Below are 119861 nucleotides of genomic sequence, written 5' to 3'. Positions count from 1 at the left end.
TCTGCTACCTCACTTTGTGAGGTTTCTATGGGCCCATTTTTGAGTACTTCAGTTGACAATCAGTTGTCTCATTTAATTCTCTGCATGTTCATTTGTAAATTTAAAAAATTAGTATCTGTCATTAGGGGGTAGTTATACTATTTATATAAACACTGGCAAGGAGGAGCTCTCCATTTCTGATCTTGGATTATAAAGTAAGTTTTTATTTTGATCAGTATTCCAGTTATATATTTGTTTTTCAGGTTAAAAATGTTTAATAGGTCATACCAGTGGTCAGAAAATCTGTAAGAATTTTAGAGCAACTTTTCTATAATATGGCTGTGTTAAAGTCTGAATATGAAACTTTCTGTCTTTCAAGTTGAATGATTATTGTCATGTTTCAAACCACTAAGTTGGTTGAGACACTTATTTGTAATGCTTTAATTTTTTTAAAGTGCTTCCTAGAAACAAGTTATTTGAAAACCTACTAGAAGTTACTGATAACTTAAACTCTCAAAAATTAGAATATTTGCCAGATTATAAGATGGAATGCAGTGTAAAATTGTTGACAGTACTCATAAAATCATGAGTCACCAGATTGGTACAATTTTCCATTTCTAGTTGGTCATGTTGATACTACAAGGCATAAATTTTAGTATTACCTGCATTGTGAACCTAACGGGTAGATTGTATTGGCACTGAATATACATAGGAAATAAATTCATAAAATCAACCAATGTGCACTTAAACTATATTAGATTTTTGGTGGTGCCAGAAATCTGTATGATGATCCTGCCATTAGAATGAGAGGAGCCCTCATTATCCAAGCCTTCCCTACCCGTATAGGCACATTCCTTCCCAACCTGTCCACACAATTACAGACTTTTGGAAACTTCAGTCATTTCAGTATTTCTTAACCACTAGTCACATGAGAAATACACACAAGAGCAAACAATTCAGAATAGAAGTTAGCAGATAGCTGGGAATGATGTGAAATAACTGGCAGCATAGTACAGAAATGTAGGTTCTATGTTTTGTTCTGGATCTTGAGAAAATGTTTACAAATTAAGGCACATACAGATGTCTGCTATTATGCTATTAGGCTTATAGGTTTTTACAAAAAAAAAAGTTAAGTGTCACTTACACAATTATTTAAAAAAAAAGACTCCTATATACTGTATCTGGAGGTAGGTTCAATAAGGAAATTCTTTTATTTTCAAAGAGAAATGAACTTAATTGGACAATCCATCCCCAACTACAGAATTGATATCAAACTGGTTTGCTGTATTCGAGTGTCAACAGCTCAGTGTTAATTGTATCAGAGAAAATTCTTTACAACTTTGTTGATTATAAAATTTACCAAAGAAAATGTCTCAACCAAATATAATTTTTTAAAGTACCTAACTGCGAAAGAGTGAGGTCCCTTTAACATAAGATTGCTTTCTAGTCCTAGGGGAAATAAATACTGTAGGATTCTTTGCTCTGCAACATAGGTATACAGTTCCTACAAGATTCCATTTGAGGTTTTCTTATGTCAACATTTTGTACCTCCAGCTAAAGTACCAGTTGAGAAGGCCAAATATTATTACTTACGACACATTTTTTCAGGTCTCCTTAACTCAAATTAAGGGTTCTACTCGTCAGTATTGAATTAAAAAGAGGGGGAAACTCCTAAAATTGGTATATTGTATGTATGAGATCATGGATTTTTAAAAATAAAATTGAAGGGGAAGTTATGGAACTGCACCTTTTAAGTAATGGCAGTTATTTCCAGTAAGTATGATATTGGCCTAAAATGGTGTGTTTTTACATAACTTATGTACATGATCACTCTGGGTGTTTTTTTTCTTTGCAGAAAAGAGCTAAAATACTCATTTTTTAGATGTATAGACCAATAATAACAGTGGATTTACTTAAACTATTAAGTAATGATTTTTTGGGGAAACAAAATGCAACTAATGTTGCAAACATTTTTTTTTGTGATTTTTGTGTTTTATGATTTTTTTCCTTTCATATCAGGTGGTAGTTAAAAAGTAATGAATGTATTGATCAGCTGTCTTGGAAAGAGAAGATTGGCAGATTGGCTTTTTTACTTTTAATTACTTTTAATTACTAAATACTTTTAATTACTAATGTAGGTTTTGGATTTTTTTTTTTTTTTTAAGTTTTATCATCCAGACTGAATTGAGAGATAAGCTCAATGCTCCATATGTTGCTTAAAAATATTTGTGGGGTGCCTGGCTGGCTCAGTTCTTAGAGCATGTGATTCTTGTATGTTGTAAGTTCAAGCCCCACATTGGGTGTAGAGATTACTTAAAAACTATTTTAAAACGAATAAATACTTGTAATAAATTCAACTACTTTCAATGAATCTTTTTGCTTCTCATTCTAAAAATTATGCTGACTATGCGTTCATTGTAACTGGTTAAGAGAAACCATTTTTATGGTGCAAGGATTATTTTCCCACTATTTTTTTCATAATTTGGTTCTTCTTAGCTACAATTTCTGAAGGGTTTTTATTATAGCATTATATAGTCTGATCTCTGTCACAATGGACAAGTAAACAGGAGATATCCCACTTTCACATATTTGCTTATGAAAGGATATGGAATGTATAGATCAGCTCTTCTTGTTTTGTTTTGTTTTGTTGTTTTTAAAGACCAGCATCAGCCTGCAGCTTGGTATAAATGTCCCAAGCATTCAGAGAATTGTGCTGGTGAATATTTAAATAGGATAGGAATGAGAAAAATATGATTTCTATTGACTGATGTCCTTTCAAAACTAGGACTAGTGAAAACTTTCATTTTTTCAGAGCTGAAGAAAAAAAACGCACATTTAAGATCATATTTATTGGTGCATGTAAGCCATTATCTTAACTGTCTTACTGAATTGGTTAATGCTGTTGATTGTTGAAATGTGAAATGTAGTCCTTGTTGACCTTGTAAATATCTGCCAGAGATAAAAACTATTTTAATTTATTGTAAATAAAGATGTACAAAATTCATTATCAGTCTGCAATGCAGAAACATATCTAAGATGTTAAATATTGTGTTTCTTGAGAGATGTGTAATTTTCCCCTAGATGTATCTAGTTACATTGAGAATGTAAATTTTCTTTTGTACAGTATAAAAATACAGCTTTATTTGGCTTTTGACCGGATTCCCCTGAGTTAATTTTATATCTTACCTGAATTTTATACCTTAAAATGGTCCTTTGTTGTATTTTTTTCAAAGCATGCCATTTTATTTATATATGTCTGAACTTTTTGTTTATAGGACACCCTATTAAGGCAATTTATAGAACTAATTAAAGCAATATATAAAATTAGATATACTCCCATAAAATAATAAATAACATGAAGGCAGAAGTGAAATTAATACATAAACTATGTGCCATATGTTTCTGTATGTTATTGTTGAGATACGAATTTATCTCTGAACTTTATTTATTTATTTTTTTTAAAGATTTTATTTCTTTATTTGACAGAGAGAGATCACAAGTAGATGGAGAGGCAGGCAGAGAGAGAGGGAAGTAGGCTCCCTGCTGAACAAAGAGCCCGATGCGGGACTTGATCCCAGGACCCTGAGATCATGACCTGAGCCGAAGGCAGCGGCTTAACCCACTGAGCCACCCAGGCGCCCTATCTCTGAACTTTAAAGCAGCCAAATGTATAGAGAGATTAATTACATGCCCTTCAGAATCCTTAATATAAAACAAATCAGTTTCTCAGGTGAAGCACAACTGTTTCTAAAACTGAAATGTTAGAAAATTTTCTCTCCTAAGGTCCTTCTAAAGATGAGCCAGCATTACTGCTGTCATTTACACTCTTTTCAGCAACGTGTGAAAGTGCCTGTTTCCCCTGTCATCTTACCAGTAGTTAGTTCTCTAGTCAGTGAACTTTTTGGTCCTTCCCACAGTGTGTTTTCTAAAGACAGACTTTAGCCTTGTCCTAGAATAGGGGTTGAATGAAGAGCTCAGCCCCAGGCCCTCTCTTCCTTTCTTTACTTGTACTTTCTAGAAAAGTCTCAGGCCTCCCCTGTCCCCATAGCTTTTATTCTTTGTTTATGGACCAAGGCTTTATTCTCCCTTCTATTTCCGAACGAAGCAATATAAAATGCATTTTGAAAATTCTTATTATGCCTTAATCCAAAATTGCTGATAAAGAATAGCAGTGCCAGAAGAGAATGGGTTAAGGCAAAGTATGAAGCCTGGATTAATTTGTTTTTGCCTTTACTCTGGATCTGCAGTAGTTAGGGAGGATCACATTCACCAGTTTGACAGTTTCCATTTTTTCCTTTTACTAAAAACGCAGTATTTGCTCATTTTAAAAACCTTAGAAAATACAGGGCAAATACAAAGGGAAAAGTCACTTTAAGGTACTGTAGTAAAATAGTGAATATTAAGATAGTAGAGACACTGTCCTGCTAACACATACACAACTGTGGTCCAGGTCACAATTTATGGTCCAGAGATTCTTCTCATGTGAATTAAACAATAACAACATTTACCGGGTTCTAGGACATGCCAAGCACCATTCTAGTCACTTTAAAGGAAATGCAATAATTCAATAATATAATGGTGTCTGATAAATACTATTATTCTTTTATAAGAAAAGGAAAGTTCATCTGTCTAAGGTCACAGAGGTAGTAAGTGGTACAGCTAGGATTGAACCAGACACTCAGGCTTATGGGCTTGTGCACTTAACTACCACGGGATGCTGCTTCATACAGTATTGCTTATTCTCAACTACTGGTATACTTGTCCTATCCCCACAAGGCCAAGGCCCCTATAGGGGATAGGTAGGAAGGGGAGATGGGATCTCAGCAGAGCTAGATTACTAATAGACAAACTAAACCCATGAAAGATTCAAGCCCTAAAAACTTAGGAATGCACGATTATAAATTATCTCCTATGTATAGTTCCAGTTGTGTACTATCTTTGAGTGCCATTCTTAAGAGGAAAATTTAAAAAAAATAGTCTTTCTGTGGTTTATATGAGGAACCTAAGTTGAGAAAAACCTGGTTTATAGTATAACAATGCAGAGAAAGCTCTCAAAGAACTTAAAAATATTTTACAGGTCCTTACCTGCATCCCTCTTTTGCAAAAAATGTTGCCAGGTGGCTTGGGAGGAAATCAGAATTTTGTTGGACTTCCTTATAATTATTTTATGATTTAATTTTTTTTAATTTAATATTGTTTTGAACAACACAGGAGAGGGTACAAATACAGTCATTTATGTTGAGGGTTTCTAAAGGTCTAAATCTGGCCCTGGGTCCTAATCCAAGTAAAATGGATAATAGTCCATAGTTACACCCCTACTTTTCCTCACATGTTACATCAGAAAGGGGTGGGGCTCTCTTCTAAAACTCACTTGAGGGGCGCCTGAGTGGCTCAGTGGGTTAAGCCTCTGCCTTCAGCTCAGGTCACGATCTCAGGGTTCTGGTATCGAGCCCCACATCGGGCTCTCTGCTCAGCAGGGAGCCTGTGCGGGGGGGGGGGGGGGGGGCCCCCCCCCCCCCGCCTCTGCTTGCCTCTCTGCCCACTTGTGATCTCTCTCTGTCAAATAAATAAAAATATTTAAAAAAAAACACCTCACTTGAAGGACCAACCACTTTTAGCACTTTAACAATATTTAATACACATTAGGAATGAAAACTTTTTTTTATGGCCAGATCATGCTACCCAGTACAAAATTAAATTCTGAATCATTGTATAATTTAAAAACAATTCAAAAATATTTTTTATTCTCCCCAATCAGTATTCAGTAGGAAATATCATTTCCTCAAGGAAAATCAGAATTTCAAGAAATCTACTAACAACTACTATAAATATTGGCTTTATGAACATGGTAAAACTTTCTGTATTGAAGATTAGATTCTAAGACTCATTTCCCAGAGTTTGAATTATTATGTGTATATTTTTAAAGGAGTAATCTGCCAAATCTTGTATTACTAATTTGTGCCTTAGAAGGGCCTCCTCATCATCCCTGGCATGAGAAAATCCTGGAGATAAAATAGGATTTTACTACTATTCTCTTTTATTCCTAAATGTTTGGATAGAAGTAATCGTTTTCTCCTGAGCAGGGTTGAAATCAAATTTGTATCTTAAAAACTCTGGGTAGATATTATTTGCTGAGGCATTTGCCACTGCCATTCTAGACCTATCATATCCTTAGCAAATATGTGTTTAATGCATAGCATCTAGGTGATTTCACATTTAACAAAAATTTTCATTCTCCCTGGCTCAGTGGTTCTCAACCCTAGCTTGCATGTTAAAATCATCTGGGAAATTTCTGATGACCACATTTAAGGCCACATTCACACTCCCTGGGATTGGGATCTAGCATTAGCAATTTTATCACCTCCCCAGGTAATTTTCATGTGAAATCAGCACTGAAAACTCTTTAGTTCTGTAACAATCTTTTGCCTTCATAGGTAAGCTTTCCTCTTCCACCCGGAACCACTGACTCAAGAATTTTTTTCCCAGAGAAATATATAAAATAGTAAATGCCAGTATAAGAGATTAATGCAGTGTGTATGTGTGTGTGTGTGTGTGTGTGTGTGTGTGTGTGTGTGTGTGTGTATAACTCGTCCATTTCAATGCTACACACCACCTTTTCTATTCCCTTACACAGTTCACTGAACGTTATAGGCATCAGTACAACTTCACTGGCCCCAACCTTAAGCCCCCAACACTTTGAGTCCTTCTACTTCTTGGCCTGCTTACTTGTCTCATTCCCTTCAGTTTCTATTCAAAGCCTTCATCACTTGAAGTACCACTTTCCCAGGAGCCTCAGCTCTTTTTCATTAAATGGAGGCCATAATGCTAGAAGGTTTTAATTTCCTGTCTTCTCCCACCACTTTAAAGAACAACTATATCCACAACTATGCACATCTACTTGCGTGTCTCAGAAGATGAGGTACCTCACTTCATTTAATCTTTTATTCATCATCCTAAGGCAATTCTTTTTTTCTCCCTTTGGCTTTAATCTATACACTGGTGACCCCTAGATCTCTCTCTGTCGATCTCTTGGATGAATTTCAAACTCTTAAAACCACTGTTTGCAGGATAATTTGGTCTCTCTTTCAAAGGGATTTCAAAGTCAAGATGCCTCAAGTGAAACTCTTTCCCTCTATCTGTAATCTTTCGCAGAACACTGGGGAGCTGATACCCAGATAACCATGCCAGAAACCTGGGACTTATATTTTCCTTCTTCCTTTCTTCTACATCCAGTTTCCAAATCCTGCTGACTTTGCCTATTTTTTTTTTTTTTCAAATAAAAAATTTTTTTTTTCCTTTCCGGTTCTATTACTACATTTCAAGCTCCTATCTTCATCTTCATATCGAGTTCTTTGATAGCTTCCTAACTAGACCCCTACCCCTCTCAAATTTACCTTCATTAGTGATTAATATAAAACACCCATCAGTCCCTGGCTACCATTATTCAATAGTTCCATTATAGAGGATAAATTCTATTCTTTAGCCCCAGACTTCTCCCATTCCATCCCCTACCATTCTTAACTTTTACTTAAGGTTAAATTAACACCAAACTTCTTTGTACTATCACACCCAGTTTGTAATACCATACTCTTCCTGAAATCCCTTTTCCACCCCTATTCTCTGTCATCTGTAGTTGGATAGGCTTTTCCTCTGCTGCCTTTTCTCTGCTTAGCTAAGCTGAACTAAGTGATCATTGTCCTAGTAAATCTCTGCACATTTTATCCTTGCACTTAAACCTTATTGTAATGAAATTACCTGATTTTTTCTATCAAACAAGAATTTTAAGTTCCCTAATGGTAAGGAACATATCTGGGCACTATGTTCACAATACAGGTAGGTGCTCAAAGTTAACTGAGTAAATTGAACTATCCAAAGAAAAAGACTGAGGGGCACCTGGGTGGCTCCATCGCTTAAGCGTCTGCCTTCAGCTCAGGTCATGATCCTGGAGTCCTGGGATGGAGCCCTGCATCAGGCTCCCTGCTCAGTGGGGAGCCTGCTTCTCCCCCTCCCTCTGCCCGACACTTCCCCTGCTTGTTCTCTCTTGCTCTCTTTCCCTGTCAAATAGATAATCTTAAAAAAAAAAGAAGAAGAAGAAAAAGACACGTGGACACCCATCCCTTTCCCTCTATTTTCCACAAATATACCATAAAAACATACTCAAAACCCACCACTCAAGGCCACTGAGTCTATAGACTTTTGTGTAGATCTGAAGAGGAGACGAAAGAGTTTACATCATAGAAACAAAGAATATATTAGTTAAAGAATATATTAGTTAAATATTCAGTATTCCTAGATCTTCACATTTTTAAAAACTTATCAAGTACTTTATTAACTGTTGACTATGTTCTTTACTCTTTTTTCTGCTCACGCTTCCCCAGATTCTTTATTTCCAATGTAGAGAAAATTACTTTTATCCTTTGTTTTCTTAAATTCTGGCAACCAAAATGGAATATTGAGGTATTCACGTTGTCATCATTTCTCTTTCTCAAGTGGATTTCCTAAACATCTTCCAAAATGGTGATTCCATCTCTTCCTTCCTTACGCTTCCATTCTTACCTGCTTTATCCAGAGTGATCTTTTAGTGCAGCACTGACTAGTGCACCAAGGGCCAAACTAGCCCTCAAAACAACAGACCCAACTTTGGCACTTGCCTCTTGGCCCTTTATGCACATGCTATATTGATTTGGGCTTTCTACCTGGAAAATTTTACGCTTCCTCTTTGCCTGGCTTAAATCTACTCAACTCTCAGTTTAAACATCTCTTCCTCCAAGGAAATTGTTCCTGACTTCTGTCTTTTGGTTAGATACTTCTGCCACGTGGTCCAATAAACACTGAACTTCTCATATGGTAGCATTTTTCTCAGTCTTGTCCCTTCAGTATCTTCCTCTAATAGAGGAAGCTGTCTGGTGACAGCAGAGATGGTGTTTGTCCCACTCAATGGTGTATCATTATCTGGTACGCAGGGGATTCTGTAGTGTTGTCGAATCCAAATGAAATCGTATTCTGTGAGTGGGTAAGACTGTATCCTAATAGGTTCAATCTTTTCTTCTTCATTAGCTCTTTGTACATCTGCTCGTTCTTAGTCTTTCCATCCCCTTAGTAGTCTGATCTCATTTCCATATTCTCTTGTTTCCAGAAAGGAATATCTCCCTTCTTCCCTACTCCAAACCCTTTAGATATATGGAATCCTACCTTTCACCCCAAAGAAATAAATTAACAAAACCAAACCAAACGGGATGCTTGGGTGTCTCAGTCCGTGGCTCAGTGGGTTAAGCGACTGCCTCCGGCTCGGGTCATGATCTGGGGTCCTGGGATCAAGTCCCGCATAGCTGGAGGCTTACTTCTCCCTCTTCCACTCCCTCTGCTTGTGCTCTATGTCAAATAAAAACAAAACAAAACAAAAACGAAAACAAGCCACAAACACAGATTCATTCGCATTATCTTCTTCCTCAAAAGAAGATGTGTAGAGAAACTAATGAAGACTTCTAAGATTGCCTAAGGACACACCAGCTACACCTCTGCAAACTTCCCCAGGTGTAACCAATACTTACTTCCCCGTTCCCCGGAAACGAAAACTGGACAGGAAAGGCCCAGAACTCAGGGTTTAGGGATTCGTTTTCCTCAGGTTTCTTGATGGGCGGGGCGGACAGGCGGAGACCGACTGGCGGGCAGCGACGTCGCTCTCGGCTGACTCCACTTTTCATTGGCTTTCCTGGACTCCGCCCCCTGAGCAGGGCGGGAGATTCGGTGTGCGGCAGGCCGGCCTCCCATCCCCCAGCCGGCTTCCGGGCTTCCCTACTGGCTCTTGAGACTCCACGACCCTCTCCGGCTGTGCTTAAGCCGGAATTTGGCCTTTCTTGCCGGGGCCCAAGCCACCCTGCCTGCGGCGGCCAGTCACCCGAGTACCGTCCGGCAGGCGCGGGGAGGCCGCAGCGGCTCCTGGCGGAGACCTAGAGGTGCGTGGTGGGACAACGCGGCAGCCGGCTTCCCTCTCCCGCTTAGCTCGGGGTTTGTGAGGTGAGTCCGGGGGCGCCCAGCCCCGCAGCCGAGCTGGGGCCCGCGTCTCGGAGAGGGCTGCCTCCCGGCGCTCCGGGCTGGGTCGCTGCGCCTGCCTCTTTGCCCTCCCCCGGCTCCCCGCGGCCCCCGCGGGCCCGAGGACCCTCGGCTGGCCGAGCGCGGCCAACTGGTCAGCGGCGCGAGGCACCCGCCAAAGTACGTAAATCCTCGTCGGGGTTAGAGGCTCCTTCTGGAAGCACCGTTGGGGGCTTCGCCAGCCCTGCGAGGCCTTCGGTGCAACTGACGCGCTACCCGCCTGTCAGTTTCTCGGCTCCAACAGCCTTCGTGCTTGTAAAGAGAAAACTGAACCTGTGTAGGCGAAGCGCAGGAGTGACCCGAGGGGAGCGGGCACAGTGAGGCTGCGGAGGAAGACTCCGTCCCCAAACTACCACAGGAGTGAGAACCTTACATGTCATCCCCGCCCGAAGGCCCCAAACGAAGCATCCTCCCCGAGCATTCACCCTGCGACCAGGCTTGGCGGTACCATGTGGATGAACCAGGCTCTTCAGGGGGAGCCTGTTAAATTAAAGGGATGTGGATGCGTTACTTTCCGTCTTACAGCTGAAATCCTGATAAAACTGTTATACCTCCCCACCGTAGTTGCAAAATCCGCAGAAGAATAGCGTGGCTCCACACCTTCGTGTGTGGCGCTGCACACACTCATTCATTTCCTGGGCACCTTTTGTGTTAGACGTAGAGAAATGCAAGAGCTCTAGGTGGTTAAGTGGAAGGTTAAAGAAGCTGATGGTAGGAAACATTTAATTAGCATTTTCTTTTGCCAAGCATATGATCTCGTGTAATCGCCACAATTTTGTCCAAAATCACACAGGTATGAGGGTGGCGTTAAGATCAGAACCCAGCTCTATCTGATATTAAAATTGGTATTTAGCTTTTTTTTTTAAATAAGGATTATGTTTTTGAAAATTGTAGCCATCTATTTGCTCTCAAAGGAGGGTGTGTTGCTGTTAATACTCTTTTGGTGCTGCTGTATTATTACCTATCTTATTAACTCCTTGAAAGGAGTCCCACTTAAAAGTAAGCACCCAAAGACAGTGCCTTGAAAAGTAGATGGTCACTAAAAATTTGCATTTTATTGTGCGGTTGTCAGGTTGTTTTTGTGTGTGTTTTGTTTTCCAGAAATTGTTGAAGAAGGAAGGAAAGGTTTCTTTCAAGGTCTTTGTAGAAGTTTCTTCAGTTTGCTGGTTCGGTACTGTAATAAGATGCCTTAATATCTAGAAAAAGAAATTATGTATAAATGCATTCAACTACAAACAAGATTAAGTTACGGTGCTTCTGTCCAGGCAGTTCTTATGTAAAATACCATAGGGAAATTGGACAATATTCAGTTTTCTGGAATTTCTGTTTTTAAATTTTTCTTGAAAATCTTTCCCCAAAGGAACCACTGAACTTTTGCTCATGAGAATCACGTAACTGAGCTTTGCTCCTTTTTCACTTTGTCAGTTAGCTCAGAGCCCACATTCTTTGTATGGTGTATTTTCTGCTTTCTTTATATAATTTCCTGGATCTAGACTGCCTGTTAGTATTATAGTTTGTTATTTGTTTTATTGCATTTGCTTATTGTCACTACTTCATATCCTTTGTAGAACATAGCTGTTTATATTTTAAAACAAAGTAGATTAGATGGAATCTGGCCATGCTTTTAAAAGTATGCTTGATAGAGAACTAGGCATGTTTAACTTAATCAACTGGAAACACAGAGGAACTATAGAAATCTTTGGATGTGTAAACTGCCAGGTGGGAAAATGATTAGGTATATTATGAATGATATCCAGAGGTCAGAACAAGCATTTAGGATAATGGATTTGGGGGTGCCTGGGTGGCTCATAGGTTAAGTGTCCCAATTCTTGGTTTTGGCTCAGGTTCTGGTCTCAAGATCTTGGGATCTAGCCCTGAGTTCAGTTGTGCGCTCATCTAGGAGTCTGCTGGAGATTCTTTCTTTCTCCCTCTCCTTCTGCCCCTCCTCCACTCTTTCTTTCTCTCTCACTCTCTAAAATAAATAAGTAAATCTTTAAAGAAAAAGAAAGGGAGGGCGCCTGGGTGGCTCAGTGGGTTAAAGCCTCTGCCTTTGGCTCAGGTCATGATCCCAGGTTCCTGGGATCGAGCCCCACATCGGGCTCTCTGCTCAGCAGGGAGCCTGCTTCCTCCTCTCTCTGCCTGCCTCTCTGCCTACCTGTGATCTCTGTCAAATAAATAAACAAAATCTTAAAAAAAAAAAGAAGGTAACAAATTTGTATTTAATGGCAGGAGAAGTGTGTAGTAGAATGATTAGGGACTTTGGAATCAGTCAGACTTGGGTTTTAGCCCTAACACACTTTCTAGTTGTATAAATTTGGATGAGTAATTTCATAGTTAACCTAAGTTTACTCATCTGTATACTGGGGGAATTATATATATTTTAGCCATCTCAAAGAATCTGAGGATTTAATGATCTACTATACATGAAAGTATGTAATAGGGTGCCTGACAAATAGCCCCTCAGAAAACAAATATAAAGAAATCATAAGTTCCTTTATTATATACAAATATCATGTATATGCATCAAACTTTTCCTCCAATACATCCAAATTCCCCGTAATAGAAAGCAGTATCATGACTAGAAAGATGGCCCAAAAGGTTATGTTCTGCTGGCAGTGGTCATATAAATTATAGATGAAGTATTATCTTTATACACAAAACATAAGCCTTAATAGAGTTGTTAGGAGGGTTAAATGAAAATAACATATAGAATATTCAAAATTGTGTCCAGCATATAGTAAGTGCTCAAATGTTGGCTTCCTCTTTGCAGCCACTTGCCCCCAATGTCCAGATCCTCTCAGTCTCTAGTACTTCCTGGCCAAAATACTGATGGTTGTTTTGTCCTTTGCTATGCCATCATGATAACTTTGTAAGAACTGCATTTATCTATTCATCTTGTTTATTAAACTCGTGAACTTCTTTGGTTGCTTTCATTTCCTATTAGCCAACCTTGACCAAGTTCTTTTTACAATTGCAGGTGACTCTACCTGAATTTTCCAGCTGCAGAATGTGTAGTGCTTTTAAAGGTAAGTGAAAATAAAGACAAGCCATTTAAGTGTGCTAGTTTTAGGGGCATCTGGCTGGCTCAGTTGGAAGAATATATGACTCTTAATCTTAAGTTTGTGTTTGAGCCCTATGTTGGGTGTAGAGATAACTTAAATAAATAAGACTTTAAAAATGTAAAGATGTCATTTTTTAGAAAAAAAGTGTGGCGGAGGGGAGGTGTGTGGCTCAGTTGGTAGAGCATACAACTCCTGGTTGTGAGTTTGACCCCACGTTGGGTATAGAGATTATAAAAAAATAAACTTTAAAAAAGAAAAAAAAGTGTGCTAGTTACAAAAGAAAACTTGACAACCTTTAGTAAGTCACATGCATGCAAATAACTGACTCACAAGTGACATAGTCCGTAGTTCCTATTATTAGTAGATAAAAGGAAAATAGGATTTATAGGAGAGAGAGGAGAGAAAAAATTCATTTTTGGGGTAAACAGATTAGCTGGGAGCCAGTTGGGATCATCCTTATTTCGTTTCAAGCCATTAGTAGTATGTAGTTCTGAAACAAAATTTTTTCAGAGTAGGAAGAGTTGATCAAGTTTTTGTTTGCCAAATTCTGAAGTCTGTTCAGTGAAGAACTGACTGTAAAAGTATTGGAAAGATGCATGTTTACTGTTTGGTTACCAGGATACCCAGAAAGCCTTATTCTAACTATAAAATTGTTTGGTAAGCATGCGATAATAGTAAAGGTGGGTGCTTAAGGATTATTTGATCCAGGTTTGGTATACCAGTGAAATGCATGGACTTCCCCCAATTGACTATTTATTTCTAGTGAATAGATACTAAAATCTACCAAATTATTATTCTTTACTTGTCTGCCCCTTCTCTAAACTCTCATGTATTAAACACCTCCTTTCTGGTAATGTTATCATTCTGTAGATTGGTTAGGGCTTTCTTTACAGGAAGAATTGCTTTCCTATTATTATATTTTAGTTGCCTTGATTGAATTTGGCTTTTTCCAACTCTCAGACACCACTTCCTGTCTTTTCCATTTTTCAGATAAAGAGTTGATCTACCTGTTATCAAAAGCATAATATTAATGCAATAATGCATAATACATTTTTTCATACTTGAGACTTTTTAAAATGTCATATAAATACATGTATGTATTATGTGAATGTTTATTTCGTTGTTGAAATGAATTTTTCATCATGTTTGTGTTCTTTATTGCTTTTGTTTAGGTTGGCAATGATGAGTAAACTGGAATTAAAGGAAGACAAGATCATGGAGGTTCAGTTTGTGGGAGATGATGATGTCCTTAATCACATTCTTGATAGAGAAGGAGGTACTGATTATACAATTATAAAATTGAAGAGATGTTTATGTGATGGTTATGGATTATGTCACTTTTTAAAGTATTTTAACCTACTTAAAAAATATAGCATAAAGTATCTGATATAGTAAAACTAAATAAAAACTACTTTTTTAGTTTACTCCATTGAAACTTTTGAAAATTAAAAATAATAAAGCCTTATCTGACATGAAATAGTATTAGGGGTAAGTGATAACTATCCATTGTAATTAAAATGTGACACCACCCCCATAACAAACTTTCAAGGTTTTTCTTTATATAAACTGTGGTGAAGAGTAGTACCTACATTCGTCAAAGAGAAAACACTGAATTTTTTTCCTGATTTTAAATAATGACAATATAAGTATTACAGTTTATTTACTTATTTAAATGTAATATTTGGAAAGAATTCATACCTGTCGTGTTCTAATTCTTTGGATGTTCTTATAGGAGCCAAATTAAAAAAGGAGCGAGCTCAGCTTTTGGTCAACACAAAAAAAATAATAAAAAAGCCAGAATATGATTTGGAAGAAGATGACCAGGAAGTCTTAAAAGATCAGAATTATGTGGAAGTTTTAGGACGAGATATTCAAGGTATTTTGGTGGTTGGGGTGGGGAAAGTATACTTAAATTTCTGCTAGTAGCCGAAACTGCTTTGCTGGATTCGTAGCAGTAGTCTGGTAGGTTAGGCAGTGGCAAACTATATTATTTTTTTTACTGTAAACAACATATAAACTTTACCATATTTAACATTAAGTGTATACTTCAGTTGTGTTGAATATATTCTTGATGCTGTGCTACTGTCGCCATCCATCTCCAGAACTCTTCATTAGGTGTGCTGTGTTATTATGTTTCTCATCAGAAAAGCATGCGCTTAAGGTTTTTATGTATAGTTGGAAAGGTTGGAAGCACTGATTTCAACTACAGTTTTTTTTTTTTAATTTTAAAGCTTTTATTTATTATTTTGACAGAGAGAGATCACAAGTAGGCAGAGAGGCAGGCAGAGGGAGAGGGGGAAGTGGACTCCCCACTGAGCAGAGACCCTGATGTGGGGCTCCATCCCGGGACCCTGAGACCATGACCTGAGCTGAAGGCAGAGGCTTAACCCACTGAGCCACCCAGGTGCCCCTCAACTACAGTTTTTTTCTTTTTTTTTTTTTTTAATAAGCAACCAATCCTGCACTTAATTATTTTTAGAGTCTACAGCACAATCTAAAGTTATTTGTTAAGATATTTACACTTTTAACTAATTTGAAATAATTTCATAAAGCAAATCACTTCATTATTACTTTGGTTTTTACAGAAATATTTAGAAAGGGAGCTCCTGGGTGGCTCTGTCAGTGGGGCATCTGACTCTTGATTTCAGCTTGGGTCATGATTTCAGGGCTGTAGGGTTGGTCCCATGTTGGGCTCCATGCTGGGTGTGGAGCCTGCTTGAGATTCTCTCACTCCCTCTCTGTCTGCCCCACTCCCCTCCTTGTCTCAAGCTCACCACTCTCTCTGTCTCTTCCTGAAGGAAGGAAGGAAGGAGTGAGTGCGGGAAGGAGGGAAAGACGGAGGGAAGGAAGGAAGGAGGGAGGGAGAGAGAAGGAATATTCCAAGAAGTAATATTGCTTCAACCTAGGCATGCTGGTGTTGTTTTTCTTCTTTTTACACCTAAGCCAGATTCCTGCCGGGTTATATTTAACATTTTTTAGGTTTATTATGTTTTAGCTAGGGCTCAAGGAACACAGATTTACTTAAATTGGCTTAAAAAAATAAAGACCAAGGAACAAAATCAGTATTGTTGGGCACTAGAGACGTTGGAACTGAGACCACATTGAAAACATAGGGACTTTGCTTGTATGGATCTCCTAGTTTTCCTCAGGTCACCTCTGTGCACCCATTCTCTTTCTCTGTTACCTATTTCTGTCATGTATGTGCTTTTTTACTCATATTTGACCTATAAATGGCCATCATCGCTACTCCTGACCTTTTTGTCACTTGCGTCATAATGCTTCTGGTTTAGTTCCTGGTGTTAAATGGCATGATATAAAAAACAAAAAACAAAAAACATTATCCCTTAATTGACTAAGTAGGCAGAGTGGATTTTTTAAGTGTCCCCAGTTAGATAGTTGATATTTTTTAGGGCATGATCTGTGTAGAATTTTGGATTCTTCTTCTTTTTTTTTTTTTTTTCTAAGATTTTTATTTATTTGAGAGAGAGCAAGAGCAAGCATGAGCCAGGGGGAAGGGCCGAGGGACAAGCAGACTTGTCAGATGCTTACCCGGCTGAGCCATCCAGGCGCCCCAGAACTTTGAGTTCTTCATTCCTGTTATGGTAGACCAAAGAAGAGATTGAAAACAATATATTTGTCTTTAAACTGTCTTTTGGGGTCCCTGGATGGCTTCGTCGGTTAAGCATCTGCCTTTGTCTCAGGTCTTGACTGCAGAGACCTGGGATCCAGTCCCATATTGGGCTCCCTGCTCCGTTGGGAGCCTACTTCTCCCTCTCCCTCTGCTGCTTCCTTTGCTTGTGGACTCATGCTCTCTTTCTCTTCGTTGAAGAAATAAATAAAATCTTTAAAAAAAATTTTTTTTAAGGTTTATTTTTTATTTGGGAGACAGCATGAACAGAAGGGGCAGAGGGAGAGAGAATCTCAAGCAGACCCCCCACTGAGCTCAGAAACTGACATGGGCGTCAATTCCATGATCTTGAGTTCCTATTCTGAACCAAAACCAAGAGTAGCAAGCTCAACTGATTGTGCTACCTGGGCACCCCTAGAGTGTTTTTATTTTTTTTTAAATTGTTTCTTTTTGTAAAAGAGGCTCCTGGCTGGCTTGGTTGGTAGAGCATGTGACTCTTGATGTTGGGGGTTGTAAGTTCAAGTCCCATGTTGGATGTAGAGATTACTTTAAAAAAAATAATCTTAAGAAAAAAGTAATATATATTTGGGGGCACCTGGGTGGCTCAGTGGGTTCAGCCTCTGCCTTCAGCTCAGGTCATGATCTCAAGGTCCTGGGATCGAGCCCCGCATCAGGCTGTCTGCTCGGTGGGGAGCCTGCTTCCTCCTCTCTCTCTGCCTGCCTCTCTAACTACTTGTGATCTCTGTCAAATAAATAAATAAAATCTTTAATTAAAAAAAAAAAGTAATACATATTTATAGTAGAAGTTCATTGCTTCTTACATAATAGCATTCACAGCAAATGATATTCGGGAGCATACTGGAATAAATGGAGGAGAATGCTCCAGACCCATAAATGCCCTTGGGCTTCTAACCGCTATTCCTGCCCCTTCTGCAAGCCCTGACTGGCATGCTCAAAGGCCTAAGAGGATCGTTACTCAGCACATCTGTAACCTATGCCTTTGGTTTTGCACACCTTCTGGGAAACTGCCTCAGACCAGTGTTCCTCAACCTGTTTTTTTACGGTCATCCCCTCAAGAGCCTTCTTTTATACGTTTTCTCCTAATTGCCCCACCCACAAAATTTTAATACTACATATATGATACAAATCTGTTTATATATCAGCTTACATGTCTGTGGCCATTGGGAAGACCACAGACCATTTGTAATATCTAAGATGTTTTTCACATTCTCTCTCCTCCCACCGGGAGCTATTTTTTAATCCATTAAGAGCTATATAATCCTATTGAGAATGCATGCTTTTAGAGAACATGGAACTATTAACATTTGGGTGTGTATTTTCTGTCTGAATGTGCATGCACATACATAACCTTGTGCATACACAGTCTCTGAGTCCAGGAAATGGAGCTGTTCATTTGGCTATGGGCATGTACTACAGATGAGCTCATAACTTAGAGTTGTCTCAAGGACATGACTTTTACTATTTTGATTTGTTTTTTTTTTTGTTTGCCAATATGTGGATATGATGGAAAACGGTGTTTCAGTTAAGGTGTAGGAAGAAGAGTTTTCTTTTAGGGTTTTTTTTTTTTTTAGAGAAGAAATGGTGACATCTATTGCAATCTTTTTTAACCTCATTTGAAATAATGAACAATGAGCTTCTGCCTAATCTTTTATTATAATAGAAAACAAATATGCATTATGTTTAAGACACAGAAGGACATTTGGCAAAGAATCTTTGGAATAGAATGACCTTTTAACAAGCACATCTAAATACTTTATTGATTAATCCCTTTACTTATCAAATTATTATACGATATTTATTATTATAAGCTACTGCTTATAAGCAGCACACATCTTGACATACCTGGTTTAATTCTTATAGTCTGTTAATCCATCTAGTCTGGAGAACAATCATTGCGTGGAAGTGCTAGTTGATCTCAGCCTTAAATAGAAGATTTTTCCCAAGGCAGTTAGATAGGTGTTCTCAAGAATGATTTGTCTTATTGATGTTTCTCTTGAACAGATGGTTTGTTTTTTAGTCTTATGAACAGTGTAATTCTATACTTGATTCTTTGTAAGTTAGCTGCTAGAAAATTCTGTGACAAATATGTGGTTTGTTCGTTCTTTCTTTCTAAGATTTTATTTGTTTATTTGAGAGAAAGACTGTGTGCATGCACGAGTGGGAGAAGGGAGAAGGAGGGGTAGATTCTCTGCTGAGTACAGAGTCTGAGGCGATGCTCCAACCCAGGACCTGAGATCATGACCTGAGCTGAGGTCAGCCGCTTAACTGACTGAGCCACCCAGGCACCCCGTTCATATTATATTTAATTTTGCCTTATTCACAGTTCCATTTTTGAACTTAAGGATTATATCAGATTTTTAATTGTGTTTAAATAAAATCTCTTTAAAAATTATGAGGGGGGGGGCGCCTGGGTGGCTCAGTGGGTTAAGCCTCTGCCTTCAGCTCAGGTCGTGATCCCAGGGTCCTGGGATCGAGCCCCGCATCGGGCTCTCTGCTCCGCAGGGAGCCTGCCTCCACCTCTCTCTCTCTCTACCTGCCTCTCTGCCTACTTGTGGTCTCTGTCTGTCAAATAAATAAATAAAATCTTTAAAAAAAAAAAAATTATGAGAGGGGCACCTGGGTAGCTCAGTCATCTGAGCATCCAGCTCTTGGTTTTGGCTTAGTCATGATCTCAGGATTGTGGGATCGAGACACGCATTGGGCTCAGTGTGGAGTTTGCTTGATGTTCTCTCTCTCCCTGTCCCTTTGTCCATACCCCCATCCTCACGCTCTCTCTCTCTAAAATAAAAAAATCTTTTTTAAAAAATTTATGAGAAAATAAATAAATAAATAAAAGTTGTGGTAAAATATATGTAATATAAAATTTCCCATCTTAAAGTGTATAGTTCAGTATTAAATACATTCACATTGTTTAGCAGTCTCCAGAACTCTTTTCATTTTACAAAACTGGAGTTCTAGCCATTAAAAACTCCCTAGTCCCTTTTCCCCACAGCCCAACAACCACCATTTTAATTTCTCTCTGAATTTGACTATTTTAGGTACTTCATGTAAGTGGAATCATACAGTATTTTTGTGTGTGACTGGCTTATTTCACTTAGCATAAGGTTCTCAAGTTTCATCCATGTTGTGGCATGTGTCAGAATTTCCTTTTTGAGGCTGAATACTACTGCATTGTATGTATATACATTTGTTTATCCATTCATCTGTCAATGGACATTTGGGTGGCTTTAGCCTTTTGGCTACTGTGAATAATGCTGCTATGAGCATGGGTGTACAAGTATCTTTTTGAGACCCTGATTTGAATTCTTTTGGGTATATTCCCAGAAGTGGAATTGCTGGATCATATGGTAATTCTATTTTTAATTTTTTGAAGAGCTGCCATAATGTTTTCCACAGCAGCTACACCAAATTAGATTTCCACCAACAGTGCATAAGCATTTCAATTTCTCTGTATGCTTACCAACACTTTTTTTTTTTTTTAAGATTTTATTTATTTCTTTGACAGAGACAGATCACAAGTAGGCAGAGAGGAAAGCAGAGAGAGGAGGAAGCAGGCTCCCTGCTGAGCAGAGAGCCCGATGTGGGACTCAATCCCAGGACCTTGAGATCATGACCTGAGCCGAAGGCAGAGGCTTTAACCCACTGAGCCACCCAGGCGCCCAACACTTTTTTTTTTTTAGTAGCCTTCCTAATGGGTGTGACATATTAGTGTTATTTCTGTAATACCGATTCAAATTTATAAATAATATAGTTGGCCTCTATTAGGCTTTTGGATTATTTCTAAATTTTCATTGTAACTAATGCAGTAGTGATTATCCTTGGGCATAAATATTTGTTTAGATCTTTTATTTCTTCAGAAGAGACTCCTAGCTGTAGAATTATTGGTGAATGTGTTCGTACATATTCCCAAATTTCTAGAAAGATTATATCAACTAGTATTAAGATCCCTCATTGGCATTAAACATTTTTTCTTATATTTATTACCCACTTCAGTTTCTTCCATGTTTTTTTTTAAGCATTTTTTTAAAATATTTTATTTATTTATTTGACAGAGAGAGATCACAAGTAGGCAGAGAGGCAGGCAGAGAGAGAGGAGGAAGCAGGCTCCCTGCCGAGCAGAGAGCCTGATGTGGGGCTCGATCCTAGGACCCTGAGATCATGACCTGAGCCGAAGGCAAAGGCTTTAACCCACTGAGCCACCCAGGCGCCCCTCTTCTGTGGTTTTTATATACATAACATTTTGGTTTTGTGCATTTTGAGTAATTTAAAACCTATTAAAAAGTTTTATATGTATTATAGTAAACTCTTGCCCATTGTGATAAGAACCATTGTTAATTAGTCAATCAAAATGTCAGAACCAGAAAATCATAAAGGTGACTACTGTACTCTAAACATTTTTATATATAAACATATATATATGTGTGTATATATAAGCAAACACACACATAGTCTTTTCTTTAATTAGAAGTTCGGTAGAGGTCAGCTGATTGAAGAACTGCACTACCTTTTGATTTTGGTGTTGGATTTTTTTAGACAGTATATCCATAATGCATGCAGCATCTGGGATTCCATTAGATTGTACATTTAAAGACACTTGATGCAGTCTTGGTATAGTATGCTTTTATATTTTTTCAAATTTTTTCTTAAATCTTTTTTTTTTTAAAGATTTTATTTATTTATTTGACAGAGATCACAAGTAAGCAGAGAGGCCAGCAGAGAGAGAGGAGGAAGCAGGCTCCCTGCTGAGCAGAGAGCCCGATGCAGGGCTCGATCCCAGGACCCTGAGATCATGACCTGAGCAGAAGGCAGAGGCTTTAGCCCACTGAGCCACCCAGGCGCCCCTTTTCTTTTTTTTCTTTTTTTCTTTTTTTTTTTTAAAGATTTTTATTTATTTATTTGACACAGAGAGATCACAAGTAGACAGAGAGGCAGGCAGAGAGAGAGAGAGGGAAGCAGGCTCCCTGCTGAGCAGAGAGCCCGATGTGGGACTCGATCCCAGGACCCTGAGATCATGACCTGAGCCGAAGGCAGCGGCTTAACCCACTGAGCCACCCAGGCGCCCAGGCGCCCCTTTTCTTAAATCTTTTATGGTTTCTCATTCATACCTAATTTGAAACCATTTGTTTTAGTTAATAACTTTTATCAAATATTTCTCAAGCATTTAATTTAGTTTACATAGAAAGCACACAGTACCTTTAAATATTTCGTTTCTGTGCCTTTTAAGTTTGCCATAAACAGACTCATGCATACATGAAAATCAGATACATGACAGAGGTAGCGCTGGAGACCGCTCAGCTAAGGATCACCTGGTCAGTAGACAACGTTGGGCCAACTGGGTATCCTTATGAAAAGAACTGGATCTCTTCCTCCCATCATAAACAAGTTAATTACCTTAATTTAAGATTTACATAAAGCAAATGTAAATGCTTTTATAAGAAAATATAAGAGAATATGGTTTTGACTTGATTATAGAGGAATTTCTTTTAGTTTAATGTAATCAAAAGACAAGACTGACATATTCAACTAATTAAAATTCAATGCTTCTCAAGAAGATTAAACAACAGATTAGGAGAAAATATTTGCAAAACACATCTGTTAAAGAAATGTTACCCAGTGGGGCTCTTGGGTGACTCAGTGGGTTAAAGCCCCTACCTTCGGCTCAGGTCATGATCCCAGGGTCCTGGGATGGAGCCCCGCATCGGGCTCTCTGCTTGGCAGAGAGCCTGCTCCCCACCCCCGAATCCCCCCCACCCCACCTGCCTCTCTGCCTGCTTGTGATCTCTGTCTGTCAAATAAATAAATAAAATCTTTAAAAAAACTAAAAGAAATTTTACCCAAAATATACAAAGACCTCTTAAAACTCAACAGTCAGAAAATGAATAACCTGATTTAAAAATGAGCAGAACTCTGTGGGGAGCCTGCTCTTCCCTCTGCCTGCCGCTCCCCTGCTTGTACGCTCTCTGGCAGATAAGTAAAATCTTTTATTCATTTATTTAATAAATTTTATTTATTAATTAAACAGTAATTTATAATTAATATATCAGTTATTTAGAGTATACTGTACATTATAATTATGTATTTATAACACGATATTAATATGTAATATTAATAATCAATAATTATAAATGAATGAATAATCCATTGAAGAAATAAATAATAAAAATGAGCAGAGGAACCAGGCATCTCACCAAGAAGATACGCAGATGGCAAATAAGCATATGAAAATATACTAAAAGCATTGTATGTCATTAGGAAATTGCAAATTAAAACAACGAGATACCACTTACACACCTATTAGAATGGCCCAAGTGCAAAATCTTGACATCACCAAATGCTGGCAAATCTGTGGAACAACAGGAACTCTCATTTATTGCTGGCGGGAGTGCAAAATGGAACAGCTCTTTGGATGACAGTTTGCCAGTTCTTGCAAACTAAATATATTCGTACCATATGATCTAGCAATTGTGCTTCTTCGTATTTACTTATATGAGTTGAAAACTCGTGTTCACTCAAAAAAAACCTGCACGCGGATGTTTATAGAAGCTTTGTTCATAATTGCAGTGGTTTGGAAGCAACCAAAAAGTTAACAATGAATAAGTAAACTGAGGGGGGCCTGGATGCCTCAGTGGGTTAAGCCTCTCCCTGCAGCTCCGGTCATGATCTCAGGGTCCCAGGATCGAGCCCCATGCCAGGCTCTCTGCTCAGTGGGGAGCCTACTTCCCCCTCTCTCTCTGCCTACTTGTGATCTCTCTCTCTCTGTCAAATAAATAAAATCTTTAAAAAAAAAAAGAATAGACTGATACATCCATACAGTGGGATATTATTCAGCACTTAAAAAAAGGTATCAAGACATGAAAAGATATGGAAGAACCTTAAATACTATTATTAATTGAAAGAAGCCAATCTGAAAAGGCGGCTACTGGCTATGATTCCAACTATATGACATTCTAGGGAAGGCAAAACCTCAGAGACAGTGAGGAGATCAGTAGTTGCCAGGTGTCGGGATGGGAGCTATGACTAGGTAGAGTACAGAGAATTTTTAGGGCACTGAAACTATTCTGTATTGTACTACAGTGGTGGATACAGGTCATTAGACTTTTGTCAAAGCCTATAGGAAGCCATCAAAAAGAATGAAATCTTGCCGCCCGCAACCCCATGGATGGAGCTAGAATGTATTATGCTAAGTGAAATAAATCAGAAAGACAGATACCATATGATTTCAGTCATGAGTTCACAAAACATGAATATAGGGGAGGGAGACTAAAAAAAAAAAAGGGAGGCAAACCATAAGAGACTCTCAACTATTGAGAACAAACCGAGGGTTGCTGGAGGGGAAGTGGGTGGGGAGTGAGCTAAAGGGTTGGTGGGTGTCAAGGAAAGCCCTTGTTGTGATGAGCGCTGGGTGTTATGTGTAAGCCTGTATCACAAAGTTCTACCTCTGAAATCAATATTAACTATATTGGGTAACTGTATGTTAACTAACTAGAATTTAAACAAAAACTTAAAAAAAAAAAGCCTATAGAATGTACCACACCAAGAGTAAACCTTAATATAACCTATGAACTTGGGATGTTAAAGAGGTGTCAGTGTAGGTTCATGATTGTAACAAATTACCATGCGGGTGTGGGTTGTTGAGGCTGTGCATTTGTGAGGGCAGAAAGTCTATAGGAAACCTCTGTACCTTCTATTCAGGTTGGCTCTAATCTAAAACTGCTTTTAAAACAAAGTCTTTGAAAAAAAAATTTAGGACTTCTCTTCATCAAATGTCATCATAAAGAAGTAAGATGGCAAGTCACAGGATAAAGAAGGTATTTCTTCCTTGGAAATAAAGTTGTGGAAGGATGTTCAACCTCATTAGTGGTTAGGGAAAGGGAAATTGAAACAGCTCTCCCCATAAGACTCATTTTTACACTCACTCGATTGGCAAAGATTAAGGAGTCTGGGTAATGCCAAGTATTAGTGCTTATATAATGGGGACTCGAACAGTAAGGATAGTGAGCGCTGACTTTGGACAAGTTGGCACTGTTTTGTAATAACAGTAATAAGCCCATTACATATTGACAGAAATTACGTATATTTAGATGAAAAACAACAATTTTCAAAAGAAATAAGTGAAGAAGTCACTGTTTTACATTTTTGCAAATCTCTTTAATGTCTGGCTTAATAGAAGAACTGAGTTTTCATATCTGCTTCACACACTCCGTTTTAACCCACAGGATGGTGCTGTCATCACACATCATCACACGTCACACATCTGGAATACCTCACTCTCTGCTCTTTTTTTTTTTTTTTAAGATTTTATTTATTTATTTGGCAAAAATCACAAGTAGGCAGAGAGGCAGGCAGAGAGAGAGGGGGAAGCAGGCTCCCTGCTGAGCAGAGAGCCTGATGCGGGGCTCGATCCCAGGACCCTGAGATCATGACCTGAGCCGAAGGCAGAGGCTTTAACCCACTGAGCCACCCAGGCGCCCCTCATTCTCCACTCTTGATTGAGAAAAAGTCAAATAATATCTTAGTGTTATGAAACAGTTTTGGCCTCGGGGACCTGAGATACCTGACGCCACCACACTTCGAGAATTGCTGTGCTACTAGCCATGCGCATCTGGTATGTCGCAGGTAGCAGTTTCATTTAAGGGGATGATTGCATGAAATGAAGTCACTATCTCGATAGAGAGCTGCAACCGTGTAACAACTATTTAAATCTCAGCCTCAGCTCCATCGCACTTTGTGTATTTGCTTCAGAAAGAAAACATACTAGAGTCTCTTTGGTTTTCCTGCCTTAGGGGCAACAGTATGATGAATGTATATCCCTCAGTCTGGAGGGGCTTTTGGGAGGGGAGCTCTGTGTGTGTGTGTGTGTGTGTGTGTGTGTTTATTGTGAAGAATAATGGGTTTTCTGTGTTTCAAGTTTATATAAACAGTTCTTTTGTATTTCTAAAAATACTTTATGTATAAATATGTATTGTTAAACCTTTATGCAAGACAATAGGGGGTAAAAATCTTAGGTTTTTAGTAAAGATTTTTTTCTGTTATTATTGCTTATTTTTCCAAAACATATTGCATTTTCTCTTTTAGAATCCTTGAAAAATGGCTCTGCTGCAGATGGTGGCAATAAAGTTTATTCTTTTCAGAACAGAAAACATTCTGAAAAGATGGCTAAATTAGGTAAGTTGCTCTTCTAAGAAGGTGTACTTCACTACATTCCCCCACAGTTATCATCTTATTGCATTCCCTAGAAGAATGAGGGATGTCATTTTATAATCACATTTTCAAGCATACATAAAGTCAAATTTTCATGCTCATATATGTCTTCTGTTCCCAGCTAGGTTTTAAGGTTCTCATCCTGGGACTCCTGGCTTCATCTTCTTCCCACATGTAGCGCAGGCTCTGAACAAATTTTTAAGTATATGAGTCGCCGAAATCACAAGTATTTTGAGTTTATTAAATAAGAATTTTATACTATGTATAGAAAAATGTTTATATTGTAGAAAACTATAAATTGTTACAAATGGGCTATTGTGACATTTTCTTACTCAATTTACCACTTACACTAATTACACATGAATTACTGATTTTTAAAAACTAGACTAAAATAAATTACATACAACATTAAAATTAAACTTTATTTGGGTTCTGTGGTATGGGGGTTAGATTTAAAAGCTTGGAGGAAGGGAAATAACATGTGAAAGCAGTTTGAAAATTAAGGAGGCCCATAAGTATATGAAGGTTTGGGACACCAAGAAGTCAAGAGTAAGGGAATAATAATTAACCACCCGGTAAAATGTAATAGTGGTGTAATAGGGCTTTTAATCTGTAATTATAGAACACCAACATGTATTTCTGAAGTAATGTATTTTTATGCAGTCATTCTGGCCAGTAACCAGGTAAACATTTAAGATCAAGTGAGAAACTTAAGTGTTGATACTGATGAAGGACATATGAGAAATAATTATAAGACCTATGTAATAGAACATAATAATTAATTATTTGCAAAATGCAGTTTTTCTAAAAGGTTTAATATGAAATTCATTATTAATTTTGAAACTAACATGGCAAGTACCATAATTTATAGTAACTGATCTATTTCTTAGTGTTTATAATCCACATCAAGAAATTGAAAGTTTTTTGATTTGTAAAAATGACTGGATTCTGTGTAGGATCGCTGAGAAACCAGAGAATAAATGCTAAAACAATTATTACAGAAAGGATCAGATAGACACCAAGACTAACCTGAAACCCCAGAACCGTGAAACAGGACAAAGAACATTGGAGAAAGAACTAATAGTGGAGAGGAGCCCCAGAAGAGTAGCCACGTAGAAGTTCTCCTAGTAAATCTTCAACATGCATATAATAACCATGATGCAGGTCTTCCATTATATGGGATGCAAGAAACTTAAGTATTGTTATGTTGTACATTTCTGTCAACACAAATGAAAGAAATATAGAGTCATGGGGGCGCCTGGGCAGCTCAGTTGGTTGGCTGTCTGTCTTCAGCTCAGGTCATGATCCCAGGTTCCTGGGATTGAGCCCCACATCGGGCTCCCTGCTCAGTGGGGAACCTGCTTCTCTCTCTCCTGCTCCCCCTACTCATGCTCTCTTTCCCTCTGTCAAATAAATAAAATCATTAAAAAAGGAAAAAAAAAGGGGCGCCTGGGTGGCTCAGTGGGTTAAGCCGCTGCCTTCGGCTCAGGTCATGATCTCAGGGTCCTGGGATCGAGTCCCGCATCGGGTTCTCTGCTCGGCGGAGATCCTGCTTCCCTCTCTCTCTCTCTCCGCCTGCCTCTCCATCTACTTGTGATCTCTCTCTGTCAAATGAATAAATGAAATCTTAAAAAAAAAAAAAAAAAAGGAAAAAAATATATATATATAGTAATGAAAAGATGGTTTTCTAGATAATTTGAAATGGATCATACTTTATAAAATCCGTGTTTTAGTTAGGACTAATGTTTAGTTATAATGGTCTTTATTTTTTAATTTTTATTTAATATATTTTTTAAGGATTTTATTTATTTATTTGACAGAGAGAGAGATCGCAAGTAGGCAGAGAGAGAGGAGGAAGCAGGCTCCCTGCTGAGCAGAGAGCCTGATGCCAGGCTCGATCCCAGGACCCTAAGATTATGACCTGAGCTGATGGCAGAGGCTTAACCCACTGAGCCACCCAGGCTCCTCTCTAATGGTCTTTAAATAGTTTCTTTGACTTATTTAGTATTGTTGCTAATTGTATTTACATCTAATTATATCAGTGAAGTAGAAGGCCTTAGTATTTTTTTCTTTTTTAAAGATTTTATTTATTTGAGAGAGTAAGAGAGCAGGGGCGGGGCCGAGGGAGAGGGAGGAAGCAGACTCCCCACTGAGCATAGAGCACCCTGCAGGGCTTGATCCCAGGACGGTGAGATCATGACCTGAGCCCAAGTCAGACACTTAACCAACTGAGCCACCCAGGCGCTCCAGCCTTAGTAGTTTTTAGATAACTCTAACCTGCCATAAAGTCATATACTACTGTGTATAAATGGTTAAATGTAATTGGGCTAATGAAGATACAGGACTAGAAATACACTAGGAGTTAGACTGGGCGGCTTTTTAAAATACATGTCTTGGATAAGTAAATGAATGCAAGCAAAAGAGCAATTAAAGAGCAAACTTGGTAGAAATACCAATAGAGAACAGGAAGGAGTTTAGCAAGCTTGTAGAAAGGGATGACCTTAGGGAAATTAAAAAATAGATTGGTTGATAGGATAAATAATAGCCTAATGAGAAAGCAAAGAAGATTTTACAATTTTATTTTATAATTTCCGATATGTTGCAGACCAGCTGTGTAAAATACAGTACAAATGAATTATTAGAAAAATGAAAAAGACAATTTATGCCTCAATTTTTTATTAGTAGAGTCAAGAGCCGTATGTGGTTAACTGTCTTTTACTCTTTTTCCTCTTCAATTCTTCCTTTTCTTTCCCTTTTGTAGTTTAAGAGTTACTTAAAAACAGAATTTTTCCATGTTGCAACATATAACCAAAATGATCCCAGCTAAATCACTTTGTGCTTAATGTAGCTTTTTGTTGATGTAAAGCTTTTTTTCCTATCCTTTAGATCAACAGCCTTTAATCTAAACATAGTACATTCTTCTGGTGTGAAGAGAAAGCAAAGGGCTGGTTTTTAGGAATACTTAGAGATAGAATATGCAAAGGAGAAAGCAGAGAAAAGATGGAATAACTACCAACAGTAGCTGTGGGCCAGAATAATGTCATAAAACCCAAATGGAGGAATAATTTCAAAGAAAGAAAAAAAATTTCTAGTAAATGATACAGAAGACCAAGGAGGTTAGTTAAGAAAAAAGAAGGCAGTTCATTTGTGGAGACGGTCCTGGGTATTCTGGATCCATTTCAAGTTTGGAGGCTAAAACTGTGAAACAGGTTAGGAAGAATTTGAGTCAGTAAAGTGGCTTTAACTTACACAAATTCAAGTATACTTTCTCCTTTAAAAGCAAAAGGGGGCAAGGATATAATTTGAATAGTATATCCCTTTTTTTCTTAGTGAACAATGGGCCAGTGTATGTTAAATTGGGAAATATAAATCCATTCCTTAGTTAGGCTCCATTCCACATGGCTCTCATGCTATTGAGAACGTTAAGTATCTTTAAAGGTAAAGATTATAGTTTTCATTTAAATGGCCCTATATTTTAGACCAACTATTTAATCTGCCACTCAGTTGAAGAAACAGCCATCTGTTCAGTGCTCTATTATAGTTTATATATTATTCACATGTATTACAGAACTTTAGACACAAAATAAAATATACCACATGTGGTGGGAGAGTTAAGAATTTTTAAAGCAGAGTTTTAAACATACACAGCTTCCATTTGATTCTAGATCCTATTTTCTGGCCATTCTTTCTTACCCCTAGCAAAGGTATGCCTCAAGCATGTATGATAAAGAAATGGAAAGAGTGTAAAGTTGTCAATGGAGAGGAGAGGGAGAGAGAATGACAATTATAGAAAGCAGTAAGGCCAAAACTGTTTATTTGTATTTTCTTGAGACACCTGTAGATAATTGAAAGAAGACTTAAGATGCTTGGAACATAGCAAACAAAGGTAAGAGGCAGTGCTCTTAAGATGGGCAGGTTTGTTTATCTTCCTGGTGATAGTAGCAGGCAGATTCTTTTTTTGTTTTTCCATAAGAATTAAGTAAGTGAGGGGCATCTGGGTTGCTCAGTTGGTTAAGCAACCACTTTTTTTCTTTGTTTCTTTTTTTTCTTTTTAAGATTTTATTTATTCATTTGACAGAGATTACAAGTAGGCAGAGAGGCAGGAAGAGAGAGAGAGGAGGAAGCAGGCTCCCTGCTGAGCAGAGAGCCCGATGTGGGGCTCGATCCCAGGACCCTGGGATCATGACCTGAGCCGAAGGCAGAGGCTTTAACCCACTGCGCCACCCAGGTGCCCCACACTTTTTTTCTTTCTTTCTTTTTTTTTTAAGCAGCCAACTCTTGATCTTGGCTCAGGTCTCATGGGTCGTGGGGTTGAGCCCCACGTCAGGCTCCGCGCTTGGTGGGAGTCTGCTTGAAGATTCTCTCCCTCTGCCCCTCCTCCTACTCTCTAGCACATGGGCGTGCGCTCTCTCTCTCTCTCTCTCTCTCTCTAAAATAAATAAATGAATCTTTAAAAAAAAAAAAAACTTATGTAAGTGAAATAAAGCTATTTCCACCTTCATCTGCTGTCATCCATTGAAGATTGTTTTATATACTTTTGTCTGTTTATAGCTTCAGAACTAGCAAACACACCAAGAAAAAATGTTTCGTTCAGTTTGAAGAATGATCCTGAAATTATGATAAACATTCCTCAGTGTAGCAAGGGTAAGATTCTATCTCAGCTCTTTGAATAGAGTTTTCATAGTTGCTTCAAGTTATGCTTCTTTTTTTATCTAAATGCATTGCTATATACTCTCTACTGTTCTGAAAATTCATTCAACAAAATATAGTTAATACCCAGTTTGTGCCTTAGTATGCCCATATTTAGCTCTCAATAGAAGGGGGAAATAATTGTGCTGATTGAAGTTGTGCAAATTGACAGGGTCAACTAGAAATACTCTTCAAACCCTGTGATCAGAGGGTATGTGTTGTGGTGAGCGCTGTGTGTTGTGTAAGACTGACGAATCACAGACCTGTACCCTTGAAACAGGTAACACATTATATGTTAATTAAAAAAAAACAAAACCCTCTTATCATTGGCTTGAGTTAGCCGAATGGTCATGAAGGAACTGCTCTGCCATGTTCTATTTGAAGTAAGGCTTCGGGGTTTGGAAGTCACAGTTTATGGAGAGTGTGGAGCAGTTTAATGAAACTAGACTATGATGAAAATTGAAGTACTGTGGTAAGTAATGCCTTTTTGTTTTATTCTTCAGGGCATTCTGCTTCAGACAAAGTTCAGTTGAAGGTAAGCGGTTGATTGAAAACAAGCAAAAACGTTAGTGTTACAAAGACATGATGACAGCTAGGCACTCATCTCAGTGTATGGGACACCTTACATTAGATGAAGAATCCGAGGTTCTGGGGTGCCTGGGTGGCTCAGTGGGTTAAAGCCTCTGCCTTTGGCTCAGGTCATGATCCCAGGGTCCTGGGATCGAGCCCCACATCGGGCTCTCTGCTCAGCAGGGAGCCTGCTTCCTCCTCTCTCTCTCTTCCTGCCTCTCTGCCTACTTGTAATCTCTGTCTGTCAAATAAATAAATCTTAAAAAAAAAAAAAAAAAAAAGAATCCGAGGTTCTGAGAGGGGAAGTGATTGTCTGAGTTCATCTAACTCGGAAAGCGAAAAGATGAAAAATGAAGCCAGGTCTTCTACACCCAACCACTGTGCCGTTTCTGTCAGAACTATCTCTGGATATTTTCACCTTAGTAGAACTGGCCTGGAAATTTTATGGGTTTTGTTTGGTTTTGCTTTGCTTTGCTTTTATACATAATGTTCTGTTGTTTCTTGTGGGACTGATGCCAAGATCCATTAAATCCCTTAGTATATCCTTTCATAATTTACATTTGAATACCAGGTTGGTTTTGGTAAATTCGTTCCAGGGTAGCTGAAAAGAATTGACAATTTTTATTCTTCCCTTTGTGTTTTTGTTTTTTCATTATGCCTTGTCAAGTGGCCCTCTCTGGATATGAACAAGCCCAGATAGGCATCAATGAACCCATCACAATGAGTATGTGTGAGTGTGTCCAGGCTTGATGGCTATAAATTTTGATATGCCTGGAATTGTGCATATGCTAAGTTTGGGGAACTCCTTGTAAGAATGTGAGTATAGACATTCAGGGTCATGGTTATGGCCTGTGTACAAATGTCCTATTTAGGCAAGTCTAGATGTGAGAGTAGACATGAGTAGACATGTTAGAGCCTCCTTTTGTCTTTGATAATGCTTTCTTCCTGTATTATATCGTGTATACTGTATGACCATGAAAGAACAAAACTCATTCCCATAATTCAGTCAAGAATATAGATATATTAGCACATTCCTTTTCAAGGTGTGGATCACAACACATAAGTGGATCTTGTCAGTTCCCCCAAGAAACCATCAGAAGACCTACCACAATGAGAGACAACATCACAGTGGCAGTCTTAGTGCACTGTCTTAGAAAGGGGGGTTCAGGAGAGAATATTTATAGGGCTTGGAGATCTGGACTCAAAAGGCTTACGCACAGCTATCAGGATGGGAAACTGATATGTATAGACAAAACTCATTATATGATATTTGAGGATTGGTGGACACAGAAAAGAGAGGGTCTTGAACTGAGTCCTGAAGAATGAACTCTTGTTGGATTAGCTGCTTGCCCTGCTGAATTATCTGTTATCCTGATGGGAGACCAGGTTGCCCAAATGAGCAAACTGTCTAGATAAGGTACTTTGCAAAAATTTCTGTAGCAAACACTGTCATTATTTATTAATTTATAGCCTTACCTTTTTGAGCAAGAATTTTCCACAACAGTTATTTTGACACAGGTATTCCCATCCCTGATAATTAATCTATATGGAGGCAGCTGTCTCACCTTTCAGTCTTGAGATGAGTTTAGTAGGCTATGACCTGCAGTTTAAAAAATGAGAGAATAAAATTGAGAATGTCTATTTTGTAAGTATTATTTCATTATAATTTGTTTCAGTTGTATGCTGTATGCACATGTGGATCAAGATGTGCAAAATGTAAAAACATTTTTTAAGGATCTGGATCAGAAAATTTCATATACTTTATAAATCCATTGGGCTCAGTTCATTTATTACAGTACTATTTTTAATATCCCAAATCAGATTGTGTTAACATTTAAAATTAACACTAACAACCTATTACAAGACAACAGACGTGAATTTTTTGTCATAATTTCATATTGCCAAAATAACACAGGGACTTCATCTTTCTTTTTTTTTTTTAAAGATTTTATTTATTCATTTGACAGAGATCACAAGTAGGTAGAGAGGCAGGCAGAGAGAGGAAGGGAAGCACGCTCCCTCCCGAGCAGAGAGCCCGATGTGGGGCTCGATCCCAGGACCCTGGGATCATGACCTTTGCCGAAGGCAGAGGCTTTAACCCACTGAGCCACCCAGGCACTCCAGGACTTTATCTTTTATCAATACTAACATTATACAACAGTGGGCGTTTTAATGTGCTATAGAAATTTATTGGTGTTAGAGTATTATGTTGTGTGGAGGAAAAGAAAAACAGACTTTATACTTCCGTGAAGTGCTTAAAAATCTTAACATAATGGAGTAAAATGTAGAGGTCTTTCTCTTCTCCTCACAGAAGGTGATACTTCAACACCAGTAAATTTCAAACACATTTAAAGGCCTACTGCCATATGTATACGAGTGCCCATTTCCTCACCTACTCATTATCATTGGATATTATCAATTTTTTAGAAAGAAATATTCTGCTAATCTGATGGGTGAAAGTGGTTCAAAAGGCTAATTCATATACTTTTGTTTTTTCTTACGTAATAGAAAATACTTTATAGATGTCTGGAATACAACTTCTAGAATCACTGTAGGAATCCTTTGGAATTTGTTGCATTGTTTTTGTTGCTTTCTGCTATTTTTTCCTAACAGAGTCATTTGTCATTGTCTTCTAATTCAAAGGTAGTCTAAAGAAAACAAAACGTTTTTCTTTTCTAGCCTCTTCCACGCATCCATCATTAATTTACATGTCATCATTATTATTTGATTAATGAAAACGTATTGCTTTATTTTTAAACAGAACAGCGATAAAAGTGAAAATCTGTCAACAGCACCTAGTGGTCTGAGGAAAAGATTAATAGGTATGTATTTCTTTTGAAACTGAGTTTTTACAAAAAGCACCTAAACAAGGGGCAGTCCTGGTTTATGTTGGTTCTAGTCTTAGGCTGCTTGGTTTTTATCTTCGGCCTGCCACTTACAGAGACCTCTCTGTGGCTCAGGCTTTTCATTTACAAAATAGGGGTGAGAATTGTACCGGCCCCGGAGTCGTTCTGAGAGGAATGGAAATAAAAGATGTCAAAAGTGCTTAGTATATTGCTTGACCTTGAGGTGCGTTTCACCGGTGTTAGCTGCTGTTATCTTTTAAATTTTTTTTTTTATTTATTTTTTTTTTAAAGATTTTATTTATTTATTTGACAGAGAGAAATCACAAGTAGGCAGAGAGGCAGGCAGAGAGAGAGGAGGAAGCAGGCTCCCTGCTGAGCAGAAAGCCCGACGTGGGGCTTGAACCTAGGACCTGGGATCATGACCTGAGCCGAAGGCAGCGGCTTAACCCACTGAGCCACCCAGGCGCCCCTTAAATTTATTTTTTTAAAGATGTATTCATTTGAGAGAGTGCATGAGCAGGCGGTGGGGGCGGATGCTGGGGGTTGGGGAGACAGACTCTCTGCGGAGCATGGAGCTCCAGAGCTCCTTGTGGGGCTTCATCTCACCACCCTGAGACCCTTACCTGAGCCAGAATCAAGAGTGAGTCAGATGCCCAACTGACTGAGCCACCCAGGCGCCCCGTCCTTTTTTTTTTTTTTTTTTTTTTTAAGTAAGCTCTAGGCCCACCATGGGGTTGAACTCACGACCCTGAGATCAAGAATCATCTCTTTTAGAGAGAAGGTAAACTTCCTCTTCCTTCTCAGTCCCCACCAGACATGTAGAAGTATACATGTCAATGAGGTAGAAGCGTTTTCTGGCTCCTCCTGCTACTTCTAACCCATGCATCTGCCGTGGGCAGCAGTCAGTATAAAAATGACTCTGCTAAGGTATGTGCTCCCAAAATCAAATCCTTTTTTCTCTTCCTTTAGACCTGTGTGTTATTATATGTGGACTCTAGATACTCTGAAATGTATGTGTTGTTCAAAATTGATACACTGATTTGGCTTAAGAACTTTCTTACTTTGGAAGTTAACTTTTTATAAAAGTTTTATACTTTGTTGAGTGTAAAATAGTTTTATTCTTCATGAGTGTAAAACTAGCTTTATTATTTCTGGGGAGTAGTGGCGGTTGCTATGGTTTGTTTAAAACTAAAATGCTTGTATCAGCTCTGGGATGGAATGTGCCTGTCTGTTAGTAATACTTAGAATAGTAGCTACCATTTATTGAGTCAATTAAGGATGGCATTTTTTGTATAGGCAGCAACAGAAAATTCTACAATAATGGCTTAAGCCGTAGACATATACTTATCTCACATCATGAAAAGTGTAGGGATAGACCATTCCATGGCTGAGGTAACTCCAGTGTCATAAAGGACCCAGGTTCTTCCTATCTTCTTGTTCTGTCACCAGCGTTTTTCCTCTTTCGGTTTGATGCTTCATATTGCAAATGGCTTTTTTATCTTTAAGCTATTGGTATAAATCAGGGGCTTTCCCTCCATAAGTGAGGGAAATATTTCCCAGAAGCTTCTAGCAAATTTTCCCTCAAGTGTCATTGATCAGAGGGTTACATAGCCAATCCTAGTTGCAAAAGAGGCTGGGAAAACAAGTATCTGACAGAAGAAAAGATAATTACCATGATGATTTATTCCTTAGGGTGAGACACATTGCCACATTTTACAAAATGGGAGTTCGTTAGCAAGGAAGAAGAAAAAACGATACTACGTACGATGGACAGTTCCTGGGTGTCAGGCATTCTTAGTTGCTTTGCATACCTTTCGCTGTGATCTTCACAATGGTTCATTATAAATTAGGCACTGTGAGCTTCATTTGAGAAATGAGGAAACTGGTGCTCAGAAAACTTTATATAATAACTAGCTCTGGGAAAATCAGAAAGTAATGACAAAACCAGAAGTGAAATTCTCTTATTTCAAAGTCCACGCTCTTTCCATTACCCTCCAGGGCCTCTCGTCAGACTCTCAAATTTTCCCACTTGCTTCCCCCCACCAGTTCCAAGGTCTCATTCTGACAGTGAAAGTGAATATTCTGCTTCCAACTCAGAAGATGATGATGGCGTTGCCCAAGAACATGAAGAGGACACTGAGGAAGTCATCTTGAGCCAAAAGAGTCCATCTCAGAATAGAGCTATGTCAGCTCCTGTTTGCAAAGAAACACCTTCTAAGAAAATGAAAAGAGATAAAACAGTAAGTGGAGACTTTAACCTTAAAAAAAAATTGTGTACTATCTTAAAGCTAAGTTACCCCAAAGAGATTCACCTCAGGGATCAACATAATTTTTTTTTTTAACTTCTGTATTTTCAGTCTTTCCCGTAAGTATGCCCATCTGTATTTGTGTCTGTTTCCGAACTTTCTGTTTTGCCTGTCTGCATTCATACTCATGTATCAGTGCCACATGCTAAAAGTGACATCTCAGTTCAGTTGTATAAAAATGAGCTTTTAAATAAATTTCAATTGGATAATTGGAAGCAAGACTTCTCAGTGAATACCTTTTTAGATAGTTTGGTTTTTATAACATTGTTGATATATTCAAGTCAATACAAGTGGTAAGCAAAGTGGCTGTGGGTCGTGTTGAGTTGTTGGGAAGAACACTGTAAGTGCCGTGGCCTGAGAAAAGGCTCATTACCTGGTGCTGTGTGTAAAGATTCAGGGGAGTCTAGGAAGCCTATACTGCTTGAAAAATTGTCCATCCCTTCTCACCCCCATGGCGGTGATTCCTGCCCCACGTCCGCAGAACACGTAGCGAGCCATTTCACTGCAATGGTAAGCTGGTCTTTTACTTTATTGTCGATATCTTCCTCATTTCCAGATCTTCAGCTGTTAAAGGATTTGTTAGAACTGTGTGAGGCAAAATGAAGGTCCTGATAGGAGTCCGAATGGAAATTTTATGTTGGAACTTAGGAATCGTTTTTGGGAACAGACTACTTCCATCTAGTAATTTCTTTAACTTTTATGATCCTAAGAGTTACTCCGTCTTACTACTAGAATTAAATGTTCTTGGTCCTTAATCTGTGGTGTTGCTTCAGAAAGAAAATAGTACCAAATAAAGAATTCCACGTATCCTATTTTATGCTAATGTTACAGTCTAGTTTTGATAAAAACAAATATCTAGGGGCACCTAGGTGGCTCAGTCATTAAGCATTTGTCTTTGCCTCAGGTCATGACCCTGGGGTCCTGGGATTGGGCCCCACGTTGGGCTCCCTGCTCCGCGGGAAGCCTGCTTCTCCCTCTCCCACTCCCCCTGCTTGTGTTCCCTCTCTCACTGTCTCTCTGTCAAATAAATAAATAAAATCTTTAAAGATGAAACAAAACAAAATCAAGTATCTAGGGATGCCTGGGTGGCTCAGTGGGTTAAGCATCTGCCTTCAGGCTCAGGTCATGATCCCAGGGTCCCGGGATCGAGCCCCGCATCGGGCTCCCTGCCCAGCAGGGAGTCTGCTTCTCTCTGCCCTGGCTCTTGGGCTCTTGCTTGTTCTCTCCCCCCCACTCCACCCCAATAAATAAAATCTTTTAAAAAAATTAAAAATTCTTCAGAATTTTAAAAATATCTGAAACTAAGAATTGATTTTGCTGTATCCGCTTTCAGAGTGATTTGGTAGAAGAATATTTTGAAGCTCATAGCAGTTCAAAAGTTTTGACCTCTGACAGAACACTGCAGAAACTAAAGCGAGCCAAACTGGATCAGGTATGTTGTAAGGAATGTTGCTTCTATATTTTTTTTAAATTGTGAACTAAAAAGTACACTGCAGGGGCGCCTGGGTGGCTCAGGGGGTTAAGCTTCTGCCTTCGGCGTAGGTCATGGTCTCAGGGTCCTGGGGTGGAGCCCCGCATCGGGCTCTCTGCTCAGCGGGGAGCCTGCTTCCCTCCCTCTCTCTCTGCCTGCCTCTCTGCCTACTTGTGATCTCTGTCAAATAAATAAATAAAATCTTTTAAATAAATAAATAAATAAATAAAAATAAAAAGTACACCGCATAAACAACAAATTGAAGGGTAAATTTACACAAACCGAATTATTGTCCTGATAAAATGAAACACAAATTAAAGTGACCTGATAGATACTTCATTATATAAAATGGTAAATGGTTAACTTGATATCTGTTTGATGTACTATAATTAAAATTTTTCCTTTAAGTACTTTATTATTTCTTCAGGATTTATGATAATCATTAGGGCCATAGTTTCTTGGATATCCATGCAGCATTAATCTCTGTTATTCTTGAACTCACATATTCATTGAACTGCACACTGGTCATAAAGTAGACTGTGACCGGCCTCTTAGTTACAGACCTTGCAAAGAGCAGAGTGAATCTGCTTCTTGAAATTACGGCAAACCTGCTCAGTACCGTAAGGTAACAAGGTTACTGTATACTATGGTTCTGGTATCTTGGTTTATAAAAAATACCAGTTATACTCAGGGTTTTGATTGATCACCTCCCAGAGAGAAGAGAGAACCCATTTGAGTGAGAAAATTTTTCAGTAGAAAGTAGGGTGGATAATCTGGGTCAAGAAGAGATTGTTACTGGCTCCAAGAGCATGGAGACTTAACTATTTTTAAACTAGAATTTTTGCAGTTTTCTAGGGTATACAGGGTTTCTCACAGACACAGAAAGAGATATATAGAGGATGAGCTGCTGTGACCTAGAAGACATGATGCGATGTCATTGTTTCTGTTTTTGTCAGCTGGCTTATCGGTATTGAGACTCAGATCAAAGACTAACTGAAAACATGTCAAGAAACCAAACTATTTCAGGGAGGAGATGGAACTAACATCTGCGTAGTGCATCTATTTCAATACGAGCAACATGAGAGAAGGGTGAATGAGTCTAGAGTCAAAGCAGGGTTTCGGGGCACCTGGGTGGCTCAGTGGGTTGAGCTGAAGGCAGGTCATGATCATAGGGTCCTGGGATCGAGCCCCGCGTCGGGCTCTCTGCTCGGCAGGGAGCCTGCTTCTCTCTCTCTCTCTCTCTCTCTCTCTCTCTCTCTCTCTCTGCCTCCCTCTCTGTCTACTTGTGATCTCTCTCTGTCAAATAAATAAATCTTTAAAAAAAAAAAAAAAGCAGGGTTTCACAGGACTGAGATGCTGAAAGAGCTGAAATGGAAGGAACACCTGTTACCAGTAATGAGGGAAGGGAAGGGCTTGAACTGGCTGCAGACATAGCTAACCAACTCTACCCTTTAGTATTAAGAAAATATTTTACTTAAGGGATAGAATCATGGGAAAAAGGTAGCCCCAAGGTAAAATGCATATACAGCTTTTTGCTAGAGTTTTCTTTTCAGACAGTGAGCTATATTTGATTCACCAGCATGAATTTCTAAGTTTTGGGTACAGGGCAATGTACGTTCCACAGTTTATTTACATTATTGTTTAAAAAACTTTGCCATACTGGGGCATCTGGCTGGCTCAGTCAGTAGAGCATGTGACTCTTATCTTGGAATTGTGAGTTTGAGTCCCACATTGGGTGTGGAGATTACTTAAAATCTTATTCATTCATTCATTTATTATTTTAAGTCCTGTCCATGCTCTCACAATCCTGAGATCAAGAACCGACCTGAGATCAATAGTTGGATGCTTATGTCACTGTGCCACCCAGTCACTTCCTTAAAATCTAGGGGCACCTATGTGACACAGTCATTAAGCGTCTGCCTTTGGCTCATGTCATGGTCCCTGGGTCCTGGGACCGAGCCCCACATGGGGCTCCCTGCTCGGCAGGAAGCCTGCTTCTCCCTCTCCCACTCCCCCTGCTTGTGTTCCCTCTCTCCCTGTGTCTGTCAAGTAAATAAATAAAATCTTAAAAAAAAAAAAAAAACCTGAAAGAAAACCACAAAACTTTGCCGTACTTATCAAAGATGGATTTGTTAGAAGAAGCTTTGGGGCTTACTTGGCTGGCACCTGTGACTCTTGATCTTGGGATCATTGTTTTGAGCCCCTCGTTGAGGGTAGAGATATTTAATAAATAAAATTTTTAAAAAAATTAAATGTTAATGAGGCATCTGGGTGGCTCAGTCAGTAGAGCCGGATTTACTGACTCAACCTCAGGTCTTGATCTCAGGGTCAAGAGTTCAAGCCCCATCCTGGGTGTGGAGCCTACTTTAAAAAAAGAAGCAGCAGCAGCTCTTGGTAGAGAAACAATGATACAAGTTTATTTTACTAGTGATAATGGTAAATTATAAAGAAGCTTTAATGTTTTCTGAGAATTCATATTTCACTGTTACCATAAGCTTTCACATTTCTCCAAATTCGTAGGTTTTTAAAAATCTGTTTGGATGAGCGCCTGGATGGCTCAGTGGGTTAAACCTCTGCCTTCAGCTCAGGTCATGATCCCAGGGTCCTGGGATCGAGGCCCACATTGGGCTCTTCCCCCTCTCTCTGCCTGCCTCTCTGCCTACTTGTGATCTCTCTCTCTCTCTCTCTCTGTCAAATAAATGAATAAAATCTTTAAAAAAAGTTAAAAAAAAAATCTATTTGGATTTGTTGTAAAAGCTGGGAGGCAGACTTAATCATCTACTTATGGTAATGATCTTTTTAGAAATTAAAGCCTTGTATTTGGAATTTATAATCATGGAAATGGTTCTAAACAAAACTTGGGAAATTCTTTACTGTTATATATTTGTACTGAAAACGATGCTTAAAAATTTTTAAGAAAACAGGAGTGCCGGCGCAGCTCATTTGAGGGTCTGGCTCTTGGTTTTACCTGCGGTCATGACATCGGGGCCATGGGATCGAGCCCTATGTTGGACTGTGCTCTGCACTAGGTGGGGGCCTGCTTGGGATTCTCTTATTCCCTCTCCCCCTGCACTCATGTGCACGCTCTCTCTTGCTCTCAGTCTCATGCTCTCTAAAAAAAATTTTTTTTAAAGAAAACACTTAAATCATACTTGAAATATTATGTGTATTCCGTTAATGCACTCATTATGAAACCTGATTACAGTAATATTTCTACCACTGGCCTCTTCCAACCTCTACCTCTAGTGAAATATTTTTAGTTTGGACTGATTTTGATGTTTATGGTTTGAGAATGATTTTCTTTCTTTTTTTTTTTTAAAGCAAACTTTGCGTAACTTATTGGGCAAAGTTTCTCCTTCCTTTTCTGCTGAACTTAAACAACTAAATCAACAATATGAACAATTATTTCATAAATGGATGTTGCAGTTACGGTATGTACTATCAACATTTCATACCCTTGTAAAATAACATATTTATATGTCTGTGTTAAAGCAGTTTAACATTGAATTTTCTTTTTGTAGTCAACTTTTTGCAATATATTTTTTATATATAAAAATTAGAAAAAATAGGTATTTTCCTAATTTTATGACTCATATGTAGAAATTTCATATTGTATGACTCATCTCAAATTCTAGTTTTCAAGAAATGTGTCTAAGCTTATCAGATGTGAAAGCCAAAGGTAAAATATTCCTAAGGAATTCCTAAGGAATGGTAAAAAATTCCTAAGGAATTCTAAGTTACTACTTATCTAATTAAGTATTTGAAAATCTAATTTGTCAAGATTGATATCAGTTATATTTAAGTCCAGTTTTCTACAGCAAAGTTCCTAAAGAGGATATAATATTTATTTTGATCTCATTCTATTTTCATGTACTATAGATCTTCAGAATTTTGTGGTATCTGTCCTATAAACATTACTTTACCATTTTAAAATTGTTTCTTAGAATAGTTTTTCCATTTTACCATTTTTCAGATACTTCAGGTTAAAATTTAAATTCCCATTAAAATAACTAGAAGAATTATTAAAACTTTTTTTTTGCTATAATTACTTTTATACTTTTATTAAAAAGGATCTTAGTATAAGGAAGTGCTTAAAAAGTGTGCTACTGTAAATGTATACTCACGGTTACATGGTCACTGGAATAAGTAAGAAGGCAGGTCCACCAAGCAGTAAAAACAGAAATCGACACAATTTTCCCAATTGATCCTGGTTTTCTTTTGCCAATAATACATCAAAGGGTTATGCTTGTCTTCCTGCTAGGACCTCAGCTTCTCCCAGTAAGTGTTTATAGATCTGTTCGTTATAAATTTGTAAAGTAGCTCTTCACTCTGATCCCATCCCCTACAGACCGGTTCCTCCTTCTAATAGGTCAGCTCTGATAACTTGTTCAGCTTTGCTTCCCAGCCTAGACCTCAGTCAGCCCCTTCAGCAGAATTGCCAACTCTCTGAATTCCGCTTTTTTCCGCTGCTGCTACCTTGCTGATCTGTGCGTGGGGGTCATTGCTTTTCTTCTGTTTCTAGGCTCCCCTGCGTTGCTACAGGGTGTCACGTAAATACTGTTCCCGACTGACCTCTATGAACAGTCATGGAGTCGAGCTTTAGCTTGACCCATAGTGCTTGGTGTTCTGGATCTTCTGACTCTCTTGGCTTTGGTTGCTTTTCGCAGTGAAAAACTCCCATAGTTGTGTCTCTGGCCCAGCCCAGGTATCACTCCTCAGCAACAGATAAAGGTATCTCAGTGTATGTTGGAGGTTTCCAAGTGGATGTCCTGTAAATAATTCAGTATACATAAAATTTAATTCCTCTTAAACCCATCATTCCCACCTGCCCCAGCAACCTGGCACAATGAATGTCACCCCATTCATGGAGTTGCCTATGCCAAAAAAAAGTTATTTTGAAATACTCCTTTTCCATCACTTTCCACATCTAACCACTCCAAATCCTGTTGACGACATGTAAAGCTCCTGACAACTATGATTTTTCCCCATAATACCTAATTCAAGTCCATAGTCTTTGGTGGTCTGTCTCTCCTTCTGTCCATTCCCCACGTTCAGCCAGTACTATCTTCCTAAAAATATCACGCTGCTTTCCTACTTAGAACATTTCTGTTAACACCTGAGTAGTTGCTTTTAAATGGTCATTGTCCTTGAAATAAAGTCTACTTAATGTATTAGTTGACTTAACAAGACCTTTGTGGCCTGGCCTCTGCTAAACCTTTCCTGTTTAATCTATCAATTAAAACTCTGCTTCAGCCTGTGGAACCGTTAGTTCCTTGTCCCTGCTGTTCTCCCTTGCCTCCAGCCCGTGATCACTTGAGGGATAATAAAGAGCTGGAAAGAAAGCTCCCGAAGCTGGAACTGAAGTGTGGCGTGGACACAGTAAAGCTGTGCTTCTCCTGCGTATAAACTGGGAATCGGTGTAGTTACTCAGTTACCCTAGTCCTTTCCGTGTTCTTCATCAACTTAAAGAAACTAGTTGATTATAAAAAATTAAGAGGTACCGAACTTTAATGTCATGAATGCTATCTTTCCTAACAGCCTGGGGTTCAACATTGTGCTTTATGGTTTGGGTTCTAAGAGAGATTTACTAGAAAGGTTTCGAACCAGTGTGCTGCAAGATTCCATTCATGTTGTCATCAATGGCTTCTTTCCTGGAATAAGTGTGAAATCAGTAAGTTTCAAAAATGTTAAAAGGAGCAACATTATATCCCTGCCTGTCCGTACCCCCACATGAATGAGGGTGCTTCTCATTCTGGCATGTTCAATTTTTTTAGCCTTTACAGTAGTAGGATTGCATAGTGCTTAAGATCATGTGTTTGGACTCAGGGTTCTAGCTTTGAATCCTCATCTCTGAATTTTCTACTTTGTAACTGATAAATGTATTAAGTCTTAGAGGAATTTTATGTTGTTTCCTATACCAAATATCAACTGTGCTTCTCTGAAAGACAGGATTATGGAAGACTTTAGTTTTATTATGCTTTTGTGTCACTTTGCTACTCTGAAAGTAATAATATAAATAATAGTTTGTAGTTTTATAATGCATTTATTATAGATCATTTGTGTTTCTTCATCATTTGAAAACTAAACCTTTTGGTGCTGGCTATTAACCAGCGCAGTATTCCTTTTTAAAAGTGCCTTTAATGTTTGTATCCTGTTTTCTTTGATAGCTCTGTGTTATTCTAGCATTTGCCATATTGGTGGGGGGTGATATTTTTGCTACCTTCTTACCTGTACATCTTTATTGTTCTCCCATGTTCCATTTTAGCTATAACTTGGGCCAAAAAATGAATCGATATCCTTAAGCACCAGTAGGATTTTTAAGTGGTTTTTCAGACTTGATGGGAAATCTCAATGCATTTTTAACTTATAAAAAAGGATTGATTTCTTAGTTGTATTTATTCTATATGACAGAATAAGTAGTAATTGATGTACCTCTTGCACTTTTATGACATAGATCCTGAATTCTGTAACAGAAGAAGTCCTGGATCATATGGGTACTTTCCGCAGTGCGTTGGATCAGCTAGACTGGATAGTAAACAGATTTAAAGAAGGTAACATGAAGTAGATGCTCTAGTTTTAGGGTGAAGCTAAGCATACACATCTGCTTATTCATGTATAGATAGATGGTCCCCAACTTAAAATGGATTGATGTGCCATTTTTTGACTTTGTGATGGTGGAAAAGCAATATACATTCACTAGAAACCATACTTCTAATTTTGAATTTTGATCTTTTCCTGGGCTAGCCATATGTGGTACTATACTCTTGTGATGCTAGGCAGTGACAGAGAGCCAAGGCTCCCAGTCAGCCACACGACCATGGAAATAAATAACCAATAAACTTGTAACTATTCTGTACCCGTACAACCATTCTCTTTTTTAATTTCAGTACAGTATTCAATAAATGACATGGGACTTTCAACACTATTGTAAAATAGGCTTTGTGTTTTTGCCCAGCTGTAGGCCAACGTAAGAGTTCTGAGTACAGTTAAGGTGGGCCAGGCTAAGCTATGATGTTTGGTAGGTTGACTGTGTTAAATGCATTTTTGACTTATATTTTCAAGTTAGGATGGGTTTATTGGAACATATCCCCATCTGAAACCAAGGAATATCTGTATTATTGTATCCAAAAATGTGGGTTATTTCAATTGTAATACTTCTCTCAATGCTGATTAGGTTTCTCTGAAATAATTTGTCCTTTCTGTGAAGTTTTTCTGTGAACTTCACTAATACCTAACAGGAAAGAATTGCTCGTACCACCCTGAATTTGTAGAACCCAAAGCCTGTTATTTCAGAATAGTTCTCAGGTTTTACTTGGTCCGTGTGAAATGCCCCCAGGTGATAGATGCATCTTTGGTATTTTTATATTGTTTACTATTTTTATGAAACATTTTTATCTCTTTATTTGGAGTAAATATCATTGCATTTGAACAGTTTCATACACTAAAATCTGGAATGGAAAGAAACATTATTGTTTTTCCTTTGGTGTGGATGTTTTGGCTATGTGAGCATATCAAAACATTAAAAATAAAATTATTTAGGGTCCAACAGGTACCACTTAGCCACTAAAGAATTAAAAGGAGTGGGGTGCCTGGGTGGCTCATTTAAGTGTCTAAATCTTGGTATCAGCTCAGGTCTCAATTTCAGGGTGATGAGTTCAAGCCCTACGTTAGGCTTCACGCTGGCATGGAATCTACTTAAAAAAGGGGGAAAAAAAAGTAATAATTGATCTGACAGAGAATTTTGATATTGTTTATATGCTCATGAAAATAGGTGCCTATTCATATATAATGCCTATTTTATATATTGTTTCTATAAAACATACTTGTAATTATATAAATTGTAATTATATAAGTTATATAAAAGTTTTTACATATGGGTATATAATTTGAATATATAATTACATAATTCAGAATTATGTAGTATGCATATGATATAAATGTAAATATATCAACATTTAAGTGTAATTCAATTCTAAAATAGAAATATGTTTATATATAACTTAGGTACTATTAATTATGGTGGCATCTTGACTTTCAAAATGTCAGAGTCTTTGTACCTATATTGTCTCTTGTCCCTCTAGCCACAGTGAGAGAAAAATTTACTTACTCTCTCGAAAAGGCTCATCCTCCATTATGTCCTATTTCTTAACAACTTTGGAGAGACTTGTCAGTGGCTTTTGAACACGTATAGGGCTTCTTCCAGCATAAGAAGAGGTTTACCTGATTCTACTGCCCTTCCACACTATTTGATTTTTCCTATTTCAGTGATTTCAGATTTTTTGAAGACATATCCCGCTTCTACATTTTTCTTAACTTCTTACTTCTGTGCTACCTGAACTATATGCTTGAAGATCACCTATAATTTTCTTACTAAACACAGGTGGCCTTGGCTCATCCTTCTTCTATCTTGGTCTCTGCAAGTACCTCCAAATGCTGCCTTCATTGACCTTTTAAGACATTTTTTTACCTCTTTGACTTTCCTGATGCCTTGAGCAATATCCTAAATTCCACCCCCTCCCCTTTTTTGTCTTCTTTGCTTTTGTAATAATCAGGGTTTTCTGTCTCTTAATGCATAGAGAGAACTTTTGGTGTGTGCGTGTCCCCTCTCCCCTCCCGCCCTGCAATGCAATGTGTACAGATTTACCTCCAACCCAAAATGCATGGAGCCTTATTTCCTGTGCCTTACTGAAACTGCCTGATGACCTGATTCAGGTGCTAACCATTCCACTTAACGTTCAGTCCCGACTGATTTTCAGTGAATTTCCTTAAGACTTCAATAACCTGTTGCCTCTTTTGAGAAACTGTTATCTTCTCAAATAAAGTACATACCTCTATGCAATAGTTACTTTGTCCCGTACTACTGTGACACATCTTTTAATACACAGGCATTGTGTGTGGTTAAGGACTTTACAAATACTCCTTATAAATAATAATTGAATAGTCTTTCCTTTTAGATTCTTCTTTGGAACTCTTCCTTCTCATCCACAATTTGGATAGCCAAATGTTGAGAGGAGACAAAAGCCAGCAAATTATTGGACAGTTGTCATCTTTACGTAACATATACCTTATAGCATCTATCGATCACCTCAATGCCCCTCTCAGTAAGTATTACCATTTTTCTTTCTCAGGATATCAGTCTTAAGAAATTTCTTAATGTTGTAAATCATAACATTTTTATTGTTTTTCAGTACACTTTGTCTTTTGTTGCATGCATAAGGTCACAGATTGCTAAAAGTAAAAGTGTTCTCAGTCTGATTCAGAACATAATTCTTGGGGAAAAAAATTCAGATTCTAAAGGGGGTGTTTTACACCTGAAGTTTCACGAAGAGAAGCAGCCCAACTATTATTTTGGTCTCTTTCTACTCTTTGTGGTATTGCAACATTTATTTTATGCATTTAATTCTGAGACTTTGTGAAAATCCCTGTGCCCTGGTAACACTAATATATTTTAAATTGTAGCTAATAGACAATAAAAATCCACATGTTGGTTGACGATGAAATTAAGTTGTGAGGTACTGATACAGATGGGGAAATGGCAAAAATGAAAATTTTTCAGGATTTTTTTTTTAAGATTTTATTTTTTAAAGATTTTGTTTGACAGAGATCACAAGTAGGCAAAGAGGCAGGCAGAGAGAGAGAGAGGAGGAAGCAGGCTCTCTGCTTGGCAGGGGACTCAATGTGGGACTCGATCAAGGGACCACGAGATCCTGACCCGAGCCAAAGGCAGAGGCTTAACCCACTGAGCCGCGCCCGCGCCCCCAGGGTTCATTTTTTATTTAACACTTTCTTTCCTAGAGTGGACTCTAGTAACATGATAATATGACAGTAATTAGTAACTTCTGTTTCCTTTAATCACATGCTGTAGTGTGGGATCATGCAAAGCAGAGTCTTTATAACTGGCTCTGGTATGAAACTACTACATATAGTCCTTATACTGAAGAAACCTCCTATGAGAATTCTCTTCTGGTTAAACAATCTGGATCGTTACCACTTAGTTCCCTAATTCATGTCTTACGAAGCCTTACCCCTAATGCAAGGTAAGAATGAAAACTCTAATTTCTTTTTCTAAAAAAAATCTACATTATATGATATTCATGAGTAGGTTTTAATGGCAATTCTAAAATTCTAAAGTCTCTACTTAGTTTGCAGGATTAAGAGAGTAAAAAATAGAGTTGCCAGTACTGGGTTATGTAATAGCAGACTCCTTAACGGTAGTGTCAACATTTTTTTTCTTAATTTTTATATTTCTAAATAAGAGCATCTCAAGATAATGGTCATTGTGGAGGAAAAAGAATTTTGATGGGTTTTACTTCAATCTGATGGTTATTTTAAATTATATATTGAACACTGTGATACAGACATAGGGCCAATGACATAAAATAACTCCTTTGATCCTCACCACCACTATACGGTAGATAGCAGAGGGCAGAGAGATTTTGATCCGAATCTACCTGACTTCCAAACTCTTGGTTTTAAACATCTCTGTAATGTCTCCAGTGAAGCCCTTTCAGCAGCCTCGCCTAGAGGAGTATCTGAATTAATAAAAGCTAAGAAAAGCTGGATATAGCATAAACTGGCAAAACATAAAGGGCATGATAATTAACCTGTTGAAAAAGGCTTTGAGGGTAGATTCTCCCCTCCCAAGCACAGAATTCTAGAACAGTTAACAAGATGAATTGTTTTAAAAACAAGCCCTGTTGAGAATTACTAAAATTTGAAAAGATGAAGAAAAATACTGTGTTCTTGGATGAGTGGACTGAATATTATAAAGGTAGTATAACTAACTCCTCCCAAGTTAGAATGTATTAGACCTATAAATTAATCCAAACATCGATGATTTTTATTGTGTTTTAAGTTTCTTAAAGAAGCAGGTGAGACTAGCGGAAGCTTTTTTTTTCCTCCCAAGAGCAATGGCACTTCTAGTCAAATGGTATAATACTTTTCACATTTTTAAAAAAATTTTTATTTATTTATTTGACAGACAGAAATCACAAGTAGGCAGAGAGAGAGGGGGAAGCAGGCTCCCCACTGAGCAGAGAGCCCGATGCGGGGCTCAATCCCAGGACCCCGGGATCATGACCTGAGCCGAAGGCAGAGGCTTTAACCCACTGAGCCACCCAGGCGCCCCCTTTTCACACTTTAATGATCAGTTTTTTTACTCTGTAAAGCTGCTTTGTATACCTGAAGATTAACATTGCATTAATGTTGAAATGTGCATTAAATGAGTAATCAAAATTTCTATGGAATTGCAACAGAAAAAGTCTCATTCAGTCTTAACTGTGCTTACTGTTAACGGACTACGCAAGCTGCTATGTGGGAAGTTGAGAATCCGTGCAGCGTGAGTACTCGACATTAGAGATGACTCTGACTGCTCTAATGCGAGTAGTTTGTAGTTTGGCATACCCTAAATGTCTGTGTACTAGCCTCCAATGCTTTCTTTTTTTAAACTATGAAATTTTGTTTCGTTATGTATACCATGCAGTCTTTCCTTGGTATGAATGTGATCAAAAACTTGAACCAACGTTTAGCTGCGGAGTCACTGGCAGTATCTATTTATAATGTGGCCATTCAGATGATCCAAATATGCTGATAGTAATTATTGTCTTGATTATCTTAAAAATGTAAATATAAAGGTTTAAAGTTTCTGCCACACCAAAGGACTCCTGGAAATCTTAGTGTAGCATGCTTTCAGCCCTGTAATTCCGCTTTGTACACTTCTGTAGAAATTGATATGAAAAATTTAGGAAGACTTTTTAATGATGGAAAAATGAGTAAGTAGGTGAGATATAAAATGGTGTATACTATACATAAATGCATGAATTAATGTGTTCCCACCCTACTTCATTCCACGAAGATTTGAAAAGACAGCACACAAATATGATTTCTACATCAAATGTTAGTGGCTGTTATTTTAGGGTTATGGCATTAGTATTTTTCTCTGTACATTTTATTATATATTCCACATTTTCTAACTTGAACAACCTGTAGCCTTAAAAAAATTTTGAGATTTTCCTTAAAAGGAAATTTTTAAAAGCTTCTCCTTTTTAAGTAGGCCAAGAAAGGATATTCCCTGGAGAAGGGAACAGAAGAAAATACAAAAAGTTTACACCAAGTAGTTCACATTATCTTTGTCTGTTTTACTGTTCTCTTTTGATGTTAACATTCTGGATTTGAATTATTTTTTGTTTTTTGCTTTTTTTTCCCCTTAGGGGCATTTTCAGGCTACTGATAAAGTATCAGCTGGATAACCAGGATAACCCTTCTTACATTGGTATCTAATATTTATGATATTAAATTGTGTGTGACTTTTGTTTCACCCCATAAATTCCTTTTTCTGGAATCTCATAATAGCACTGCAGTGTTTCACAGGAGCCAATTAATGGTTTGCTCTGGGATCAGTTTGTCTGCCACGTGGCACACTTTCAAGAACCCCACAGAGACACTGCTGAGTAGGCTGCTGGCCAGGGCACTTTGAAAGACCTGCCCGGCCCATTTTTACTGTTCCTGTGTAAAATTTCCTAAGTTCCTATGGTAACTGTGGACATGTGTCTACCAATTATTTATACTTCATATGCTGGGCATCTTAGCAGATTTTCTTCCCCTTGGATGAAAATTACGTGTTCATTTAGATAAATATTTTAATAATCGTACAGGTCTCTTGACTTACTAGTAGTTCCTTCTTTCAAAATCCACTTTATTCATGCTGTTTAAAGCTCCCACAAGATTTATGTTTTACTTGGTCACAGATGAGTATTTTCAGCCAATCACTTCTCTTTAAAATGTAAGCCACAATGTTTAATACTTAAGTGTTCTCTAGTTTTGCTTCTTCCAGAGGTTTGTTTTTTTTGTTGTTGTTGTTTTGTTTTTAAAGCAATACTTAACAGACCGCTTTGACATACTATGGCAACAGCACTTTTTTTGTGTTCCTTGATATGTGGGGTCATGTCTTCAGTGCTGACTTATGTTCACATCTCCTTTTGAACTCTCTAGGATTTTCTTTTCAAGATTTTTACCAACAATGTCGGGAGGCATTCTTGGTCAATAGTGATCTGACACTTCGGGCCCAGTTAACTGAATTTAGGGACCACAAGCTTTTAAGGACAAAGAAGGTGAGAGTTTTCTATGACAGCATTATATATGTTAGGAACACCTTAAGGACAAGCATGCCTTTGACTCAGCTTTGATAATAAAATGCAGCTTCCGTGATGGGTCACAAGGATCCATTTAGGCAGTGTGCCATCTGAGTTCTGTAGGAAGAGATAAAGTTGAAAGTACTCAGCCCTTTAAAAGGTTCTAGTCCAGAGTAAAGGCCCTTAGAAATTATTCCCTTTTCCCTCTCTTCCTTCTACCACATTCATTAACTGGGTCTTTATGGAGCACGAAGTATTAACATACAGTAGCAAGCAAAAACCTGACTCCTTCCTGATAGAGCTCAGAGTCTAATGGAGGAGACAGATATTGGTCAAATAATCACACACATCTAAAGCTTTAACTGTGGTGTCCTGTGATCAGAAAAGTACACGGTTCTAAAAGAAGTCGGGTTCCCATGTTATGTTAATTCTGGTTATTAGACCCCCGATCTGAGATCTAGAAGGACACTAGGAGATAACTGGTCAGAGAAAACCATAAAGGCCAGTGTCCCCCAGAACAAGGCTGAAAAGACAAGAGATGTAAGGGCTAGCCCATGCACTACTTTTAGGCCAAGGAAAGGATTTTAATCTTCATTTGAAAATTAAGGGAAGTCCTTAAAAAAATTGTTCTGGCTCTGGTATGGAGAATGGAATGGGGCAGAGTGGGGTAGGGATTGCTAAATATCAGTGCACAGAGACCGGCTAGGAAGGTGTGTTAATAGTAGTAGGTAGAGCTGATGACGAAGAGTAAAAGTGGTTGGAGTTCAGATACACCTGGGAGGCAGAACTGACAAGAACTGACGGATGGATATGAGCACGAAGGAAAAGTGTCGAGAATGATTTCTGCTGTCTGGCTTGAAGAACTAGAGAGTTGGTGAGATTAGGTGAGAAACATTTTTGGGGAGACAGATCATGAGTTCCTGACTGTAGTATATTTGGACTTACTCTTTGAGATTTCCAAATGGAGACGTCAGCTAGGCAATTGGGTTTTCCTAGGACAAGAAACCAGGGGAAAGATCTGGGCTAGAGATAGAAGATCAGTCCCTGTGTATTTAGGTTGTAACGAAAAGCAGGCATTGGTGGGAGTGAGATTTGAAGGCAGGAACTAAGCGTAGAAGTGTGACATGTAATGGCCAAGTAGAAGATAAACGTGTAGAGGCAGGAGGAATAGCCAGACAGCCAGGAAGAAAACCAGAATATGAGGTCATAGAAGCTAAGAGAAGCATGTTTTAAGAAAGAACAGTCAGCAGTACAGGTTCTGCTAAGAGGCCAAAAAGATGAAAATATGTATTGGATTTAGGAGTAAGGAATTTCTGGCGGTCCAAACAGAAGCTCTTCTAATGACATGATAATGGTGGTAGTAGCTAGGTTGGACTGAGTTGGGTGAAAGGTGAAGAAATGGAGACCAGCAATTACTGACAATTCTTCTGGAAAGGTAGAGAGGTTGGGTGATAGAAATGAGAGTCTAGTGAGGGTTATTTAAGAAGGGCAGGACCTGGCTGATCCAGTCAGTACAGCATGTGACTCTTGAGCTCAGGGTCATGAGTTCCAGCCCACATTCGGTGTGGAGATTAAAAAAAAAAAAATTTTTTTTTTAAGTAAAGTTTGTAGTTGAGAGAGAGTATGAGCAGGGGAAGGACAGAGGCAGAGGGAAGCAGACTTCCCAGAGTGGGGTGTCCAGGACCTGGGATTACAACCTGAGCAGAAGGCAGATGCTTAGCCGACTAAGCCATGCACGTGCCCCTGGGATTTTTTAAAAGGGGCGGGGGAGTTTGTGTTTGGGGGGTGGTGGTGGAGATACCTGAATAAAAGGACAGAGAAATCAAGAGCAGAGCAGGAGCAGGAGCGTAAAGAGATCTACTGACCCTCTAATCTTTTCCACTAGGAAGTGGTTTAACTATAAACTCAGTGTATTTAGATAGATAAGCCTATATACCCTTTTGCCTTAATCTTTACATTTCTGTATTTATATAAGATATTAAATCCATCTTTTTTGTTTAACTTACAACAGGGTTCACCATCTCTTTACAAGAGACTAACATCCAGGGTCTTCTCACTTTCAGGGAACCGACGGGGTGGAGTACCTACTAATTCCTGTGGACAGTGGAACGCTGAGTGAGTTCCTGGAAAAGGAAGAAGAGGAGTCTTGAAGTTGTCCTTTACTCTTGAATCTTCTGTGGAAGGAAGGGTTGTACCCCAGCTGCCACTCCTCTGAAGTGTTGTGTTTACGTCTAACATTAGATCCTTCCAGTGTACAAGACTTCAAGTTGGGAGGGGAGGAATGTCATCGCTGAGAACCTTGATTTAGCCTGGCTGGTGCACCATCTCTCGTACTATGCAGCGGTCCTCAAGTCGGAGAAAACGTGCCTTTCATTCATTACCTCTCTGGAGACTTCGTGCTGGAATGAACTGTGTGCTCAGGGACTATTTGGAGCTGGATGTTTTCGGATTCTTTTATACTAGAGATGATATTATTCCCAATTTTTTGAGGGCCTTTTAAACGCTCCCAGAGCGGACTGTTTGCAGATGTGTTTGTTCCAGAGCATGGAGGTACAAAAACACTAACATCACATAAATCTACTTGCTCCTCTGTCAGAGCTGACGAGTGTAAAGAAGGCAGATCAGCTTACTGTTCTCGAAAGGCTTAACGAAAGGTGTGTAACACTGGGGAAGAGTAGGTGATCTAGCTTTCTCTTTTTGGATTTAGACTCCTTGCTGGTGGGGTGGAGCAGGAGGACATGACCCTCTTCAGCTGGGTTAGTGGGAAAAGCATAATGAGCCTCCAGGGTGTATACCCACCTTAGAAAGCACATGAACAACAATCATGATCCTTGGAACAGCCAACATCTGTGTCATCACCTTCATGACACAAGAAAGAAGCCAGGCTACAGAAGAAACACAGTCTTGAACTACAATTTAGTCATTGTTTTTAAGACAACAGAAAATAAAACTTCAATTAATTCTTGTATTGACACTCTTCTTCAATAACTTACAAGTGAGTAGCGTATTAATGGCAGATTTTAATCTTGATTTCTCTATCAAGTAGACCCAGAACTCACTGTAAGACATTTCAGTTTTTTTCTTTAACAATTTCAAGCCCTCTAAATATTTACAAAAGGCTTCTTCATTAGGAAAGAGAAAAAGGCTACCTTTGGCCACTGGTCAGCTTATAGTCTTCACATATTGTCTAAAACATTTCATACTTGGAAATGAAATCCTTCACTAAAATATCACTGTCATGAACAAGTGAGAACTGCTGAGGTAGTACCTACTTTATCTTGTAAACCCCTTTCATGAAACTGTTTCCCAAAATGCTCAGAATTTAAGTCCTTTCTCTTTGTGGCATATAATTTAAATCCATGTGTGAGGGTTCAGTCACATATAATCAAAATATTTAAACTAGTACATGAATTTGATTCTAAAAATTGTTACCAAAGGATATTCACTAAAAAGTGAGTTTCCTTCCCCTTCACCGATCCAGTCCCTTATGCAACCGGCGATAGGAGCTCCCTCCTGGAGAGGTATTCTATGCACACGGAAGGTATGTGTCTGTATCTCCTTTTAAAAACACAAATGGTAGCATATGATATGTGCTCGTTTGCACCTTGCTTTTTTTGCTTAATATATCTAGTTTATAACTTAGAGTATAAAAAAGTATATAAAATCTTTACCTAATACGCAAATTTTGCATTTGCCCTTAAATATCTACTGGTTTATTTTTATAATTTTTGTGTCCATACTATCTGCAAACAGTATGTATCAACAATCTATCAATAAATAAAAAGCCAATTTGGATAGAATCATTTTTTCATAGTACTGTTTTTTTTTACTACAAATATATTTTTTTAAAGATTTTATTTATTTGACAGAGATCACAAGTAGGCAGAGAGGCAGGCAGAGAGAGAGGAGGAAGCAGGCTCCCCGCTGAGCAGAGAGCCTGATGCGGGGCTCGATCCCAGGACCCTGGGACCATGACCTGAGCCGAAGGCAGAGGCTTTAACCCACTGAGACTCCCAGGTGCCTCGTACTAAAAATATTTTTAAGTCCTTCAAAAATTTTATAAGTGCATCTTACAGATCTGAAGATCTGAGCAGAATTATTGTACACTCTGCATTTGTTTCAGTATCCGTGCTCCTCTTACTCTTACCAGTTAAAGCCTGACTGCTAAGACTCCCAACTTCTATTCCTTGCTTCTGACAAGAGTGAACAAACCTGAAAATCTGAAAAAAAAGGATTTTTCTGGCTGCTCTTAATAAAATGGCCAAATAAACAGGCCCAAAAAAGGCACAGGGGAGGCAGAACAAGCATTCCTACACTCTACCGAAGTTGACATAACACTATTCCTGATGCAGAGAGTTCTAAGTCAGCTCTTGTGATACTCTAAGAAACGGATTTTCCTAGCATGTTCGTCAGTTTAATACATGAACATTTCATTCATATAAAAGATCAGTCAGTTTAGGGGATGGTTAATAGATAATGCTTATCTTTAAAAAAAAAAAAAACACTTTAGAAGATTTTTCCCCTTTAATTCATTGTGGAGCCAGTAGTATTGTTCAAAATGTTTTTTTCCTACATTCTAGGAGGTGAGAAGACTTCCAGCTTAGTACCGAGTAATCATCAGAGATGACAAATCGGGAGGGTCTGTCTTACCACAGACTGTGTGGCTCCTAAAACTGAGGAATAAAAAGAAGTATTATGTAAATGACTTTGTTCTTGGGCTTTCTGTAATTACCCAACTACCCCCTTAGGAGAGTCCTACCTTTTGAGATTTCAAATTGCTGTTAAAACATTCTCATTCATAGGGGCGCCTGGGTGGCTCAGTGGGTTAAGCTGCTGCCTTCGGCTCAGGTCATGATCTCAGAGTCCTGGGATCGAGCCCCGCATCGGGCTCTCTGCTGTCTAGGGGAGCCTGCTTCCTCCTCTCTCTCTGCCTGCCTCTCTGCCTGCTTGTGATCTCTCTGTCAAATAAATAAATAAAATCTTAAAAAAAAAAACAAAAAAAAAAACAAAAAAACATTCTCATTCATGTTTGTTGAACCCTTCCTATGTAGAAGGCTCTGTGCCAGATAGAGGAGTTGTAAGGAATGTGAAGGAAGAAATATGGGCTGTTAATAGCATTAAAAGTTACAGTAGTCTTAATACGCTGGAAATAAGTTTGAAATAACCGATGCTAAGGAAAATGTGACTTTAAATAGAAAGCTAATTATCACATTCTCCTAACAATCTTGGCAGAGAGCCTGCCCACGTGTTTAGGTCACAATCTTTACTTTTGCTACCTAACGTGTGGTCCTTGATGGCAGCAGCATTCTCTTGGGAACACAGAAGTGCTTGGGCCCCACTCGAGCTTCTGAATCAGTCTGCATTTGTAAACCACGTCTCTGGGCGCCTGGGTGGCTCAGTCGGTTAAGCATCTGCCTTCAGCTCAGGTCATGATCTCAGTAGTCCTGGGATTGAGTCCTGCATCGGCCTCCTTGCTCAATGGGGAGCCTGCTTCTCCCTCTCCTTCTGCTTTCTCCCTGTCAAATAAGTAAAATCTTAAAAAAAAAAAAATCTCCATACATTCTTCTGCACATTAAAGTGTGAAAAGCAATGAGATATATAATTAAACAATCAACACCTTAAAGTTAACAGTTCAGAAAATTTGACAAGTGAAAATAATTCATCTTTGGTGATACTTTAATTTTAAAAAACTCCAGAGGACATATTTGGGGGTATTTTTAGTTATTCAGAAATGTTAGCAAATAAACTTTAACAATTGTGGTAACAATGGCATTCTTTAAGAAAAAAAAAAAAACAAAAACAATTTGGCAATAAGCATGTCCAATCATAAATTTTTAATCCACAACCTTCAGGACTAATAATTTTAGTTAAAGGTGAAATCATGTCTTACCTTCAGTGTGCCATAATGGAAAAAAAAGGTTTAAGAATCACTGCCCCCAAGCTATTAAGCAGCGTCTCTGACCATATCATTTCTGCCTCTGCTTTCTGTCCTAACAATGGATGACTTACTTGGGCTCTTTCAATGAATTGTGCTGTTTCTCTACACTAGTGTTTGTACAAGCTCTACCTCTTGACTGAATTCTACCCTCCCCATGTCCCCAGGAAACCTTCCCTATAAGCCCTCTGCATATCTTTAACATAGGTAATTACAATAAACTCGGAATCATCCAAACTTTTGTCCTACTCCCGCATCTTCATGGGCCCAGCACAAAGAACACAAGCAATGACTAAGGAAAATGCCATCCAGAGTCTCGAAGCTGTGGGCTCTCCATTGGCTCGACTTTTGAGGTCGGCCATCCCTCATCAAAGCTTTCTACTTGGCTTCTGATGCTTTGCTGATTCTCCTCCCACCTCCTCTCCTGGCTCCTCCTCCCACCCTTGAATTGGGGGGCGTTTCTAAAGGCTCAGTCCTATTTTCTAAAGACTCAGTCCTATTGTTTTTTTCTGTGGTGAATCAATATTACAGGTGAACCACCAAGAATAATTTGTAAGTTCGGATCCCAAATCCTCCAGGAGATGACTGGTAGGAAAAGGGTCCTACAGAATAAATGTAAAATTCTTTCCTTTCTCATCTTAGACAGTATTTTATTTTTTAAATTTATTTATTTGACAGATCACAAGTAGTCTGAGAGGCAGGAAGCAGGATCCCCACTAAGCAGAGAGCCTGGCTCGATCCCAGGACCCTGGGATCATGACCTGAGCCAAAGGCAGAGGCTTTAATCTCCTGAGCCACCCAGGCGCCCCTTAGACAGTATTTTAGAAGACTGGCTTTTGTCATTACCAAAGAAAAAAACTCCCCAGAACAACTGGAAATCTGACAGAATTCAAAAGAAAAACCTCCCATACCTCCCAGAGAAAAATCCCAGTTAAAATGGATTTCTCCTTCAGGATTTCCTACATATCTCCTCTATCAGGTTTATCATCACTGGTCATTAAGCAGCAGTTAAGAACACAGACTCTGGAACCAGACTACCTGAGTTTGTGTTCAAACTCCCATCATTTCCTAGCCACGTGGTCTCGGGCAAACTCCATACCCTGTTTCAGTGTAATCATCTGTAAAATGGAAATCATAATACCCACATTCTTGTTTCTACAGACTGAAAGTGTTTATAACATACCCGAGAATGCCTAGCATGAAATTAATATTGCATGATAACTGGGATTATTCTAAAAGCTATCTTTCTGTATTACTAGTAAAATTTCAGGTAAGTTACCTAAAAAGCAATAAAATAGTCATGAATAATGATCATGTATATTAAAGAACAAAAAAACAAAACCTCATCCTGATTCTGAAATCAGAAGGTCAAAGATTAGTGATCTATAAATGGGAACATAGAGACAAGACCTTATCACCCCCTAGAGGCCACTATCTAGAAATAAGTGTTCCAATCTCAAGTTTTTTAAAGTATATTTCTAAACTAACCAAGGGCAGAAATATCTAGAACAACACATCCCATCTATAAGTAAGCTAAGGAGAAGACTGCTTGAGCAACTTCCCCAGAATGTTAAGTAAACAGATTTTAGTGAATCTTTCCAGGAGTTTATAATGAAATACGATTTACATTGTATAATCATCTTAATTCCTCTTATAATGAATACTTGTTCCTGAATGGTCACTGTTACGATTTTTACCATATGAGCTACAGAACATTTGAGGAAGCAGATTTACAAACCAGAAATAATGTACATTCTAAGACGTTCTTCCAGGAGGATTCGAGCTGCACTGATTCACGTTATGCATTCAGGCTCGGGCTGTCCTCCTGCTACTCCAGTATGCTCTATACCACACAAAGAGGGTCTCTGTCTGCCTCTGACAGGATAATATCAATCTTGTTTTCCAAGTGAGCACGCAGCATATCTCGAAGATCAGAAAGAAAGCCTCGTTCGGTGTTGCTGTGTTCACAGAGGATGACAGTTATCCCTTGGGACGCGGCATCCAGAACATCATGGTGGGACATCTCACCTGCCACCAGAGGAAAGGGCAAATACGTAAATACCAGACAAGCAGTCTGCCGGGTGCCGAACCACCACTGCAGAAACTCCAAGTTCGCACTGTGTAAAAAGCAGAACTTTACACACACATCTAGAAAGTTAGGTACAGGTTTTCTTCCATGTCCTCCAATTTAGAGAGAGACAGGCCATCCCACAGAGAATTCCAAATTCTTTCTCTGTGGCCCGTTGAAAACAATCGAAAAGCCACATATGCAACAGTATCTCCTACTGCCAGACCCGTAAGAACGTCCATTCAAAATGCTTCCATTTGGGGCCCCTGGGTGGTGGGGGTGCTCACTGGTTAAGCTTCTCTGACTCTTCATCTCTGCTAGGCTCAGGGTTATGAATTTGAGCCCTGCATTGGGTTCCATGCTGGGCCTGAAGCCTACTTAAAAAAAAAAAAAATACAAACGTTTCCATTATAAAATAAATGACCACTGTTAAATGAAATGGGGCTTTCAGAAAACTCTCTCATATAAATATTAAATAACAAATACCTCCAGAAAATCCTAGGTATACTTCCCAAAGACTCCTTTATGCTTTGTGAACACCAAATTTTTCAGTATCAACTCCAGTCTAATTCATAAAGATGAAATGAGTTTTAAGGCTATTTCTAAATTAAAGACAAGGTAAAAAAATAAATAAATAAAAACAGGGCATTTATTTTCCTTTGACCTAGGCAAAATTTCTAGAAATTCTGAAGTTATTGGTAGAAGAGGATCTCATCTTTTGTAAACAGATTTTGGGAAAACTCAAGTGTTCTGAATTTTTAAAAACCCCATTTGTGAATCTGATGACTTCAAAATTTTTTTTAAAGATTTTATTTATTTAAATGAGAGGCAGAGAGACAGAAATAGTGACAGAGGCCATGAGTGGGGAGGAGAGGGAGAAGCAGACTCTCCACTAAGCAGGGAGCCCAATGCGGGGCTCAATTCCAGAACCCTGTGATCATGACCTGAGCCAAAGGCAGACATCTGACCCACTGAGCCACCCACAACCCTGATAACTTCAAATTTAATAGCAAAAAGACACTGCACAATTTGGCTTACTCATAATAAGCATAATTCTGAAATATGTTTAAAGCCCTAAAAGCATAAAAAATTGAGAGAAGGTTCTTAAGGAGAAAAATAACATTTTTTCCCCTGAGAGATTTCCAACCCCCCACACTTCACCCTGCTCCTCAATACATGAAATTTCATGTATAGAATAATTTTTATTCATTTTTTTAAAGATTTTATTATTTATTTTACAGAGAGGACGCAAGAGCAGAGGGGCAGAGGGAAAGAGAAAATCTCAAGCAGACTGCCAGCTGAGTGCAGTGCCTGCCTCGCGACACTGAGATCACCACCTGAGCTGAAACCAAGGGTCAGACGCTTAACCTACTGAGCCACCCAGGGGCGCCTAAAACATCTTCATCTGTAACAGTAAGTATTTAAATCTGTAATAGAAAGAAGACCCTAATGGGCCCACCTAGAAGCTGTGCTTCAGGAGAGACAAGTCTAGTGGCCTGGAGTATTTTACAAAGGCTCTAAGAAGGCATGAAAGCGGAGACTCTGCAAAGACTCCACAGTAACAGCCGAAGGCAAGGCGGGGAGAAGCCCAGCTGGAAGGGTAGCTGGGGAAGAAAGAGCAAATGAGAGGATTTATACCTGCAAGGAGCAAGCTCCCAATCTGCTGGTCTTCCCACAATATTACCCTAACGACCTGATACTACCATGCTCTGCTCAAAGGCGGAGTGACGAACATCAGCGGAGGCCTGTGTGTGTGGTCTCTGAGCTGGTGCTTTTTATCCCTAAAGTTATACTCAAAGTGGTACCTCACAGATCACAGACGTCCAAGGTCAGCCAGATAAGAAGACACTTTGTACTTCCCCAAATAACCAGATAGGAAGACTATTTTAACAATTTTGAATCACATTAATTTACCTTATGCACATACTGCTTAGTAATTAAAAAACAAAACAAAACAAAACACCTAGTTTTAAGAAGGTCATTATTTGGGCGCCTGGGTGGCTCAGTTGGTTAAGCAACTGCCTTCGGCTCAGGTCATGATCCTAGAGTCCTGGGATCGAGTCCCACAATGAGCTCCCTGCTTGGCAGGGAGTCTGCTTCTCCTGACCCTCCCTTCTCTCATGCTCTCAAATAAATAAAATCTTAAAAAAAAAAAAAAAGTCATTATTTATAAGAAAACAATCACAGGTGCCAAACAGAGATATGCCACAAAACAAATGGTCTGTACCCTTAAAAATGCCAGTGCTCTGGACAAAGAAGCATTCCAGATAGATGACATATTAAATAAATGTTTTAACAATATTAAATTCCTATATTTGATCACTGTCCATGGTCATATAATATCTTCATTCTTAGGACACATATGCTGAGGTATTTAGGGATAAGACAAAAGGTCATATATACAATTTATTTTAAAATGGTTTTGGGGGAAACATGTAAGTAGAAATATATTTGTACACACACCCATAGATATTTATACACACACATATATATACATGCAGACATATATAACGTGTATATGACACAGAATGTGCAGATGTGGCAAAATATAACCATTACTGATCTTTATTATTCATTTATTTAAGTAGCTCTTTGCCCAGTGTGGGGCCCAACATGGGGCTTGAACGACCGTGAAATCAAGACTTGAGCTGAGATCAAGAATCGGATGTTTAACTGACTAAGCCACCCAGATGCCCCTATAACCATTAGTAATCTTAAGTGAAGGGCATACGAAAGTTTATTGTACTATCCTTGCAACTTTCTACAGATCTGAAATTCTTTCAAAGTAAAATGTTATAATTCATATCATTTTTAAAAGATTTACTTATTTATTTAACAGAGAGAGAGAAAGAGAGAGTAAGGGGAAGAGCAGAGGGAGAGGGAGACACGCAGACTCCCTGCTGAGCAGGGAGCCTGATGCGGGGTCCGATCCCATGACCCCGAGATCATGACATGAGCCAAAACCAAGAGTCAAACACTTAACCAAATGAGCCACCCAGGTGCCCCCATGACTGTTTTAAAGTCAGTTAAATGCTCAGTTGGTTAAGCGTCCAACTCTTGGTTTCAGCTCAGGTCATGATCTCAGGGCTGTGGGATAGGGCCCCAGGTTGGTCTCTATGCTCAGCAGACTGTCTGCTTGAAGATTCTCTCCTCTACCCCTTCCCCGCTTGCTTTCATGCTAATAAATATTTTAAAAATTAAAATAAATATTAAAATTAAATAGTCATATAATGCTACAAGCTATTTTGTCAAATTATTTATACACTGGAAGTTTATTTCAATCTGGTACAAGTTTGAGGACTTATAAAAATTTTATATCTTTAGAAGAATAGAAAACAGGTAGTGGTTGTGTACGTTTTTAATAAGCTCAGATACTGCTCCGCTACACTTCCAGATGTGACAGTATTAAGTCCAGCAGCCTCTGAAGGAGGGTGTGCTAGACAGATAATAAGGGACATGGACATGGGGGGCAGGAAAAGAGTAACAATGCAAAGGCCTAGGAAGTAGCCATGGGGGTTAAGACCCTCGATTCCGGTCCTAGAAGTCAAAAAAGTAATTTTTTTTAAAGATTTTAAGTAATCTCTATACCCAACATGGGGCTTGAACTTACAACCCTGAGACCAAACGTTACATACTCTTACTGACTGAGCCAGCCAGGTGCCCTGGAAAAAGTTAATTCTTAACTCCCGCTCTCTTAACCCCAAGGAGGAACAGAGGTGGAAATGCAGCTGGTATCAGGAAGTGTACAAGGTGCCTCCAAATCCTCTGAATGAGAGGCCAGGTCACCTGTCAGATGCTTTCCCCTATGACAGAAAGTAACGCCTGGGGGCCAAACAATGACTGTCCCACAGTAATGCATCCTGGAGCTGAAGGACAAAGCGACGGGGACTGGAGAGGAAGGCGTGACCATCAGGGCAGGAGTCAGTGACAGGAAACGTTTCTCTGAGGAGGTATCTGAGCTTATCACTGAAGTGTAAAGGAAGGGGCCAGAAAGACATTCTAGCCAGAGAAAACCGCATAAGCAGAGGCCGCAAGGAAGAGAACGAACATTTAGGCTTGCCTAAAAAGGCGACACATAAAGGAAATCGCCGAAGGCTTTGTAGCTAGGATAGTATCATACCCAATAAATTTATACTTGTGAAGAACAGTTCATTTGGGGGGCATATGTGGAAGACCAAGATTAGTGACTTGATGAAGTATTTCAAGTAGGCGATGATGCCTGAGTAGAGAGAAAAGGAAAGGCTCTATGAAGATTCTGGAGCTAGAGCTGATAGGAGCTAATGACGGACTGTAGGGCTGAGTAAGAACCATTTTCTGGCTAAGGTGGGAGGGTAGAAGGTGTCCAATTAACTGACATGAATCGTGTAGGAAAGAAGACAGGTTAAATAAATGCTCAACATCAGTCTTTTATATAATCTAATAATAAATTGCTAAATGATTTTTTCTCCCTCTACAAAAAATATGGCCTGTCTCCAATTTCAGTGTCGTTCCTGTTTAGTTCAGGTTCAAGCAATAGTTATTAGACCCATTTATCTACCAAGTGCTGTTCTAAAATCTATGTTTTATCTCATAAAACATAAACCAAGGTTGGGGAAGGATACACACATGAAAAGAAAAGGAGACCCAAACACGTCCTACCTGCGAGGTAAAGGTCAGCCTCTGTCCCCTGCAGCACCTTGCTCCCAGAACCAGCGCACAGGGCCACGACTTTGACTGGAGACTCTTCAAAATAAAAGAAACAAGAAGACCAATACTTTACAATTCCCCTTCATTTTAACACTGTAATTTGTACCAAGAATCCTTCACATAATGCAGACTTCAATCCTGGTCTCATCACCAGTACAAGAACTTTGCTTACTGAGTTTTAAAAAGTAACAAAACATGTCTTCACAGAAACAAGCAGATTATTTTTTGATATTGCATAGATAACCCAACACAGGGCTGTTATTTCTTCAGACATACGCGGCTGCACAAGCCCACGTAAGGCACCACTGAACAGTGCTAACTGCGTGGCTAGGCTTTGTCCCTGCTGCAAGGTAAAGTGACCTCTCCTGGGTTTCCGGGCAACAGAGAGAGGTAGGCAGGTACTGTCACTGTTCTCAAGTGAGGAACCAAAACAGCTACTTAAAGGAATGCTACCAAATTGATTTGACATATATTTTTAAATAGACTTACTCTAAAAGAACAACCTTTGAAGAGTTGAAGAGTAAAACGACAGAAGCTTTGAAGCCCAAATCTACAAGTATTTCACCCTAGAAATAGGGTTCTAGAATGGATACTTCATTAGTGATCACTCCATTAGAGGTATTTTAGATTTACTGATTTGAAAGAGAGAGAGTGCATGCACATGTGCGCAGGGTTGGGGCGGAGGGAGAGAGAATCCTCAAGCACACCCCCCACTGAACAGGGAGCCTGACACGGGACTCCATCCCAGGACCCTGAGATCATGACCTGAGCCGAAATCTAGAGTCAGATGCTTAAGTGACTGAGCCACACAGGCACTCCTAGGGGTGCTTTAAAAGAGTGGCTGAGGGCACCCTCTGCATGGAGAGTCCCAGGATCCCCAGGCCTTTACCCACTTCAGCTACAGCTGTCCTGCCAGGGTGCCCCCTGCATAAAGCCCCTTGGGACCTCCCCAGCCCATGCACCACCACCGCTCCAGCTGCCCCTCCGAGGCACCCCCTGCACAGAGCACCCTGGGACACTAGCTTTACACCCACTTCAGCTTCAGTTACCCTGTTGGGATGTCCTCTACACCAAGAGCTGAGGGACACCCCAGTGTGCACCCACTTCACCTACAGCTGTCCTGTCAGGGCATTCTCTGAGAGCCTCAGGACCGTCCCAGTCCATGCCCACTTTAGCTCCTGCCATCCCACTAGGACAGCCCCAACAGAGAGTGCCCTGGGATTCCAAGCCCATGCCCGACACCGCTCCACCCAGCCAAAGCCACTGGGCACACACAGCCTACACAGGGATGGTCATACACAAGACCATCCCTTCAAGGTTAGAAGCAGCTGTTCCACCTAATTCATAGAAATGAACACAGAAAGTCAAGCAAAACAAGAAGACTGAGGAATAAATTCCCAACGAAAGAACAAGACGAAACCTCAGAAAAAGAACTAGATGAGACACAGTTAAGTAAAATGCCAAGCAAAGTTTAAAGTAATGGTCATAATGAGAGGAAAGTGGAAGTACTCAGTGAAAACTTCAACATAGAGCCAGAAAACAAAAATCTATCAGGGTTGAAAAATAGAACTGAAATGAAAAATACACTCGAGGGAATCAACAGATTATTGTGTGCAGAAGCATGGATCAGCAATCTGCAAAACAGGGTGATGGAGCACAGCCAACCAGAACGGCAAAAAGAAAACCATCTTTTAAAATGAGGATATGGTAATGGATCTTTTCAACAACATCAAGCTAACAAACATTAGCATTATGTGTGTCCCAGAAGGAGAAGAGAGAAAGAAAGAGTCAGAAAACTTATTTGAAGAAACAATAGCTGAAAACTTCCCTGACCAGAAGGAAACAGAGTTCCAAACAAGATGAAGCCAAGGAGGCCCATACCATGACACATAATAATTGAAATGTCAGACTAAAAGAGAATTTTATCAGCTGATTTCCAGCAGAAATTTTGCAGGCCAAAAGGGAATGTTGATGACATAAAGTGCTAAATGGAAAAAAAAACCTACCATCAAGAATAATCTACCCAGCAAGATTATCATTCAGATTTGAAGGAGATAAAATGAGCTTCCCAAAGGAGCTCATCACCACTAAACCAGACTTACAAAAAATGTCAAAGAACTTTTTGAGGCGGTTAAGAAAAAGACCCAATTTGGGGCACCTGGGTGGCTCAGTGGGTTAAGCCTCTGCCTTTGGCTCGGGTCATGATCTCAGGGTCCTGGGATCGAGCCCCACATCGGGCTCTCTGCTCAGTGGAGAGCCTGCTTCCCCCTCTCTCTCCGCCTGCCTCTCTGCCTCCTTGTGATCTCTGTCTGTCAAATAAATAAATAAATAAATAAATTTAAAAAAAAGGAAAAAGACCCAATTAGAAGAAAGTTATGAAGAAAAATATGTAAAATAAGATAATGTATACAAAAAAACATGGAGGAGGGAGTAAAGAAGAAGTCCTTTTTTTAAAAAATTTTTTTAAAAGATTTTATTTAATTATTTGACACAGAGAGATCACAAGTAGGCAGAGAGGCAGGCAGAGACAGAGAGAGGAGGAAGCAGGTTCCCTCTGAGCAGAGAGCCCGATGCGGGGCTCAATCCCAGGACCCTGGGATCATGACCTGAGCCGAAGGCAGAGGCTTAAACCACTGAGCCACCCAGGCGCCCCAAGAAGTCCTTTTAAAATGAGTTCCAAGTGGGGCACCTGGGTGTCTCAGTCAATTGGGCAGCCAATTCTTGATTTCAGCATGACATACATCAAGAGAGCACAAGCAGTGGGAGCAGTAGAAGGAGAGGGAGAAGCAGGCTCCCCTCTGAGCAGGGAGCCTGATGTGGGGCTTGATCCCAGGACTCTGGGGTCATGACCTGAGCTTAAGGCAAATACTTAACCATCTGAGCCACCCAGGCATCCCAAAGTCTCAATATGTTTGAGAAGAATGAAGTTGTATCATCCATCTTTTCCGACCACAAGGCAAGAAACTAGAAATCAACCACAAGAAAAAAAATGGGAAGAAGACACAAACAACTTAAGAAAACTTAACCAATGGGTCAACAAAGAAATCAAAGAAAATTAAAAAATACAGAGAGACAAATAGAAATGAAAGCACAATGGTGCAAAATCTGAGACACAGTAAAAGCAATTCTAAAGGAAAATTTACAGTGATACACGCCTACCTCAAGAAACAAGAAATATCTGAAGTAAGCAATCTAACCTTATACTTAAAGGAACTAAAAAAAGAACAAAACCCAAGGTCAGTAGAGGAATGAAACAAAAGATCAGAGCAGAAATAAATGAAAAAGACTAAAAAAAAAAAAAAAAAAAAAAAAGGCTCAAACAATAGGAAAGATCAATGAAACCAAGAGGCGTCTCTTTGAAAAGGTAAACAAAATTGATAAAACTTTGGCCAGACTCAAGAAAAACAGAAAGGACCCAAATCTTAAAAATCACAAATGAAAGAGAAGTAAAAACTGACACAACAGAAACACAAAAGATGAGACACTACTTTGAAAAACTACATGCCAACAAACTGAACAACCCAGAAGAAATGGATGAACTCCTGGAAATACACAATCTTCCAATATTGAATCAGGAATAAATAGAAAATCTGAACAGACTGATTTACTAGTAATGGAACTGAATTGGTAATCAAAAAACTCCCAACAAATACAAGTCTAGATGAATTTACAGGTGAATTCTACCAAACACTTAAAGAAGAGTTAATACTTATTCTCCCCCAAACTATTCCAAAAAATAGAAGAGGAAGGAAGTCTTCCAAATACATTCTACAAGGCCAGCATTACTTCGATTCCAAAACCAAAGACACTCCCAAACTAGAGGCCAAAATCCTCACTGAACATAGATGCAAAAATCCTCAATAAAACATTAGCCAACCACAGTCAAAAATGCATTCACCACAATCAAGCAGCATTTATTCCAAAGACGCAAGGATGCTTGAATAGTCATAAAATCAATGTTAATACACCACATTAACAAAGCGAAGGATAAAAATTGGATGATCATTCAAGAGGTGAGGAAAAGTCAATGGACAAAATTCAACATCTGCTCAATAAAGTGGGTTTAGAGGAAACATTCCTCAACATAATAAAGGCCATATATGAAAAACCCACAGCTAACATCATACTCAATGGTGAAAAACTAAAAACTTTTCCTCTAACATCAGGAATAAGACATGAATGCCCACTCTAGCCACCATAAGCTGTAGTCATAGCAATCAAACAAGAAATAAAAGATATCCAAATTGATAAGGAAGGAATAAAACTCTGTCGGTGATGTAATAGTATACATAAGAAAAACCCCAAGGGGCACCTGTGTGGCTCAGTGGGTTGAACCTCTGCCTTTGGCTCAGGTCATGATCTCGGGGTCCTGGGATCGAGCCCTACATAGGGCTCTCTGCTCAGTGGGGAGCCTGCTTCCCCCTCTCTCTCTGCCTGCCTCTCTGCCTACTTCTGATCTCTCTGTAAAATAAATAAATAAAATCTTTAAAAACAACAACAACAACAACAAAAAAACACCCAAGACTCCACCAAAAAACCATTAAAATAATAAATGAATTCAATAATGTTGTAAAATACAAAATTAATATGCAGGAATCTGTTACATTTCTATACACTAATAATGAAGTAGCAGAAAAAGAAATTAAGGAAACAATTCCATTTACAATTGCACCAAAAATAAAATAGGAATAAACTTAACCAATGAGGTCAAAGTCCTATACTCTGAAAACTATAAAACACTGATTTAAGATACTGAAGATGACACAAATGGGAAGACATTCCATTATCATGGATTTGAAGAATACTGTTAAAATGTCCATACTGCCAAAAGCAATCTACAGATTCCATGCAATCCCTATCAAGATACCAACAGGACTGTTCATGAAACTAGAACAAATAATACTCAAATTTGTATGGAATCATCAAAGTCTCGAATAGCCAAAGCACTCTTGAGAAAGAACAAAGCTAGAGGCATCACACTTCCTAATTTCAAGACATACCACAAAGGCTTAATAATGAAAACAGTATGGTACTGGCACAAAAACAGACACCTAGATCAATGGAATTGAGTAGAGCCCAGAAATAAACCTACATTTATATATGCTCAATTAATCTTCAACAAAGGAGGCAAGAATATGCAATGGGAAGAAGTCTGTTTAACAAATGATGCTGGGAAAACTGGACAGTTACCTGCAAAAGAATGAAACTGGACCTGTGTCTTACACCAACACAAAAATAAACTCAAGATGGATTAAAAACATAAATGTAAGACCTGAAACCATAAAACTCCTAAAAGAAAACATAGGCAGTAATTTCTCTTACATTGGCCTTAACAATACTTTTCTAGATAGATCTCCTGAAGCAAGGTAAACAAAAGCAAAAATTAACTTTTGCGACTACACCAAAATAAAAAGTTTTTGCACAGGCATGCCTGAATGGCTCAGTTGGTTAAGCATCTGCTTTCGGCTCAGGTCAAGATCCTGGAGTCCATGATCGAGCCCCACATGGGGAAATCCCTGCTCATCAGGGAGTCTGCCTCTCCTGCCCCTCACCCTGCTTGTGCTCACTCTCCTGCTCCATTGTCTCTCTCAAAAAAATAAAATCTTAATTAAAAAACAAACAAACTTTTGCACAGCAAAGGAAACCACCAACAAAATGAAGAGGCAATTTACTAAAAGGGAATAGATATTTGCAGTGATAAATCCAATAACAAATTAACATCCAAAATACATAAAGAAATTATACAACTAAAAAAAAAAAAAAAAAACAAAACCCACATAGTCCAATTTAAATGGCCAGAAAACCTGAACAATTTTTTCAAAGACATACAGATGGCCAATAAACACATGATGAGATAGTAAACATAACTCATCATCAGAGAAATGCACATCGAAACCACAAGGAGGTATCATTCACATCTGTCAGAAAGGATGAACTCAAGAAGACAAGAAATAACAAGTGTTGGTGAGGATGGGAGAAAAAGGAACCTTCACATACTATTGGTGGGAATGCAAACTGGTGCAGCCACTGTGGAAAACAGTACGGAGGTTCCACAAAAAAAATAAAAATAGGAATACCATATGACCCAGTAATTCCACTACTGAGTATTTATGCATAGAAAATAAAAACACTAACTTGAAAAGACATATGCACCCCTATGTTTACGGCAGCATTATTTACCACAGCCAAGCTAAGGAAGCAACCCAAATGCTCATTAATAGATAAATGGACCAAGGCGATGTGGTAAGTATACATAATGAAACATTACTCTGCCACAAAAAAGGAGATCCTGCCACTTGCAACGATACGGATGGACCTAGAAGGTATTACACTAAGTAAAATAAAAGTCAGACAGAGAAAGACAAATACCATGAGGAATCACACATGGAATCTTTAAAAAAAAGAGGGGCCCCTGGGTGGCTCAGTTGTTAAGCGTCTGCCTTCGGCTCAGGTCATGATCCCAGGGTCCTGGGATCGAGCCCCGCATTGGGCTCCCTGCTCTGCAGGAAGCCTGCTTCTCCCTCGCCCACTCCCCCTGCTTGGGTTCCCCCTCTCACTGTCTTTCTCTGTCAAAAAACAAATAAATAAAATATTTAAAGCAAACAAAAGAAATAAACAAAAAGCAGGAGACCCATAAATATAGAGAACAGATGGCGGCCAGAGGGGAGAGGGACAGGCAAAGTCTGTGCGGCGGGCAGGAGACACGTCCAGTTATAGAATGAATAAGTCACGGGGACAAAAGGTACAGCACAGGAAATGTGGTTAATGGTATCGTAATACTATTGTGTGGTGACAGATGGGTAGTCACACTTCGTGAGCAGAGCATAATCTACAGACTTGTTGAATAATTATGTTGTACACCTGAAACTAACCTAACATTGTTAAGTATACTTCAATTAAAAAATAAATAAAACAGGGGCACCAGGTTGGCACAGGTGGCTAAGCATCCGACTCTTGGTTTTAACTTGCTTCATGATCTTAGGGGTCATGAGATCAAGACCCACACTGGGCTCCACTTTGCTCAGTGCAAAGTCTGCTTGGGATTGTCTCTGCCTCTCCCTCTGCCCCTCCCCACGTTCCATGCACGCCCATACGCATGCATGCTCTCTCTCCCCCAAATAAAGAGATAAATCTTTCAAAAATTAAGTCAATCAAGAAATAAGTACAATAAAACTCTGAAGTCTGAAAGAAAAAAATTTAAAAAGCAGCTCTGGAGTTGGATCAGAAATCAAATCCCATCTCTGCCATCCATTTTCTTTGGACACTAACTCCCATGAGTTGTCTGTAGACTAAGTTACCTATTTGTCTGAACCTCAATTTTATCACCTGTAATATAATAGGAATAATAATACCTTCCATATAACTAACAGTTAGCATGTACTATACTTAATGTACGCCAGTCACTGTGCCCTGTCACATGGATTATACTAACTCGATGAGTAAGGTTTTATTACTTTTACTGCAGTTCTTATAGATGAGACTACCATGACACAGAGGTGTTCACTGACCTGTCAAAGTTATGCAGCAAACAGGACACAGAAATCTGAATCCACGGCATTCAGGATCCACTCAACAATTATGCTCTACCCCTGCCTTTGCAGCGGGAATTCGCATACTTAGGACATTCCGTACACTGCTAAGCTCACTGTAGGAGTCCAACAAACATTCTTTGTTCCCCAAAATACTGGGAAAAGCCAAAAGACAAGACAGTGGCTACAAGACTCAAACTGCAGTGGGTCACTCTGCACCTCACTATATAAAATATCACCATATGGTAAAATATAACATTTGCATTGTTAATTTGAGCAATAATAATTTCCGGCTCTCCTCTTGGTCCATGGTAGGACTGCATTTCATGTCCTGACTTGTCCTGGCAATGTGATTAATTCTGGACAATGAGTTGAACAGAAAATGGATCATTTCCACACTAGAATATGGTCTAAGACCCTCTAAAACTACCTCCCTACAATAGCAATAAGTCTGCGGTGAGGAGACTTCTGCTGACTTGAAATGAACAGTAAATATGAGAGAGACATAAATCTTATTTGACAGTAAGATGTTTACCACTGCATAATCTAGTCTATCCTGACTGATAAAAGAAACCAGTCATCTCCCATGAACTAACATGTTTCCTGTCACTTATATTAATATAACCAAGAACTTCAACTTTTGCCCAAACACTATATAATACTACTTAGTAAATGCACAGGACAAATAAATGGTACATATTTACCTAAGGTCCTTCCTACCCCAAGAGCAAGGCGAACATGAGGTAGTTTAAGGTGCCTTTTGATTCGCTCAATCATGGTAGCCAAGGAAACAGATTCATCCAGTGTGCATAACCGTCCCATTCCAGCATGCAGGAGCAGAGGCTGAGGAGAAACAAAGTTAGAAAAACTGTTCATCTTCGTCCTAGTAAACAAACAGCACGTGATGAGAAGAAAACATGCACACTGGGAGCTTAGCATGTCAGCACCAGGCTAAAGCCTGGGGATGGAAACCTGACGAAGACATTCTCTGACTTCTACGAGCTCAGACTTCTGGAAAAGCAAATTCTCTCCCTCTCCCTCTCTCTGCCCCTCCCTCCAACCCCTGCTCTCACAGGTGTTCATGCTGTCTCTAAAAAATAAAAATAAATAAAGGGGTGATACAGGGAATAAGGTCAGTAATTGTATATATTGAAGTACCTGTGGGATCCATTAAGAGGAAAATGTCAGAGAGTCCCTGGAAATATGAGTTTGTTTTTTAACTTTTTACCTTAAGAAAGCATTCTGAGCCAGAAAATCAAGATATAGGAATCATTATACAAACAGCAATCAGGTTAAAGGAGCAAATAAAATGGTCCAGGCGGAGGGTATAAAAGAGATAGAACCTGGAACCTGGAACTGAGTCTCTAACCCTAGAAAGTAGTGCTCTGTAATATGGGGTGACAACCGCACTTAACGATAAAAAACAGAAACTTCAGGGGCATCTGGATGGCTCAGTCAGTTAAGCATCTGCCTTTAGCCCAGGTCATGATCCTGGAGTCCTGGGATTGAACCTTGCATCCAGCTCCCTGTTCAGTGGGGAGTCTGCTTCTCCCTCTGCCTCTCACCCTGCTCGTGAGCTCTCTCTTGCTCTCTCAACTAAATAAGTTTTTTTAATCTTAAAAAAAAAAAAAAACCAGAATTTCAAAAATTATTTTATATTCTTTTTTTTTTTTTTTTGAGAGAGCATGGATATATGAGCTGGGGAGGGAGAGTCTTGAGCAGGATCCACACCCAGTGTGGAGCCGCACCTCATGACCCTGAGATCATGACCCGAACCAAAAGCAAGAGTTGGACACTTAATGGACTGAGCCACCCAGGTGACCCCACATCAGAACTTCTTTTTTTTTTTTTAAGTCCTGCACTGCTATGACCCAAATGTTTCTGCCCCCACACAAATTCAAATGTTGAAATCCTAACGCCCAAAGGTGATGGTATTAGGAGGTGGAGCCCTATGAGGAGGTATTTGGGGGGTACTTAAGTCATAAGTGGGGAGCCCACATGATGGGATTCGCTTATACAATAGTGCTCCAAGAGGTACCCCTAGTCCTTCCTTTTATGTGAGAACGCAGAGAGAAGGTGCCGCTGATGAACCAGGAAGTAGGCCCTCACCAGCCACCACTCCAAAACTGTTGGTACTGTTATCTTGGACTTCCTAGCCTCCAGAACTGTGAGAAAAAGAATTTCTGTTGTTCACAAGCTATCTAGTCTGGGGTATTTTGTCATAGCAGCCCAAATGTGTTACAGCAGCCCAAATGGACTGAGACATTTACCAACAGTTTTCCACTCCTGGCATGTCTCCCTTTCTCAGTTTATTTTTTCAGGATGTTTTACGCACTCTATACCACCTTGTGCTTCTTTAAGTAACAGTTATCATAGCCTGTCGATCTACCAATCTACAAAAGAAACTGTCAAACAAAAATGCACAGTAATGTATTTTTATTACCTTCTCCAGTGACAGAATTTCAGTCTTCTGATAGAACTGTCTGCTCTGGGAAAGAAAAGCCACCACTTGCATCAAAGCCTCCTGACTACAGTTCAGACTAATCCGTGTTTGCTCCTCATCATCAGTCCTATAAAAAAAAAAATAATAACTTGCTCCTTTAGGATAAATGTAAGTGAAATGTATTTTATTTTTCGTAAAGATTTTATTTATTTATTTGAGAGCGAGCACGCACAAGCACGTGCTCACAAAAGGGGCAGAGGGAGAGGGAGGGAGAATCCCAGACTTTGGGCTGAGCTTGGACCTCGCTGCCAAGAGGCTCGGTCTCGTCACTCTAAGATCGTTGTGACCTGAGCGGAAACCAAGAGAAAGATGCTTAACCAGGCACTTAACCGATCGAGCCACCCAGGTGACCCATGAAATGTATTTTTAAACAATTCATTTTACAACTCCTGTAAAAGAGATTAGATTCCATGAAATTTAAGATTCGATCCCAAATCAAACTATTTTCTAGAACAGTATTTCTCAAACTTCCGTATGCATCAGGGGCGCCTGGGTAGCTCAGAGGGTTAAGCCTCTGCCCTCATCTCAGGTCATGATCTCAGGGCCCTGGGATTGAGCCCCGCATCAGGCTCTCTGCTCCGCAGGGAGCCTGCTCCCTCACCTCTCTCTCCCTGCCTCTCTGCCTACTTGTGATCTCTCTGTTAAATAAATAAATAAAATATTAAAAAAAAAAACCAAAAAACTTCTGTATGCATCAAATTCTTCTTGTAAACTTCTTTTTTAAGATTCATTTATGTGAGAGAGAGAGAAGAGGGAGAGAAAATCTCAAGCAGTCTCTGTGTTCAGTGCAGATCCCAACATGGGGCTTACTCTCATGACCCTGAGATCACCACCTGAGCGGAAACCAAGAGTCAGATGCTTAACCCAGGAGCAACCCAGGCACCACAAAATCTCCCTGTAGACTTAATAAAACACAGATTGCTGAGCTCTACCCCCCAGATTCAGTAGTTCTAGGTTGTGATCTGAGAATGTACCTTTCTAACAAGTTCCAGGTGATGCTGATGTTGCTGACCCAGGGACCTCATTTTGAAACCATTATTACAGAACTATTGTTTTTTTTTAATTTTATTTATTTGACAGAGAGAGAGAGAGAGGCAGCACAGAGCAGGAGAAGCAGGAGAGGAAGAAGCAGACTCTCCACTGAGCATGGAGCCTGATGCAGGGCTTGATCCTAGGACCCCGGAATCATGACTTGAGCCAAAGGCAGATGCTTAACCTACTGAGCCTTCCAGGAGCCCTGTTACAGAACTACTCTTAATTCCAGGGGTGCATCAGCAATCTGCTACCTTCTTAAAATGATAGCTGCTGGACTCTTGCACAGATCCAGTGAAAAAGAATTTCTATGAATGGGACTACAGCAAACTGCATTTTTTTAAGGCCCTACGGAAGTTAACTTTCAAATATCACTGAATACAAGATTCTCCGGGACAGATTTTTTTTTTTTTAAATACTTTATTTGAGAGAGAGACAGTGAGAGAGTATGAGCGAGGAGAAGGTCAGAGAGAGAAGCAGACTCCCCGTGGAGCTGGGAGCCCGATGCGGGACTTGATCCCGGGACTCCAGGATCATGACCTGAGCCAAAAGCAGTCACTTAACCAACTGAGCCACCCAGGCGCCCTCCGGGACAGATTTTCAAGCAAACTCTATTCTAGTTACATAGATCTAGGATGAAAAGCCAAAAATATGCATTTTTCATAAGCATCCCATTAACATTGATGTAGGGGCTCCCTGAGTCACCCTCTGAAAAGCAATGCCATACAGCCTCTCCAAAAAGACTGGCATCAGGAAAGTTCCCTATTTAACCATAAACTCTAAATATAATCATAGAAGTCTAGAACTAAAAGACACCTTAAAAGAATCTGGAAGGGGGGGGGGGGGCCTGGGTGGCTCAGTGGGTTAAAGCCTCTGCTTTCGGCTCAGGTCATGATCTCAGGGTCCTGGGATCAAGCCCCATGTCGGGCTCTCTGCTCAGCAGGGAGTCTGCTTCCCCCCTCTCTCTCTCTGCCTGACTCTCTGCCTACTCGTGATCTCTGTCAAATAAATAAATAAAATCTTAAAAAAAAAAAAAAAAAGAATCTGGAAGAGTAGTTGTCAACACTAGAATCATCTGTGGAGTTTGAAAGAAAAAGGAAAAACTGCCTGGACCCCAATCTAATGGTAAAACCCAGATATTACCTGTAATAGGGAAAAACTAAAACCAAATGTGCATCAGTTGCCGGGGGGGGGGGGGGAAGTGGGAGGGAAGCTCATCAGTTAGGAAGAAGAATACTTAAAGAAACCCGGTACATCTAGGGACGCCTGGGTGGCTCAGTTGGTTGGACAACTGCCTTCGGCTCAGGTCATGATCCTGGAGTCCCGGGATCGAGTCCCGCATCAGGCTTCCAGCTCCACGGGGATTCTGCTTCTCTGACCTTCTCCTCGCTCATGCTCTCTCTGTCTCTCTCTCTCAAATAAATAAATAAAATCTTTAAAAAAAAAAAGAAACCTGGTACATCTAAAATAAGAAACATTACACATCAGGCAAAGAGATCATCTATAACTATATGGGATGATCTCTAAGACACCCTGGTAATAAGAAAGACAAATACAGCATATAATTTAATTAAGTGGGGGAAAACAACCAAAAAACTATACATTTCTTCAGATCCCTGTATTTGTATGGAAAGATACCCACTTCTCTGAAAACAGGGAAAAGATCATTTGCACTGAAGATATAGGACTTGAGTAAAAGGAACAAGGAGAAATTCTGTATTGTTTGAAATTTTATTTGTATCACTGTCTTTTAATATCAGTACTTACACAGTATTTCAATAAGGTACAAGACCGCCATTATTGGAATCTATAAAGTCCTATAATTTCTCTTGAGAGTCTTTAAATTCCTCAACACTATTAAAAAACATTTTCAATTATAAAAGGTCTACACTTAAAAACCTCTCTTAAGAGGCACCTCATTGGCTCAGTGGATTAAGCATCTGACTTTGGCCCAGGTCATGATTTCATGGTCCTGGGACTGAGCCCCACATTGGGCTCCCTGCTCGGGAAGGAGTCTGCTTATCTCCCACTCCCTCTGCCCCGCCCCGCTTGTGTGTGCACACACATGCTTGCTCATTCTCAAATAAATAAAATCTTTAAAAACAAAACAAAATCAAACCACTTATGAAAGAATCACTTTTTGTTGTAGCCTGATATAGATTTCCATTTTATTAAAATCTTTTTTTTTTTTAAGATTTTATTTATTTATTTATTTGACAGACAGAGATCACAAGTAGGCAGAGAGGCAGGAAGAGAGAGAGACAGGAGGAAGCAGGCTCCCTCTGAGCAGAGAGCCTGACGTGGGGCTTGATCCCAGGACCCATGACCTGAGATCAGGCGCCCCTTTATTTTTGTTTGTTAAACAATTATTAAGTTCCAGCTTTGTATAACTTGTCTTTTAACATGTTTCAAAAGGCATGAGGATAAATCAGCTTCAAAGGAAACCTTCTATGAGGCACCATTTTGGTATCTCTGCCCTAAATAAATGATTGGCCTTATAAGAGACACCTGAATGGTCTGTTTGTTTTTCCCTTTAAAGTATTCAGGAGGACTTGGAGAAAGGGGAACCCTCTTGCACTGTTGTTGTGAATGCAAACTGGGTGCAGCCACTCTGGAAAATAGTACCGAGTTCCTCAGAAACTTAAAAATAGAACTCCCCTACAACCCAGCAATTGCACTACTAGGTATTTATCTAAAGGATAGAAACAGTGATTGGAAGTGGTACATGTACCCCAATGTTTATAGCAGCAGTGTCCACAATAGCCAAAATACAAAAAGAGCCGAGATGTCCATCAACAAATAAATGGATAAAGAAAACATGGTACATATCTATAATGGACTATTACTCGGCCATCAAAAATAATGAAATCTTGCCATTTGTACCTATGTAGACGAACTAGAGTATTATGCTAAGCAAAATAAGAGAAGACAAATACCGTACGACTTCACTGGTATGTAGAATTTTAGAAACAAAACAGATGAACACAGGGGAAGGGAAGGAAAAATAAAATAAGATGAAAACAGAGAAGGAGGCAAACCATAAGAGACTTTTTTTTTTTTAAGATTTTATTTATTGTTTGACAAAGAGAGACACAGCAAGAGAGGGAACACAAGCAGGTGGAGTAGGAGAGGGAGAAGCAGGCTCCCCACTGAGCAGGGAGCCCAATGCAGGGCTCGATCCTAAGACCCTGAGATCATGACCTGAGCCAAAGGCAGAAGCTTAATGGACTGAGCCACCCAGATGCCCAAAAATAAATAAAATTTTTAAAAGTGCTTGGGAGGGGCGCCTAGGTAGCTCAGTGGGTTAAGCCTCTGCCTTCAGCTCAGGTCATGATCTCACAGTCCTGGAATCGAGCCCTGCATCGGGCTCTCTGCTCAGCGGGGAGCCTGCTTCCTCCTCTCTCTGCCTGCTTCTCTGCCTACTTGTGATCTTTGTCTGTCAAATAAATAAAATCTTAAAAAAAAAAAAAGTGCTTGGGAATCACTGATTTACTAGAAACTGAAAGTAAATCCATGTAATCAGTGTTATCAATAGGGTTTATCTATATACTCTCAGGTAAAAAACCACCTTTTAACATTATCAGGAGGATTAGAAATATTATAAGCAAAAGGTGTAGCACAGTCCCTCCCACATAGAAAACAGTGTTACTTGTCATTTTTACTGTTTTGAAAAGACCCCATGGAACACCACATGCGGATGAGAAGTGTGCTGCCCTAGAAACCCACTCTGGGGGAAAATAGATCTAAATAGCAGGGTTATAGAATTTATAATGGAGATCCATACAGATAAATATACATTAAAAAGGAGAAAAATATATCGTACCTTGTAGAAAAAGAAGTGACAGAAACATCTGCAATTTCTTTTACTGCAGAAATGACTTTGTCCAGGTCTTCGGTGCTGTTAACACTGAATTCGACCCTGTGCGTCCCCACTGTGGGGTAGGTGGGAGCTTTGGAAGGATGTATGGGCCTGGAGGTGCAAACTCCTAGGGAAAAAATGGTGGGTTTTTGTTTTTGTTTTTTTAATTAAAAAGATAAACTGTTATGGGCAATATTTTTAAGGAAATGAGTTTTTAAAGATCAATTCTCAGATATTTATGTAACACACATGCATACACATCTCTTACATATACACTAAAATCCTATATACTTAAATCCCCATCATGTAGGATTTCGTACATACAAAATCAATTTGTTTTCAGAATTATTTTCCAGAAGACTCTTAAATAACACAAAAACTTGACTCATGAATACTTAGAGGATATACGGAATTTGTGACTGCTTCCTAAATTTATTCATGTAAACCATCATTCTGGTTGCAAATGCTCATAGCCTACTTGACCACATTAATCCAGGTTATACAATCATAAAAGCTTCAGCCCCAAACGAGTAAACTAAAGTAACTTACTAAAAGTAAAACTAAAACACATAGGCTAAAGTCCTTCATTGTACTGGGCAGGAGTAAGCATTCATTAAAACTCTGAGGTCTATTTAACTGACGCATGAAGTATATTCTGGAGAGGCCTGAGCTCTGGACTCAATTTAACAAGCACTTCTCAAACTTCTGGGTGCTAGGCACTGTGACACTTGAGTGAGGACTCCCAAAGCTCAATCCAGCAATGAAGACTGCTTTCCTTATTCGTTAAGGATAAAAATTTCATTTATCAAATACAGGTGCCAGATTTCACATTATTTTTAAATATATAAAAATAAAATCATGGTACCCACAGCTAAAGCAGTTAAAATTCTTTTGGAAAGACATTCTAAAATTTCAAAGCATTTGTAGGGAAAATAGTAAACAGGAAAGAATAAGAGGCTTCTCACCAAGCCCTTTAGCCAACCAGCTGTTGACTCCCTGGGGTGAAGCATCATAGGCTGTGTGAGGAGAGTAAATACCGACTCTGTTTTCCAGAGCCCGGATCACCAGGCGCTCCTTCCAGGTTTTCCAGGTTATATGCTTCAGGGGTCGGAAGATGGGTGGGTGGTAGGAGAGAATGAGATCCACCTTCTTCTGCAGTGCCTCCTCCATTACTTGCTCGGTCAAGTCAATGGTAAGAAAGAGAGTGTGTACGGTGTGTGGTGGGCTTGGTTCCACCAGTAACCCGACATTGTCCCAACTCTCAGCAAGTGAGAGGGACGCGAAGTCATTCAAGGAAGAAACGAGCACCTTCAAATCCATGAAGGAGCGGGACGGATTGCAGACTGGGGAATGAACAAGCCGGACTGTTCTGCGAATGAGGCGTACAGATGACAACATACAGAAATCAGGCAAAACTGAGTATCTGAAGTCAAAACACAGAAAATGGTACACAGACACACTTTAGGCCTGGACCTTCAAGGGAGCAAAGCAAAGGAGCAAAAGAGCTGTAGTGACATATTCCTAGGTTCAAATACTAATTCTGCCACTTACCATCACACGATATCTTAGATAACTCATTTAACCTGAGGTTATTTTCTCATTTACAAAATGGGAGACACTATAACCTACATCAGAGGCCATTCACAGGAGCAAATGAATTAATATGTGTAAGTCACCTAGCATGAGCTTGGTACATGATACACAAAATGTTCCTCCCCATTTCCTGGACCTCACACAAGCCCTGATTCTTGTTCTCCCCATTCTTGCTTCAACAACTCTCCTCCCTTCTCCAGTTCTCTAAATACCACCCTTTCTTCCAAGACTCCTTCAACTTCCAAAATAAAGCTTCTCAAAAAACCTTTTCAGTGTCTAAGCCCTATACAAAACTAACACTCAACTTCAATTAGAATCCAGGAACATTTCTATTTTTGAAGAAAAGCATTCATAGTATGCATAACTGACAAGATAAGCGTAGCCAACGTAAATTTAACCAGATAATCGTAATTTCAAAACCAAGTATTTCCACAAAAATATTTAACAAATTTGTTGAAAAATGCACTCTTTCAGGGGGGCCTGAGGGGCCCAGTCGTTAAGCATCTCCCACTGTCTCGCTGTGTCAAATAAAATCTTTTAAAAGAAGAAAAATGTACTTTTTCAGCAAAAAACATTTACTACGACATGTGTGTCTTATTCAGAATCTGATTTGAAATGATGCGGAGCCTCCAAAACCCACTGGAGCCTGGGATCTTGAAGATCTTCTTCTTCTTCTTTTTTTTTTTTTTTTTTTATTTGACGGAGAGAGAGATCACAAGTAGGCAGAGAGGCTGGCAGAGAGAGAGGAAGGGAAGCAGGCTCCCCGCTGAGCAGATAGCCCGACGCGGCTCGCTCGATCCCATGACTCCGGGATCACGACCTGAGCCGAAGGCAGAGGCTTTAACCCACTGAGCCACCCAGGCGCCCCAGGCTCTTGAAGATCTTCTAAAGGTCCTTACAACACTTTCCTTCTCCGGATTCCAAGTACTGATACCGCCCCGCTCTCCAGACTCTTAGAAATCTGGCAGGCGTGAAAGTAAAGCCCTAGTGGCCCACCACAGTTTTGAGTTATGTACTGCTAAAGTTGAAAGAGCCCTTCAAAATAACAGAGAACACCCTCCATTTCACAGATCAGGAAACTGCGAGGCTGCGTGGCTTGACGCCGCAATTAACCACGGGAGGCGGCACAGCGGGTGGGCAGAAGCACCCACCCTGAAACCAGACCGACTCCCAGAGCCGCAGCCGTGTAACCCATCTCCTAACGTCTGTTGTTTCGCCCACCGTAGAATAAAAATAACCGTGCCCCGCTTACAGTGTGGTCGAGATGTAACCGTACAGCTGGGAACAATGCCCAGCGTCAGCACTGTTTTTAAGCGACAATAGTATGGACCACTTTACAGCCTGCAAACTGCACCCTGCTCCGTGACTTCAGATACCTCCCCATTTTAGTCCCACTTCAGACCTTTTCCAGGACAATGAAGAGGCGAGACCCAGCCCGAAGCTCCTGAGTAGGCACTCCTACCCCACTAGCGCCCTATGCCCTCAAGCTACAGACAAATTTCCTGCGCGTCTCCTCCTCCGCCTTCCCTCCCAGAAGCACCCTCATAACCTCCACAGCGAGCACTAACCACACGCCCGCCACGAACTGCACTCACTACTTCCGGTCCTGCGCAGGGCCTCTTGGCACTGCAGGATGGGATGGGAAGGAGCCGGGCGGAACTGGTCCTCCCCGTTTTACGTCGGAGCCCAAGGCATTGCTAGAGGTTGCGCGGAATGGTTCCGGTTTACGTTTCGTGTCCTTGTACACTTACTAAAAGAGCGCTCTTTCGCTGTCAAAAGGTACCAGGTGAGGATAAATTACATTGTCTTCCTAGCTGTAGTCATTTTGGTTTGAAATGGGAAGGAAGGAGGAGGTAAACCGAGGCGAGGAGGTGAGGGGCGTACTCTCTAATGGGTGCCGCGCTCGACTTCCGGTAGCCCGAAGACTAACTTCGAAACGTGGGTATATGCAAGGGATTTTTTTCTTGTTTCAACAACAGCTGTGCTAGCTGAAGTGGTAAGTAACATCACTCAGTCTCATTCACTTACCGAGATTCTTGCTAAGCTCTTTGTTTTGCTTCTTGGGCTGCTTCAAGTGAGCATACCGGGCGGGGAGGGTGGTGTTGGAACAGACTCATTTAGAAAAATTTATAGCGTATTATTGGTAAGTGCTATAGGAGAAGATAATTGGGCAGGTCCTAGAGTGAAGGCAGTTTTAAATAGAGTTATCAGGCCAGTGAGACCTGACTTTTGAGCAGAGACTTGGACGTGAGGGATGTAACTGTCCAGACGTCTGAGTTTAAGTACTCCAGAGGGAGAACACTCAGTGTCTAGACCCCAAGGTGGAAATGTACCTGACTTGCAGGAGTTGCAGGGAGGCTTTTGAATAGGAGTAAGTGAGAGATTGAGGGGCTTGAGTCAGGAAGGTTCTCATCGTTTCCATAGTCAGATTTTTACTACTTGGGGGTGCTGTTCGAGACGTTTTCTTTTAAAAATGCAGTAAAAATGAGCATGTGTGAGTTGAGAGGAAAATAAACATAGTTTTCTCTTTCGGGAATAGAGACACGTTTTCCAACTTCTCTTGATAAGACAGAAATTCAGCAGTAGTACTTCCTGAAACCATCAAGAAGAAAAATGGTAAGTTTTGTACAATTTTTTTTTTAAGATTTTATTTGTCGGAGAGAGAGAGAGAGCACAATAGGGGGAGAGGCAGGCAGAGCAGGCAGAGGGAGAAGCAGGTTCTCCCCGCTGAGCAAGGAGCCCAATGTGGGACTCAGTACCAGGACCGCGGCATCATGACCGGAGACCAAGGCTGACGCTTGATCTACTGAGCCACCCAGGCGTTCCCAGTTTTGTACAATTCTTAATGTCTTTCATTATAAATAATTTTTAGAAATTCAGTCAAGGGAAATAAAACTGCATGGACTTTAATGGCAAGACAGAAATGGTAAGACAGAAGCACACACTGGATGACTGCTCTAAACAAAACCAGAAGCAAAATTACTTTTAAATTCTTCAGTGTTTTCACTTAAAATGCACAGAATTTACTTTTTACAGAAAAAGATTGATTACAACATATACATGGAAAGAGGGAGCTGCAGAGTATACCCAGGTGTGATAATTTTAACTGAATCCTTTTGTTCTGGATCTAAGGTAGCAACCAGAGCTTGACATAGAAGACAAGCAATGAGAATAATGCTCTGTATCCCTCCCACCCTACCCCCAGCTCACACACTCCTGCCTCTATCAACCTGACCATACTTTCTGACTGCTAGAAACTATTGGGAGAAGAGAAATGAAAAGGAAGCCTCAGAGTAACCCCCCACCCCACAATGTAGCAACAAAAGGAATGTGCAAGTTACTGGAACAGCAGCTAAACAAAAAGCAAGCAAGGATAATATGGTTACCTCTGCACATTTAGGATCTAGAAACATAGAAGACTGTTGTCTTTAGTGAAGAAAGGAATTGCTTTTAACACTGTCACTCAGAATTAAATTACATAAGGGAAATGGTGGAACCTTTGTTTTGAAAAGTCATTTTCTTACTGTTTTTCAATATAAATGATGTTGGTGTGTTGCCATTTAAATCAGTATTACTAACATGACCATTGTTTTCATTTTTATTGATGAAAAATTCACACTTAAGTATTTCCACTATAGTATTTACTATCAAATGTGTAGGGTAGATAGCATTTTACATTAACATATTCATCTTCTGGAGTTTTTTTTTCTACTGTTGAAATAAGTTTTGAAGAAGTACAGCTTACTCTCAGCTTTGAGGACAGTTCATCTCTGAAATGTTGTTTTTTGTGTTTTCATTCAGATTGTCATCTTTATCCTAGTTTGGGAAATAAATACAGCGCATAAAGTCATGAAGAAATCTCATTTGTTATTTTTTTTTCTCGTTTTTAGTCAGTGACACTGCATACAGATGTAGGTGATATTAAAATAGAAGTTTTCTGTGAGAGGACACCCAAAACTTGTGAGGTGAGTACCATTATGTGCCTATAAGTTAATGAGTTAATGCAGCAGGATAACCATTTTGAAATTATCGAACCTAAAAAACAATGAACACTTGTATATAAAACCAGTGTCAGGAAAAACTAGGCATCATAATTTCTCACTTAGTTTCTTACTTACTTTTCTTTTTTTTTAAAGATTTTATTTATTTAACAGAGAGAGAGATCACAAATAGGCAGAAAGGAAGGCAGAGAGAGAGAGAGGGAAGCAGGCTCCCCACTGAACAGAGACCCCCCACACACACCCTGCAATGCAGGGCTTGATCCCAGGACCCTGAGATCATGACCCGAGCCGAAGGCAGAGGTTTTAACAAACTGAGCCACCCAGGTGCCCCAGTTTCTACTTACTTTTGATGTTAAAGGTGAGCAAAGAAAGGATTGGTAATTTTTCTTTAACTGTAGAGTGGTGGGTATCTTTTTCTTTTCATTTTATTAGGATATGAGGTAAGAGAACTGTTTCTTACATTATTTTAATTATTTAAATGACAAGGAAAGAAAAAGTTAGCTCTCTCTATATATTCATTCAGCAATTATTTATGAAAGACTGTCTTGCCAGGGTTAAGGAATACAGTAATGAACAAGAGATATTCCTTGCCCTTACAGAGCTAATACTCTGAGAAAATAAGTTGGGGGGCAGGAGAGTCATTCTAGAAAAAAAATGATTCCAGATCATGATAATGCATTGTAGCAAACAAAGCACTGAAATGGAGACTAATGGAAAGGAATTATTTAAAAGAAGTTGAGGGCAGGCCTAGCCAAGAAAGTGATACTTAAACTGAGTGCAGAAGGTAATGAAGGCATTTCCACGGAAAGAGATAAAAAGAATATTCCAGGTATAGAGATAGAAGTACAAAGGCCTTAGGTGGGTAAGCCTACCCCTTTCAGATGAATTTTCAGAATGATAGTAGAGTTAACATAGTAACAGAAAGAAATTATTAACACATGAGATATAGAGGTAGGATTGTGTATTCTATTCCAAGAACAAAAGGAAGCCATTAAAGTGTTTTAGGCAGAAAAGTGAGATCCAAAGTAATCCCTAAAAACATAAATGCGTTAATGGTGTTTTTAGTAAATAAAACAGTTTGCTCATTGCTTTAAATGCATTTCTGTTACATCATTTCCCAATCATTATTTTTACTCTTTTCAGAATTTTTTGGCTCTTTGTGCCAGTAATTACTACAATGGTTGTATATTTCATAGAAATATCAAGGGTTTCATGGTTCAAACAGGAGATCCGACAGGTAAGTTTCTCCATTAATATCTAGAGAATTGGGTATATAGTATGAAGAAGAGAGTAGACAAAGAATAAAAAAAATATTTAATGTAACATTGTATATCAACTATGCTCAAATTAAAAATATTTGGGGGGGGCGTTGGCTGGGTGGCTCAAAGAGGTTAAGTATCTGACTCTTGATTTTGATCCAGGTTTTGATCTCAGGGTTGTAAGTTCAAGCCCCGCTGGACTTGGTTGGAGCCTACTTAGAGAATATATATAAAAATAAGTTTTTTTAATAAATAAAATTAATTTTTATAAAATAAAACCAAAGATATAAGCACATAGAGTTTTTATAACCCGGCTACCTTACCATAGCAAGAAATTTTTTAAGTAGAAGCTACTGGCATCTAGCTTCAAATTAAAATAGGACAGGGGTGCTTGCATGGCTCAGTGGGTTGAGCATTGGACTCTTGGTCTCGGCTTGGGTCGTGATCTTGGGGGAGTGAGATCAAGACTTGCATCAGACTCTGTGCTGGGTGCAGAGTCTGCTTCAGTTCTGTCTTCCTTTCCCTCTGCCCCTCCTGCTCATTACACTCTCTCTCTTCAAAATAAATAACATCTTAAAATATGAACACTATTGACAGTGAAAGGATTTCTTTTTTTGTAGAGATACTTTATTTTTCTGGTCTGTAAAGTGAAATTTTGAGAAGAAAGGACATATCAAATTTTATCTTTATTTTTTAAATTTATTTTTGAGAGAGAATGCATGTGCGAGCATGGGGGCGGGGGATGACAATGGGGGTGGGAGGGGGAGGCAGACTCCCCACTGAGCAGGGAGCCCCATGTGGGACTCGATCCCAGGACCCTGGGATCATGACTAAAGCTGAAGGCAGAGGCTAAACCAACTGAACAACCCAGCCACCCCAAATGTTATTTATATTTAAAGAATTATTGGAGTGCCTGGGGAGCTCAGTTGGTTAAGCATCTGCCTTTGGTTGGGATCATGATTTCAGGGTCCTGGGATTGAACCCCATGTTGGGCTCCCTGCTCAGCAGGGAGCCTGCTTCACCCTCTCCCTCTGCCTCTCCCCCAGCTGTGCACTCTTTTTCTCTTTCACACAAATAAATAAAATCTTTAAAAATAAATAAACAGGGGCGCCTGGGTGGCTCATTCGTTAAGTGTCTGCCTTTGGCTCAGGACATGATCCTAGAGTCCTGGGATGGAGCCCCACATCGGGCTCCCTGCTAAGTGGGAAGCCTGCTTCTCCCTCTCCCTCTCCCTCTGCTTGTGTTCCCTCTCTCGCTGTGTCTCTGTCAAATGAATAAATAAAATCTTCTTAAAAATAAATAAATAGTTATAAAACAGCCCATATGTTTTAAAAACTGAAGCCACTTGGGTGGCTCAGTTGGTTAAGTGACTGCCTTCAACTCAGTTTATGATCCTGGAGTCCTGGAATTGAGTTCTGGCATCAGGCTCCCTGCTCCATGGCTAGCCTGCTTCTGCCTGTCCTCCCTGCTCCTGCCCTCTCTAGCTCTCTCTCTCTCTCCAATAAATAAAATCTTAAAAAAAAAAAAAAAAAAAAAAAGGAAGAAAAGAAAATCAACCTTTTCAACTTTTAACTAGATACTTTGGTTTCTGTTTTTTCTTTTTAAATATTTTATTTATTTATTTGACAGAGATCACAAGTAGGCAGAGAGGCAGGTAGAGAGAGGAGGAAGCAAGCTCCTGGCTGAGCAGAGAGCCCGATTTGGGGCTCGATCCCAGGACCATGAGATTATGACCTGAGCTCAAGGCAGAGGCTTTAACCCACTGAGCCACCCAGGTGCACCGATACTTTGGCTTTTTGTTTTTGTTTTTTTTCTTAAAGATTTTATTCATTTATTTCACAGAGAGAGAGATCACAAGTAGGCAGAGAGGCAGGCAGAGAGAGAAGGGGAAGCAGGCTCCCTGCTGAGCAGAGAGCCCGATGTGGGGCTCGATCCCAGGCTCCTGAGATCATGACCTGAGCCGAAGGCAGAGGCTTAACCCACTGAGCCACCCAGGCGCCCCAAGACTTTGTTTTTTTTAATTAGAAACTTCTTTTGATTTGTCTTGTAATATAGGTACCGGAAGAGGAGGTAACAGTATCTGGGGCAAGAAATTTGAGGATGAATATAGTGAATATCTTAAGGTATATCTCTAGTGCTTCAAAATCTATTTTTTCATGCCTTGTTTATACTTGAAAACTTTTAGTACATATGTTGTTAATGTCATTAGTATACAAACATACTTTTTTTGTAGTTTTAGTATACTTGATAAATATCAGGGAGAAAATGGCAAGAAAAATTTCTTGCCTTAAATATATTTTGGAATATATAAATGTATTTTGGAATCTCACGATCCCATGTATCTTAATATTAAGTGAGCTTATCTTCGGATCCAACCTGAAATGTTTAATCAGTAATGTACCAACAGGGCTAAATGTCTCACTAGGTTAAAGGGAAGGGCATAGCATGGTGAAATTAGAGATTTTTATTTTCCTTCCTGTTTTTTTTTAATGTATTTATTTATCTATCAGAGAGAGCGAGTGAGCACACAGGCAGGCAGAGTGACAGGCAGAGGTAGAGGGAGAAGCAGGCTCCCTGCTGAGCCAGGAGCCCGATGTGGAACTCAATCCCAGGACGCTGGGATCATGACCTGAGCCGAAGGCAGCTGCTTAACCAACTGAGCCACCCAGGTGTCCCTGTTTTTGTTTTTCTTTTCACATTTTTCTTTCACATTTTCTTGATTTTTCAAACTTTCTAAAGAACCTTTTCTTTTTAATTTCATATTAAAAAAAAATTATTTTTAAGTAATCTCTACACCCAGCGTGGGGCTCAAACTTATAACCCCAAAATCAAGAGTTGCATGCTCCATCAGCTGAGCTTGTCAGGTACCCCATGAAACGTTTGTTGGTTTTGTTTTGTTTTTTTTTTTTAATAAAAAACTAATGCATTCCTGTTTTTTAAAAAATTTTTTAACTTAAATTTAAAAAACTAAAATAGTGTGATACTGTCTTAGCTCAAAAACAAGCAAAAGAAAAAATATATTGTTACGGCATATTTAAAGATAGTAGAATAGTGGTTCTCGGAGAGGTTGAGGTGATAGATAAGGAGTATACAGGCATATGCAACAGTTCGGTAAGTTGGATTCTTAAATCTTAGAAATAGATTAATGAGTATTAAGTTCTAAGGGGTACATTACACTCTTGTGTATGTATCAAATGTAACATTTGGGAGTCACCTTTTAGGAAGACAATAAAGCATTAATATCTTTTTTTCACATTTTTAAAACTGAATTGATTGACATATAACATAGTACTGGTTTCAGAGGTACAGGCCTGTGATTCATCAGTTTTATATATTATGTATTACATCACATGCCCTCCTTGATGTCCATCAAGCATTAATATCTTGATGTAGCTATATTTCTGTTGCTTGTCTCACTAGTGTTTCCTGATGAATAGCTAAAGAGAGAGTAATCATTATTTACTGGCAGCGCCTCCTCATAACACAGTTCTGTCATGTGTTCCATCTTATCGGTAGAGTCCTTTTAATTCTTTAAATAGTTACTTGTATAATAAATACTATCATGAAATTAGAGCTGTAGGAAACCTTCCCTTAGATCATTCAGTCCTGGGTCATGAACTGACTGCCCTTGGGTAGAAGACCCAAGATATATTCTCAATGGCCATTGGCTTTAAAAAAAAAATGTTTAGTGCTATCAGGCAAGAGATAACACCATTCCTTTTGCCAGACTCCATCACTCCCCAATGTGTACACTCTGTCCAATTAATTTATTACCTGCTGACCCTTGTGAGCATTTGAGTTATGAATAAACCCCTGAACTAGTCCAACCACCCTCCCTTGTTTTACAGATACAGAAACTAGCCAGAGTCCAGTGTATATGTGAAGAGATTATGGGGATTTTGGTTTTGTTGTCTGCCTGATCGTTTCATGCCAGCATGTTCCTTAATATAAATGTAAGGATTTCTATTATACCTTGGTATTGTGAAAAATGTTTGTGGCTGTATTCCTCCAAAGTGAAAATGAAATTAACTGGGGCATGTGATTTGATACCTGACCAATTTACATACAAGTTTTAGAAATACAGATAATACAAAAAGTGAACATTTGGATTAGCCCTAATAGAAGCTGATTAAATGTTTTCTTGGTCCCTTAAAAAGTACAGGTCTTGTTTCAGTCCTATATTTGGAATATTTATATTAAAACACAGGTAAATATTTTGACCTTTTACAGCATAATGTTAGAGGTGTTGTATCTATGGCTAATAATGGCCCAAACACCAATGGATCTCAATTCTTCATCACCTATGGCAAGCAGCCACATTTGGACATGAAATACACAGTATTTGGAAAGTGAGTATTTTGGAGTCATCCTTCCGTACTTTCTCTGGGCTTTCCGATACCAAAGAAAATCTTACGACTGGTTTATATTAGATCCATTTGTAGCTGTGCTGTGTGAGTACTTTGATGGTAGTATTCCTACCCATTGCTGTTGTGTAAAGGCATAAAAATGAATTTTTGTTTCTGAATTTTGACTCATATCCATGGCAGAAAATCAGTATTTTTTATTGTCCACTGAACTAGGGAATTCAAAGAACTATGAGTATGGTCCTTTCAGGAAACTAATTGCTATAATAGGTATTTGGATATTATGTTTCAATCTAAGGAAATTTTCATCCATTTAAATTGTTTCTCTTTCAGGGTGATAGATGGTCTGGAGACTCTGGATGAATTGGAGAAGTTACCAGTAAATGAGAAGACCTATCGACCTCTTAACGATGTACACATTAAGGACATAACAATACATGCCAATCCATTTGCACAATAGCTATAATAGATCTGGAAAAATATTTGGCAGACTATTTAAGGAACACACCTATTGTGGTTTACCCAGTTTTAATTATGTAGAAAGATTACATCATCTGCCTGCCTGTTTATAGCTAAGATCTTCTAGGAGTTGGTGGTACCATGAGGGCCCAAACAGCTTTCATTTCCATTATTACAGCATATTTTTTACTATAACTATTATCTAATGTATTTAAGTTCAATTTTTAAAAAAACTCTTCTACTTGTAATTTTTTGTTACACATAAACATTCATATATAAACAGCATTTTTGAGCACTCTGATTACATATTCCTGCCATATCTTGTCCACATCCTGGAAGTAGTCTTTTCCATTAATTATTCACTTTGTGCAGTTAGAGTAAGGGCAAGATAGGGATGACCTAGAAAAGCCAGCCAGTCCATTTTGCTATTTTCTCTAGTCTTTAGATTTACAGTAAAGGCTCAGAGAAGTCCTCGAGTACAGTTTAAGCACTCAATTTCCCAACTCATTTGCCCATGGAACATTTTTGAAAGCTTATCATTTACAGTATTGCAGGATAGAATTCTACAGGTGATCCATTTGAAAAATGCAGTTAGATGGTTAAGAGCACCAGTTGTAGAGTCCTGGACTGTGTTTGAATCACAGCTCTACCTCCTACTAGGCAGGTTAACATCTCCCAAGTTTTCTCATCCCTGAAGACTCCTCCCCTCATAAGACTCATGACGATTGAATCAAACAATGTGTGTAAAGCTTCTGGCATGTGATAAGTGTTCTGTAGTGAGTAAATGGAAGCTGCTCTCCTGACCTTTCCACCATAGGGCTCTCACCTAATCAGTCTTCATTTATCAAGCTATACTATTGATCTCATCAAGAACTATATTCTTCAGGGTACCTGGGTGGCTCAGTGGTTAAGCATCTACCTTCGGCTCAGGTCATGATCCCAAAGTCCTGAGATCGAGCCCCCACATTGGGCTCCCTGCTCAGCAGGAAGCCTGCTTCTCCCTCTCCCACTCCCCCTGCTTGTATTCCCTTTCTGTGAAATAAATAAAATCTTTAAAGAAAAAAAAAACCATTTTCTTCAGTCTGCTTCAGTCACCTTGATAGTATTTCTAAAACTGATGCCCAGCATTTCTTGGTTTGTATCATTTCTGCAGATGGCTGATCTAAGTATTTTCTTTCTTAACTACAGTTTGGATGTCAGCTTGCAATATCCTCTTAATTACCATCTATACCTTTTACTAAACTAATGTGCCAGTTATACTAACATCCTCACTTTGGTTTTTTTTTAAATGAGCTCTATGCCTAATGTGGGGCTTGAACTCATAACCCTAAGATCAAGAATTGCAGACTCCACCTACTGAGCCAGCCAGGTACCCCTAAAGCCTTCACATTTTGATTCAGCCTTTTAATTTAATCATTTAAATTTCTAGACTTTTTTTTTAAAAAAGATTTTATTTATTTATTTGACAGAAATCACAAGTAGGCAGAGAAGCAGGCAGAGGGAGAAGGGGAGGCAGGCTCCCCACTGAGCAGAGAGCCCGATGTGGGGCTCAATCCCAGGACCTTGAGATCATGACCTGAGCCGAAGGCAGAGGCTTTAACCCACTGAGCCACCCTCACGCCCCCAGATTTCTAGACTTTAATATTAAAGCCTCTTTTGGGCCAGAATTTGTTTTGACACATAACTGATACTTTTCCTTTCCAACTGAATGGCACTGGATTTTTTTGTCATTTCTCTTTAAGAGGCTTTTTAAAAAAATTTATTTTATTTTTAAGATTTTATTTATTTGACAGACTGAGATCACAAGTAGGCAGAGAGGCAGGCAGAGAGGTGGAGGCAGGCTCCCTGCTGAGCAGAGCCCGACGTGGGGCTCGATCCCAGGACCCTGGGATCATGACCTGAGCCGAAGGCAGAGGCTTAATCCACTGAGCCACCCAGGCGCCCCTCTCTTAAGAGGCTTTTACTGATTGTCTGTTTTGGTACTGTTTTGGTACTGACTGGCACTCCCTCAATTTTTATTCTAAACTCTGCTTTTTTTTTTTTTTTTTTTAAGTGCTAGTAAATGGTGGGGTTTGGGTTTTTTAGAGCTCATTCTTACAATGTCTGTTTAGTTATAGCTATAAAGATCGACAGAGGGATAGTCTGGCTGCCCACCTTGGGCCTATTAGGAGACATCTTGAGATCAAAATCCGTAACACTATCTTCTGTCCATTCACACTGAGTTGACTGGTTCACACAGATCACATTGGCAGTTGAGCGGCTGATACTTTGTTCCATGTATTAATTGACAGTATGTGTTACTAAGACTAAGGCTAGAATATTGTTGATCAACCAAATTCTCTTTAAAAAGAAGAGTAATATGGCTTCCCTTTTGGACCAGAGGTTAGCAAACTACTGCCCTTAGGCTGGCCACCTGTTTCTGCAAATAGCCTTCATGGATCTCAACCATTCCCATCTTAGGTGTTTTCTGACTGCTTGGTGCTACAGTAGCAGTATAGATTGGTTGTGACAGAGAATAAAAGGCCTACAAGCCTAAAATATTTATTATCTTGCCATTTAAGAAAATTTGCTAGGGGCGCCTGGGTGGCTCAGTGGGTTAAAGCCTGTCTTCAGCTCAGGTCATGATCCCAGGGTCCTGGGATCAAGCCCGCACCGGGCTGGGCTCTGCTCAGCGGGGAGCCTGCTCCCTCCTCTCTGTCTGCCTCTCTGCCTACTTGAGATCTCTTTCTCTCTCTGTGTGTGTCAAATAAATCTTAAAAATCTTAAAAAAAAAAAAAAAAAGAAAAGAAAATTTGCTAATCTTTGATCTAGAATATCAGAAGTTGCCAGATAATCATTGTTTCATTGCAAAGGGAGCTTGATGAGCTTAAGGGATAATGTAATCAATAGATACCGTGATAGTTCCTTCACTACTCTAAAAATGTTCAGGTACCTATCCTTTAGGATACCTAAATCCTGTTAGTTATTGGTTTGGAGCTCTTTGAAAAGAGCTTTCTTTTTTTTTTTTAAGGTTTTATTTATTTATTTGACAGAGCGAGAAAGTACAAGCAGGAAGAGCAGCAGAGAGAGAGAGGCAGGCTCTCTGCCAAACAGGGAGCCCTATGTGGAGCTCGACCCTAGGTCCCTGGGATCATGACCAGCGCTTAAGGCAGATGCTTAACCGACCACGCCACCCACGCACCCCAGGAGAGCTCTTTCTGTAGGCCTTTGGTGAATTGAATAGTTACCATTTATACCTTGGTTAAACTTGGCAGTTTCCAAATCCATTTAGCAATATCTAAGCTATGTTGGGTATTTCTAAAGATATGTATTCTCATCTTTTTGTTCAAAAAACAAAAACTAGAGGTGCCTGGGTGACCCAGTCTGTTATGAGTCTGCCTTCAGCTCATCATGACCCCAGAGTCCTGGGATCGGCTCCTGCAATAGGCTTCCTGCTCAGTGGGGAGTCTGCTTGTGTTCTCTTGCTCTCTCCTGTGTCAAATAAATAAATAAAATCTTTCTTAAAAAAAGAAAGAAAAGAAAAGACTAAAACAAGTAAGTAATTTATTGAGTTTCTTCCAGACTTGTATGTGAAGGTGCATAGGACACTGCTTGTTCCACGGGAGCACACTCTAGGAAGCTACAGATACGTAAATAGATAAATTTTAATACATAGGACTCAACTTTTAATCAGTTTAGCAAACTGGATAGATTAGTTACTATTTCACTAGTGAATTTAAATGAAAACGAATGGTTCTTTTCAATTCAGTTCATACCAACTATAAAGGTAGGGATGGGAACTCAATATAATATTAACTCTAAAGCAAATCTAGAATAAATGATAATATAAATTTTTAAAAGCAAATTACAATCAGGTGCACCTAACTGGCTCAGCTGGTGGAGGTTTGTGGTTTCCTGACCTCAGGTTTGTGGTTTCGAGCCCCAAATTGGGTGTAAAGACTATTTAAAAAAATAAAATCATGAGTGTCTGGGTGGCTCAGTTGGTTAAGCGTCTGCCTTCACCTCAGATCAGGATCTTAGGATCCTGGGATAGAGCTCCGCAGAGCCCCACATTGGGCTAGCTCAGTAGAGCCTACTTCTCCCTCACTCTCAAGTAAATAAAAAAATTAAAATAAAATAAATTTTAAAAAAGCAATATCTGAAATCCTTAAAAAGAAAAGTTACTGGGGCGCCTGGGTGGCTCAGTGGTTAAAGCCTCAGCCTTCAGCTCAGGTCATGATCTCAGGGTCCTGGGATCGAGTCCCGCATCGGGCTCTCTGCTCAGCAGGGAGCCTGCCTCCTCCTCCTCTCTCTCTCTGCCTGCCTCTCTGCCTACTTGTGATCTGTCAAATAAAAAAAAAAAAATCTTTAAAAAAAATTAAAAAAAGAAAAGTTATTTCATAAACTGTGTTAGGATAATCAGTAAATTATATGAAGAAAAGTAGCAAAAGAATTTTACCCCACATGCAATTTCTACCCAAAATTGCAGATGCCTTAAAAGGAAAAAACACCTCTGAAAAGGAAAGAATTTCAGTTTACAAACATGACAAAGATAAAGACAGAACAAGTTTAACTACATAAAAATCGAAAATTTGATTGCAATTTAAAAACTTCAAGAACTGGAGTGTCTGGGTGGCTGAACTGTTAGGTGTCTGTCTTTGCCTTTGGCTCAGGTCATGACCCCAGGGTCTTGGGATTGTGCTCCTCATTGGGATCCCTGCTCAGCAAGAAGCCTGCTTCTTCTCTCACTCCCCTTGCTTGTGTTCCCTCTCTCACTGTCTCTCTCTGTGTCAAATACATACATAAAATCTTTAAAAAACAAAAAACAAAAACAAAAACTTCAAGGACGAATGAGAGCTGTATACTCCAAAAAAGCAATGAGATATGAACGCGCAAGTAATGAGAAAAGGGAAAACGTTCAACTTCACTAATTAGGGAATAAAGTTGCAAGTTTCCTCCAAATTACCATTTTTAAATCTCTGCACTATGTTTGTTAGGGTTGTGATAACGAAGTACCAGAAACTGGGTAACTTAAAATTCTCTGTTAAACAGACTAGAAATTTAAAAAAATCAAGGTGTGAGCAGGTTAACTCTAAGGTCTCGCTTTGGCTGGCAGAAGACCATTTTCTATCTTCACACAATCAGTGAGTGTCTGTGTCCTAATCTCTTTAAAAAGAAAGATCAGTCAGACAGGATTAGGACCCACCCTACTGACCTCATTTTAACCTTAGGTAGGTCTGTAAAGGCTGCATCTACAAATAACTCACAATCTTGGGGCGGAGGATCGGCAGTTAAGACTTAAACATGAACTGGAGGGACATAGTGCCACCCCAAAACAATCAATAACATGCACTAAAGAACACAGAAAATAATCTCATAAATGAAAATACCAAGTTAGTAATTGTTTAGGTGTAAGGGTTTGCTAAACTTAAAACCATTTCGGAAACTAATTTTGGAAGTATATACCAGACTTTTTCAAAGTTCATCATCTTTCACCCCTGTAATCTTACTGTGTGGATTTCCAAATTGCTCTGTAGTCCTTCACTGCAAATATTACCTGAAATAGAATATAGTTGATGCCCATCTCCTAGATTGTTAAACTTGAGAACGTATGTACAGTGCTTAGCCCAATAACTAGCTCTGTAACTATGAATACCTATTATCCTTCAAAGATGGGGATTCCCTAGGTTTACTTAACATTCAGAAGTGCTAAATACAACCTGAATTTCACAAGTTATTGTGATGAATTTCTCCCTCTGTGAAATATTTACCTCCTATTTGGGGACCCTGACCCCAATATAAAGATTTAAGTATTAGTGGTTTTATAAGTATAAATGGTTTTAAAACCATGAAGAGAAGGGTCTTATGAAATGCAGACTACCATAGAAATTTGGAAATTCGTATTCCTCATCACTTTTTACCCAATAATTGTGCATCTGTGAAGGGCTGTCTACATTTGTTGCTCTCCCGTGCAAGTGTGAACAGTAAAATTATGCTTAGTTGTAATGTTTAATTTTATACGTTTTCCACTAAGTTTGGGATAAGTAAACAAGAAACAAAATGGAGGAAGGGCGCGGGGTCAGGACTGGCAATTACTTTGGTCTATTAATATGTAGTTTGATGATTTTGTTGTTCAGAGGCTGTTTCCTGACACTCTTTCTTCACGACCTTCCATTTACCGATTTAGAGTTCATCTGGCCTTGACAGTGGAGAGGACTGGATCAATGCCAAAATGTTTAACTATGAAGGGTCCTCACTTCCCATTTCCAAGCTCTTGCCCGCTCATTTCCTTGAGAAAAATCCTTGCAATCCAATTTCAGTGTGTGTGAGTCCCAACCACTGAAGACTCAACTAGTTTAAATAGGTCTCAGAGGCTTAGCAAAGTCGAAATACAATTACTAATTTAGAGCTACATGACGGAGATCCTGTTTTTTTAAAGGATTGTTCGGTGGCTGCAATCAGTGTACAGGCTATTTAGTATCACGGTCCCTCACTTTCTCTTGTACCCATCGTTCCCAAACACCACTTTTAATGAGCGCGTTCGAGACTCGACTCTCCAGTACTTACATTGTTCCCTCAGACCTAGACGGTCCCCAACATGGCCGACACGACTCCCCACCTCCACCTTCCGTCTTCGGGCTCCCCACGCGGCGCCTGCGCACACGGCGGCCACCGCTGTCTCCTTCCATCCCTGGGTGTAGGCACCGCCCCCCCCGCCCCGCCCCGCCCCGCCCCGCCCTGCGGCGGGACGCGTTTGCCGCGTCACCCTTGTTTTCGAGTCGAGTCCCGACGCTGCGGCTGTCAGCTCCATTTTGTTGTTGGAGCCCGTCGCCGCCAGTTGGGCTTTTCCCGTTTTCGCGTTGCAAGCTTTGTCTCCTTCGGCTTGGATTCTTTGGCCTGGACGGTAAGACGTAGAAGGAAGCGGGCTGGGCAGTCAGGGCCCTTTTTCTGTGCCTCGGAAGCGCCTGGTGGTGCCCACTCTTCTCGCTTGTTTGCTGCCTGTAATCCCCGGCACAAGGACCCCTTTTTTTCCTCTCACCCCCAAGCAGGAAGGCGGCTCGCTCGTCTTCCCCGCGCTGCAGAGCCTGTTGCCGCTAGTTTCTCCTTGAACCGCGACGCCCTAGACACTGGCGAGGGGGTAGTGAGGGAGTGCTGGGCTGGGAGGGCCGGGCCGAGCGCCCCTAGGCGCCATTTTGTTGGCAACGGCCTCGTCCACCTCAGCGGAGCTGTAAGATGGCGGCGGGGCGGAGGAGGCGAAGCTTCCTGCGGTGGGTGGTGTTTACTTGGGTCCTGGAATGTGCGTGTCACGCTCCGGTAAGGAGCGGTGTTTGTAGCAAATGGAGAGAACACACTGACCCGATAGAGGCGGTATCCCTTATCGTCTGTTCCAGTCTTGAAAGACTGAAAATCTTTCCAGTCTTGAAAGAGTGAAAATCGCTAGTGGCTTTGCTCTCGGTGGCGTTCACAAACACCAGATCTAGAAACCCGGAGAAGCCGAAATGGTAGGGTGTGTTTGAAGGAGCGTTGGCATTTTTGCGCCCCTTTACCCCCAGACCCCTAGCGAACGATTGGAGCGCTTTGATTCAGAGTTAGTGCGAAGACGTGGCGGAGACTCGGCAGTTAGGACGAGCAAGAACGGTAGTTGATGAGAAGTCAATTCCATAAAATGTTATTTTAACAGTAGTCAGGGTTTTTTGTTCGAAACATTAATGGAAAGAAGGTGCTCCCCTCCCGTTAATTCTGTAAGATTGCTTTTAGAAAAGCTAGGTTTTGTTACGTAGTGTGTTGGGTACCTCAGAAGGTGGTATTTCGTGGTTTCCTGATGCCACGGTTGACTTACGTGTATAATAAAAGACGTTGGTAGCTTGATCGGTTTATCTGCCTTACGGAATTAATAGGAGTTCTGTCGGAATTAATAGGAGTTCTGTCGCAAAGGGCGTTTATGAGTGCGTTTGAGTTGGAGGCTAGTTTCTGGTGAACATTTAAACGGAGACCTGTAGTCCACATATGTGGACCTATAGTATTTTTATGTTGTTGACAGGAAAGGGGAGGTTTTAAGATTTATTTATTTACTTGACAGATCACAAGTAGGCAGAGGGGGCGGGGGAAAGCAGGCTCCCTGCTGAACAGAGAGCCGGATGCCGGTCTGGATTCCAGGACCCTGAGATCATGACCTGAGCCGAAGGCAGAGGCTTTGTCGAGTGATCCTGACCTGAGCCGAAGGCAGACTCTTAACCGACTTAGCCACTCGCCCCCCGCCAATGACTTATGAACTTCGATTTAAAAGAACAGATTTTTTAAATGATTTTATTTATTTGTTTGATAGACCGAGATCTCAAGTAGACAGAGAGAGGAGGAAGCAGGCTCTCTGCTGAGCAGAGAGCCCGATGTGGGACACAGGCCTTGGTCCCAGGACCCTGGGATAATGACCAGACCAAAAACAGAGACTTAACCCACTGAGCCACCCAGGAGCCCCTAAAAGAACAGTTTAGAGGCAACTGTCTGACTGAGTCAGTAGAGATTCTTGAGCTCCAGGTAATGAGTTCTGGCCCCACATTGGGTGTGGAGATTATTGAAAAATAAAATCTTTAGGGGCGCCTGGGTGGCTCAGTAGGTTAAGCCTCTGCCTTAAGCTCTGGTCATGGTCTCAGGGTCCTGGGATGGAGCCCCATTGGGGCTCTCTGCTTAGCCCAGAGCCTGCATCCCTCTATCCTCTCTCTCTGCCTCTCTGCCCACTTGTGGGCAAATAAAATCTTTAAAAAAAAAAAGAACAATTTAAAAAGTCCTAGCTAGAGTGAATTTGCAAAGAAGAGTTTTATTAAACTGCTCAATGTTGACAGGTGGGTTACAACTTAACTGGAAAAATGTGTCTTTTATGTAGATGAGACACTCAAAGAGAACTTACTGTCCTGATTGGGATGAAAAGGATTGGGACTGTGGAAAATGGAGAAGCAGCAGCAGTCATAAAAGAAAGAAGAGATCACATAGCAGTGCCCGGGAGAACAAGCGCTGCAAATATAATCATTCTAAAACATCTGATAGGTAAGGATGGTATTTAAAGTGTCTCAATATAAAAATACATTTCACTGCAATGCTGTACATCAACCGTATCTCAGTAAAAGTTGGGGTATATTTTCCTGATTAAAATCACGGTATCGCGTAAGTAATGATGAATCACATTCCTTTCTGTTTCCAATGAGGGCTTGTAATGTTTGTAAAATTGTGTGGATTTTTTTTGGTGGGGAAAGCATAAAGTCTTTTTATTTTTTTAGCCATTATTTGGAAAGCAGATCCATAAATGAGAAAGATTATCATAGTCGACGGTACATTGATGAATACAGAAATGACTACAGTCAAGGATGTGAACCTGGACATCGTCATAGAGACCATGAAAGCAGATATCAGAACCATAGTAGCAAGTCTTCTGGGAGAAGTGGAAGAAGTAGTTATAAAAGCAAACACAGGATTCACCACAGTACTTCACACCATCGTTCACATGGGGTATGAGCTCTTTTAAAACATTTTGTAAATTTTATTTCTCACGTGGAACAGGAATACTTGAATTTGTGTTTGATCATTTGAGAAAGTTCTGTTTAAAAAAAGTCATCTCAGTTTAACTTGGATTTTTTATGTTTGTGCATTGAATAGGAAATTCTGAAATACAGTACATATTAAGTTATATAGCAGTAGATTTTATTATTATTGGCAACTAATTGTCATTCCAGTGAATCAGTGGAGGTAATTAGATTAGTTTATTTTTATGGTATTTCAGGAAATCTGATTTGTTTTGATAAATTGAAGTCTTGTCACAAAAGTAGAATAAGCATTTTTTTTTTTTTTGTATGGTTGAGGGTTTAGGCATGTCTTTTTCTAATAAAGCATGCTCTAATTTTTTCACTAAGCAATCACTTAACATTGAACATTATGGGTTATGGGTTAATTTGAATATTAGTTCAGATGACATTTTAAATGACATAGTGTTATTCTTGTATGCCAAATCTTTTTTTTTCTCCCCAAAATTAGGACTTTAATTTTATTTACTGTTTCAATATTTGTTTTCTTAGATTAGTTAGGAAATCTTAATTTGGCCACAGTCTACTTTGACCAAGTAAATATTTCATCCTGCAGTTTAACAACATTAAATTAGAACACTAGAAACTTAAAATTATGTTTCAGTGAATGCTACAATTAAGCATTTTTTTTTTTTTTTTAAGAAAAACAATTGTATTATGTTTTGTTGCCTTGCCACTTTGAGTATCTTATCTGAAAATCTGTTCCTTGCCATGTTTTTCTCCTGTTAACATAAACTATGTGCCCTGTGAATTTCTGGGGACTGAATTTGAAATTGCTCCTGCCAACCGTTTGTGGCCTGGCGTGTATCTGAATGCCTGAATATCTCCCCGCTGAATGAATTTCGTATTCTGCCCTGAATTCACTCGGGTATATTGATTGGCTGGATGATCTTGGTGCCGCCCACTTGACGTTTCCAGAAGAGTCACCGAAGGAAAAGAACCAGGAGTGTAGAGGATGATGAGGAGGGTCACCTGATCTGTCAGAGTGGAGACGTACTAAGTGCAAGATGTATAGAATATTTTTCAACACTTATTAACTTTTCAGATAACATAATCTATATATAAAGATTTCAGGGATTTGGAAATCTTTTCTTTCTCTGTTTTTTTTGTTTGTTCTTCATTTCTTTTGGTGGGGGGGGATTGTGTTTCTTTCTTTCTTTAGAAATTTAATATTTGTTAAGCAGAACTTCCAAAATAGTAAATCAAGTTAATAAAATGAGCTTAAGAATGAATTTAGACCTAAAAATAGTTATAAATGTTTTTTGACAGTGTTGACCAATAAAATGTCTAGTGATAAGGAAATTTGTAGCATCAACTAGAATAATCTGCATTGATAGCATTTATTATGATAAGTAAACTGTTCCCACTTCTTGATATAACTGAGATTTATTTCTCTCTTTTAGATGAAATTGTTGATACTTTAGGAGAAGGAGCTTTTGGAAAAGTCGTGGAATGCATTGATCATAAAGCGTAAGTTTCCTAGCCTGAGATTGAATTTGGGGCTTCAGCAATATAAGAGAATTTTTTTAGCTTTAGAATGTTATCTGACCATATCCTTTCACTTGGTTTTTTTGCTTTGATCTAGGAAACTCCCAATAAAAGGTTCCAGCCCGATAGGGGTACTTGGGTGGTTCAGTTGGTTAAGCATCTCCTTTGGCTCAGCTCAGGAACTGAGGGTCCTATAATCAAACCCTGTGTTGGGCTCCCTATTCACAGGGAATATGCTCCTCTCTTTTCCTCTCCCCACACCTCCCCCTCTTCTGTGTGCTCTCAGATAAATTTTTTTTTTTTTTTTTTTTTTTTTAAAGAATTTATTTGTCCTAGCACAAGCAGGGGGAGTGGCAGGCTAAGGGATTGGCCAGCTCCCTGCTGAGCAAGGGACCCGATGTGGGGACTGGAACCCAGGTGTCTGCCTTTGGCTCATGATCTGAGCCAAAGGTAGACCCCTAACCAACTCAGCCACCCAGGCATCCCTTAGATAAATAAAATATTTTAAAAAGCTGGGCGAGGGGGGATGACCAGCCCTTTAGATTTTTTTTTTCTTTAAGATTTTATTTATTTATTTGACAGATCACAAGTAGGCCAGGGTGGGGAGGAGAACAGGCTCCCTGCTGAGCAGGGAGCCCCTTGTGGGGCTTGATCCCAGGGTCCGAGATCATGTCCTGGGAGGAAGGCAAAGGCTTAACCCACTGAGCCACCCAGGCACTCTAGTTAGTCCTTTGGATTTTTAAACACTAGCTATTAATAATGTGTGTAGCCTTTGATTTTAAGTTGAGAATGGATTTTATCCTTTTTTTTTTTTTTTTTTTGATCAGATAAGCCCACTGGCTTTATTTATTTATTTTTAAAAAGATTTTATTTACTTGACAGAGAGGGAACACAGGCAGGGGGAGTGAGAGAGGGAGAAACAGGCTTCCCACCCAGCAAGGAGCTTGATGTGGGGCTCAATCCCAGGACCCTCGGGATCATGACCCAAGCCAAAAGCAGACACCCAACAACTGAGTCACCCATGTGCCCCAGATTTTATTATTTTAGAAAGTATTTTGTTGTCCCACTGGGCACAGTTGTGATAGTTCTTGTGGCCTCCCTCCTTCCCCTAGTCATTAATCTAAATCAGAACTTCCCACAGCCTTGGTTTCTTGGGTATTTGGAACTGGGCTCACCCAAGGCATATTGACACATTCTTCAGGGTAGTTGGACACTGTATTCTTAGAAAATGCTATAATTGATGACACAGCCATGGTTGAGAACTCTTAAATTGGTATCACATGTTTGTTTATCTTTTTTTGTTTTCCTATTTGAATTCTGAATGGCAGAACTTTTCTAAGTGAATTATTGGGAAAGGCTTCCTGTTATACTGGTTAGTATGGCTCTGAGAGGTAGAGCTCCTTACTATGCCCCTTCCATATCCCAACTTTTCTGGTAACCTAGACAAAATGAAGAATTTGATAAAATGGGGCACCTGGGTGGCTCAGTGGTTGGGCATCTGCCTTCGGCTTGGGTCACGATAACCAGTGTCCTGGGATCGAGCCCTGCATTGGGTTCTCTCCTCCGCAGGAAGCCTGCTTCTCCCTCTCCCACTTCCCCTGCTTGTGTTCCCTCTGTCACTGTTTGTCTCTCAAATAAATTAAAAAAAAAATCTTCAAAAAAAAAAAAGAATTTGATAAAATATTTGTCAGTGACAAGTACTAAAGAAGAAACTGTTTTACATATATGTATTGAGTTTTAATTAGACTACGAGTTGAGTGGTGATACCCCAATAATCTTGTTACATTATAGCTATTAATATATAGTTTAGTTGAAGGACCAAAAAGAATTCATATGAGTGGTGGTTTGATGAAAAAAATTGTGTCATTCAACATGTATTTGTACCAACTGATTCCACCATATACTTAAAGATCATTCTTGGGGTGCCTGGATGGCTCAGTTGGTTAAGTGTCTGCCCTCAGCTCTGGTCGTGATCCCAGGGTCCTGGGATAGAGTCCCACATCGGGCTCCTTGCTGGGCAGGGAGCTTGCTCCTCCCTGTACCTGCTGTTACCCCTGCTTGTGCTTGCTCGCTCACTCTCTCTGACAAGAAAAGTTTTAGAAAAAAATAAAGATCATTCTTGTTGCTTACAGTGTGTTGCTATAGTCCTATAAAACTGGGTTAATTTTGTTAGAAAAGAATACTTCGGTATAATCAGATAAAACTGAATGCTAGACCATAAATTCAAGAAAACAAATACAGTGGGTCAAAGTAGAAGTAGTTAACAGTTTGAAAAGAGTAATAGGAAAGTGGAAGAGGATATAATTTTTAACTTTTTTTTTTTAACTTTCTCTCTCTTAACAGAGGAGGTAGACATGTAGCAGTAAAAATAGTTAAAAATGTGGATAGATACTGTGAAGCTGCTCGCTCAGAAATACAAGTTCTGGAACACTTGAATACAACAGACCCCAGTAGTACATTGTAAGTATCAAAGTAGAACTCAGAAGATTCTCTCAGAGAGATTTGAATTGTGAGAAGGTGTACTCAGTTATTTTTCATGTATTTATAGCCGCTGTGTCCAGATGTTGGAGTGGTTTGAGCATCATGGTCACATTTGCATAGTGTTTGAACTACTAGGACTTAGTACGTATGACTTCATTAAGGAAAATGGTTTTCTGCCATTTCGTCTGGATCATATCAGGAAGATGGCATATCAGATATGCAAGTCAGTGAATTGTAAGTACTTGGCATGTCTTCAAGAAACTTGAGGTTATTGAGACTAACTTAATGCCAGACTGATTTGGATCTTTTAAGAAAAAAATAGGATCTAACATAAGCCTGACTTAAGAGTAGGTATGAGAAAGATGTTGGTGACAAGCTGTTGGTCAGTTTTGCTTTCATTCAATAAGTAGTATATTGTCCATCATGTAATAAAATATTGTCATGTAGAAGAGTAGTTTAGCTTGGTTTATAACTGCTGCTTCTACTTCTCCTTGCTACTGTGGTTCTGATACCTGCTTTGATGATCTCTATGGTGAAGTCCAGATTCAAATTCTTGATTGTAGTCATTTCTGTATGTAGCATCGGCTGTGATAATCTTTCTTATTTACAGATCTGCTTTCCAAATAATGGCTAAAAAAATAAAAAGATTTTAAGACTTTAAGTAATCTTTTTTATTTTTGGAAAGATTTTATGCTTTCCCCACCAAAAAATAATTCACACAATTTTACAAATGTTAAAAGCCATCATTAGAAATAGGCAAATCTTGGTTTCATGAATAAAAATTTAACTTCTTCACTTTTGAGTGGTTAGCTGCTGGTGGACTAACTTTGAGGGTAGTAGGTAGTTTTCTAGCAGCCTCTTGAATGTTGAAAACTTTGAACATGTAGAAAAAGCATCAGATAGGTTTTTGTTGCAGGACTTTTGAGTTTGATTAGGTTTTTGATTTTCAGATGACAACTTTCTGTTTCATTCTCAGTTCTGCACAGTAACAAGTTGACTCACACAGACTTAAAGCCTGAAAACATCTTATTTGTGCAGTCTGACTACACAGAGGCATATAATCCCAAAATAGTAAGTCTTCAGTGTGTCACTTTCATTGTTTGAAATTAATTAATATCATATGCCTTCTTAATATTATGCCTCCTTATCCCATCATTTGTGATTTCAGAAACGTGATGAACGTACCTTAATAAATCCAGATATTAAAGTTGTAGACTTTGGAAGTGCAACTTACGATGATGAACATCACAGTACATTGGTATCTACAAGGCATTATAGGGCACCTGAAGTTATTTTGGGTAAGTTGCTTAATTGTGCTTTAGGAACTTGTATATATCCTTTGTAGTTCTGGTCTTATTTTTTGTGAGGATTTTCTAAAATCTTTTTCCCTTTAAGAGTTTAATAACTTAAAACACAATATGGGTAGGTGGTGCCTGGGTGGCTCAGTCAGCTGACCATCTGACTGCAGTGTAGGTCATGATCTCGGGTTCCTGGGATGGAACCCCACTTTGGGGGGCTCCACCCTTGGCAGGGAGTCTGCTTGTCCCTCTGCCTTCCCCCCGACCCAGCTCATGTGTGCAGAAGGATGCGCACGTGTGCGCTCTCTCTCAAATAAAATCTTAAAAAAAAACACACACATTAGGGGCGCCTGGGTGGCTCAGTGGGTTAAGCCTCTGCCTTCAGCTCGGGTCATGATCTTGGGGTCCTGGGATCAAGCCCCACATCGGGCTCCCTGCTCGGCAGGGAGCCTGCTTCCACCTCTCTCTCTGCCTGCCTCTCTGCCTACTTGTGATCTCTGTCAAATAAACAAAATCTTAAAAGAAAAGAAAAGAAAATACATACACATTAAAGATATTAAGCTCATGTTTGTTTTTCAGTGTCTTCAAGACATAAAGCTTCTTTTCCTAACAGTTTGCTTTTGCTTTGCAGCTTTAGGATGGTCCCAGCCATGTGATGTCTGGAGTATAGGTTGTATTCTTATTGAATACTACCTTGGGTTTACAGTATTTCCAGTAAGTGATCGGTTTCAGTGGCTTTGCTCAAAAAAAGTGCTTTTAAAAAAAATGTGTTTCTCTGAGTGAACATTTTAAAGCAAAGTATACACATTTAGGCAGTTTTTTTCCCTAATTATAGACTAATTGTTAAGTATAAAAGAATAAAGTTTCTGTAACATGCTATTGGGTATTTGTATTTCCTTCATAATTTATCATTTTACTTAAAAAATTTTCAAGTATATTGTAACAGTTATCCTGTTCATTTGGAGATAATCACTGGTGAGCTTGTTCTGTGGGCCTTAGTATTTATCATCAGCTGTAACTTGCTAAAAATTTGCCCTTTTTAGTAATCACCTTCCTTTTGATTTCTATGGACTAGAAATTTAGCAGCTCTGTTAAATGAGAACAAAGTACACAATGTGCTTAACAAGTTTTGTTTATTGTTTTAGACACATGATAGTAAGGAGCATTTGGCAATGATGGAAAGGATTCTTGGACCTTTACCAAAACATATGATACAGAAAACCAGGTATGTTTTTATTTAAGAGTAGGTGCCATCCTTTGTACCGCTTGGTCTTCTGTAGAACTTTATAAAAAGTCAGACTAATGCTTTTTCACTTAAACAGATTCCTTTGTTGGGAAGCCAGTAGCTAGCTGTTTTCAAGTCTCTAGTGAAGTGTTAGTCTTTGATCTATAAAAGCATAATAATTGATGAAACCAGTCATTTTCACTAGATGTTTTAAGTTTTCATTGTCAGCATTATAAACATCAGTGGATATTGACTTTTAGGAAACGTAAATATTTCCATCATGATCGATTAGACTGGGACGAACACAGTTCTGCTGGCAGATATGTCTCAAGGCGCTGTAAACCTCTGAAGGTGAGTCTGGGCCATTAAACGATTAAAACCTTGAGTTTCCCTTCTTTTTATGGTAGAGAAAGTTGTGATAAATGGTAGCTGAAAATTTTCGACTATTGACTATTTCTTTTCCTTTCAGGAATTTATGCTCTCTCAGGATGCTGAACATGAGCTTCTCTTTGACCTCATTGAGAAAATGTTGGAGTATGATCCAGCTAAAAGGATTACTCTCAAAGAAGCCTTAAAGCATCCTTTCTTTTATCCCCTAAAAAAAGCTACATAGATCTATAGTTCTCTTGAAGAGATTTTATAGACTGTATCAGTCCAATTTTTAAATAGTAAGTTATTTTGTATAGCTTTTGTAAAATTCTTACATTTTTGTATTGCTATGTTTATTTTGCTTGGATAATTTGGTTTAAGTAAATTGCTGAAGTAATGAACATTTTTTCCAGTAATTGCTGTATAAAATGATTTATTCAGAATAAAATTTTTGTGCTTAAACGAAATTTATAGGAATCTGTAGTTTGTTTTTAGCACCATTTTCTTCTCTATTTCCATCTTTGGAGGTTTCCTTTAAGTCTTTGGAAATACTTAGATTTGTTTCTATTTTAGGGATTGCCAGCATCTGCCTTCCTTCTTGAAACCAAATGTAATGTCCAAATTTTACAGAATACAAAGAACTAGAGATTAGTCCCCAGTTTTTTTCTCCCTTTATTCTCATTCAAGACTGTTAACAAATAACAAAAACTTCCAGAGGGGCACCTAGCTGGCTCAGTCAGTGGAGCACGCAACCCTTAATCTCAGGGTTGTGAGTTCAGCCCACACTGGGTGTAGAGAGTTCTTATTTTTTTGGTTTTTTGGGGGGGAGTTTTTTGATAGAGATTACATAAATAAAATGTTAAGGAAAAAAAAAGCTTCCGGAATACTTTGTCGCGAAGTGTCAAATATTAAGTGACTGTAGTGAGTCAGGCATTTGTCTATGGTTTTATTTATGCTTGATCCATTTAAGACTCTACAGTCCGGTTTTTTTCCCGTTCTGTTTTGTTTTTTAGTTTCTCTAAGACTTTTAGAGTTGTGGGTTCTCCACAAAACTGAGAGGAAGGAACAGAGATTCCCTGTGTACCTCCCACTTCCACACATGCATAGTCGTCTCTGTTATCAGCATCCCTCACCAAGGGGTACGTGTGTTAAAACTATGATCACCTAAAGTCTGGTGATCATAGATGATCAGCTAGAAAGACTACTTTCTAGCTGACATTTGGTGCATCACATTCTGTGGGTTTGTACAAATGGAAGAGGACGTGAATCCACCATTACAGAATACCAAGCATTTTCACTGCTCTAAAAATCCTGTGTTCTGCCTTTTATCCTGCCCTCCCCTCCCATAGTCTGGCAGCCACTGGTATCTTTACTGTCTGTAGTTTGTCTCTTACATAATGTCCTATAATTGGACTCCTGTAATATTTAGCCTTTCAGGTTTCTTTCACTTAAATAACGTATATTTAAGTTTCCTCCATCTTTTAGAGCTTTATCATTCGTTTCTTTTTATTTATGAGTTAGTATTTCATAGTCTGGATGTACCATAGCTTATCCATTCACTTACTAAAGGACATTTACATGCTTCAAAGACAATTCTGAATAAAACTGCTAAAAAATATCCATGGTTAGGTTTGTGTGTGGACATAAGTTTCCAGTTCTTTTTGGTAGGTAAGAAGTAATTGCTAGGTCAAATAGTAAGGGTATAGTAAGAGTTCTTTTTATATTTGGGATAATAGTTCTTTGGTAGATGTGTTTTACAAATATTTTCTTCCAGTCTGGCTTGTCTTTCACAGAGCAGAAGTTTTCTTAGAATCTAGATTGTAAATTCTAATGGGTTATGCCTAATTTAGTGTCTCAGAAGTCAGCATACCATCTAGGTTTTCTTTGTAGTTCTGCAGTTTTGTGTTTCATATTTAAGTCTAATCCATTTTGAGTTCATTTTTGTTGAAGGATTAATCTTCTTATGTGTGGATGTCCACTTCCTGCACTGCTGAAGAGAGTTTGGAGCTTTTTAGAAATTTAAAAATTAAGCATATTTGTAGGCCATGGTATAAATTCTTGTTGCTAGAATGAGGATCTCAACTCCAGAGCCAGACTGTCTAGTTTGAATATTAGCCGGGACTAGCTGCAGGACTTTGGAATGTCTCCTGGACAGAGCTGGGAGTTCTTACTCTCCACTGGGCCTCTGCTATCATTCTAGCTGGGAGCAGCAGGATTGCTTCTTCACTTGTTGCCTCCCGCCTCCTATGGCTCTGCTGACACAGGGTGGAGTGGCCTCAGCCCACGTTATCTCTGGACAGCACGAAAATTCTGAGAACGCTCCACCTGGCCTCCTGAAATGCCACATCAGCAGGAAGAGGGAGGGGTAACTCATTACCACCACGAATGACGAGGAAAGTCCAGGCTCTCCAAGTGGATACAACAGGAGACTGGAAGGAGCGTTATCACGCAGCAGGGATGAGAGTCCCAGTTTCCAAGGCTCTGACAACACCTTGTCAGGGGTTGAGAAATCTTGTTAGAGCCTGGCAGGGGTGAAAATCTGGGATCCCCACTTCGAGTTTTTGCTGGCAGAAGTAGAAGTAATGCCATGTTTTTTTCTGTGGTATTTGGCTGGAGTAGAGCACTCATTGTCTTTTTAAAAGTTTCCTGTCTTGGGGTGCCTGGGTGGCTGAATCAGTTAAGTATCTGCCTTCAGCTCGGGTCATGATCTCAGGGTCCGCTTGGATTGAGCCCCACTTTGGGCTCCCTGCTCAAGCTGGGAGTCTGCCTCTCCCTTTACCCCTCCAACCACCCCCGCCCCCCTGCCCTGGACTCATTCTCTTGCTTTCTCTCAAAGAAAATTTTAAAAAGTTCTCTGTTTTGCTAGCCTGCCCTTTTCCTGGTCCTTTGGCTAGAAAGAACAAACTTTATTGAAGATTTTTGTCTGTACCTGTTGGTGTTTCCAGGTTGCCAACTTATCCAACATCAAGTCTAGGATAGATAAAAGCCAAGGGGGCGCCTGTGTGGCTAAGTGGGTTAAGTATCTGCCTTTGGCTCAGGTCATGATTCCAGGGTCCTGAGTAGATCCCCCAATAGGGCTCTCTGCTCAGTGGGGAGCCCCCTTCTCCCTCTCCTGCTTCCCCTGCTTGCGTGCTCTCTGTCAAATAAATCTTAAAAAAAAAAAAGAAAAGCCAGGAAATGTAGCCATGTCAGTCCTCAGATACAGCTAAGTTCCCCAGCTGCTCTGCCTTCTCTGAACCTTTCAGAGTCTCTTCTGTTTTATATATAATGCTTGGGGATTTTAGTTGTACTTAGTGGAAGGAGCAGGGAAAAATACTTCAATCTGTCTTTCTGGAAGTGTCTCTCTCTTTTTATATTTCCCATCTCCATTTTTTTTAAAGTTTTTTTTTTTTTTTTTTTTTTTTCCAGAGAGAGGGAGAGAGAACAAGCAGGGGGAGCGGCAGGCAGAGGGAGAGGCAGACTCCTTGCTGAGCAGGGAACCCAATGTGGGACCCAATCCCAGGACCCTGAGATCATGACCTGAGCCAAAGGCAGGCGCTTAGCTGACTGAGCCACACAGGCATTCCCATATTCTCCCATCTTTCAATTTGGGGATTTTCTTCTGGTCTGTTTCCTAGTTTATTGATCTTCTTTAGTTTGTCCAATCTTCTGTTAATTTCATCTATCGAAGTCTTAATTTCAGATATATTTTGGCTCTAGGGTTTTTATAATGATTCTAGTTCATCATTCCTAGTTTTTTTGCTAAAGTCCTCCATTGTTGCTATCTTGAATATATGGTCATAATCCTTTGAAAATAAAATAATCAGGTCTGATAGTATTAAAATCAGGAACCTCCTGGGGCACCTGGGTGCCTTGGTGGCTTAGGCCTCTGCCTTCAGCTCAGGTCATGATCTCAGGGTCCTGGGATCGAGCCCTGCATCACTACTCTCCCCGCCCCCCCGCCCCCCATCTGCTTCTCTGCCTACTTGTGATCTCTGTCAAATAAATAAATAAAATCTTTTAAAAAATAAATAAAATCTTTAAAAATATATATATATGTACATATATATATATATATATATATATATATATTTTTTTTTTTTTTTCTTTTTAAGAGGGGGGAAAAGAAACTCACAACAGGAAGTTCATTAGAATAAACTGTAAAGACTGCATTGCTGTAACTGGTCCTGGGGTCCATACTGATATTTATCACCTCTCTCTTCTACCATACATTCTAGATCTGTACTCTGCTGGTCTAGAATGCTGCTCCTGATGGGATGACCATACCTTCATCCCTTCTGACAACTGAGTCTCTGCTTACCTTGCCCTTGTAAGGCCATGGTTGGTATAATTGCCCACTTGTAATTATCAAGTCTTAGATGCACCAAGAGAGTGTGTGCCCAGCTCCTGTAGCAGCAACCCTGTCTTTCAGAGGAATCAGGCCAGTTTCCCTGCCGATATGCTGCCATCTTTATTTCACTGATGGTCAACCAGCATAAAGAGCCCCAAATACTCAGGCAGCAGTCATAGCAGCAGGTTTGATGGAACTCTTACCGGGAATTCCCTGTGGAAGCTTCCTCCTGTCCTTGGAACAGAACCTCTAGTTCAGGACTTGTTCCTAAGTGAATTGCTGGAGCAATGGTGAATGAAGCAATTACTTCCACTTACTGTTTCCTGGACACAAGTTCTATCCAGTGGGGACATAGCAGCACACAATGGCCACTGGTTCAAAGTATATACCACATCACCACATCATGAAGGATAGTGCTCGCTCTCAGATTATCCCCCTGAGTTGATGTCTTGACAACACTTTTAAGAGGCTGTTACAGTATTCTATCTGATCAGCACCTTGTGGGGTGAGGTGGTATAGTAGGACTGGTAAATCCCATGGTCATGTGCCCACTGTAACACCTCTTTTGCTGGGTGGCTCAGTTGGTTAAGTGTCTACCTTCAGCTTGGGTCATGTTCCCAGAGTCCTGGGATCGAGCCCCGTGTCAGGTTCCCTGCTCCACAGGGAGTCTGCTTCTCCCTCTCCCTCTGCCCCTCCTCACCCTCATGCTCTATCTCTCACTCATTCTCTCTCAAATAAATAAAATCTTTAAAAGAAAATAACACCTCTTTTGTCATAAACTTTTTTTTAAAAGATTATTTATTTATTTGATGGATAGAGATCACAAGTAGGCAGAAGTAGGCAGAGAGGCAGGCAGAGAGAGAGGAGAAAGCAGGCTCCCTGCTGAGCAGAGAGCCCGATGCAGGGCTTGATCCCAGGACCCTGGGATCATGACCTGGGCCGAAGGCAGAGGCTTAACCCACTGAGCCACCCAGGCGCCCCCTGTCATAAACTGTTTTTGATATGACTTTTAAGCGAGATCCCACTATGATAAAGCAGACATTCCGTAAAACCCGAGATATTGGCTGGCCAAAGCCCTAGGGCAAGGAAGGCTAACCTGTATTTGGAGTATGTGTCAAATTCCACTTAGGGAAATCGCCGTCGCCTCCAGAGCAGAAGCAGTCTGATACAGTAAGTTTGCCACCCGATGGCTCACCGGTCTTCTCAAGGCCAAGTACCACAGTGGGAGGCATCACCTGTGCTGCCAGCAGGGCAGACCTACACCAGTGGGGCAGTTTGTATCAGTCTTAATGTCCCCACTGGATAGAATACAGTTTTACTGTTGGGTCCACTCATAGTCTCCATTCCTGTCATCCTGGTTTCAAGGCCCCAGGGCAGGAAAGGGGGTGGCCGGCCTTTCACAGGTGCATCATCCCAACCACTTGATTTTCAGCGCCGGCCGTGCTCTGAGTAAGCGGGTATCTTCTGCCCACACCTGTGGGTCTGTCTCCGTGCTTTTTCTCCAGACCTTTTGTTTCCAATCTCTCAGTTGTTAGTCCTTCCAGGCCCCTGGCCTGGGGCTCAGGAGTCCATGTGTATCTTCCCATCAGGCCACCTTTGTCCCTAAAACATATCAATGGCCAGGTATACTGCTCCAAGCCCTGCCTGCTCTTTCCCTCACCACAATCTTCAAGAGTCACTGTTGGGCGGGACTATGCTGGGAAAGCAGCCTATTTTCAGATATTCCAACCTCCTGAGCTGTCCCATCCACGACAGGCCACCCACTTGCTTCCTCCTTCCACTGCCCCAAGGCCTACAGTGTCAGATGAGGGAGAAAAGCTGGTGCAACATAAGTACAAGAGATGACCGACTCGTGCCCTCTGGACCTGCCTAAAATGTATCCCATCAACAGGTTGTATTGGAAGACAATGCTCCATGAACACTTGGTGTTTCTTCACAGTTAGGGCTTCCTGTGCAAAAAGGACTGTCGTTCTGGGTTAAAGAATGACGGAAGGACAAACATATCTTGGAAATCAGAGAAAGTGAACTACTCCAGAAATTTCAAAGATTCATTGGCCCTGGGGCCATTTGCTTATATTCTTAGAGTAATAAAACCTAGAGACCCTCAGGGTGCCTGGCCGGCTCAGTTAGTAGAACATGAGACTCTTGATCTTGGGGTGGTGAGTTCAAGCCCCACATTAGGTATAGAGCCTACTTAAAAACAACAACAAGAAAAGCCAACCTAGAGACTCTCCCCCTTCTTCCTCCCAGAGAAAAGAGAAAGATGGAGAAGGCACAGATGTGCCAGCCACCCTATATCAGACATCTCACAGGAGGCTGTGTGTGTGTGTGTGTGTGTGTGTGTGTGTGTGTGTGTGCCTGGTGGGCAGGAATGTCTGAGAATACTCGGATTAGAGTGGGCAGCTCGAGTCACAAACTCACTTGATGTCTCACGGTCAGGGTTAGCTGCATGCCAGAAGCTATTTTCAAATGGTGAACAGATCTGCACTACAGACAGCACAGCCTTCCAGCAGAATCTGAGAGATCTGCGCAGCCGTACTTCTTTGGAGGCTTTCCCACAACATCCATCTCTACATGGAAACTTCCAGTACCACGCAGTATTCCCGGACCCAAGAGGCAGGGCTGTTTGTACCACAGTGTGACTTGCTGCATTGCTTGGTCTTGCACTGGGCCTCGCTCAAAATTGAGAGCCTTCCCAGTTACCTGATAAGTAAGAACAGTATTTCTAAGTGGGATGTGCTATTTCCAAAAGCATAAAGAGGCCTACCAAGCACTGCTCCTCTCTTTCACTGGTAGAACGTACAGTGGGTTCACTACTTGGCAGAGAATGTACTGGCAGGTCCTCTTCCTGAAAATTTCGCTGATATGGCAGACTCGATCTCTGAGGATTTACTTCTCATCCTCTGACTTACAGGTGTGTTTCCAGAACAGTCAGCATACCTTCCACTTCCCCAGGTTAGATTTAAATGAGGTCCTTGATCAAATGGACTGGCATAATGTTCTGTGGAGTGTGCAGATCCTGTGGCAGAGAATAGGAGAGCTAATATGGCTTTGGGACAAGACCGTGAGGAGGAATTGCTGGCCATTCCATGTAAATGTGACGTGCTTCTGTCCTCATCCTCTGTCTTACGTGATTAGAAACACTGCACCGGCCAAATCACTAGCCGCATTCCGTTTCTTTTCTGTTTTGCATACTGTTTCACAGACTATGTTGATCTGATCTAGTAGATACTAAACCTGACAGAGCAGCTAAAATTGGGGCTACTACTTGGTTAAATCGAGGGTAACCCATTGTTATCTATCATCTTATTTTTGTAGATGCCAAATGGGTGAGTTAAATGGGAAATAAAACCATCCCCACATTTTTAAAGACCTTGAAGTTATCATTCATGGGTCTTTAATACTCTACCGGAGATGCAGAATTGCTTCTGATTTATGATCTTGGCTGGGGTGGGAAGCAGTTTTAGGGGCTTCCACTTGGCCTTTGCTACTTCAATATCTCTTATACTGCAGCTGGGGAATCAATGTTAGGAATTCGTCAACTGCTAAACTGTCCATTCTTATTTCAAAGAATGGGGACGTGACTGTAGAGTAAGACCTTGGGACCCATCAGACTCCCTGTGAGACAGACTTGGGTCAGGACTCCATTTACCATCCGAACTTGACTCTAACAGGAAGGCCATGATGGTTATTTCGGTTTCCCCTAGGATAAATACCAGTTCAGACCCTGTCTGAACCTGTTCAGGCAGGGTCTGAACTGGTATTTTGGGGCTGTTATAACAGAAATACCATTGACTGGGTGGCTTAAGTAATATTTTTTCCTTGCAATTTTGAAGACTGGGAAGTCCAGACTTAGGGTGCTGATTAATTCGGTTCCTGGTGAAAACCTTTTTCCTGGTTTTCAGACCTTGCTGCATCCTCACATGTCAGAGAGAGAAAGAGAGAGAGAGAGAGAGAGAGAGAGAGAGAGAGAGAGACTGAGAAGGAGCAAGCTCTCTGGTATCTTCTTCAAAGGGCACCGATCCCATCATGAAGGCTCCTAATTACCTCCTACAAGGCCCTATCTCTTAAATAACACCACACTGGGATCAGAGTTTCAACATATAAATTTTGAGGGACATATGCCCCCAGTCTTATAGCAGACCCTGACTCAAAAGGCCCTCAAAAGAGCTTGATATCCCCCAATTTCCCCAGCTTACATTTACTATTGTAACGGCCTTTGGGGAAAGCAAAGAAAGACTGGCACTGTATACACTTGCTGAAGTGTTGAAGGAGTCTTCCTTAAGGGAACCCAGCCTTCCCTTCAATCTATGAATTGTCAGTCTGAGAACCAACTCAAATCTGGCAACTGGAAATACACTGTGAATCTTTTACCATAGTAGCTGACATCAGCCTTCTGCTCTTTTTTTCTTGAACTTTTTTGGTTTTTATATACATCAAGCAACGCTCTTAAATGCTATCTCAACACTAGGAGGGGTGACATAGCTCCCCTAGGCTCCCCTAGTTGCCAACTTGAATTTGCTGACAAATTACATCCACCTCACCTCTGATGATGAAATACTGGACCTTGACCTCTACTATTCTGGAATCCATTTATTCCAACTGATGCTAAAAACCCAGTTCTTTAGTAATACCCCCCCAGTGATAATCCTAGCCGATAGGAGAGACCTACCTCTAAGCTTCTCAGTGATGCTAGGTGTCCTGTTCCTTATTGATTTAGTGAGAGTGTCCTGTGGCTCCTATGGAGCATGGTTAGCTGATGGATTCTCTCATCTAACGTCATAAATTCATTTTAGCCTGTCTATTATTATCACTCTGAGAACTCTGGCCTTTTCCTCAATATTCTGTCAAGACAATTCCAGCATCTCCTCCTTATTTTATTGTAGGCCATCAGTTTTTCTGAGTTTCAAGTTATGATCTCAGCAGCATACTGTTCAAGCTTCAGGTGCCCTTGGAATTAAGTCCTCAGCCAAGGGAAAATTCCCCCATATCAACAAATTTTCCCTTACCTAGCCTTGTGTTATGTCATTCTCTCCATCCCTGGTCCAACACCTCCAAGTTCAATTCTAGTCATGCCCTTCCAGTTCCTCTTCTCTATATTAGCCAGATCTTGTGACACTTTTGGTAAATACCTTCCTCCCAAAGCAGTCATAGGATTTGATGAAAATCCTGATTATAATCTAGAAGCAATGTGGACAGGCAAGGACGGATCTTCAGGAGGAAATAAATCATTTTGTGAGGCATCTGCTTTATGTGAAGGTTTTTCATGGCCATCTGGAGAACTGGAGACATTATCTTCTTGCAAGGGGTGTGGGGAATGGGCAACTTCAACCATGTCAGAGGGTTCAGGGAATCTGGAGGTTCAAGATTCTCAAGTATATCCCATCCCAGGTCAGAGAGCCCCACTCTCTTACCAGGGTCCAGATTTTATTTTATTTATTTTTTATTTTTATTTTTATTTTTATTTTTTTAAAGATTTTATTTATTTACCTGACAGACAGAGATCACAAGTAGGCAGAGAGACAGGCAGAGAGAGAGGAAGAAGCAGGTTCCCCACAGAGCAGAGAGCCCGATGTGGGGCTCGATCCCAGAACCCTGGGATCACGACCCGAGCCGAAGGCAGAGGCCTTAACCCACTGAGCCACCCAGGCACCCCCAGGGTCCAGATTTTAGCACTGAAGGGCTATAAATCTACCTTTCTTTAGACTCTACTACTCTCACAGTCAGGTACAGCGTAGGATTTTTTAGCAAACTCACTGCAAGAGAAGAGTTTCTCTTTAAATGGTGCTGTAACCAGGGCCCAATTTTAGGAATTTAATAAATTTTCTAGAACATTTATAGCATTTACCCATGCAATATAACCTAAGAAATTTTATCATCATATGTTTGATAATGCTTCCCACATAACTTAACACACCAAATAAACAAGCCTAGTTGGTCAAAAAGACTTCATTTAGAATTCAAATCTTGGGAAGTCTGTTAAAAACCTCAGATGGTTTCAGGGCGCCTTGGTGGCTCAGTGGGTTAAAGCCTCTGCCTTTGGCTCAGGTCATGATCTCAGGGTCCTGGGATCGAGCCCCGCATCATTGGGCTCTCTGCTCAGCAGGGAGCCTGCTTCCCTTCCTCTCTCTCTGCCTGCCTCTCTGTCTACGTGTAATCTCTGTCAAATAAATAAATAAAATCTTTTAAAAAAACAAACAAAAAAAAAAACCCTCAGAAGGTTTTAAAGAATGTGCTTAAATTTAATTATTTTACCAAAGTGGCAGTAAGAGATTCTAAAGGCAACTACAGAAGGTTATGTACTTCATTCCAGTCTTAGCCCTGACCATGCATTAAAATTATTTTCCAAAGGTTTCCTTCAAAACCTACAACTTTCTTTTTCATTCAGATTTTGTCTTAAGCCTTCTCTCTCTAAACAACCAATCTCATTTTAGGAAAAAATTACTTTCCTTTCCTTCAACAAAAATGTATTCCTATTCCTCATACCTTTCTTTTTCTTTTAAAGATTTTATTTATTTATTTATTTGATGGAGAGAGAAATCACAAGTAGGCAGAGAGAGAGGGAAGCAGGCTCCCTGCTGGGCAGAGAGCCCGATGTGGGGTTCGATCCGAGGACCCTGAGATCATGACCTGAGCTGAAGGCAGAGGCTTAACCCACTGAGCCACCCAGGCACCCCTCCTCATACCTTTCTTATAAAAAAACTTATCTTACTTTCCTTGCATACAAAGTTTCTTTCCTTATTTTCTAGCAGTCTTACTTACATTTATTAGAATTTTTACTTTTATAAGTCTTAGTCTCCAACTTCCAACAACATAGGTTCAGAGGGAACATACCTCAACATGATAAAGGCCATATATGAAAAACACATAGCTAACATCGTACCCAAAGATGAAAAACAGAGCTATTCCTCTAAGATCTGGAACAAGACAAGGATGTCCACTCTCACCACTTTTATTCAACATAGTACTGGATATCATAGCCACAGCAATCAGACAAGAAAAAGAAATAAGAGGCATCCAAATTGGTTAGGAAGAAGTAAAACTATTTGCAGATAACATAGTAACACATGTAGAAAACCCTAAAGACTCCATCAAAAAAAACTACTAGAACTGACAAATGAACTCAGTAAAGTCTCAAGATACAAAATCAATATACAGAAATCTGTTGCATTTCTATACACTAATAATGAAGTAGCAGAAGCAGAAATTAAGAAAACAATCTTAGGGTACCTAGCTGACTCAGTCAGTGGAGAATGTGACTCTTTTTTTTTTTTTTTAAGATTTATTTATTTATTTTGAAAGAGAGGGAGTGTGAACACAGCAGGGAGAGGCAGAAGGAGAGGGAGAGAGAATCTCAAGCAGACTCCCTGCTGAGCACAGAGCCCCTACATAGGACTCAGTCTCATGACGCTGAGATCATGACCTGAACCAAAATCAAGCATCAGATGTTTGACTGACTGAACCACCCAGGTGCCCCTGAATCCCGCAACTCTTGATTTTGGGGTCATGAGTTTGAACCCCGTGTTGGGTGTAGAGATTACTCAAAAATCAAAACATAAAAAAGAAACAAATAGGTAAAAAACAAATCTCATTTACAATTGTACCCAAAACAATAAAATACCTAGGAATAAACTTAAACAAGGAAGTAAAATACCCTTAAAAACTATAAGACATTGATGAAAGAAATCGAAGATGACACAAACAATGGAAAGATATTCTTTGTTCATGGATGGGGAGAACAAATATTGATAAAATGTCAACACAATCCAAAACAATCTACAGGTATAATGCAAGCCCTATCAAAATACCAGTAGCATTTTTTCATAAAAAGAGAACAAATAACACTCAAATTTATATGAAACCATAAAAGACCCCAAAGAGTCAAAACAATCTTGAAACAGAAGTACGAAACTGGAGGTATCACAATCCCAGATTTCAAAATACACATCAGTGTAGTAATCAAAACGATATGGTATTGGCACAAAAGTAGACACATAGATCAAAAGAACAGAATAGAGAGCCCAGAAATGAGCCTACAATTAAAAGGTCAATTAATTTTCAACAAATGAGGCAGGAAATACAATGTGAGAAAGATGGTTTCTTCAATAACTGGTTTTGGGAAAACTGGACAGCTACATGCAAAAGAATGAAACTGGACCACTTTCTTACATCATACCCAAAAATAAACTCAAAATGGATTAAAAACCTACAGGAGAGACCTGAAACCATAAAATTCCTAGAAGAAAACAGGCAGTAATCTCTTTGACATCAGCCATAGAAATATTTTTCTAGATGTGTCTCTTTTTGTAAGGGAAACAAAAGCAAAATTAAACTATTGGACTATACTAAAATAAAAAGCTTTTGCAAGGTGAAAGAAACCATCAACAAAACAAAAAGAGAACCCACGGAATGGAAGAAGATATTTGCAAATGACATATCTGATAAGGGGTTAATATCCAAAATGTTATACAACTCAACACCAAAAAACAAATAACCCAATTAAAAATGGACAGAAGAAAAAAAAATGGGCAGAAAACATGAATAGACATTTATCCAAAGAAGACATACAGATGGCCATCAGACACATGAAAAATATCTCAACATCACTCTTCATCAGGGAAATGCAAATCAAAACCATAATGAGATATCACCTCACACCTGTCAGAATGGCTAAAATCAACAATACAAAAAACAGCAAGTATTGGTGTGGATTTGGAGAAAAAGAAATCCTTGTGCGCTATCAGTGGGAATGCAAACCAGTGCAGCCATTGTGGAAAACAATATGGAGGTCCCTCAAAAAATTAAAAATAGTCTTTCCAACCAGGGCCCAGCAGAA

The 119861-nt window shown here is 39.7% G+C and overlaps 4 protein-coding genes and 1 pseudogene across 13 annotated transcripts; 4 read left to right on the top strand and 1 right to left on the bottom strand.

The window, feature by feature from the left end:
- The first annotated feature begins 9782 nt into the window (after positions 1 to 9782).
- Positions 9783 to 54789, top strand: LOC111159432 (origin recognition complex subunit 2). 4 transcript variants are annotated; one of them, XM_022522017.1, is made up of 19 exons: positions 9783 to 9996; positions 11173 to 11242; positions 13049 to 13097; positions 14306 to 14409; positions 14866 to 15009; positions 25858 to 25947; positions 30535 to 30627; positions 31176 to 31207; positions 34004 to 34064; positions 36135 to 36328; positions 37728 to 37826; positions 41187 to 41296; positions 43404 to 43536; positions 44320 to 44416; positions 46820 to 46966; positions 47731 to 47902; positions 50075 to 50136; positions 50856 to 50974; positions 53059 to 54789. In XM_022522017.1, exons 4-19 carry the CDS (start codon positions 14313 to 14315, stop codon positions 53143 to 53145), a joined length of 1737 nt encoding a protein of 578 aa, XP_022377725.1. In that variant the 5' UTR covers positions 9783 to 9996; positions 11173 to 11242; positions 13049 to 13097; positions 14306 to 14312; the 3' UTR covers positions 53146 to 54789. The 4 variants fall into 4 exon arrangements, with proteins under 4 accessions (XP_022377725.1, XP_022377643.1, XP_022377800.1 ...); XM_022521935.1 differs by lacking the exon at positions 11173 to 11242 and having other exon boundaries at positions 9783 to 9935; XM_022522092.1 differs by lacking the exon at positions 11173 to 11242.
- Positions 54790 to 56486: 1697 nt separating this feature from the next.
- On the bottom strand, positions 56487 to 82748 carry LOC111141180 (NGG1 interacting factor 3 like 1). Of its 6 annotated transcripts, none has more exons than XR_002640187.1 (7): positions 79573 to 80875; positions 78572 to 78734; positions 73657 to 73783; positions 71918 to 72056; positions 63637 to 63720; positions 58683 to 58958; positions 56487 to 56511 (listed from the first exon to the last, which is right to left on the bottom strand). XR_002640187.1 is itself a non-coding variant. In XM_022493577.1 (7 exons), the coding sequence occupies exons 2-7, from the start codon at positions 79925 to 79927 to the stop codon at positions 58774 to 58776; spliced, it is 1053 nt and encodes a 350-aa protein (XP_022349285.1). In that variant the 5' UTR covers positions 79928 to 79976; positions 82229 to 82748; the 3' UTR covers positions 57695 to 58773. The 6 variants fall into 6 exon arrangements, 4 of the variants coding, with proteins under 4 accessions (XP_022349285.1, XP_022349276.1, XP_022349295.1 ...); XR_002640186.1 differs by having other exon boundaries at positions 56491 to 56511; positions 58669 to 58958; XM_022493577.1 differs by lacking the exon at positions 56487 to 56511 and adding an exon at positions 82229 to 82748 and having other exon boundaries at positions 57695 to 58958; positions 79573 to 79976.
- An 8-nt stretch (positions 82749 to 82756) lies between these two features.
- On the top strand, positions 82757 to 91215 carry LOC111141199 (peptidylprolyl isomerase like 3). Its single transcript, XM_022493608.1, has 6 exons — positions 82757 to 82816; positions 84091 to 84165; positions 85345 to 85438; positions 87516 to 87583; positions 89691 to 89809; positions 90158 to 91215. Exons 1-6 carry the CDS (start codon positions 82814 to 82816, stop codon positions 90282 to 90284), a joined length of 486 nt encoding a protein of 161 aa, XP_022349316.1. The 5' UTR covers positions 82757 to 82813; the 3' UTR covers positions 90285 to 91215.
- A 5836-nt stretch (positions 91216 to 97051) lies between these two features.
- On the top strand, positions 97052 to 107162 carry LOC111142758 (CDC like kinase 1). Of its 2 annotated transcripts, XM_022496058.1 has the most exons (13): positions 97052 to 97166; positions 99144 to 99304; positions 99535 to 99763; positions 100753 to 100843; positions 101238 to 101304; positions 103666 to 103782; positions 103871 to 104037; positions 104780 to 104874; positions 104972 to 105101; positions 105733 to 105815; positions 106247 to 106326; positions 106587 to 106677; positions 106796 to 107162. In XM_022496058.1, the coding sequence occupies exons 2-13, from the start codon at positions 99144 to 99146 to the stop codon at positions 106937 to 106939; spliced, it is 1455 nt and encodes a 484-aa protein (XP_022351766.1). In that variant the 5' UTR covers positions 97052 to 97166; the 3' UTR covers positions 106940 to 107162. The 2 variants fall into 2 exon arrangements, with proteins under 2 accessions (XP_022351766.1, XP_022351771.1); XM_022496063.1 differs by lacking the exon at positions 100753 to 100843 and having other exon boundaries at positions 97053 to 97166.
- A 12698-nt stretch (positions 107163 to 119860) lies between these two features.
- LOC111162312 overlaps position 119861 on the top strand; it is a 370-nt pseudogene continuing 369 nt past the window's right edge.

The sequence above is a fragment of the Enhydra lutris genome, unplaced genomic scaffold (assembly GCF_002288905.1).
Source record: "Enhydra lutris kenyoni isolate GAN:26980312 unplaced genomic scaffold, ASM228890v2 scaffoldscaffold1, whole genome shotgun sequence".
NCBI classification, from domain to species: domain Eukaryota; kingdom Metazoa; phylum Chordata; class Mammalia; order Carnivora; family Mustelidae; genus Enhydra; species Enhydra lutris.
This window is presented reverse-complemented; position numbering and strand designations above follow the sequence as displayed.

Coding starts and splice junctions, on each gene's coding strand:
- LOC111159432 (XM_022521935.1), top strand. CDS start 14,313: ATGATGAGTAAACTGGAATTAAAGGAAGACAAGATCATGGAGGTTCAG. Junction 25,948..30,534: donor TGAAAAGATGGCTAAATTAG/GTAAGTTGCTCT, acceptor GTCTGTTTATAG/CTTCAGAACTAGCAAACACA. Junction 41,297..43,403: donor AAATGGATGTTGCAGTTACG/GTATGTACTATC, acceptor CTTTCCTAACAG/CCTGGGGTTCAACATTGTGC.
- LOC111142758 (XM_022496058.1), top strand. CDS start 99,144: ATGAGACACTCAAAGAGAACTTACTGTCCTGATTGGGATGAAAAGGAT. Junction 103,783..103,870: donor ACAGACCCCAGTAGTACATT/GTAAGTATCAAA, acceptor ATGTATTTATAG/CCGCTGTGTCCAGATGTTGG. Junction 104,038..104,779: donor GATATGCAAGTCAGTGAATT/GTAAGTACTTGG, acceptor TTTCATTCTCAG/TTCTGCACAGTAACAAGTTG.
- LOC111141199 (XM_022493608.1), top strand. Junction 84,166..85,344: donor GGACACCCAAAACTTGTGAG/GTGAGTACCATT, acceptor TACTCTTTTCAG/AATTTTTTGGCTCTTTGTGC. Junction 85,439..87,515: donor TCAAACAGGAGATCCGACAG/GTAAGTTTCTCC, acceptor CTTGTAATATAG/GTACCGGAAGAGGAGGTAAC.
- LOC111141180 (XM_022493568.1), bottom strand. CDS start 80,005: ATGTTGTCATCTGTACGCCTCATTCGCAGAACAGTCCGGCTTGTTCAT. Junction 72,057..73,656: donor AAATTCTGTCACTGGAGAAG/GTAATAAAAATA, acceptor GTTTCTCCTCAG/CCTCTGCTCCTGCATGCTGG. Junction 63,721..71,917: donor TGGGGTAGGAAGGACCTTAG/GTAAATATGTAC, acceptor TTTATTTTGAAG/AGTCTCCAGTCAAAGTCGTG.